We start from the raw sequence: 144,179 nt of genomic DNA, 5'->3' as shown, positions 1-144,179 counted from the left end.
TCTGAAGATACGTTTTATTTTGGGTAAACAAAGTTGTCATGTTTATGCGGTTGTCAGAAACTAAGCCCTTCTTGTTCATTCGAGAAAATTTCTAGTGAACTCTGAGCTAGCTGGCACTCACAATTAAGTCTAATATATTTGATAGAGTCCATAATTTTGTCATTAGTAAGACTGTTAGCACTCTAGTTGTTCTTTAGAACACTCTGGGAAGTTACAGTAGAACACAAAGGCATCAAATGACAGCCTGCTCCTGTTGAAATATAACAGTAAGATATTTGAGATCACACTTCAAATATGTCCTAATTTTTCTTTCTACAGCACTAACCATACTTTCTATGACAAAATGAACCCCATCATTTTGTTCCTTTTTAAATTAAATGTTTTAAGTGTTACCAGTTTATTCCAATCAAGATAGCTTCAGGTGTGCCATACTTTTCTCATAAGTAAGGTTTTACTTCAGACCAGCGTCTTTGTTCTTTATTTTGATCAGACCCATAGAATAAAATTGCCTTTAGTGCTACTTCCACACCTGTTTTAATTTTCTATCACATGACACACTACCATCACACCAGCTATACTCCTTAGGCCCCTCACCCCCACAACACCTAAACAGCTTTTGGAAAAAAGATCTCTGCTAAAGAGGCCCTCGTAGGAAGCCCGTTGGGTATTGCAGTGCTGACCAGACGAGGAGCAGTCCTAAAATGAAGCATTACACCCAGCTGGGTGTGTGAGGGCCCTAAATTCCAAAAGGATGACTACCCATCCATACACTTTCCTTGACCACACAAAACTGGTTTTCCTTGTGCCCTTGTTTTAATTAGGAACAGCATACCCTTTGTTCTTTCATTGACTCTGGGCATGTATGCTGGACCTGACAAAAAAGCTCATAGTTCCTCCTTCATGAACTCTCAAAGATGTACTTAGACACTCATACACCCACTCACCATTTCACTTAGACACTCACAAACCCACTCACAGAACTACTAGTCACTCATACACCCAGTCATACACCTACTCAGACACTCATGCATCTACTCAGACACCCACAGAGATACTTAGACCCACTCATAGACCCGTTCAGACACTGAAACACCCAGTCACATATCAATTTAGGCACTTACACCCACTCACATGTCCACTCAGATACTCACACATCCACTCATAGAGCCATTTAGACACTGTGACTTCCACTCATAGACCCACACAGACACTCACACACCCACTCCCAGACCCACACAAGCACTGAGAGACCCAAGCATCCACTGACATACCCACTCACAGACTCACACAGGCACTTACACAACCATTCAAAGACCCACACATTCACTCAAACATCCATTCACATACCCACTTAGACACTCACACACCCACTTAAAGACCCATACAGACACTTATACACTCACTCACAGACCCATACAGACACACCCACTCACAGACTGACTCAGACACTCAAACAACCACTCCCAGACCCACTGAGATACTCTCACACCCACTCACAGACCCACTCAGACACCCACTCACTGAACCACTCAGACACTCACACACAAACTTAAAGACTTACTCAGGCACTCAGGCACTCAGACACTCTCACATCCACTCAAACCCACTCAGACACTCATATTTACTCGCAGACCCACTCAAACATTCCCGAAGCCACTCACAGACCCATTCAGCCACTCTCACACACACTTTCAGATCTACTTCGACACTCACACTCCCACTCACAAACCTACTCCGACATTCACACACCCAGTCACAGTCCACTTAGACACTGACACACCCACTCACAGACCCACTCGGACACTCATTCACCACTCAGAACCACTTAGACATTCATACACCCACTCAGGCACTCACAAACCCACTCATAGCCCCCTTGAGACACTGATACACCCAGTCACAGATCCAGTTAGGCACTAACACACACATTCAAATGTCCACTCTGACACTCACACACCCACTCACAGAGCCATTTGGACACTGAGACATCTACTCACAGACACAGATACCTGCACACAGACCCACGCATGTGGAGAAGTGTAGCTCAATGGTTAGAGCGGTAGACCCTGATGCAGATGTCTGGCCCGGGACCAGGGTTCAATTCCTGCCTCAGCGGTTCTTGGGTTCAATTTCCTCAGGCCTGATAATTCTTGTCTCCGTGCCTATTCTAATCATAGGTCCCACTCTGCAACTCTGGGCAATAGCTTGCTTAATCTCCACAACAGCCCCAACAGCGCTAGGATGCCTGGCTGCACCTTGGGGGTGCCCAGGAGTGGGTGCCTCACAGGGAAAAAGCCAGGAAGGGTTCCACAGCGGTATGCTTACAAGCACGGGAGAGACCCCATGTGGGGTGATTCGGGCGCTATACAAGTACTACAACATTTACATTTACATTACTCATACACCCACTCACACAGGCACTTACATATCTCCTCAAAGACCCACACACCCACTCACATACCAACTCACAGGCTCACGCACACACAATCGGACACCCAGTCTCAGACCCACACAGCCACTCACATAACCAATTACAGACCCACACAGCTGCTCAAACACCCACTCACAGACCCACACACAAGTAATGTCTACATTAGGTAACCTCAAGTCACTCTCAATGCCACTCTTTCTAGCACTCTCTCTAGCCAAAAACACAAAACTATGGGCCAAAATACACACTATAACCAATTTGCAGGCAAACTGGAATAAAACAGGAGAAGACTGCAGCTGGAAAAGACAGTTTTCAAAATTAAAGGCAGTTAAAATGGAGGAGATCACCTAACAAAAAAATTGCATATTTGATAGGATAGTGTTAATATGCAGGTAAATCAAAATAGGCAGTGAATTTGAAAAAAACAGTAAATATTTCTGTATTTAGCTTTGGAAAAAAAGAAGGTATGCTGTTTGGGTTAAGCTTATAATTCCATATAGTCACCCCACCTGCTACAGTTCAATTTGAAGGTAGTACGCTTCTCAGAGAAATTGCTGTAGAATTTGTAACTAGTGCCAGCAGTGAGTGTTACAAACATGGTTACTATGGAAATTGAGCTAAAGTGCTGGGGAAGAGAACAAAAGAGAGTAGACAGTTTTTTTAATGCCTTTATTCTCATTTTCAACAAACTTGCAGCAATAATACGGTTACAATCAGCAGATTCAGTAGAGTTTAGTAGAGCATACAACAGTAGATCAAAAAGTTACACTTAGAGCAGTTCAGTTCACACTACTGTACCCGGTTTTCCTCCGATCACTTACTATTCGTCCTCCCCTGCAGATATGCTTGCGCTAGTATCAAAGTTGCACAGGTTACTCACGTCCAAGTTCAGATTCTTAAATGCATCACACAGCTCCATCCAATCCCTTGGGTCATCTTCCCGCATCTCATTCCTCCTGTGTAACCTCATGTGGGTTACTTCAGCTAGTGTCCACTCCCTCACATACCGATACCAAGCTTCAACTATAGGGAGCATTGACCCATCCACGTTGTAGCAATTCTGCGTTTTTCTAACACCAAAGCAGCTGCAATAGCTTATAAGCCATCATGCACCCCTAAGGCTTTTTAACATTGCCCAATAAACAATGTAGTGGTGTACTATTGACATTGAAGCCCATACCTCTCCGTGCATCAGCCAACACCAATGTTCAGAATGTGTACAACATTGTACACCTCCAAGCTATGTGTAAGAAGTCAGCACCTTTCTCACTGCATCTTGGGCAATCATCTGATCGTGAAGGGCTGCTACGATGTAGTCTTACAAGCATCATATCTGGGATGTTAAAAATGATAATGCACCAGCTAGAAATGGGCATTACAGGATACTGTATGCGTAAGCCTGCTAATAGCAGTCCATGTCTTATCATACAAGGGTGTGACTAAGTCTCCGTCCCATGCCGCTTTTGCTTTGGTTGGGGGACCAGTTATGACCATTCAGATTGCTATATATAATAAAGTTATCAATCATCACCCTGAACCACAGGTCAGCCTTTAAAAATGTGGGATCGGGAGCAGGAGGAGGAGGCGGCAACAACTGCATCCTTCTCCAGTGCCCCTGGGGCCACCAGCCAGCAGCCTCCAGTTGTATGGCGCCATGGTCCGACAGCCTCCCGCCGTGCAGCAGCAAGTAAAACACCAGCTCCCCCCCCAGAGCCTGGATGTCACGTCAGCGCTGTCTACGCATGAGAGTGGACTACCTGGAGCGCACGGTGGAGAAGCTGAAGGGCTAGCTCCAGGACCTCCGCGAAGAGATGCGGGACCACCTGTCCACAGGACACCGCCGGAAGTGACTGTCACTTTCCCCTTTTTTAAAGACTGTTGGGGGGTGGGAATTGGTCATTGGGACTTTTTGAGGGACATTCATATGGACATTTGTTGGGGTTAGGGAGGGGGTGGGTTGGGTCTTTTGAATAGTTTAAATTTATTAAGGAAAATATAATTATTTATTTTACATACTTCAACATAGTGTACGTGTTCATATTATTTTGGGGGTGGTGGGCGGGGGTTACTGCACGTTTGGTTTCCTCAAACTTACCAGCATGAATTATCTAAAACGTCCAAAAATTTACAAAAGTGTCACTAACAGAGTTAGTGAATTGAATTGGCCTACTAGTACTTTACTAGTACTACTGTCAGTTTCTCCTCTCCTCCGAGTCCTAGCCCATTATTCTACCTCCCCAAAATGCTTATCTTACCTGTGATTCTTGTTTGAGAATAGAGCTAGGCACAGCGCTGGCTGCATGGCAAATGGTGATTACGGTTGACCATGAAATCCATCCAGGACAGAAATTCCATTGTTGTGATGGCAGTAGAAGTGGTACCACACTAGCAGTAGCAGAATATGAAAGGAAAAAGGAAATGAGACATTGAGTGGCCTGAGAGGAGTATTAGAAGGAACAGTATATTTGTAGCCTAAGCAATGCTGAAGATAAGTATGGGAAAAAAATATTTGCATGGATGATTATGGCTACAACAAGAACGCTGACACAGCAGCGTAACATTTCTTGACATGTAGGAGGATGCTGTTGATGATGGATCCAATCGATGGTGGGCATGAAATTCAGAATTGATTTAAAATATTCATTGATTTTTTTTAAGCAGAATTACAATATCCTAGGATTGATGTGGCTGCCTTAAAATTCATTTGAGGAGTTTGCTTGCACCTTATCCCTTATCCTCCCCAGCAAGTGTGTGGAATTATTGTTGTCATTTAGTCACACCTCAATGAAAACCACACAGCCCGGGGGAAGAGGGTTAGGGTTTGAAAATTGGATGGGAATGGGTTTTTTTGGGAAAGTTTTGTAGAGAGAGGAAAAAAACACAGCATGGGCAAACAACAAATGAAGAACAACGCATTTTTGGATATGAAGATATCCATAAATCTTTTAAGGGAAATAAAGGACGTGCATGCACTACTGCATGCATGATGTTGTTTGCTAAATGGATGGTTAGGTTACTGAAAAGTAGTACTTACTACAACTTACTAACTATGAAGAAACAATGTGACAGTACAGGGCTGCAGTAATTACGCAATTTTACTTGCCTATCTGCCCTCAGAGAGAATAAACACTTATTAGTACATTACAATAGTTTTCAAAATAGCAAATAAACTTATCAAACAGCTGGAGGGATGAATTTCAAGCAGAGAGCAAACAAACGCACAGTCACACTCATAGAAGATCACAACAATAACATTATTTAAAAGATAAGGAGAAGTGAAGAGGATACTGTAACTGTATGTTGTAGTTTTCCTGACTTCAGTTCAATTTGGGAAGTTGCATGCATCCAGCCTTTCCTCTTATTCGCGGTACTCTTCCATTCCATCTGACGCTCCGTCGATCAATCTTGGTGACCAGACACACTGTCCACTGCCTGGCTGGCGGATGCGGAATTGCGGATCGCTAATGGTAAGCCTGGGTTAATCATTTTTCATCATCGCACAAGGTAAAAGCCGGCCTGCAATTGTTGATGGAAAAACCGGAATTGATATTAAAACACCACGGAGAAAAAATATAAGGTGGTGTTTAGTGCAAAAATAACACTTTCAGTTTCAGAGGCGACAGTATTACATACAGATTTGTAGGAAGGGTGAGCAACCCAATATACCCCTGCAGGCTTGGGCAAATAGTACGTTCAAAAATTGGGCCAGCAAGGGGTTTTGTTTGAAGTTCTCAGTGTCAGCAAGTAGGGGACTCTAGTTGATTAAGCACCCACACTTCTACCAGTTAGTGGCTGAATATAATTTCTCTAATACAAATCAATGATGTTACCACACTAACAGAATGAAGAAATACAATAACCAGGTTTTTTGAGTCAAAAGATTATTATTTTCTTTACGACAGAGAAATTCAATCAGTGATAAAAATAGGGTTCAGAAAAATGCATTTAAGATATAAAAGGAGTGTATTGTATACTCCTGTAATACATCAAAAGGTAAGTCTACACTGCTGACAAATAATAACACGATGATTTCAGATCAAAAAGTAAATGAAAATCAATGGTGATTGATGAGTAATGAGCAGAGTTAGACTCAGTAGTCGACGTTTCGGTCTTTAGGAGATTGTTTCATAAGACCATCATCAGGACATAGGCTTTGTGCATTATAATTGGTGACCCTAGGAAAAAATTAAAGTTCTAAAACATACACTTCCCATTGGGGTCAGTGATGCTGATTGAGATGAATTAATAGACAACAAAACTCAGCCACTTATTGGGTCAGAAGCTTCGGGGCAAAGGATGCTTAAGACTAAATTTCAAACACGCAGCAGAAGAAGTTGAGGTTTCAATACGAATATTACTTCAGTGGCAGCTGGTGGGAGGTCATGATTTGTGAGGTAGAAGATACGAAGCAACAACGTTGACGATGTCGACAGCGACAGCTCATTTATTCAGCTGTGTTTAATAAATGCGCTGTTGCTGCCGACGTCGTCAACGTTGTTGCTTCGTATCTTCTACCTCACAAATCGTGACCTCCCACCAGCTGCCACTGAAATATATTCATATTTAAAAAAAAAATCCTCATATAACCGTGATCTTAAATTCCATGACATAAATGAGAGTTAAGTTCAACAAAACTCACAGAAACAGTTTGATCATGCACCCATGACTAACCCTGGGCCTACTGGATACTGTGGCTATCCACAATATATATTTTTTAAAGTTGTGAAAAAGTTTTAAAATGGTAGTTGCTGCAACTGCAATGTGACGAACAAACAACACCAACTTACTTGTAAAATCTCAAATCCAAAAGTGATCCTAAGTCCAAAAAGTCCTCAAATACAAATATCCAGCAGCAGCCACAAAAAGTAATCCTTCCAGCTCCAGATCCAAATGAAAAGTGACCAAGACATTGACAAAGCATTGGGAGGAGCCTGCTGGAGAGGAACAGGAAGTTGGAGACTCTGGAGCACTTCCTTCCTCCCACCCCCCAAAAATGGACTCCTTGTACAAGAAAGTGCAGCCAAATGTCAATCTGAGGAGTTATTCTGATCAAAATCATCATTTTCAGAAGGTTTATGCTGCCTACTGTGGATTTCTTGTGCAGAATTGCAATTTTTGCAAGTTCGGGAAAGCGAGCTGTTCAAATCTTCCGCCGAAGTCAGCTGAGTGCCGCATCTACGTGTTCGCAATTGTTTACTCCCCCGATGCGTGATCGCGGGCCCTTATGACATACTCGCGTTGTCAAACTCTCGCTGTGCAAGATGGCGGGCCGCGATGACGTACTCGCGGTCGAAAAACTCTCGCACGATCACGCAGCAAGATCCAAATTGGCGCAGCACACGCAAACCGGGGGGGAAAACCAACTTGACGAACTCAGAATCACGGTAAGTAAACACCGCGTGCACGAGATTGTATTTTTGCAAACGCGACCAAGCAAAAAAATCTGCCAACTTGCGAATTGCGGATTTTTGGGCAAATTCGCACGATTCCTGGACTGCGAATTTTCCATAAATCCCCAAATTCCGAGAACGGAACGGATTTTCAGCCCATACTTAGTAGACATTTTCAGCTGAACTGTGGACTCTTCTTCGTAAAAATGAGGTTAAATTGTAAATGTAAATTTATACTTGTATAGCGCACTACTCACCCGCAAGGGTCTCAAGGCGCTTGTATGAATACCGCTGTGGTACCCATCCTGGCTTTCCCTGTGAGGCGTCCACTCCTGGGCACCCCCAAGGTGGAGGCCAGGCATCCTTAGCGTTGTGGGGGCCGTTGTGGAGATTAAGCAAGCTATTGCCCAGAGTTGCAGAGTGGGACTCCATGATTGGTTTAGGCACTGAGGCGAGAATTATCAGGTCCGTGGAATTTTGAGCCCAATCCCCACCGAGGTGGGGAATTGAACCCTGGTCCCAGACTAGATCTCTGCATCAGGGTCTGCCGCACTAATCATTGAGCCACACTTCTCCACAGGTTAAATATGGCCCTGCTGTTCATTTCACAGAAAGTGGGAATCACTTACAGGGAAGCACTCAAAAGGAAGCACTTACAAATATAAACATAGCAGGGGCCTCAGTTGAAGCTTTGCTTCTGCAAAAGCACAAATAAACTTAACTTCCTGAGCTTCCTAAAGGCAAAGCAAGTGTGTTTCCTCTTGCATTCCTCATTGAAAAATGATATGAAATGCTTAATGAAAGTGAATGTAAAGTTACATTTCTATTCTTTGGGCCTGTTTATAGGTTTGGCATTGTGGAAGTGGGCCGCCACACCACCGTCCTGCTGCCACACTGCCAAACCTCACAGCAACACGCCAGCAAGATTACAAGTAATTTCGTAGTCTGGCGGGCAGATGGTGTTGCAGTCCCGTGGCAGTGGAGTACAAAGGCTCTTATGCGAGCCTTAGAACAGTACTGCCAATGCATGTTCCTGGCACAACATGTGCCCTCCTGCATTCAACCCCATGCACAGGGGCAAGCAGTGAGTCCTCACCACCAGCGGTTTCATGGCAAGAGAACTGGCAAATGACTGCTGACTGTGAGAAAACTTGTAACATGCTTGGCTTTGTTTCAATATCAATATCACTGTGCCACTGACACATTACTCTTTTAACTAAAAAGGCATTAGAGGCCGGAAAGTAAGTACAACATATCTCAGAATATTATAAAGCATCATTAATGCCATCACAGATAGTTCCCTTAGGTGTAGCGAGCAACAGTGACCTATGCTTTACACTCACAGGTAACCTAGTTTACATTAACAATCAACCATAGATATCTGAGAAATATGGGAAATCCTCATTGCATATGGTGTTCAATATGTATACAACTGTTCAGAGAAAGAAGTTCCTCAACATACTCAACATTGTTTCAAAATTAATGCCCTACTATTGTGCACTTTCCCACCCCCAGGCTTTAAACTCACAGCCCCAAGATGACCAGCACACCCCACCGGAAGTGAAATAAAATCTAAAAGACCAGCTGGTGGAACTCCCTCAACACTTACAACCCTGCTACCCCTCCAACCTCAAACGGGGAGCGAAAAGCTTCAATTCCTGGACCACCATTTGTGCAGACAGCATAGTCCCCATCAAGAGCAACATTCAGAGAAAATCCTCTAAAAAAAGCCAGCTGGCACACCCAAGAACTTAAAACAGTGACAAGGCACAGCACATAGCTGGAAAGGAGATGCCACACCAGCAAAGGCACCTCTAATAGGGCAGCCATCAGGACCTCCCTCAACCTCCACCACAGCCTGCTTAGGGCAACAAAGAAGACAGACCCCACTGCACGCATAGAAACCACTTCCAACAACAGCAAGGAACTTTTCAACATTATTAAGGAATTCGACAAACAAGCAGTCATCAAAAATAACATCACACACTCAAAGGAGCTGTGCGACAAACTCGCTCATTTCTTCCATGACTAGATTGCAATCATATATAGAAACTTCAAATTCCAACCCGCACCTACGGATTTCCTCGACAGATACACCACCACGATAACCAACAAGAAACACCTGGAACATGCTCTCCTCCCAGGACACCACCTCAACCATAAAATCCATCCACTCAGGAGCTTCCACAGACCCATATCTTCAACCTCAGAAACTAAAGGGGCAGCCAGGAACTCACCACCCTACTCAATGTCTCTATCACCACGGCAACATTTCCTGACACCTAGAAACATGCAGAAATCAGACCACTAGTCAAAAAACACTCTGCCAACCCCGGCAAATTAAAAAACTACCTGCCAATTTCACTGCTCCAATTCACAGTGACGGTACTGGGAAAGATCATCATCAATCAACTCATGGCACATCTAGAGCAGAACCAGCTACTTGATGTATTCTAGTCCGAATTCCGCAGCAACCACAGCACCAAAAGTGCTCTTTTCACAGAAACCAATTATATCCAAACCCTCCCCAACCCAAGACAAAACAGCAGCTTTGACATTCCTCGACTTCTCGGCAGCCTTCGTCACAGTATCCCACCACACACTGATTTGAAAGACACCACATTGGCATCCAAGGGGACGCACTCAGATGGATCTCCTCCTTCCTCAGTGGAAGAACCCTGAGGATCCACATGCCACCTTTCACCTCTGAACCCAAGGAGATCACCTGTGGTGTCCCCAGGTTTCACCCCTCAGCTCAATGTTCTTCAACACATATATGACCCCACTTGCCAACATCATCAGATCCCATGGTCTCAACATAATTTCCCATGCATATGACACCCAAATCATCCCCTCACTCACCAACGACCCCACCACCAGAACCAACTTCCACATATGCATGACAAACATCACCAACGAGATGAAGAACAATTACCTGCAGCTGAACACAGACAAGACCTTTGGCAACAGCAACAACACATGGAACGACTCCTGTTGGCCATCAAACCTAGGACCCGCACCCACTCTCTCCAACCACACCAGAAACCTCAGAATTATCATTGACAACAAGCTCACTATGAATCACAGATCAACAATGTGTCCCCCGCCTGCTTCCTCACTCTGCACATGCTACGTAAGATCTTAAAGTGGTTACCCCAACACATGTGACACAATGTGACACAAGCCCTCATCACCAGCTGACTGGGCTACGGCAATGCCCTCTATGTAAGAATTACTGCACACCTCCTACTGAGACTTCAGAACATACAGATCACCATAGCCAGCCTCATCCTCAGCCGTCCCCATCTAATCCACATTACATGCTGCACCAGGAAACTCCACTGGCTCACGGTACAGAAGAGATACCAATTCAAGCTGCTGACCCACACACACAAGGCTCCATAGAACCAAGAACCTTCCGACATTAGCCACCACCTGAATTTCCACTAATCTTCGGGAAGACTATGCTCTACCTCCCTTTCACTTGCCAATACTCCCTGCATCCACTGAAGCAAAAGTGGAGGACGCTGCTTCTTCCACATCACAGCAATGAGCTGGAATAGCCTCTCCACGCACCTCCAGAACATTACCTCACTTTCAGAATTCCGAATGATCCTCAGGCCTAGTTGTTTGAATAAGCCTCCGGGTCCTGCTTGCACCTGGATACTCTATTGGGTGATTAGCCACACTTTGCAAATACTGATTGATTTATTGACTGACTGAGGGGAACCTCCTCAAGAAGGGGTATCTAGTGGGCACAGAGCAGGCACCTCAATAATCTTTCTTTGGAGGGGTGGGCTTGGGATGGGTGAGCTTGAGAGGAGTGGTTTGTGTTTGGGAGGAGTGGTTTTGGGTTTGTGAGAGGTGGATTTGGTAGGAGTGGAAGGGGTAGGTTTGGGAGGGGTGGTCTTGGATTTGGTAGGAGTGGTAAGGGTTGGTTTCCGTTTGTAAGAGGAGGGTTTGGAAGGGGTGGGAAGGGTGGGTCTAGGACAGGTGGGTTTGGGTTGGGAAGGGAAGGGGTCAATGCCAGACAAGTAATGAATCGGAAAGAGGAGAAAGGGAGTGGTTTGGGTTTGGGAGGTAGAGGGAGCTGAAGTGAGTGATTGCATGTGTCTGTTGGTTTGGCAGTTGCATGTGGGTCAGGTGTATGTTGTGTATGGTTGAGTGTGTGTTTCTTGGCAGATATATGTTGGTCATGTGAGAGCCTGCATTTGTGTTTGCTGGATGTTGTTTTGCATGTAGATGTGTGTTTGGATACTTGGATGCTGTTGATGTAGGTTGTGTGGCTGTGGTGTTTGTGGATGTGGTGGTTCTTGTGGGTATGTTGGTGGTACTTGTGGGTGTGGTGGTGGCTGTTGTAGGTGTAGATATGGGGTGATTGTAGGTGTGGTGGTGGGTACAGATTTTTTATGTGTGCTGATGGTGCTTGTGGGTATGGTGGTGGTTGTGGTGGATGTGGGTGTGGGTGTGGTGGTGTTTGTTGGTGTGGTGATGGCTGTGATGGGTGTGGTGGTTGTGCTTGTGGGTGCACTGGTGGTGGTTGTTCAGGTGTGTGCTTGTGTTTCTTGGTGAGTTTGTGTTTATGTGTAGGTCTGCTGCTTGTGGCTGTTGGAGTGGGTGCATACAAAGGAGTGAGTGCTTGTGTTTCTTGGTGTGTTTGTGTTTATGTGTGGGTGTGCTGCTGGTAGCTGTTGGAGTGGGTGCATGCAAAGGAGTGAGTGTACTTGGGACAGGGCTGGTAATTGGGATGGGGAAAGGGTATGAGTTGGGGCAAAAGGTTGGGCTGGTTGGGAGGCTGTGGTCAGTGAAGAGGCTAGTCCTGTAAATGATCTCTGTAGGCCAGACATAGCAATATAAATGCCTTCTCGGTATGCTACAATGTGTTGCATTTGGCAACTGAGGTTCTGGATAGCAACCAGGATGCAGTCTTGCCTACAGAGATGCTGTGCAGGACGTCAACAGCCTCCTCACTCAGTGCAGCCAGGTGGATAGGGATAAGGGGTGAGGTACCTGCAGCAAAAAAGACCCCTGCCCTTTTAGGGGGTGGGTATGACCAATATCAACAGGGGGCAGGAACGAGGGTAGAGATGGGTCTCTGGGTGGTAGATGAGGAAAAAGTTGGAGCAGTTGCTGTAGAGTCCACCACGACTAGGGACTGGTCACTTGTAGAGACTCCCGAAGATGATGTAGAGCTGGTGGCCTAATGCCATTTCCCTAACCCTCTGTGCAACTGTATCTAATGGTGTTGGTGGTTTCACAAGCCGACACAGTGGCCAACTTCTTCCCCACCTAAATGACTAATTTCGCCTTCGCCTGCTCCTGGTGATGCTGAAAAGTCATATACAATAGTAGTATTGTATCTGTGTAATTAGAAATGATCATGAACTTTCATTGCAAAACATTTCCAAGTTTCCACTGCTACAAGACTCTCAAACTTTGGTTCCTTATTATCATTTCCTCATGCATGTAGGGAACATCTTCAGAAACCATTTGGACATCGTTTTGTAATTCCCTGTGATAGCTAATATATAATTTATGATTTTGTCCATTATCCATTTTTAATTATCTCCAAGACCTGTTCAACACCACTGACTGGTTGGGCTTTATTGTTTAGAATGGAAAACCTATGTCACCAAAAAAAATATAAACCAAAAATACCTTTGTACAGTGTATGTACAAGGCAAAAAAGCAGCATTATTTTCATTCACAAAAAGTAAAATATGAATCAATGTGTGTCAACAAGTACTGCAATGTTGTATTAATATTTATATAAACTAAAAACTTGCTTCCTTTGTTTCGGCATTTTACAATGGTAACACTTACTTCAAGTAAATAAAGTACATTTCAAATGTAAAGAACATTATATTGATTCAGCTTATCAATGTATCATGAACTATCTATATACCTATGCTGTAGAAGAAATTAAAAATATTTCAAGTTTGTTTAACCATTGTGAAATGGTTTTACAAAATACGCTTTTAGGCCTGGGCGGAGTTCATGGAGTTCCGCTATTTGGAAATCTGCCAAGTTGTTAAATAGTGGACGGATTTGTTAGCATGTGCTGAAAGCCATTTTGTATTTCTGGCAGCCATTTTAGTTTGCCCTGTGCTGCCACGTGCTCACCATGTGCTCTGTCCTCCCTCAGTGTTGACTGCTCTTGTAATCTGCCTTGAAACAAACTATATTCAGCATCTTCCACCTTCACACAGGCTCAGTTGAACTTGTAGCTGTCCTTGCAACTGTTCCCAGTATGTAAATGTCAGGATGTGTTTGCAAAAAACAGCCACTGTTAGCTCCTCCTACTTTGTTGAGCAAGCAGATCTTGCATGTCCATATTAGTCATTTTGCATGCTTACATGAGCCAGGACTACCCCTTGGTCTTATACTGACTATGTAACCCTAAGCATATATAAGGGCTCAGTTTTCTGTACTCCTTAGACTGCCTCATTCAGTTGCTAAGGCTTCTGTGTGACGTAGTCTGACTCATTTGAGGTTAATAAAGATGTAACTTTTATATTTCAGCTTCTTGTGCCAATTTCCTTTTTGTTGGTTTAAAAGGACCAAGTATCAGTGGGACCCCTAGGAAGGTTTCTTGATTTCTTCAAATGGCGCTCCAACGTGGACCTCATCAGAGAAGTGGCTATCTGAGGGATTGATCTTGTCAGGAGACAGAAATCTACTGAGGAGGACAGGACAGGATTCTACTAAGGAGGTACTCTGTGCACGGAGATTCTGGGGATTATCTGTCTCTGCAGCCCAGTATATTTCTGATCTTCTGATTTTGCTCCTCCACATGATGTCATTCAGAACTTGGCAGTTAGAATTTGGACAACCATTTGTTTGGTAAGAGTCGTTCTGCGTCACTTGCAGTTGGTTTTGATGCCTTTGATTGGTAAGGTAGTTTAGTAACACTTAGGGGCCCATTAGGATGTCGAGCGGTGGCACCACCGCGGTGGTGACGGGGCGGGGCGGAAAAACAGCTCTTTCCGCCCGTGAGCAGCGGTACTCACGTCCACCACATTAGGATAGCAAAACATAGGTCATTTCCCATCCGCCGCGGAGCGCCGTGGACCGCCATCAAAGTGTGCCCGCAACCGCGGCCGTGTGAGCCAATTGAGACTCACCGCTGTGTGGAATGACGTCCGCCCGCTCAACAAATTAGGATGGCCGCGGACCGATCCGCTGAGTGAGAGGCTGGTTTCTCTCTCCCTCCCTTGAAAGACACTAGGGATATGCAGATGCAGAAGCAGAGCTTTTAAATGTCACATAGATGCTGTTTAAGATAAGAAATCACGGAGCCACTACTTTAACCTTATTACAGTTGGAGCAGAGGATATACAAGCGAGTGGTCTTGGTGGCGCGGCTGTTTAAGTTCATCACCTTATATCTGAGGTCCGAGGTAGTGGCAGAGGATACAAGAAAGCCGCTACTCGGAGTACGTGAACAGAGAAGGCGGAGAATGCCCTCGCAGATCGCGACGAGAAACCAGGCTGCCAGAACCCAGAACTTAGATTCGGACGCCAAGATGGATTCAGCCGCTAAGAAGAGGGAGCTGAAACAGAAAGAAAAGGAACGCGATCCGAAATCAGAGCCGAGCAGAGAGCAGAACGCCGGGCGATGACAGCGGCGGCCAATGCAGGACGCGCTGAGAAGAAAGCGCTCAAAGCGGAGACAGCGGCAAAAGAAACGGCAGCGAAGGAGTCTACACCCAGAGCGGGAAGAGGGGGTTTAAGGCAGCCTACATTGGCAGAATATTTCAGCAGGGATGCATCAACAGACAGAAACAGGACTCCAATTCGAGTTGATGCGGAGGGCACCAGGACGCCACCGCCATGAGATCCAGCTCTCGGGGAGGCGGTGAAGGAGACGGCAGAGACAGAACAAGTCAGGCCAGTGAGAGCTCCGAGGGAAGCCGGGACCTGCGTGGACGAACAAAGGCTGGAGGGTGTTACAGAGCCAGGCTCGGGAGCTCTGATAAATGTGCCCGGAATGGAGCCCGGTAAGGAAACCCCCGATATTGTTGTTATTGTGGAGGCAAGTGAGGAGTGTGGAGGAGCAGGTCTGGAGGGGGAACCGCGGCATTGGCATTGGCGAGCCAGCTGTCAACACAAGGCAAGAATTCAGGCGATATAACTGGGGCGAGGGAACCTGATGGCAACGTGAATGGGCCTAATAATCAGAGTAACAGTTTAAGCAACAGCGGTTCAGGAGCTGGCCCACTAGGAGAGAACATTCCCACTAATAGTGCACCCCAGAACAATAATTTCGCTACTATCCCAGGGGTCACCCTCAATCAAACCCTGGCGGTCGCAGTTAATTCACACAATGTTCATCCTTGTGTCGTGCCTCATGTTACGAAAGCAGATGGCCAGAGGGGGGGTGTAGGCAGCGCTGCGGACATCACAGCGGGGGAGAATGCCTACGTCAATGCAAGTGGTTTAAATTTGGATAAAGGAGGGCCGAGCAAGACGCTTCCAAATAACAAAAGACTTGAAGGTGGGGGTTTGGCATTGGCACTGGCAGCGGGCACACCAGATCCACTGCCAAGTCTATTACCAGGGACTCCAGGTGATGACATTTTCTTTTCACTGAATGAGGAGACTGATGAAACAGACAAGGTAACGGGCATGCATAAAAGTAAGGGGAATCTGCTTAATTCTGAAACAACTGATTTAGATGCAAGTCAAGAAGAGACGGGGGTGTCTACCTCAGAACAGGGATCCGAAACAGACACCGAGTCCGAGACAGGTCAGACCCAATCCTCTATGGACGATAGTGTGCAGAAACAAACAGTTGTAAGAAGGAAGCGACAGAATACCAGGAAAACGCAAAGCAGGCTTAGTCCCAGGCTCACTGAGAGGCCTAATAAACTGGTGTGGGATTACTTGGCTACCTCGAGGATGTATCAGGATGAAGGGGGAACTAGGTCTCGTCATAATGGTCCCTCAGGCTCGCAATCTCAAGGTCAGGGCCCCACCATGGAGATGCTTTATGCCACTCTTAGGCAAATGCAGGGAGAAGTGAGGGCTGAAGCCAAGAGAGCAAAACGGACAAGTAAGAAAATCGAGGGGTCATTGTGTAAAGTAAACAAGCTGTATGCAGAGATGGCTGGCAGAATGACAGAAGTGGAGGAAAGAACAGGCCAGTTGGAGGACAAGGTCTCACAGTGGAAGGAGTTCAAGACGGCGCAGGAAAAATTCAACGAGGACTTACAATGGAAGGCAGAGGATGCGTAAAATAGGCAGAGGAGGAACAACATAAGGTTACTAGGGATTCCGGAGGGGGCAGAGGAACAGAATCCCAGGGCTTATGTGGTTACGTTATTAAGAGAATCATTTCCAGAGATCACTACTTGGAATTGGGACGTCGAGGTACAACGGGCGCATAGATTTCCATTGACAATTAAGAAGTCTTATGGCGCTCCTCAGAGTGAGAGACCAAGAGCTATGTTGGTATACATCGGGAACTTTCTGGCAAGACAAGAGATCATGGACAATGCTAGGCCACAAGATCGTCGGGCTTTTAAAGGAAACTCCTTCTTTGCCCGGCCGGATTTTTGTCACACCACGGTGGAGAGGAGATGGAGATTGCGGCAAATGATAGATCCATTCCAAAAAGCTGGATGCGAGGCATATCTCCTGTTCCCCGCAAGGCTGAAAGTAATACTAGAGGGTCACACGAGAATGTTCTTCTCGGAAGTTAAAGCACAGAGCTTCTTGACTGAGTTAAAGGAGAAAAGAAGAAAATAGATAATACAAAAAAAAAGGGGGATTTATGGCTGTAATTGATATGGATTGAATAGAGCAGAAGAGAGTCTAAAGTGGTGAAGGACTATAATACTTTGTATATGTACAGCAGGATTTGGTTTTGTGGGGTACACTGCTTTGTTTTGTGTAAGGAGTTCCTAGTGGGGATTGGGAGGAGCCAGAGAGGGAGAGATAAGATTGATTGTACAGGTAGTACAGATGGTACAGGTAGTACGGCCAGTTCAGGCAGTAGAGGCAGAGGGAGAAGAAGGAGTAAATAGATATAAAATACAGTGGAAAGAGTTAAAACAAGTGAACATGCATAATAACTCCAATGTACGCAAAGAAAATATAACAGGAGTAAGAGGATGTAGGGAAAGATTGTATAGTCCTCCATGAGTGCGAGTGTTAAAATTATCACCATGAATGTGTGTGGGTTGAATGACAGATTAAAAAGACAGCGGTTGGCACTGCTGCTAAAAAATACTGGGGCGGATTTTGTTTGTCTACAAGAGACACATGTAGAAGGGAATAGGTTGTTTTTGCTGGAACAACTGGGCTTTAGGGTCTTAGCACGTTCAAAACAAGGGGCGAGAATTAGAGGAGTGGCTGCATTAACCAAACACGCAGACATTAAAAATGAGGAAGAAGTTTGAGGATGAGTGGGGGATATGTGCCCTGATTGAGTGTTTTATAGGGGAGGAGTGGGTTACTATAGGTTCTGTTTACGGGTCGACCGAGGATGACCCAGAGTTGTTCCTTTTTCTGGATACTGAGTTACCATCCTGGGCGCCACGGGTTATCCTGGCAGGTGATTTTAACATTAGCGTGGTATACAATTTACCCTCGTCTGATTTAATTTGGATATCCAAGAAGTTTATTGAAGTAGAATTGGATTCCAAAGTAAATTGGATATCCTCACTTATTCTGAGGATATCCAATTTACCACGCTGTATCGCAAGAGCAGTGAGCGTAACACTCTGTTAAGGTATACAAGTCACCACCCCCGCAATCTGAGAGATAACTTGCCATTTGGCCAATTTCTGAGGTTGCGGAGGAATTGCTCCAAAAAGGAGGATTACTTTGAGGAATCTTCCTTACTCATTGTGAGACTTCAAGAACGTGGATATCCTACACGACTGCTAAAAAAAGCTCGTAAGAGGGCGTGGCATAATCACCGGGAGAATCTATTGGCCCCAACCCCTAAAAAGCAAAGTGAGGATCGTCTTGTGTGTGTTACTACCTTCAACACCAAGAGTAGTGCCATTAAAAAATCCATCAATCTTCATTGGCATTTAGTAAGTGAGGAACTTGGGGGAGCACCCCCTCCACTGCACGCTTTCCGTAAGGCAATGAATGTGAGGGACCATTTGGTTCGTTCTCTCTTACCCATGAAGCAAGTGGTGGGACAGACTACCCTTTGGGACATGCCACCTGTCAAGGGCCACACGAAGTGTGGATCGTGTCGTGCATGTCCCTTAACTTGAGAATACACCACATTCAGTCACAATAACAAAACGCACATTCTAAAACAACACAGCAACTGCAATACTGCAGGTGTTATTTATGCGATCATATGCCCTTGTGGATTCTTATATGTAGGACAGACTACCCAAAGAGTGAAGTGCAGAATCCTCCAGCACTGTAGTCGCATTAGATGTAAAACACCAGGAGCACCACTGGTTGACCATTTCACCACTTTTGGCCATGATTGTAACAGCCTCAGGTGGTGGGTAATTGAGAAGGTTACAGCGCATGCACGCGGTGGTGATTTTGGAAACATACTCAGTTTAAGAGAATGTAAATGGATATACTCACTCAACACCGTGAACCAGGGACTTAACGAACAGGAGGAAATAAATAGGCAGGTGGCTCTCCTGAAGGTTTAGTATACCGTGGCGAGTATGGCTTAATCAGACGTCATAAGCAATACCAGTCTGGTGCAACAAATCTTAAATCTTTAACATGTGTTGATCGAATCTGCTGATTCAAGGGTTGGACGATGCATTACTATGTATTTCATGAAGGTTTAGTTCATCATGGTAATTGAGTAGTGCCTCACTACACACCATGAGAAATCCTAGCTTGATGCAATAATAATTAACTGTGTGCAAATTTGAATATCATGCACTGTTTTGTTATATATGAGTTGAATGGATATAATTTTATTGTTAAATTATACCATAATTCAAAATGTTTGTAAAATTGTACTGAATTGTATGAATTTGTATATTATTCTCACATTCGTTTTTAAATGTCAATATATTAAATTCAGAGCGGACCATGCTCTTATTCATTGTAATATGTTCACAATGATCGGCGGTCCCAACTCAAAATGGCCGACACATTAGGGGTAACACTATATCCCTTAATTAATAATGCATTTGTGCATCTAAATGGGCTGCCCATCGTGACGTAGTTCACGCTTGAGCCTAGTACACACCCCTGAATAACACGGAACTGAATAAACTTAAAGTCCTGTTGCCCCAACATGCCGGTGGATTTAGTCCGTCATTTAGATACAGTCCGTCTTCTCTTTCTATGACGGACGCTAGGCGCACTCGGAATTAGACGCCGAGTTGACCTGGGGGACTGATTATTCGTCTGGTAAGTGCGGATTTCAACCGCTTTGATCTTCATTAACCTGATCTCGCTAGGGGCTGCTACTGACCCGTTTCCCGTTGGCCATTTAGGTAATCTATTTACAGCGTGTAACGGCTGGCGGCTGCACACCATTCCCTTTGAAGTCACTTTCACCCTTACATTGGCCGATTGAAGGGGCCGTTTGGAAGCTAAATTGGGTAAGATCAAATTGAATACCCGTGTGTATATAAAAGGGATGACCTCTTGTCTTTAGATTCGTTCTTCATGAGCCTCTCCCTCCACTTGTAAATAGGATCTGACTAACTTCCCTGAAAATTATGGAAGCAGAGATACTGCCTGCATGAGTGGACCTATATTTACAACCTAGACCCATCTTGTGAATAAGGTAATTTTTTATACTTAGGAGGTGTTATGATTGCATTATAATCACTGTAGGATTGGTCCATTGACCATTTCTGTTATAATTTTAGGTATTAATTCCCTATCTCTGGGTGTGAGATTGAACATATCACCCCTCCCCTGTCACCTACACTGATTAGGTAAGCCAAAATTTAATTTATAGCTTATACCTTCATTTTGGCTATGCAACAGCCTTATACATATACTTATTTTGTTTCAGGGCCCTTGCTACTCTTCTGGCTGCCCATATTACTAGTCCTGATGAAGACTCGCTGGCCAAGGTTTAATTTTCCATAAGGCCTCCAAGACGAGTCGAAACGTCGACGCCATAAAATCTTTGTCCTGGATGTTGTTATACAATTTCACGTGCAATATAATTTTGGAAGCATTGTCTCCATAAGAAATTGTTTTGAAAACATTATACGCCAGGCCATCTGTAAATTGTTTGTGTAAATCTATTGTTCGTGTATATAAATTTGAAGTATTCTTCATTCTATGCTCTTTCTATATTTTTCTATTCTAACACGCTAAATTCTGTTTCTTGCACATACTCTTGTTTGGGCAACCAAATTTCTTCTCTTGTACACTGAGATAGCTACGATTGCAATGAATTAAAATTGCCCTGGACTTATAATTATTGCTGTTGCTTTTTTGATTTGATTGTATACATATTATCATTGAATGTATTTGGGCTGATCCATTGGACATGCCCCATGACTAAGATAAAGTGATCATTGGTTGAGTAGAAATAACAGTCTGAGACCATTGTCTTTGAATAACTAGATATAGATACAGCAGGGCAATATCAGGGGAGAAAGAAGAGAGTGTGCAGGGCAATACAGAGCTTAGCAAGAAATAATGGAATGTACGATGTGTGGGGGGCCAAGAAACCGTCAGATCACGGATACACATTTTTTTCAGCGTCTCACCGCAAATGTGTCAAGCTCGATTATTTTTTTATATCCCGGGTACTATTAAGCAATGCAGTAATTGAGAGGTTACCGCGTATACTGTCAGATCACAACCCTTTAAAATTAACAATAGAAGGAGAAGGGTTTAAGAAGGTGGCGGGGTCATGGACGTTCGAAATGGGCTTGCCCAAGGCCGATGTTTATATTGCATATATGCATGTATAGATTAAAAAATGTTGGGACATTAATAGAGGGAGTACTAACATCGGGAATGCTTGGGACGCATTTAAGTCATGTGTCAGAGGGGAGACACTTAGCTATTCCATTGCTAAACAGAGGAGGGAAAAAACAGAGAGAGATCGATTGAACAACGCCCTGATTCTGGCAGAAACGCGCCTCGAGCTAGCTACCTTAGACCAGAGGGGATTCACTGAACAACTATTAGAAGTAACAGTAGCTAGGGCAGCGGCTCTGGAAGAGGTGGCGATCAAAGCCGCCAGACTGTACGATGTGCAGAGAGAAAGGTGCTACGAATTTAGCGAAGGGATAGGACGTACGTTAGCTGCACGGTCAAGACAAAGAGTAGCTAAAGGTGAAATCAAGAAAATTAAAGACGGAACAGGCCAGATAGTCACTGATGATAAGGGGATAGCGGAGGTATTCAGGGTTTACTACAGCACGTTATAGACGGAGGAGCTAGATCGAGACAGGGAGGAAATAGAGCTTAACCTAGAGAACACCCCGGGTAAAGTACTAAGCGAAGACGACAGAGAGTATCTGGACAATGATATAAGTGATGAGGAGATAAACGATGCCATATTGGGGTTACCAAACGGGAAAGCAGCTGGACCCGACCAGATACCCGGAGAATTTTATAAAGTATTCTTATCCTCAATATTCAAAGAAATAGCAAGGACCTTCAAAGGAGTACAGCAAGGGCAGGCTATTCCAGGTAGCTGGGCGGGAGCAGACATAGTAATTTTACTAAAAAAAGGGAAGGACCCGACAGAACCTGGTTCATATCGACCCATTACATTAATTAATGCTGACACAAAAATATTCTCAAAAATACAGGCAGTCAGATTCACCAGGGTAATCACTCAATTGGTGAGTGTCAACCAACACAGGTTTATACCTCATAGAGACACCACAACTCATGTAAGGAAAATGATCACACTGTTTGATATCCAGGAAGGGGAAGGGAACCCAATGGCCACCCTGTTACTTGACGCTGAGAAAGCATTTGACAGGGTGGCATGGGAGTACTTATGGGCTGTTTTGAGAAGAGGGGGGGCGGGCGAAACCTAGAAGGGCACTGAAATATATGTCACTACCACACGATAATGGTGGGTGGACTCTACCGGATCTCAGGATGTATTATTGGGCTGCAGCTCTGCAGCAGATGACCTGCCTGCTGGGAGGGATGGAAGGAGAGGGGGAACTGCACACAGGGTCATTAGAAGTGTATGGTTTAATTTTGGGAGATGAAACCACCAATGCTTTCTTAAGATACTCGGAGCCAAGTTACTTCAAGCGAACTAGGTTTAAGACACTAGAAGCTGCCGATAAAATTTGGAAGGCATTTAAGAAAAGCTTTGGTTTGGGGAGATTTCATGGACATACAAGATTAGCGGGGGATTTAACGTTACCTTCGGACATTTTCACTGATGTAATATTTAAAGAATGGGTCAGACAAGGTATTAGAAATATGGGAGACTTAATGAGGGAATCAGGGGTACGTCAATTCATGGAGCTCCAGCAGGAATTCGGGGTCAGCAACCGGACCTTCTTTAAGTATCTACAAGTAAGAAGCTTTCTAGGTAATAAACGTGGTGGTCAGGCGGGATTTAAGGGGAACCCAATATTACAGATGATCGAAGCAGAGCGGCCATGTACAATTAAACGGCTGTACGCAGAATTGATAGAACATAGAGGGGATGATCTAGTTAAGTATGAGACCAAATGGATGGAGGCATTAGGAGTCTCAGAGGGGACATTCTCAAAATCACTAAGCTTAGGGCATGAAACCTTATGTTCGGCGTCACTACAAGCACAACATTATAAAACTCTGTATAGACTCTACTACACCCCAGCCAGGATTGCTCAGTGGGGAGGAACACAGGGGGTAAGGTGCCCGAGATGTGATAGCTTGGAGGCGGATATAATTCATATGTTCGCAGGGTGCCCAATCCTTTCACCACTCATAAACAGTATTGAAATGTTCTGTGATAAATCTCTGGCCTTCAAAGTGAAACTGACACCTGATGTAATAATATTAGGCCTAGAGGATTGTAATGCACAACAACATACTGCAGGGGGCTTCATATTTGTGGCAATGGCCGTGTTACGCCTTTGCATAGCGGCTGCATGGAAAGATAAACTGGCTCCCCCATTCCAGCAGTGGCTGGCTAGGCTACTGCACATGCATAACCTGGAGAAGGCTATCTACGCGAGAAAGGGGGAAAAAAGGAGAGCACTTGGGCTACAGCTGTGGAAGCCGATTGCTGACTTGAAAGAAAGGATGTTAAATGTATAAGGGGGTAATGTAAGGTAGCAGGTCCTGAAGAAGTGTATATCGGTCTCTTTTTCTTTGTCCTTGTTGGGTGGTCGGGTTTTTGGGTTTCTGGACTGTTATGTTTAATGTTTCTTTTCTTCTTTTCCAAATGCCTAATGCTTTAGTTGGTATGTCCAGTCAGGATCCTTTTTCTTTTCTCTTATTTTATATCATATTCTGTAAGAAATGAAATAATGCATTATGTACCATCTGTAAACGAGAATTGACAGTCATTGTCTGGCGTGGGGTGGGGGGTAAAATTGCTGTAAAATGGTAATAAAAATATTTTTTTAAAAATAAATAAATTAGGATGGCCCAAACAAACAGGTGCACCGCAGCGGAGACACCGCCCAACCTGAGCAGGCGGAAACTCGACAGCGGAGCAAGATAGCCGAGACCCGGTCATGAACGCCATGGACCCAGCCCTCCATATGCATCCGGTGTTATACCTCCTACAACACTACCTTCAGGTGGTCCACCGAGGACGACGACGCAGGTACGCAACTACATAAATACAACACACAACACACAGTCAGACACAGGGTCCAATCACCACACAGACACACTGCTGAAGGTCAAAACACATCCACAAGGGCACCCATACATTACCCACCTGACAACAAGGCACCCCTCAGCATCCGGGACACACATCGACTGCCAACCAACAGCAACGTCCCGCTCCCGGTCACGTCACCGCCGTGGTCCACACATGCGCACAAACCAGAAGGCAGGGCCACTCCAAGGCATGGGCAGGGCACAAACACCACAGGGACACACCACCCCAAACCACACAGCAACACACCCCATCAAGTCACAGGCCAGGTGCCCATCCTGTGCACCCCCATGTACACCAAAAAGCACTGCAGCAAGCAAGCACAATACACACCCTGCACCACACAAACCACAACCAGCGAGACAGCCACTGCAGGAGTTGCTGACAAGGAACAAACAACACCAGTGCCACACACACTTAAGGCCCACAATCCTTGCCAGCACATACACACACAAACAAACACACACCCTGGGTGTAGCCACAAACACAACAGACACACAGGGATGCCTCAACAGATGCCTGCACAAGAACAACACACAAACACTACAGGAACACATATTGAAACCCAACAGAAACAGACATACCCTGTCAGCCAAACTGGGGAAAGGCAATGAGAGCACAGACACAACAGAAGTTCACAACATCATCACTCAGGAACAAAACACACACACCATAACACATATCACACAATAAGTGCATCAGGACAAACCCACACTGCCACATCAAACCAGCCACAGAGGCACATGACACACTAATCAACAAACACCACAGGACATCAGGGGATGCACATCAGACAATGCCAAGGCCACATATACACAGCACTGCATGCACAACAAGCAGTGTGTGCATAACAAGCACAACAGCCACACACAGACATGATTGACACATTTTTTTCATTTCAAAAACTTTATTTCGATTTCATACAGAAACCATAAAAGTATACATAAACAATTTAAAAAGAAAAACACAGGTTTGAGTTAATCAGCCAAAAGATCACAGTACATAGTTACATGGTTATTAAAAACAAAATTCAACAATATCTTTTTCTGATCACCAAAGCAGATCTAATAAAATTGAGAACGGCATTACAGATATGTGCAGTTGACAGTGATAACAAACGACCATATGCCTCTTTATAAAAACGTGTTCCAAATGTTGCCAGCAATGGTTTAAGGAAAGTGTTTCTTGGTGCTTTGTACAAGGTGCAGAAAAGCATGAGGTGGAGAGTATTTTGTGAAACTCTATTGTTACAAGGACAATATGGTAACTTCTCCCACCACCCACCCTGCTTTGGGAAAGCAAACAAAAAGTGTAAGATGCCAAGGCGAAATCTGGTAAGGTAAAAACGCCATTGTGTGTTTGTAATATATGACAAATAGAGCTGGGGGACTAATTTTCCCCTTACATTTGTCACGTGGTCAGTTGTTTTTAAGGAACCTAAACATTTACTAAAGGCATTTTTAATAGTCTCCTTGGCATCACTACCAAGCAATTCAGGATTGGTGAACAACTTACTTAAACCTATGTTATTAAAAGTCTCTCCAACATATCGCAGCCACGGAATTTGAGTATAGTAATCAAGTTTGAGGCAATCTTGAATAATTTCTTTAGTTAATTTCAATTCTTCCGATTGCCAAACCTTAGCCCACAGTGTTAAAGGGGCAATGTGAATAACATCACTAATAAACTCGATTCCAATTTCTCCATGGCAAAATATATTGGATGTACCCATTGGAACAGATAATAAACGTTTGATGAACTTATTTTCAACAATTTGTATTTTTTCGCAATTATGCGAGCCCCAAACTCCTGAACCATAGGTCAAAGCAGAAACACACTTAGCTTTGTATAATAATGTCATTTCTGCTACACGTCGCTGGCCTAATTTGCTGGCAAAGCGGAAGAGCGCTTCAATTAGCTGTGCAACCTTCTGAACCCGGGCTGTTAGCAGGGGCTCCCAGCTCAATTTTCTGTTAAAGATGTTACCCAGATAACAAAAGTTATCCACCTTCTCAATGATGGCATTCTTCACCACATATTTACGTGTTTTTACATTTTTTGGACCACAGGTCATGGCAAAAGATTTAATAAAATTAACACCTAATTCTAGTTTGCCCATGAATGAGTCAAAAGCATCCAAAGTGATCTGCATACTATTAGGGGTAAGTGTCATTAAAACAGTGTCATCTGCGTAAGACAACATTGGAATTCGTCTTCCATTTATCTTTGGGAAGTCAGCAGATGTTTCTAACAAGAAACCCTCTAAGCCGTTTGTGTAAATCAGAAATAAGAAAGGCGCTAAAATGCATCCTTGTCGGACGCCTTCAGTGGATAATATGGGTTTCGATTTCTCACCACCACGGCCATATCTGACCCTAACCATTGTGGCGGTGTGTAACCTGCGAAGCAGGGTAACCAGTGGTTCTTCAAAACCCATAGAATCCATCATGGACCATAATTTGTCCCTACATACTGTATCAAAGGCGCTGGACAAGTCCATGAATGCCAAGTGTATAGAACCATTCCTGGCACCCATGTACTTGCCCATAATCAAAGCAAGGTTCAAACACTGCTCGTTTGTTCCTTTGCCTTTTCTAAAACCGTATTGTGAGTCCACAATTACACCTGAAGACTCGGCCCAAGTTTCCAGCCTTGCCAATATCACCCGACCCATCAATTTACATGTTGAATCTAATAACGATATTGGCCTATAGCATCTAGGATCATGTTTGTTACCCTTTTTAAAAATTTGGACCAAAACGGCCTCTTTCCAAGAGGTCGGAATAGGACCAAGTATTAATGCCTTAAAAACATTCATGAGCAAAGGAGACCAGAACTCTCGATTATGTTTAAAAAGATCTAGTGGTACTGAATCAGGACCTGGGGCCTTTGCAGATGCCCCCTTAGTAAGGGCAAGCTCTACTTCAGCAAGCGTTATTGACTCACTCAGCTTCTTTGCTGATTCCATGGTAACATAGAGGTCGTCGTCCTCCTCCAGGGTAGCAGTATATAGTATCTCTTTGGGATTAAAGATTTTATTATAATGAGTTACCCAGATGTCCTCTGGTAGGTGAACTCGAATGGTGTTTTCGTCCCCTGTTTTCAAAAAGGGCCTGTTTATTACTTCCCAAAAGAGTCTATTGTCCCTTAGGTCTACTGCCTTATCTAAATCTTCCCATGCTTTAGATTTGAGTTCTTTTTTCCTTTTACTAATTGCCAATCTATATTGTTTCCTAGCTAGTGTAACCATATTTCTATCTCTAGGCTTTTGCCGCAATGCTTTAGTTAAGGTTGTTTGTGCTGCAGAGCATTCAGCATTAAACCATTTAGGCCCCTGATCTCGGTTCTTCCCCCCTACCTTTACTAGTAGGTGTGTGGCTACATTTTCCATTAGCTTCTCAAAACTAGTGATTATATGGGCTGGGTCAGGATTAATTGAAAGGCAGATGTCAATATAAGCCATATTTTCCTTAAAAATATCCATCTCCAGTTGTCCAACCACTACTTTATTCCATTTCACCGTAATACCCTGATTCTTAGTATGTATTATCGGTTGTTCCTGGGACAATTTTGGATCAGAGGCAATGGAAAAGCTCAAGGTTAAGGGGTTATGATCACTAGCCGGGTTTATCTCAATTTTAAAATCTTTTAGATAATTAAAAAGTCCCATGGAAATAATTGCAAAATCAATTATGCTTGTTCTACCCCTTGTACCCTGAAAAGTTGGTATATCCACATTTCCCGAGAAACTATTCATGTCAAGGATACATAGATTATTATTCATTAAAATACTGTTTATGGCTTCTCCTTGTTTTGTATGTGAGAAATGAGCCATACAATGGTCATTTAGATCCATCATCCCACACGCTCTAAACCCACTGAGTTTACACAACTCACAATTAAAATCACCCAACCACATAATCAGAAGAGGGAAGACTCTGTTTCTTACATTGGCAATCTCTTCCTCCAATTTGACAATAATTTCCGTTTCATTAGGGTCAAATATGTTGTAATACCAATTTATAAGGAGAACAGTTTCCACGAAAAGGTTCTTGATAATAAATAGTTGGTACCAAGGTGTTTCCACCACTAAGTTAACGGTCATTAAATTGTGTTTAACTGAGATGGCTGTCATAAGTCCGCCCTTAGCTCGACCTGAGTTTGACGGTATTGCTAAGGTGTTAAAACCTTGAAAACCGTCTAAACTCAGATCGACTGTGCTCCAGGTCTCCTGTAAACAGGCTAGATCAAAGGAATCTACAAATTCTACCCAGGCCGGGTCCTCCAATCTACGGGCCAGACCCGCTATATTCCAAGAAAGTACACGAAAGTTGCTGACATTCTCATAAGTATTACAAATCTTATCACAGTTATCGTCTTTTTCCACTTGCAAACTATCTAGGAGAAGGGGTTGGGCACATTGACCTTCCTTCGCTCCTATAGCATTTATAACATTTGTTCCCAAATCCACAACCTCCTGTAATTCAGTTATTTGGGTATCCTTATCAACATCAACATTTCCCACATCCAGTTCATTGCCCATCCTTAGAGCTTTACACCTCGGTGCACTTTTCCGCCATATTGGGTCAAAGCCGCTTGTTTGATGTTCGGTTGGAGGAAGTCAATCATTTAAGTTCAAAGGAGTCAGAGGGTAAAACATATTTGACAAGGGAACATTCCAGAAATCTCTAGGATTAGTTGGGTAGTGATTATTTGGACCGGAGTACAGATTTGGAAAATTTACTCCAGGGTGGAAACTAGGATTTCTGGGATTTCTAAAGTTTCCATTTGGATAGTTAAAGAATGGATTATTTGTGGGTGGTTTCTGATGATGGTTGATGTTTAAGCCATATCTCTGCCTATGTTTATTTGAAGGAAACATCATATTTTCCGGGTAGAAATATGTCAAACTACGTGTGGAAACTTCACCCTCATTGCTACCAACATACCAATCATTTATGTAGGCTACCACCCTTTGGTCCTTAAAGTTCACTATGATTAAGTCACCGTCTATATCTTTTGGACGTACGCCTATCCATTGGCATCTCCTAGCTGATACAATGTCCCCATTCAAATATGCAGGTAAAGGTCTGTTCATACACAACCAATGAATCACTTTATTTTTTAAACTTATATCTGATTCAAAGTCCCCCTCCCCAAGTACTGGTACACCCGTTAACACAATAACAAAGCCAAAGCACTCTGGAGGTAATTGTACAGTATTTTTGTATGATATTTTGGGTCTGTTAGTATTGGTGTTTTTTGTTTTTAACGTGGTGGCTTTATCAGTTTGAGTGGGCTTTAGTGCCATAGCAGGGGCATTTTCTTTTTCCAAGTTTTTAGCAGCTAAAGTTGACGATATAGCTGGTGAGGGGGGGGGAGTTTATTGGCAATTGGGATCTTCGGGTTATTAAGGGAATTCTGTTGATTAGAATCTTTGCTAACAATTTGTTCCCTAGGCTTAGTAGCCGGAGTTACTGATATTATATTCTCTGGAGGTATGGAAGGGGGAAGAAGACAATCTAACTTTTTGTCCAACCTTTTTAGCCGTTCCACAAGAGGGAGAAAAAGAGCTTTCAGCATATTTTCGAGTGCTTCCAAAAGCTCAGCACTAGAGATGTTTTTGTCTTCCCTATCTGTGTTCGTCGGTAGAGTATCTATTGCCTCTATTACATTGTCACATATATCTACTAACAAGGTTTGTCCGGAGGGTACCATCTTCGCGGATTCCCATGGGTTGATGAACCTAGTTTTATTTTTATTTTTACCTCTCTTTCGTCTTCTTTTTCTAGCTGGGGAGGATATACCTTGTTTGCGCTTTTGACCTTGCTGTACCTTATTTGCTTTAGTGGGGGGGGGGGGGGGGGGTAGGAGGAGGTAACGAAATGACCTCTGTTTGTATCTTCAGGGAGGGGGAGGTAGCACAATGAAGATCAGGTTCTGGGGATAGCGGGGTATTCAGGTCTATAAGATTATCGGATATTACTGTGGGCAAGTCGCTCAAACTTTCCACAATCGTATCCCTAGACCCCAGGGGAGGCTGACTTTCCTGAAAAATTAAAGGTATACTATCTGTATTAAAAAGATCAGCATCCACTTCCGCCTGTTCTGCTACGGATGTAGAGAGTGTCCCTTTAGTAATATGATGAGGCTGTTTTTTAAGTGCCTCTACAGATAAACGCCGTTCGGCCCTTTTTTCAGCTAGTAATAGTTCACGGTCGATATCCTTAGAGGCTTTAGCGAAAAATTTATCTAAAGGACCGAGTATAGAAATGCTCACTCGGTCAGGAAGGGAGTTTGGTGTAGAAGCAGACATCCTTTAACAAAAAGTATCGAAGTAAATAGAATTAAAATAAGGGCATGAAGACCTTAGGATAACAATAATAATAACTAAACACAATGAGCCAATATAAATTGCAACACTTTACCCAGATATAAATCTAGTCCATTGGTCAGAGGGGTGGCCCAGCCCGGCCTCCTTCGGCCCCTGACGGCCACAGACGGTCCCGCCCTTGTCCCGGGCTTCTCCCGGGACGCTCCCGCACGCTCCCGCTGGCGGGTACTGGCCTTCCCTTAAATAGATGGACCGTGAAGGTGCAGGCGGGGCGTGGTGGACAGGGAGAGCGGCCAGGTGTTGATGGGCGGGCGCGGTATGCAGAGGCTTCTGGTCCTTGAAGTCCTGCTCCGCGCGCTCGCAGCCCTAGTCCAGTCCACGCTACTTAATCCTGCTCCCTGCTGTCACTGGAGCGCAGCGGGACCCGCGAAGCGGGTTCCGCAAGGTGTTTGGCAAAATTAAGGGTCCTGAAATGCCCTCGAACAACGGCAGCAGCAGTCTCCGGTTTCAGGCGTCCCACGGCAATTTCTCCACACTGCCCTTAAGAAAGGGGTTGCAGGCGGGGCGTGGTGGACAGGGAGAGCGGCCAGGTGTTGGTGGGCCGGCGCGGTATGCAGAGGCTTCTGGTCCTTGAAGTCCTGCTCCGCGCGCTCGCAGCCCTAGTCCAGTCCACGCTACTTAATCCTGCTCCCTGCTGTCACTGGAGCGCAGCGGGACCCGCGAAGCGGGTTCCGCAAGGTGTTTGGCAAAATTAAGGGTCCTGAAATGCCCTCGAACAACGGCAGCAGCAGTCTCCGGTTTCAGGCGTCCCACGGCGATTTCTCCACACTGCCCTTAAGAAAGGGGTTGCAGGCGGGGCGTGGTGGACAGGGAGAGCGGCCAGGTGTTGGTGGGCGGGCGCGGTATGCAGAGGCTTCTGGTCCTTGAAGTCCTGCTCCGCGCGCTCGCAGCCCTAGTCCAGTCCACGCTACTTAATCCTGCTCCCTGCTGTCACTGGAGCGCAGCGGGACCCGCGAAGCGGGTTCCGCAAGGTGTTTGGCAAAATTAAGGGTCCTGAAATGCCCTCGAACAACGGCAGCAGCAGTCTCCGGTTTCAGGCGTCCCACGGCGATTTCTCCACACTGCCCTTAAGAAAGGGGTTGCAGGCGGGGCGCGGTGGACAGGGAGAGCGGCCAGGTGTTGGTGGGCGGGCGCGGTATGCAGAGGCTTCTGGTCCTTGAAGTCCTGCTCCGCGCGCTCGCAGCCCTAGTCCAGTCCACGCTACTTAATCCTGCTCCCTGCTGTCACTGGAGCGCAGCGGGACCCGCGAAGCGGGTTCCGCAAGGTGTTTGGCAAAATTAAGGGTCCTGAAATGCCCTCGAACAACGGCAGCAGCAGTCTCCGGTTTCAGGCACAGATTGACACAACCTCTTCACACACATCACAAACCAGTACAGCACAAAAAAAACAAAATAGCGGGCCCAAACCTAATCCCCTTGCTGGACATACTTCATGCAAAACTGCTGCCGTCGATAACATCCGGCAGTGAATGCATGAGAGGGAGAGATGAGGTTACCTTAGATAACGTGGTAAGCAAAACACTGCGAATACTTTTCATGCTCCCTCCGTACACCTTTGCAGCACAGTTAAGGCTGGAGTTTGGCTTACAGAAGCAGCAAATTGCACGTAAGAGCGCATACGCAAAATGCTGGCATAAAGTAAGGAACGCTGAAATAGACTCTCTGAATGCCCATCTTTGGAAAGAGCTGGAAACAAACAAGGACTGCCGTGCAATGGTCTACCTCCAAGCAGCTATAAACTCCCTTGCGCTAAAAGACCTTTGGGACTTGAGTTGTTCACACAAATGCTTTAAGCGCCTTGTCAACAAATCTGTGAAAATAATCTCCTTGGAAGAAGACAAAGCAGCACTAACCAGGAGGTCCCATGGGTGGTTCGTGATCCAAGGCTACACCAGCGCCTTACCGCAGACATACCTCAGTACCGGCTTCTCAAGGAAGGCGAAGGAAGACTTTCTTGAGGATGGGGGTAATCCCATCAAAAGAACATCTTCCCCCATGGAAACGCCTGGAGTCCAACCTTAAGTGCAGGCTCTGTGATAACCCAAAGGAGGACGTTCTGCACTTGTTATGTAGCTGCAGGGCTTTAGATAGAGCCAGAAGGAGCCAACACAGCTATGGAACCAAAGTTGTGTGCGTACTCGTCGACGAGCTCTGCTGATTATCTTCAAAGGAGATGACATCCAACTAGCCTGTAGACTTGTGTGCTTCATGAAAATAGTTAACACAACCCTAAACTCAGTGGCTAGTGATTGAATTTGATTCATCGAGATCTCCTTTGGTACTTTAAGACAATTCTCTCTTGATAACTAAAGACACAGCAAATTGTGAAAGGCTTTTTATACAAAAGCACAGTACTGTACTAGTTTGCATGGTTATTTCTTTCTTTTTTTTAACTTGTTTACTGCTTTTATCTGCTTTGTAAAACTCTCTGATTATGCATTTCCTTCTCTTCTTTTTAAAGAGTAATTGCAAAGATTTTTATTAATCGTGCAATAAAGATTATTATTATTAGTACAGCACAAATACAAGAGCACACCCAGGAAGTGAAGCAATACCACAGCCAACACACACACATCCAACACAACAAGTACACATGCACCACTCTGGGATACAAGAGCCATGCCATCTCCACCAGAGCACTGGGCAGCACACAGAGCTGAAGTGCAAATGACCACCACAGAAAGACCAATAGCACAAGGACAGCACACATACACCATTGTGGCAATGTCCAGAGGGGAACAACACTCATGGCCCAAGAACTGCACCACAAAGCACAAGCTCACAAATGAAGTGATGGGGAGGCACACACACATGGAAACCAAGGAGACAGCTGACATCAAAGTGAAATACCCTGCATGTCAGTAGCAGACGTGTAAGGGGTGTACCACACACAAATAGAGGGAGGGAATCCCACATTTGGCCAGGCACGAGTGGCACACATAGTGGATGGCTTAACAACACACTTACCATGCCATACAAGAGTAGAAATGCCACCAAGTGCCAGCAATGCATGATAAACACAAACACAATGCCAGTGTGGAGCAGCAGGGCCACACAGTCTAAACAAACACACCCAAGACACATTGAGGATCAAACAAACACAACACTGATGTGCAACTCACACACTTTGCACACTTCTAACTTACCAACACAACAAGGAGGAGTCACACACAACAGCATGGAGACACCAACACACAGCACAGTGCACAACAAACAGCTCACACAAGTGCATACTATCTTATACACAGGGCAAGACAAAACACACAACAGGCACACAACTCCTGGGTGACACATGTGTGTCTCCCACAATCCAGGGGCACACACACATCCACTACAAACATACACCCTTCACACTGCACACCTCTGCTACACCCAAGACCATGCATCTCATGTAGGCCATGGTACCAGGACTAAGGGCCAACACAAGATGACCATACACATGATATACAAAAATAAACAATAACAACCCACAAAGAGGGGGGAAAACATGGCGGCTGGCTAGGAAGCGGGTCGCGGATGTCCGGAGCGGTGGTGATGTCGAAGTGAGACTTGCGGTCAGTTGTTAGTAATTCAGGAGGGCGCACATACCTTGGTGCAAGCGGGGACTGTTGAGCTCCCAAAACGAGTTATCGAGCGATTCTGGAGGCCGTTTGTCGGCCGGTGTTTGGAGACTTGCAGCGGATGGCGGAGAACTCGGCTCTGCAAGCCGCCGAGAGTGAGGGGGCGGAGTCGCGTCATTTGCCGGTTGGGAGAGAGCGGCGCAAGGAGTCAGCAGGGGACGCCGAGTGCTGGCGAAAATTGGAACGCCAACAAGCGGAGGTCGAGGACGAGGAGTGGAGGCCCTAACGAACACCCCCCCCCTGCTGTTTTGCTGGGGAGCAGCAGTACTTGCACTGAGCCTAAGCCTAAAGCTGGCGAGGAAGCCGAACAGCAAGTTAAGGACACCGGTACTGAGCAAGTAAGCAAAGGGCTGGAAGAGGGGGGCAAAACAAGATACCAATTGAGGAGTAACAGACTGGAGGGACAGGGCGGTTTGGTGGGTTTAAACAAAATTGATAAAACTCAAGGGGGCTTGATTTCTTATTCGTTAGAGTTTAAGAAGGGTGCTAAAAAGGGTGCGACAAAAGAAGAGGCTACTTCTAAGCCCACTTCTTACAAAACCAAGGACTCCCCTTCGAGGAAAGAAAGAAAAAAGAGGCAAAAAAAAGAAAAAGCTGGTCTCAAGCCCCCAATAACCCCTTCGCTTAATTCATATTTTAAGCCAGTCCCAAAAGTCCTGGTGTTGAAACCTGATTCTATCTCTCAATCTCAACCTAGGGTTGGCGAGGGGGCTGAGTTGGATGAGTCGGCTGATCGTTCCCTGAGCTCTATAGAAGAGGAACGGGAGCAAGAACAGGACTGGTCAACCCTCTTAACACCAAACCCCTTCCAGGTTCTTGAAACAGAGATGGAGGCAGATAAGGGGGAAGTTATCAGTGTGGACGCAGAAGCATCCATTGAGCAGAGATTTCAATCCACTTCACCAGACTCATTAGTTGAAAGTTTAACTGTTGTCTCTGCTGAGCTGGAGGATAATGCGAGAGAGGATATATCCACAAGGCAAGATGAAAATATGATTAGTGGAAAAACGTTGATTCCCTCAGAAGAATTTGGTTCACGACAGCAAGAGAGATTTGCAACAACAGATGTGTCTGTTATGGAGTTGTTAAGGAAATTGGAACAAGACATTCATCTAGGATTTGAAGCCTCCAAAAGGAATCAGGAGCGCATAAGCGCTACATGTACATTGTTAGAAGATAAGATTGACAAATTAACGATACGTACAGGAGAGATGGAATCAGAGATGAAAGTTGTACAGGGAAGAGTTCTGGATAATCGCAAAGAGATAGAGAAGCTATATTCTAAGGACAGAGAATTGGATGAAAGAGTAGAAAGGTCGGAAAACATGCAAAGGCGCAACAACCTAAAAATTCTTAAACTTCCAGAAGGAAAAGAGGGTGCGGACATAAAGAGCTTTGTAGTGCAGCTGTTGAAGAAAGAATTATCACTAGTTGAAACTGAGGAAATGTTGACCCGAGATATTCAGCGAGTACATCGCGATCCCTTTAGGTTGAATCCAGAGCGTGCTAAGCCAAGAAAAATTCTGATTAATTTTGCGACATATTCGCTAAAAGAAAAAATTCTGTCACTTGCTCTTAAGAAAAAGTCTATAATGATAGACGGAATGACAGTAGACATTAGGTCGGATTTGTCTCCAGCCACAGCAAATAGGCAATGGTAATTGGGAAAACGATTGATCCCCTTAAGAGAAATAGGAGCCACGGGCCCAGCTAAAATTTCCTGCTTTTTTAAAAGTAATGTGGCACAATAAGATGTATACATTTCGTACAGTTGAAGAGGTAGACGCCTTTCTGGATGTCACTCACGATGGATAGAAGTAGAATACTGACCGTGTATATATAAAATAGTAGCAAGAGACATCACCACTGTGACATCCACTGGCCTAGGCCATGGGAGTTATGGTTGGGTTTTCCGGGGAGGGAAATGTTTGTGAGGGGAGGGGAGGGAGAGGGTTAAGGGAGAAAAAAAAATATTCCTCATGAGCTGCCTTGCTGTCACATAATTAGAAGGAAAATTTGGGCAGTGCATGATGAGCAGGATTACTAATGGAATGTGAATGGTCTCCGGGTTAAATCAAGGAGATTACTAATTTTGAAATATTTAGAAGATGCACCAGCTCAGGTGATCATCTTGCAAGAGACACATTTAACACAAAAGGAAAGTAAAGAGATATTTAGTACTCAAAAGTGGATTGCAAATGCTATTTTTACATCTCAAGATTTGGTTACAAAAGGGGTGGCTATTTTGATTAGAAAAGGAGCTGACATAGTAGTTGAAAATAATTCAGTAGACAGTAGAGGAAGATGGGCGATTTGTAAGTTACGACTGGCGGGTGAAGTGCTTGTAGTAGTCGGTTATTATGGCCCGAATGTGGACGATCCCACAATTTTAGAAAAAATGGAATTGGAGTTGCTGGAATTTTCAGGTAAAATTATCATGGCAGGAGACTTCAATACAGTATTAGATGGCAAGTTGGATAGAACTGGCAATGTTAGGGCAATAGTAAATAGTGAAATGACTGCTAAGGTAAAGTCAGTTATGGTCCAGCAAGGGCTTTGTGATATTTGGAGATTTAAAGCAGCACAGCAGTTAGGATTTACTTTCTATAATAAAAAATATAAACATAATTCACGGATAGATTTTTTTCTGGTAGACAGTAGGTTGAAAGAGCAGTTACAAGCGTAGAACACATAGGGGCACATCTATCAGATCATTCTGCAGTGAGTTTAAACCTAAGTTTAGAATTAGAAGAAATGAGTCCTGTTTGGAGACTAGATCGTACAATTTTAGCTGACAAAGAAGTTTTAGAAACTCTTAAAGAGGAGATACAAGTTTTTCTAGACGTAAATGTGGGTTCAGCTAAGGAGGATATAGTTTGGGAAACCTGCAAAGCGTTCATGAGAGGGAGAATGGGAGCTCAGGGTGCAGAAAAGCGAAGACTGTATTACAGCCTAGTTTCAAATTTAGAAAAAGAGATTCGAGATTGTGAAACTAGTCGAATTCCCCAGGGCGGTATCATTTCAGAGGGTTCATGGAAGAAAAAGCTCTTAGATTTAAAGGTTCAACTCACTGCAATACTCACTCAAAGAGTTAAAGAAAGATGGGAAGCTAGTCAGTTGGCACACTTTTCATATGGAGAGGGATGTGGCAAGTTATTAGCGTGGAAAGCCAAGAAGGACGCTATACGGAATCAAATTAAAGAGATTAAGAAATTGGGCACAGGTCAAGTTATAACAGAAAGGAAACAAATTGTAGAAGCGTTTCATGAATATTTTGCGAATGTCTATGCAGAGGACCTTTGTCCAAATAAGGTTGAGATTGAGAGCTGGTTACCCTTAATACAACCACTTGCAGCGGAGGATATGTTGGAGTTAAATAAGGAAATTACTCAAGAAGAGGTGATGAAAGTGATTAAGGAAAGTAAAAGGGGGAAAGCCCCTGGGCCAGACGGCATCCCAGCAGAAGTATACAAAGCTTTAGGAAATACAATGGTCCCTACACTATGTCATCTGTATAATAACATTTTTAGAGGGGAAGTAACAATTCCAAGCTCATGGAACGAGGCAACTATTGTCTTAATACTTAAACCAGGGAAATCTCCAAAGAGTATGGATGCTTATAGGCCTATCTCAGTCTTGAATTGTGACTACAAATTTTTCTCTAAAATCCTAGCTGACAGACTCGGTAAAATCATTCATAAACTGATCCATGAAGATCAAAGGGGTTTTATTAAGATGAGATACCTAAAAGAACTTACTTACTCTTTGATAGGTATGATAGACTTAGCTTCCAATTATGAATACCCCTTGGCAGTGATCGCGTTAGACGCTGCCAAGGCCTTTGATCGAGTTAATTTCGTATATTTAAAAACACTCCTGCATTATCTCAACCTAGGAGACAAATTCACGCAATCTATTTTTTCTTTGTATTGTGCACCGACATCGCGAGTATTGGTAAACGGAACTCTCACACTTCCTATTAGAGTAATGCGGGCACCCGACAAGGATGCCCCTTATCACCCTTGCTTTTTAACCTATATATAGAGCCTCTTGCATGTAAAATCAGAGCCTCATAAGAGATACCCCCCTTTGTTGTGATGGACTGGTCAAAGAAACTTGGACTATATGCAGATGATATTATTGTTTATTCTTCTAATTTAGTTGGCTCTTTGGAAAATCTAGTTAAGACAACAAAGGATTTTGGTAAGATCTCCGGTTATCAGTTAAACCAAGATAAAACTGAAATAATGACTTGGAATCTTAATAAGGGAGGGGTAAAAACTACAGCAGTAATGAGATATCTTGGGATTAGGATTACGCAAAAAATTGAAGATTTGGCAAAAACTAACTTTGATAGAGTGAAAAAAGAAGTTGGTGACACACTAAAAGGCTGGATGAATTTACCCCTGTCAATATACGGACGATCTAATCTTGTAAAAATGGTGATTGTACCTAAAATTACTTTCTTGTTTGAGACTATTCCGTTGGGTTTTAAAAAGGAATGGCTGGTTAAGTTACAGAGTATGATAACATCATTCATTTGGGCGTCAAAGGCCTCTCGAATCTCATGGAAGAAAATAAGGAGGAGAGTAAATAAAGGAGGGTTGGCGGCTCCAGATATACAAATTTATGCATGGGCTTTTTGTTTAAAAAACTGCAGGATGCTGTTGGGTACCCTTCTTAGTTCTCAGATTGCCGGACTATTTGGAATAATGCTGAAAAGGTCAGGATATAATGAGTTTGGTTTTTTGTATAAGGTTGCAGACCCTAAATTTTTCAAAAAGGTGAGACTCAAGACTTTGAGAGATTTGGCCGAGATATGGCATAAAATCAGGAAAATATCTAAACTGCCCTATTTTAGCCATATGGTTCCAATATGGGAGTCTCCTGGAGCTCCTTCCTGGACAAAAGACGCGCTAGCACTACATCTAAAAGGAACCTGCTTTGCAAAGGTGGAAAGATTTGTTTCAAGATGGCAATTTAATTTCTTGGGGTTTTTGCCAGCAAATGTGGGGTCCAGTTTTTTCAAAATACAAATACTTACAGATCCAAAGCTGGGCAAATCATTTGGAATCAGAGATCGGAACGGAAAATGATTTCGAGTTAAAATTGGAGACAGGGGCTTTTAAGAAGGAAGTAGCTTTCTGGTATTGGCAAATACTAGAAATGGAGGATGGACCATTCGACCTGCCAGAGACCCTGTGGAAGGATAGCTTGCCAAGGATCGTGACAGAAGACCAATGGCAAGTAACTATGTGCATGCTATCTAGAATTGTTAAACCTGCAAACCTAAGGCGAAACCTTTTATTTACCATTCACAGGGCATATTGGTCTCCGTATAGACTTTCTAAATTTAAAGATGGAGGGATTGTCGGATGTCCAAAATGTAAAGCTCCAAATGTCGATGACTTACACATGTTTGTATCTTGCCCAAATATCAAGCAATTCTGGATTGACGTAAGTAATTCTCTCTCCAAATCTCTGAACCAATGCATTGAGGTAATCCCTGAATTAATTATTACTGGGAGATATGATTTACAAAACAGAATTTTGAATAACAATGTTAGACTTACTTTTTATGCCATGTTGCTAGCACGTCGAGAGATATGTAAACTATGGGTCTCACCACTTAGTCCTATTTTAATGGATTGGATTTTAGCCATGAGGTACATGGCTAAGCTTGATATGTTAGACCGCTCTAAAAGAAATAGAGGATTTTGGATACCCTTCCTGTTAAATTTTGGTTGAATTACATTTATGTTAAAGTCCGATGATTAAGCCCGTGCCTGTCTCGCTGGTATATGGACTTTCCCAGGACGATAAATAGAGATGGTGGAGGACACACATGTTGGGTCAGGTGGTCAAGAAGGATAGTTTAGAGGAAGGCCAGACTCAAGAATATGTGTTGTCTACGCCCCATTACTCTAATCCAGCCTAAGAGATAAAAACAGCCCAGTGGTGGATTAGAAAGAAGTTATGGGCGGCAAGACGGCAAATGAGGATATAAAAAAAAAAAAAGAAAAAAAAAAAGATAACCATACACATACACGGCTGGGCACACATAAAGGAATCTACACACATACATCATTACATATCCCAGCCTGCTTCCAAACCTTTGTACAGCATCACACCCTGTGCTGGCAGTGTCCCCCAAACTTCCATGTGAACAGTGTATACAACAATAGCAAATCACCAAGAAGAAAACTGCATGGCAGGTTAAATAGCCATCACAGATTACACTATTATCAGGTTCAAAATGGGCAGAAGACCCTATCACCCCTGTCTAAAGATCTGATGCGTGCAAAGAGCTTTGCAATGTTGAAGTGATACATAGAGCATGGGGCACAGCCAATCAAATGCAAACACCAAAAGAACTTTAATCATCAAGGACACTGACAAAACACACAACAGTATTCATTCACATATTGCACAGCTGTAGCAGTAGAACAATAGTAGACAACAGCAAGGCACAACGTGATGATCATATGCAACATCCCATGCACAGGTTAAATACAAACAGGAAGGACAGTGTCCATAGCACAAGGGGAGAGCCTAACACAGCAGATCAACAGGACCAGTGTCCATGGCACAGGTGAGACAGCAAGTACATGAGAGGCTGCACAGGGGAGAGTACAGCACAGCAGAGCGACAGGGCCAGTGTCCATGGCACAGGTGAGACAGCAAGTACATGAGAGGCTGCACAGGGGAGAGTACAGCACAGCAAAGCAACAGGGCCAACAACACACCCAGGATGTAAACAATGGTCAGGAGTAGCACGCCTGTATGAGGCACAGGCGTATGAGGGGGATGTCAACTCACTCCTGGCTGTCAGGGTGACTTGGACCTGGCTGTGTGTTGGGGACAGCAGGCCCACTTGACTGAGGTGACAGAGCCCAAGGTGATGTGGGGCTAACAGTGGCATGACAAGCTGGAGGTCTGTGTGGACCAGGTGGTTTAGTGGCACATGGAGGTGGAGTCATGCAGACCTCTGACACAGTGTGGATGGTAGAGGTTTGAGGGGTGCCCTTCCACTTCTTGGGAATATGAAATGGCTACCCTGTCTTGGGGTTGATGGGAAGTGGTGATGACACTACAGGCACACACACCAACTGTCCCACATCAGGTGCAGACACTGGCACTACCTCTGGTGATGTGCTGGATCCTGCGGAACACTTGGTCTGGCTACGCCTCTAGACCACCTTACCCTCTTTGCCAGGTGTACCCCTTACAGTGCCCTCCTTTCCCTTTTTGCCAGGGGTGGTCTCTACAGTGCCATCCTTTCCCTTTTTGCCAGGGGTGGTCTCTACAGTGCCCTCCATTCCCTTTTTGCCAGGGGTGGTCTCTAAATTGCCACAGTGCCCTCCTTTCCCTTTTTGCCAGGAGTGGTCTCTACAGTGCCCTCCTTTCCATTTTTGCCAGGGGTGGTCTCTACAGTGGCCTCCTCCACCTGCTTCAATGGTCTTGGAATTGGGGTTGATATGGGGGGTGGATGTGTCCCTGTGTTCTTCCTAGGTGTACCCCTGATATGTAACACCTCCTCAGTGGGCACAGACACTGCATGGGTAGGTCTGTGTGTTTTTTCAGTGACAGGAGAGTCTTTTGCTGGTGATGCCTCTGCGGCAGCTGAGGCTGATGTCTGCCTCATTGCTCTTTTGGCCTTGCTCTTCCCTGACTGGCTCTTGTCTGTGCATTCTAGGGTGGCCCTGCTCTTCAGTGGGGATGGTGTCTGTGGGTGGGTGTGCTTGGGTTGTGTCTGTTGTGTGCTCCTTGTGCTGTATAGTTTTGATGACGCTGGCGAACCGTGGTCACTGTCATCTTAGGTAGCCACTGACTGGGGGGTGGACAAAGGCACCTGAGTGGCAATGGGAGCTTGTGCCTGTTGAAGGGCAGACGTCTCTGTGGATGACAACGCCTGGACTGTACGGTGTAGACCACCCATGTCAGAGTGTATGACCTCCATGGATGCAACCACCGGGCCTAATTTCTTGTCCTTGCAAACAAAACAGGTGATGGACCGAATGTGGATCAATGTCACACATTCAACCCAGTCCGAAGATCTGGGCCCAAATCCATCGTTTTTTTGCACTCCACACCACCCTGGGTTAGACAATGACGATATGCAAATCAGCTCTGACCCTGTGCCCCATGGGAACAGTCCAGTCCGAACTACAAAAGCCATGTCCTTCCCAGAACGGAATCAAGCATCCGAGGACCGGACCGGTTTCGAGGCTGTTGTAGTTCGGACTGGACTGTTCCCATGGGGCACAGGGTCAGAGCTGATTTGCATAAAGCCATTATCTGACCCAGGGTGGTGTGGAGTGCAAAAAACGATGGATTTAGGCCCAGATCCTTGTACTGGGGTGTATGTAAGACATTGATCTACATTCTGTCCATCAAATTATTTTTTGTAATTTTCTCCCTGAGTGTACTGGGGTAGCTCAGACGTGGGTCCCAGAGCCTCCACACCACTGGAGTCAAGCTAGCCGGGCTGATGAGAGGTGTTCCCTCGAAACCGGTCCGGTCCTCGGATGCTTGATTCCGGTCTGGGAAAGATATGGCTGTTGTAGTTCGGACTGGACTGTTCCCATGGGGCACAGGGTCAGAGCTGATTTGCATAAAGCCATTATCTGACCCAGGGTGGTGTGGAGTGCAAAAAATGATGGATTTAGGCCCAGATCCTTGTACTGGGGTGAATGTAAGACATTGATCTACATTCTGTCCATCAAATTGTTTTTTGTAATTTTCTCCCTGAGTGTACTGGGGTAGCTCAGACGTGGGTCCCAGAGCCTCCACACCACTGGAGTCAAGCTAGCCGGGCTGATGAGAGGTGTTACCTCGAAACCGGTCCGGTCCTCGGATGCTTGATTCCAGTCTGGGAGAGATATGGCTGTTGTAGTTCGGACTGGACTGTTCCCATGGGGCACAGGGTCAGAGCTGATTTGCATAAAGCCATTATCTGACCCAGGGTGGTGTGGAGTGCAAAAAACGATGGATTTAGGCCCAGATCCTTGTACTGGGGTGAATGTAAGACATTGATCTACATTCTGTCCATCAAATTGTTTTTTGTAATTTTCTCCCTGAGTGTACTGGGGTAGCTCAGACGTGGGTCCCAGAGCCTCCACACCACTGGAGTCAAGCTAGCCGGGCTGATGAGAGGTGTTACCTCGAAACCGGTCCGGTCCTCGGATGCTTGATTCCGGTCTGGGAAAGATATGGCTGTTGTAGTTCGGACTGGACTGTTCCCATGGGGCACAGGGTCAGAGCTGATTTGCATAAAGCCATTATCTGACCCAGGGTGGTGTGGAGTGCAAAAAACGATGGATTTAGGCCCAGATCCTTGTACTGGGGTGAATGTAAGACATTGATCTACATTCTGTCCATCAAATTGTTTTTTGTAATTTTCTCCCTGAGTGTACTGGGGTAGCTCAGACGTGGGTCCCAGAGCCTCCACACCACTGGAGTCAAGCTAGCCGGGCTGATGAGAGGTGTTACCTCGAAACCGGTCCGGTCCTCGGATGCTTGATTCCGGTCTGGGAAAGATATGGCTGTTGTAGTTCGGACTGGACTGTTCCCATGGGGCACAGGGTCAGAGCTGATTTGCATAAAGCCATTATCTGACCCAGGGTGGTGTGGAGTGCAAAAAATGATGGATTTAGGCCCAGATCCTTGTACTGGGGTGAATGTAAGACATTGATCTACATTCTGTCCATCAAATTGTTTTTTGTAATTTTCTCCCTGAGTGTACTGGGGTAGCTCAGACGTGGGTCCCAGAGCCTCCACACCACTGGAGTCCAGCTAGCCGGGCTGATGAGAGGTGTTACCTCGAAACCGGTCCGGTCCTCGGATGCTTGATTCCGGTCTGGGAAAGATATGGCTGTTGTAGTTCGGACTGGACTGTTCCCATGGGGCACAGGGTCAGAGCTGATTTGCATAAAGCCATTATCTGACCCAGGGTGGTGTGGAGTGCAAAAAACGATGGATTTAGGCCCAGATCCTTGTACTGGGGTGAATGTAAGACATTGATCTACATTCTGTCCATCAAATTGTTTTTTGTAATTTTCTCCCTGAGTGTACTGGGGTAGCTCAGACGTGGGTCCCAGAGCCTCCACACCACTGGAGTCAAGCTAGCCGGGCTGATGAGAGGTGTTACCTCGAAACCGGTCCGGTCCTCGGATGCTTGATTCCGGTCTGGGAAAGATATGGCTGTTGTAGTTCGGACTGGACTGTTCCCATGGGGCACAGGGTCAGAGCTGATTTGCATAAAGCCATTATCTGACCCAGGGTGGTGTGGAGTGCAAAAAACGATGGATTTAGGCCCAGATCCTTGTACTGGGGTAAATGTAAGACATTGATCTACATTCTGTCCATCAAATTGTTTTTTGTAATTTTCTCCCTGAGTGTACTGGGGTAGCTCAGACGTGGGTCCCAGAGCCTCCACACCACTGGAGTCAAGCTAGCCGGGCTGATGAGAGGTGTTACCTCGAAACCGGTCCGGTCCTCGGATGCTTGATTCCGGTCTGGGAAAGATATGGCTGTTGTAGTTCGGACTGGACTGTTCCCATGGGGCACAGGGTCAGAGCTGATTTGCATAAAGCCATTATCTGACCCAGGGTGGTGTGGAGTGCAAAAAACGATGGATTTAGGCCCAGATCCTTGTACTGGGGTGAATGTAAGACATTGATCTACATTCTGTCCATCAAATTGTTTTTTGTAATTTTCTCCCTGAGTGTACTGGGGTAGCTCAGATGTGGGTCCCAGAGCCTCCACACCACTGGAGTCAAGCTAGCCGGGCTGATGAGAGGTGTTACCTCGAAACCGGTCCGGTCCTCGGATGCTTGATTCCGGTCTGGGAAAGATATGGCTGTTGTAGTTCGGACTGGACTGTTCCCATGGGGCACAGGGTCAGAGCTGATTTGCATAAAGCCATTATCTGACCCAGGGTGGTGTGGAGTGCAAAAAACGATGGATTTAGGCCCAGATCCTTGTACTGGGGTGAATGTAAGACATTGATCTACATTCTGTCCATCAAATTGTTTTTTGTAATTTTCTCCCTGAGTGTACTGGGGTAGCTCAGACGTGGGTCCCAGAGCCTCCACACCACTGGAGTCAAGCTAGCCGGGCTGATGAGAGGTGTTACCTCGAAACCGGTCCGGTCCTCGGATGCTTGATTCCGTTCTGGGAAAGATACGGCTGTTGTAGTTTAGACTGGACTGTTCCCATGGGGCACAGGGTCAGAGCTGATTTGCATAAAGCCATTATCTGACCCAGGGTGGTGTGGAGTGCAAAAAACGATGGATTTAGGCCCAGATCCTTGTACTGGGGTGAATGTAAGACATTGATCTACATTCTGTCCATCAAATTGTTTTTTGTAATTTTCTCCCTGAGTGTACTGGGGTAGCTCAGACGTGGGTCCCAGAGCCTCCACACCACTGGAGTCCAGCTAGCCGGGCTGATGAGAGGTGTTACCTCGAAACCGGTCCGGTCCTCGGATGCTTGATTCCGGTCTGGGAAAGATATGGCTGTTGTAGTTCGGACTAGACTGTTCCCATGGGGCACAGGGTCAGAGCTGATTTGCATAAAGCCATTATCTGACCCAGGGTGGTGTGGAGTGCAAAAAACGATGGATTTAGGCCCAGATCCTTGTACTGGGGTGAATGTAAGACATTGATCTACATTCTGTCCATCAAATTGTTTTTTTGTAATTTTCTCCCTGAGTGTACTGGGGTAGCTCAGACGTGGGTCCCAGAGCCTCCACACCACTGGAGTCAAGCTAGCCGGGCTGATGAGAGGTGTTACCTCGAAACCGGTCCGGTCCTCGGATGCTTGATTCCGGTCTGGGAAAGATATGGCTGTTGTAGTTCGGACTGGACTGTTCCCATGGGGCACAGGGTCAGAGCTGATTTGCATAAAGCCATTATCTGACCCAGGGTGGTGTGGAGTGCAAAAAACGATGGATTTAGGCCCAGATCCTTGTACTGGGGTGAATGTAAGACATTGATCTACATTCTGTCCATCAAATTGTTTTTTGTAATTTTCTCCCTGAGTGTACTGGGGTAGCTCAGACGTGGGTCCCAGAGCCTCCACACCACTGGAGTCCAGCTAGCCGGGCTGATGAGAGGTTTTACCTCGAAACCGGTCCGGTCCTCGGATGCTTGATTCCGGTCTGGGAAAGATATGGCTGTTGTAGTTCGGACTAGACTGTTCCCATGGGGCACAGGGTCAGAGCTGATTTGCATAAAGCCATTATCTGACCCAGGGTGGTGTGGAGTGCAAAAAACGATGGATTTAGGCCCAGATCCTTGTACTGGGGTGAATGTAAGATATTGATCTACATTCTGTCCATCAAATTGTTTTTTGTAATTTTCTCCCTGAGTGTACTGGGGTAGCTCAGACGTGGGTCCCAGAGCCTCCACACCACTGGAGTCAAGCTAGCCGGGCTGATGAGAGGTGTTACTTCGAAACCGGTCCGGTCCTCGGATGCTTGATTCCGGTCTGGGAAAGATATGGCTGTTGTAGTTCGGACTGGACTGTTCCCATGGGGCACAGGGTCAGAGCTGATTTGCATAAAGCCATTATCTGACCCAGGGTGGTGTGGAGTGCAAAAAACGATGGATTTAGGCCCAGATCCTTGTACTGGGGTGAATGTAAGACATTGATCTACATTCTGTCCATCAAATTGTTTTTTGTAATTTTCTCCCTGAGTGTACTGGGGTAGCTCAGACGTGGGTCCCAGAGCCTCCACACCACTGGAGTCAAGCTAGCCGGGCTGATGAGAGGTGTTACCTCGAAACCGGTCCGGTCCTCGGATGCTTGATTCCGGTCTGGGAAAGATATGGCTGTTGTAGTTCGGACTGGACTGTTCCCATGGGGCACAGGGTCAGAGCTGATTTGCATAAAGCCATTATCTGACCCAGGGTGGTGTGGAGTGCAAAAACGATTGATTTAGGCCCAGATCCTTGTACTGGGGTGAATGTAAGACATTGATCTACATTCTGTCCATCAAATTGTTTTTTGTAATTTTCTCCCTGAGTGTACTGGAGTAGCTCAGACGTGGGTCCCAGAGCCTCCACACCACTGGAGTCAAGCTAGCCGGGCTGATGAGAGGTGTTACCTCGAAACCGGTCCGGTCCTCGGATGCTTGATTCCGGTCTGGGAGAGATATGGCTGTTGTAGTTCGGACTGGACTGTTCCCATGGGGCACAGGGTCAGAGCTGATTTGCATAAAGCCATTATCTGACCCAGGGTGGTGTGGAGTGCAAAAAACGATGGATTTAGGCCCAGATCCTTGTACTGGGGTGAATGTAAGACATTGATCTACATTCTGTCCATCAAATTGTTTTTTGTAATTTTCTCCCTGAGTGTACTGGGGTAGCTCAGACGTGGGTCCCAGAGCCTCCACACCACTGGAGTCAAGCTAGCCGGGCTGATGAGAGGTGTTACCTCGAAACCGGTCCGGTCCTCGGATGCTTGATTCCGGTCTGGGAAAGATATGGCTGTTGTAGTTCGGACTGGACTGTTCCCATGGGGCACAGGGTCAGAGCTGATTTGCATAAAGCCATTATCTGACCCAGGGTGGTGTGGAGTGCAAAAAACGATGGATTTAGGCCCAGATCCTTGTACTGGGGTGAATGTAAGACATTGATCTACATTCTGTCCATCAAATTGTTTTTTGTAATTTTCTCCCTGAGTGTACTGGGGTAGCTCAGACGTGGGTCCCAGAGCCTCCACACCACTGGAGTCAAGCTAGCCGGGCTGATGAGAGGTGTTACCTCGAAACCGGTCCGGTCCTCGGATGCTTGATTCCGGTCTGGGAAAGATATGGCTGTTGTAGTTCGGACTGGACTGTTCCCATGGGGCACAGGGTCAGAGCTGATTTGCATAAAGCCATTATCTGACCCAGGGTGGTGTGGAGTGCAAAAAACGATGGATTTAGGCCCAGATCCTTGTACTGGGGTAAATGTAAGACATTGATCTACATTCTGTCCATCAAATTGTTTTTTGTAATTTTCTCCCTGAGTGTACTGGGGTAGCTCAGACGTGGGTCCCAGAGCCTCCACACCACTGGAGTCAAGCTAGCCGGGCTGATGAGAGGTGTTACCTCGAAACCGGTCCGGTCCTCGGATGCTTGATTCCGGTCTGGGAAAGATATGGCTGTTGTAGTTCGGACTGGACTGTTCCCATGGGGCACAGGGTCAGAGCTGATTTGCATAAAGCCATTATCTGACCCAGGGTGGTGTGGAGTGCAAAAAACGATGGATTTAGGCCCAGATCCTTGTACTGGGGTGAATGTAAGACATTGATCTACATTCTGTCCATCAAATTGTTTTTTGTAATTTTCTCCCTGAGTGTACTGGGGTAGCTCAGATGTGGGTCCCAGAGCCTCCACACCACTGGAGTCAAGCTAGCCGGGCTGATGAGAGGTGTTACCTCGAAACCGGTCCGGTCCTCGGATGCTTGATTCCGGTCTGGGAAAGATATGGCTGTTGTAGTTCGGACTGGACTGTTCCCATGGGGCACAGGGTCAGAGCTGATTTGCATAAAGCCATTATCTGACCCAGGGTGGTGTGGAGTGCAAAAAACGATGGATTTAGGCCCAGATCCTTGTACTGGGGTGAATGTAAGACATTGATCTACATTCTGTCCATCAAATTGTTTTTTGTAATTTTCTCCCTGAGTGTACTGGGGTAGCTCAGACGTGGGTCCCAGAGCCTCCACACCACTGGAGTCAAGCTAGCCGGGCTGATGAGAGGTGTTACCTCGAAACCGGTCCGGTCCTCGGATGCTTGATTCCGGTCTGGGAAAGATACGGCTGTTGTAGTTTGGACTGGACTGTTCCCATGGGGCACAGGGTCAGAGCTGATTTGCATAAAGCCATTATCTGACCCAGGGTGGTGTGGAGTGCAAAAAACGATGGATTTAGGCCCAGATCCTTGTACTGGGGTGAATGTAAGACATTGATCTACATTCTGTCCATCAAATTGTTTTTTGTAATTTTCTCCCTGAGTGTACTGGGGTAGCTCAGACGTGGGTCCCAGAGCCTCCACACCACTGGAGTCCAGCTAGCCGGGCTGATGAGAGGTGTTACCTCGAAACCGGTCCGGTCCTCGGATGCTTGATTCCGGTCTGGGAAAGATATGGCTGTTGTAGTTCGGACTAGACTGTTCCCATGGGGCACAGGGTCAGAGCTGATTTGCATAAAGCCATTATCTGACCCAGGGTGGTGTGGAGTGCAAAAAACGATGGATTTAGGCCCAGATCCTTGTACTGGGGTGAATGTAAGACATTGATCTACATTCTGTCCATCAAATTGTTTTTTTGTAATTTTCTCCCTGAGTGTACTGGGGTAGCTCAGACGTGGGTCCCAGAGCCTCCACACCACTGGAGTCAAGCTAGCCGGGCTGATGAGAGGTGTTACCTCGAAACCGGTCCGGTCCTCGGATGCTTGATTCCGGTCTGGGAAAGATATGGCTGTTGTAGTTCGGACTGGACTGTTCCCATGGGGCACAGGGTCAGAGCTGATTTGCATAAAGCCATTATCTGACCCAGGGTGGTGTGGAGTGCAAAAAACGATGGATTTAGGCCCAGATCCTTGTACTGGGGTGAATGTAAGACATTGATCTACATTCTGTCCATCAAATTGTTTTTTGTAATTTTCTCCCTGAGTGTACTGGGGTAGCTCAGACGTGGGTCCCAGAGCCTCCACACCACTGGAGTCCAGCTAGCCGGGCTGATGAGAGGTTTTACCTCGAAACCGGTCCGGTCCTCGGATGCTTGATTCCGGTCTGGGAAAGATATGGCTGTTCTAGTTCGGACTAGACTGTTCCCATGGGGCACAGGGTCAGAGCTGATTTGCATAAAGCCATTATCTGACCCAGGGTGGTGTGGAGTGCAAAAAACGATGGATTTAGGCCCAGATCCTTGTACTGGGGTGAATGTAAGATATTGATCTACATTCTGTCCATCAAATTGTTTTTTGTAATTTTCTCCCTGAGTGTACTGGGGTAGCTCAGACGTGGGTCCCAGAGCCTCCACACCACTGGAGTCAAGCTAGCCGGGCTGATGAGAGGTGTTACTTCGAAACCGGTCCGGTCCTCGGATGCTTGATTCCGGTCTGGGAAAGATATGGCTGTTGTAGTTCGGACTGGACTGTTCCCATGGGGCACAGGGTCAGAGCTGATTTGCATAAAGCCATTATCTGACCCAGGGTGGTGTGGAGTGCAAAAAACGATGGATTTAGGCCCAGATCCTTGTACTGGGGTGAATGTAAGACATTGATCTACATTCTGTCCATCAAATTGTTTTTTGTAATTTTCTCCCTGAGTGTACTGGGGTAGCTCAGACGTGGGTCCCAGAGCCTCCACACCACTGGAGTCAAGCTAGCCGGGCTGATGAGAGGTGTTACCTCGAAACCGGTCCGGTCCTCGGATGCTTGATTCCGGTCTGGGAAAGATATGGCTGTTGTAGTTCGGACTGGACTGTTCCCATGGGGCACAGGGTCAGAGCTGATTTGCATAAAGCCATTATCTGACCCAGGGTGGTGTGGAGTGCAAAAACGATTGATTTAGGCCCAGATCCTTGTACTGGGGTGAATGTAAGACATTGATCTACATTCTGTCCATCAAATTGTTTTTTGTAATTTTCTCCCTGAGTGTACTGGAGTAGCTCAGACGTGGGTCCCAGAGCCTCCACACCACTGGAGTCAAGCTAGCCGGGCTGATGAGAGGTGTTACCTCGAAACCGGTCCGGTCCTCGGATGCTTGATTCCGGTCTGGGAGAGATATGGCTGTTGTAGTTCGGACTGGACTGTTCCCATGGGGCACAGGGTCAGAGCTGATTTGCATAAAGCCATTATCTGACCCAGGGTGGTGTGGAGTGCAAAAAACGATGGATTTAGGCCCAGATCCTTGTACTGGGGTGAATGTAAGACATTGATCTACATTCTGTCCATCAAATTGTTTTTTGTAATTTTCTCCCTGAGTGTACTGGGGTAGCTCAGACGTGGGTCCCAGAGCCTCCACACCACTGGAGTCAAGCTAGCCGGGCTGATGAGAGGTGTTACCTCGAAACCGGTCCGGTCCTCGGATGCTTGATTCCGGTCTGGGAAAGATATGGCTGTTGTAGTTCGGACTGGACTGTTCCCATGGGGCACAGGGTCAGAGCTGATTTGCATAAAGCCATTATCTGACCCAGGGTGGTGTGGAGTGCAAAAAACGATGGATTTAGGCCCAGATCCTTGTACTGGGGTGAATGTAAGACATTGATCTACATTCTGTCCATCAAATTGTTTTTTGTAATTTTCTCCCTGAGTGTACTGGGGTAGCTCAGACGTGGGTCCCAGAGCCTCCACACCACTGGAGTCAAGCTAGCCGGGCTGATGAGAGGTGTTACCTCGAAACCGGTCCGGTCCTCGGATGCTTGATTCCGGTCTGGGAAAGATATGGCTGTTGTAGTTCGGACTGGACTGTTCCCATGGGGCACAGGGTCGGAGCTGATTTGCATAAAGCCATTATCTGACCCAGGGTGGTGTGGAGTGCAAAAAACGATGGATTTAGGCCCAGATCCTTGTACTGGGGTGAATGTAAGACATTGATGTACATTCTGTCCATCAAATTGTTTTTTGTAATTTTCTCCCTGAGTGTACTGGGGTAGCTCAGACGTGTGTCCCAGAGCCTCCACACCACTGGAGTCAAGGTAGCCGGGCTGATGAGAGGTGTTACCTCGACACCGGTCCGGTCCTCGGATGCTTGATTCCGGTCTGGGAAAGATATGGCTGTTGTAGTTCGGACTGGACTGTTCCCATGGGGCACAGGGTCAGAGCTGATTTGCATAAAGCCATTATCTGACCCAGGGTGGTGTGGAGTGCAAAAAACTATGGATTTAGGCCCAGATCCTTGTACTGGGGTGAATGTAAGACATTGATCTACATTCTGTCCATCAAATTGTTTTTTGTAATTTTCTCCCTGAGTGTACTGGGGTAGCTCAGACGTGGGTCCCAGAGCCTCCACACCACTGGAGTCAAGCTAGCCGGGCTGATGAGAGGTGTTACCTCGAAACCGGTCCGGTCCTCGGATGCTTGATTCCGGTCTGGGAAAGATATGGCTGTTGTAGTTCGGACTGGACTGTTCCCATGGGGCACAGGGTCAGAGCTGATTTGCATAAAGCCATTATCTGACCCAGGGTGGTGTGGAGTGCAAAAAGCGATGGATTTAGGCCCAGATCCTTGTACTGGGGTGAATGTAAGACATTGATCTACATTCTGTCCATCAAATTTTTTTTTGTAATTTTCTCCCTGAGTGTACTGGGGTAGCTCAGACGTGGGTCCCAGAGCCTCCACACCACTGGAGTCAAGCTAGCCGGGCTGATGAGGGGTGTTACCTCGAAACCTCGAAACCGGGAAAGATATGGCTGTTGTAGTTCGGACTGGACTGTTCCCATGGGGCACAGGGTCAGAGCTGATTTGCATAAAGCCATTATCTGACCCAGGGTGGTGTGGAGTGCAAAAAACGATGGATTTAGGCCCAGATCCTTGTACTGGGGTGAATGTAAGACATTGATCTACATTCTGTCCATCAAATTGTTTTTTGTAATTTTCTCCCTGAGTGTACTGGGGTAGCTCAGATGTGGGTCCCAGAGCCTCCACACCACTGGAGTCAAGCTAGCCGGGCTGATGAGAGGTGTTACCTCGAAACCGGTCCGGTCCTCGGATGCTTGATTCCGGTCTGGGAAAGATACGGCTGTTGTAGTTTGGACTGGACTGTTCCCATGGGGCACAGGGTCAGAGCTGATTTGCATTAAGCCATTATCTGACCCAGGGTGGTGTGGAGTGCAAAAAACGATGGATTTAGGCCCAGATCCTTGTACTGGGGTGAATGTAAGACATTGATCTACATTCTGTCCATCAAATTGTTTTTTGTGATTTTCTCCCTGAGTGTACTGGGGTAGCTCAGACGTGGGTCCCAGAGCCTCCACACCACTGGAGTCCAGCTAGCCGGGCTGATGAGAGGTGTTACCTCGAAACCGGTCCGGTCCTCGGATGCTTGATTCCGGTCTGGGAAAGATATGGCTGTTGTAGTTCGGACTAGACTGTTCCCATGGGGCACAGGGTCAGAGCTGATTTGCATAAAGCCATCATCTGACCCAGGGTGGTGTGGAGTGCAAAAAACGATGGATTTAGGCCCAGATCCTTGTACTGGGGTGAATGTAAGACATTGATCTACATTCTGTCCATCAAATTGTTTTTTTGTAATTTTCTCCCTGAGTGTACTGGGGTAGCTCAGACGTGGGTCCCAGAGCCTCCACACCACTGGAGTCAAGCTAGCTGGGCTGATGAGAGGTGTTACCTCGAAACCGGTCCGGTCCTCGGATGCTTGATTCCGGTCTGGGAAAGATATGGCTGTTGTAGTTCGGACTGGACTGTTCCCATGGGGCACAGGGTCAGAGCTGATTTGCATAAAGCCATTATCTGACCCAGGGTGGTGTGGAGTGCAAAAAACGATGGATTTAGGCCCAGATCCTTGTACTGGGGTGAATGTAAGACATTGATCTACATTCTGTCCATCAAATTGTTTTTTGTAATTTTCTCCCTGAGTGTACTGGGGTAGCTCAGACGTGGGTCACAGAGCCTCCACACCACTGGAGTCCAGCTAGCCGGGCTGATGAGAGGTTTTACCTCGAAACCGGTCCGGTCCTCGGATGCTTGATTCCGGTCTGGGAAAGATATGGCTGTTGTAGTTCGGACTAGACTGTTCCCATGGGGCACAGGGTCAGAGCTGATTTGCATGAAGCCATTATCTGACCCAGGGTGGTGTGGAGTGCAAAAAACGATGGATTTAGGCCCAGATCCTTGTACTGGGGTGAATGTAAGACATTGATCTACATTCTGTCCATCAAATTGTTTTTTGTAATTTTCTCCCTGAGTGTACTGGGGTAGCTCAGACGTGGGTCCCAGAGCCTCCACACCACTGGAGTCAAGCTAGCCGGGCTGATGAGAGGTGTTACCTCGAAACCGGTCCGGTCCTCGGATGCTTGATTCCGGTCTGGGAAAGATATGGCTGTTGTAGTTCGGACTGGACTGTTCCCATGGGGCACAGGGTCAGAGCTGATTTGCATAAAGCCATTATCTGACCCAGGGTGGTGTGGAGTGCAAAAAACGATGGATTTAGGCCCAGATCCTTGTACTGGGGTGAATGTAAGACATTGATCTACATTCTGTCCATCAAATTGTTTTTTGTAATTTTCTCCCTGAGTGTACTGGGGTAGCTCAGACGTGGGTCCCAGAGCCTCCACACCACTGGAGTCAAGCTAGCCGGGCTGATGAGAGGTGTTACCTCGAAACCGGTCTGGTCCTCGGATGCTTGATTCCGGTCTGGGAAAGATATGGCTGTTGTAGTTCGGACTGGACTGTTCCCATGGGGCACAGGGTCAGAGCTGATTTGCATAAAGCCATTATCTGACCAAGGGTGGTGTGGAGTGCAAAAACGATGGATTTAGGCCCAGATCCTTGTACTGGGGTGAATGTAAGACATTGATTTACATTCTGTCCATCAAATTGTTTTTTGTAATTTTCTCCCTGAGTGTACTGGGGTAGCTCAGACGTGGGTCCCAGAGCCTCCACACCACTGGAGTCAAGCTAGCCGGGCTGATGAGAGGTGTTACCTCGAAACCGGTCCGGTCCTCGGATGCTTGATTCCGGTCTGGGAAAGATATGGCTGTTGTAGTTCGGACTGGACTGTTCCCATGGGGCACAGGGTCGGAGCTGATTTGCATAAAGCCATTATCTGACCCAGGGTGGTGTGGAGTGCAAAAAACGATGGATTTAGGCCCAGATCCTTGTACTGGGGTGAATGTAAGACATTGATGTACATTCTGTCCATCAAATTGTTTTTTGTAATTTTCTCCCTGAGTGTACTGGGGTAGCTCAGACGTGGGTCCCAGAGCCTCCACACCACTGGAGTCAAGGTAGCCGGGCTGATGAGAGGTGTTACCTCGACACCGGTCCGGTCCTCGGATGCTTGATTCCGGTCTGGGAAAGATATGGCTGTTGTAGTTCGGACTGGACTGTTCCCATGGGGCACAGGGTCAGAGCTGATTTGCATAAAGCCATTATCTGACCCAGGGTGGTGTGGAGTGCAAAAAACGATGGATTTAGGCCCAGATCCTTGTACTGGGGTGAATGTAAGACATTGATCTACATTCTGTCCATCAAATTGTTTTTTGTAATTTTCTCCCTGAGTGTACTGGGGTAGCTCAGACGTGGGTCCCAGAGCCTCCACACCACTGGAGTCAAGCTAGCCGGGCTGATGAGAGGTGTTACCTCGAAACCGGTCCGGTCCTCGGATGCTTGATTCCGGTCTGGGAAAGATATGGCTGTTGTAGTTCGGACTGGACTGTTCCCATGGGGCACAGGGTCAGAGCTGATTTGCATAAAGCCATTATCTGACCCAGGGTGGTGTGGAGTGCAAAAAACGATGGATTTAGGCCCAGATCCTTGTACTGGGGTGAATGTAAGACATTGATCTACATTCTGTCCATCAAATTTTTTTTTGTAATTTTCTCCCTGAGTGTACTGGGGTAGCTCAGACGTGGGTCCCAGAGCCTCCACACCACTGGAGTCAAGCTAGCCGGGCTGATGAGGGGTGTTACCTCGAAACCGGTCCGGTCCTCGGATGCTTGATTCCGGTCTGGGAAAGATATGGCTGTTGTAGTTCGGACTGGACTGTTCCCATGGGGCACAGGGTCAGAGCTGATTTGCATAAAGCCATTATCTGACCCAGGGTGGTGTGGAGTGCAAAAAACGATGGATTTAGGCCCAGATCCTTGTACTGGGGTGAATGTAAGACATTGATCTACATTCTGTCCATCAAATTGTTTTTTGTAATTTTCTCCCTGAGTGTACTGGGGTAGCTCAGACGTGGGTCCCAGAGCCTCCACACCACTGGAGTCAAGCTAGCCGGGCTGATGAGAGGTGTTTCCTCGAAACCGGTCCGGTCCTCAGATGCTTGATTCCGGTCTGGGAAAGATATGGCTGTTGTAGTTCGGACTGGACTGTTCCCATGGGGCACAGGGTCAGAGCTGATTTGCATAAAGCCATTATCTGACCGAGGGTGGTGTGGAGTGCAAAAAACGATGGATTTAGGCCCAGATCCTTGTACTGGGGTGAATGTAAGACATTGATCTACATTCTGTCCATCAAATTGTTTTTTTGAAATTTTCTCCCTGAGTGTACTGGGGTAGCTCAGACGTGGGTCCCAGAGCCTCCACACCACTGGAGTCAAGCTAGCCGGGCTGATGAGAGGTGTTACCTCGAAACCGGTCCGGTCCTCGGATACTTGATTCCGGTCTGGGAAAGATATGGCTGTTGTAGTTCGGACTGGACTGTTCCCATGGGGCACAGGGTCAGAGCTGATTTGCATAAAGCCATTATCTGACCCAGGGTGGTGTGGAGTGCAAAAAACGATGGATTTAGGCCCAGATCCTTGTACTGGGGTGAATGTAAGACATTGATCTACATTCTGTCCATCAAATTGTTTTTTGTAATTTTCTCCCTGAGTGTACTGGGGTAGCTCAGACGTGGGTCCCAGAGCCTCCACACCACTGGAGTCAAGCTAGCCAGGCTGATGAGAGGTGTTACCTCGAAACCGGTCCGGTCCTCGGATGCTTGATTCCGGTCTGGGAAAGATATGGCTGTTGTAGTTCGGACTGGACTGTTCCCATGGGGCACAGGGTCAGAGCTGATTTGCATAAAGCCATTATCTGACCCAGGGTGGTGTGGAGTGCAAAAAACGATGGATTTAGGCCCAGATCCTTGTACTGGGGTGAATGTAAGACATTGATCTACATTCTGTCCATCAAATTGTTTTTTGTAATTTTCTCCCTGAGTGTACTGGGGTAGCTCAGACGTGGGTCCCAGAGCCTCCACACCACTGGAGTCAAGCTAGCCGGGCTGATGAGAGGTGTTACCTCGAAACCGGTCCGGTCCTCGGATGCTTGATTCCGGTCTGGGAAAGATATGGCTGTTGTAGTTCGGACTGGACTGTTCCCATGGGGCACAGGGTCAGAGCTGATTTGCATAAAGCCATTATCTGACCCAGGGTGGTGTGGAGTGCAAAAAACGATGGATTTAGGCCCAGATCCTTGTACTGGGGTGAATGTAAGACATTGATCTACATTCTGTCCATCAAATGGCTTTTTGTAATTCTCTCCCTGAGTGTACTGGGGTAGCTCAGACGTGGGTCCCAGAGCCTCCACACCACTGGAGTCAAGCTAGCCGGGCTGATGAGAGGTGTTACCTCGAAACCGGTCCGGTCCTCGGATGCTTGATTCCGGTCTGGGAAAGATATGGCTGTTGTAGTTCGGACTGGACTGTTCCCATGGGGCACAGGGTCAGAGCTGATTTGCATAAAGCCATTATCTGACCCAGGGTGGTGTGGAGTGCAAAAAACGATGGATTTAGGCCCAGATCCTTGTACTGGGGTGAATGTAAGACATTGATCTACATTCTGTCCATCAAATTGTTTTTTGTAATTTTCTCCCTAATTTCTTGTCATGGTCACTGAAGGCATTGAGCAGGGCGGTCTGGCCCACACAAAGCTGGCGGAGGAGCTCTACACACTCTGCACTGAGGGGAGCAGGGGGGATAGGGGCAGCGGTGCCAGGTGTGAATGTGACTCATCCCCTCTTAGTGACACGGATACGGGCAGCACCAGAGGAAGTGGATGGGAGGCTGGGCACTGGCCGCTGGGTGGTAGATGATGATGCAGACTCCCCATCCCCTGTGCCTCCCAACATGGATGCATGCCCGCTGGCATCGGATGATGTGCTACTCTGTGTCTCAGCCACGGATTCCTCCTTCATACTTCGGTCCCCCTCAGATGCGCTGGTGGGCTCTGGGTCACTGGCTTCCGCTGCAGCTGTTGTGCTACTCTCGCCACCACTGGTTTATGGCTCATGTCCCTTCGTGGTCTCTTGTGAATCTGCATGAGAGAGAGATACAGAGTTGTGTAAGTGTCATCATCTGGTCACACAAATTCAAATCAATGCACTACAGGAGAGGCCCAAATCTCCATGGTAACCACCACACCCTGAAATCACTGTGCAGCAACACACAGCATAGACCACAACAGTGCATGTAACGCAGAATATATGCCATGAGTGAGCCATGTTGATGCCACACAGCACTACGCCATGCCCGTAGATGGAGTGCACCACACACACAACTTGCACTGCCCTCACCTTGGGACTTGATGTGGGTAAAACACGTATTGCCACTGACAGACCTTCAGGGAACAGGAGGGGACAACACACACACCTATAATGACATTACAGTTCACAATGCCAAGTAGGCCATAGCAAGCACCATGTGGTAATCTGGGGCACATTGTCCTCAGATGTGTGGGTCTCAACAATGATGGTGCATGCAAAGTAGGCATTAATGAAGGCACACTCAGAAAGTGTACACTGCTGTTCACCCGAATAATAGATTCCCCACACTATCCCAATGATGAATGACCATGTGGAGCCTAACACATCTTCCTTATCGAAGGAACCTGGTGGGCTAGTTGGCCCCCAGGGACCCCCAGTATTAAAGGGGAATTAATTCCCCAACTTAAAATGGGCCACAGGGCGCGTTTGCACAGTGGTGCAGGCAGGGGGCGTGGCCTGATTTGACACGTCTGCAAGCAGGCCCTGTGGTGCATTTTAAGTTGGAGGATTAAGTCCCTTTCAATCTTAAGGGTCCTTGGGGGCCAACTAGCCCACCAGGTATCTCCAGTAAGCGCTGGGGAGCTGCATTGCAGAGTGGTGGTCTAAGGCCACACCCCTTTTTTAGACCACTCTGCATCATCAGCAGTGCATTGCGGGCGCGCGAGTTATAGTTACCTGAAGTAACTATAACGGGGGAATTTCATTAGTTTTATATGAGTAAAATGTCTCGTTAACTATAACATGTGTCAAACCTATGGTTTTTTCAGTGAATTTCATAGGTTTTGTAAATGCTACATCCTAACTATAACGTGTGTAAAACGTATGGTTTTTTCAATGAATTTCATAGGTTTTTTGAATGCTACTTCCTAACTATAACAGGTTTAAAACCTATGGTTTTTTCAGTGAATTTCATATGTTTTTTAAATGCTAATTTTGAACTATATAGTGAATGCAAGCTATAGTTTTGTCAATAAATTTCTGCAAATATTTTTTTCGGAAAGAAACAGTTTTCTTGACTGTCAGAGTTGTATAGAGACTCCTTGTAAAGCGGTACTGGATTAGAAAGTCTATACCTTGCCTTATTTTGAACGTATTGAAATTTGTCAGTAAATGGAGATCGCCTTTGTAAACTTTCGTGCGCTACCCGGTGCGCGCACCCTCTGCACCTTGCCTTATTTTGAACGTATTGAAATTTGTCAGTAAATGGAGATCGCCTTTCTAAACTTTCGTGCGCGACCGGGTGCGCGCACCCTCCTATATATTTCGAGAAAACATTGCAATTCCAACTCATTGAGTTTCTTCATAGACCCCTCAAAGAACTTATAGTACGTCAAAGAGACTGTACCTAGCCTTCTTTTTTATTGTTATGAAACTTTTCAGTAAATGGAGCCGAATGTCTTTTTAAACTTTCGTGCGTGACCAGATGCACACACCCGGGTATTTTTTCAAAAACATAAAAGGTTTTATACTTTAACAATTGTATGCTTGAATCCCCCTCAGAAGATGTACAAAATCAGGATGTGTTTAGGTTTACTCCTTTTCACGTTTTGAAACTTCACTGAATTAGACCGCTACTTCCAAATGAGGTACGTGACCAGATACTCTCACCGCGTACACGTCCTGAGACGCGCATGGGAAGTCATGTTACTTGAAAACAACATTTTCAATTGCTTCTTAGTAGTTTCGTTTCTGGATTTTTCACAGATTCCATCCACCTTCCTCCCTCAGCACGTACACGTCCTAATGCGCGTATGTGAAGTCATGTGACTCGAAACAATTGGTTCTTAGTAGTTTCTATTCTGGAATTTTCACGGACCACTCCACCCACTTCCCTCACTATCTTTTGTACTCTCAAGGGAGAACAACGTCTTACATCTTTCTGAAGACTTTGCTGAAATGGCTGCCGCTCCGAATTCGTCTTCCGAATCTGAACAAAATGATCGACTACCTTTAAGAAAAAAGAAAGAATCTTTCATCTGGCAATTTTTCACTTATCCTAAGGATCAAAAAAAAGTGAATGCGCCAAAAGTAACTTGCACAATATGTGACGCAGTTCTCTCAAGAGGAAATCCGTCCAAAAAGTATTCCTTTTCCATACATACCATGATGAGGCATGTAAAACAAGTGCACCGGATATATGACGTTACCACGCATACTTTTACAACCCATACCTTTACAACGCATTTTTTACAACGCAAAAACAATTACAACGCATGTTTTTACAACGAGCACTATAACAACGCAATATAGTAAAATAAATAGAAAAATTCCATTACAACGAAACCATTAACTTCGCATACCATTACAACGCAAATAAAATAAATATATATTTTTTTGTATAATAAAACCTGGGACGGGATGCAGGGAAAATAGGTGTTTTGGGTGGGGAAGTGTTTTAAAAAATGTAAGGAAGAACTACAACGTTATAAACAAATCAGCGAAAAATAAAAATAATTAATACGCGGGCATGAAAATTAATACTCGGGTACTAAAATTAATACTCTTACTTTCAAAAAATTTGTCATTTTTCACAACACAACATTCCGAAAATCCGAATAAAAAGAAACATATACATATATAGTAAAAAAAGTTAAAATCATATTTAAAACACATCAAATTCATACATATATGTAGTAAGAACAAGTCGCCATTTTGAAGCAGTAACTCATACAATAGTCCTACTACTATTTCTATCAATTAATACCACAACACAACATTCAAAATGGATGCCAAAACGGCAGTATAAACGCAAAGAACATATCTTTTAACTAAGTTTTAAAATAAACGTTTACACAGAAATAAGACATACATAAAACCACGATACTAACGCTCTTTTTGTAAAAAAAACTGAGTCAGTAACCCAAACTTATAAATACGAGACAGACACCATTTTAGAACCAGTTGATCCTCAACTACCAGAGTGACCAGACGCCAAACCTGACTCTCTAACCTTTTCACCTTATCGAAATCGTTATCAAAACTCGGAAGAATTATTAATCGATTTACAAGTGAGTAACGTTAATAGTTGACGACATATTAAAGTAATTAATTAATACTGCATTTACAAAATGTTAGACATTATTAATAACATTACTTTTTAATGAAATTTCTTAAAAACACATATATTAGAATAAAATAAACATATAAACGTACTGATAAGCCGACATTTTTCAATCCGACAAATACATTTATTCAAAATGCGATTATTTTTCTAGACATGAAAGTAATAAATAAAATACATATTTTGCTATAACATGTGCAAATATTTTTTTTAATTTATTAGTCGAACCACTCACGACTTGGACAAAAAAGACGTGTAACCACGAAAATTATACTTTAAGAATCTGCCAACACTACTGTGCTAAAATAATTTGAAGGTACATTTTCACATTTATTTCGACAACTCTAAAAAACCAAGCCGAAATAAATCACTTAATACACATGTTTTTTACCACTTTTACAGAAAACATCACTTGAGAAAAAATACAATTATTGTTTTGACTGAAAAGAGTGAAACGACATCTAAACCAAAAGGTAATGAAATATATATTTAATAAGTTCTTGTACGAAAATTAGATCGAACTTTCCTAGTGTGATTTCTAACCCATATTATCAAATGTGGCACCCATATAATAAGTGTAGTAAATAATAACAGTAAAATAATGACATATCTTTTTTATAGTCATTATCGTTTTTTGAAAAATAAAATAAAATAAAATCCTGAACATCAACATCATAAAAAACATATAAGCAAAATAAATGAAAATTAATATTATTTATTTCCTTGATTTAGATACACAAAGAAAGCTTTGGAAACGATAAAGCAAAAACCAGCCATTTAAACGAAAATCTGAAAGCCAAGCTTCATTATAAAAGGTAAATAAATTGAAATGCAGATCAATCAAATTTTAAAACAATGTATGCCAATTTGTTTAGAGTATACAAATTACTGGATATTATAAGGATATTAAAAGCAAATATAAGCCAAATAAATGGAACTGAAGGAAAATTAATTACTTATGTTAATCCAGGTAAATGCTTCAGTAGAAAAAATGCATGATAATGTAGGGGTATCAATTAATAGTATATCAAACTCCAAGTAAGTGCTGCAGAAGAGAAAATGCTGGAGTGTGTAGTGGTATTAATTAGTATTCTAACTCGAGGTAAATGCTGCAGTACAGAAAGTGCTGGATAATATACAAGTATTATTTACTATTTTAACTCCAACAAAATGCTGCAGTAGGGAAAGTGCTGGATAGTATAGAGGTATTAATTACTATTCTAACTCCAGGTAAGTGCTGCAGTAAAAAAAAGTGCTGGATAATGTAGGGGTATGAATTACTATTCTAAATCCAGGTAAGTAATGCAGTAGGGAAAGTGCTGGATAGTATAGAGGTATACCTTACTATTGTAACTCCAGGAAAGTGCTGCAGTAGAGAAAGTGCTGGATAGTATAGAGGTATAACTTACTATTCTAACTCCAGGAAAGTGCTGCAGTAGAGAAAGTGCAGGATAAAGTAGGGGTATTCATTACTATTCGAACTCCAGGTAAGTGCTGCAGTAGGGAAAGTGCTGGATAGTATAGAGGAATACATTAGTATTCTAACTCCAGGAAAGTGCTGCAGTAGAGAAAGTGCTGGATAGTATAGAGGTATAAATTACTATTCTAACTCCAGGAAAGTGCTGCAGTACGGAAAGTGCTGGATAGTATAGAGGTATAAATTACTATTCCAACTCCAGGTAAGTGCTGTAGTAGAGAAAGTGCTGGATAGTATAGAGGTATAAATTACTATTCCAACTCCAGGCAAGTGCTGCAGTAGGGAAAGTGCTGGATAGTATAGAGGTATAAATTACTATTCTAACTCCTGGTAAGTGCTGGAATAGGGAAAGTGCTGGATAGTGTAGGGGTATTACTTGCTATTCTAACTCCAGGAAAGTGCTGCAGTAGAGAAAGTGCAGGATAGTGTAGGGGTATTACTTAATATTCTAACTCCAGGTAAGTGCTGCAGTAGGGAAAGTGCTGGATAGTATAGAGTTCTAACATACTATTCTAACTCCAGGAAAGTGCTGCAGTAGAGAAAGTGCAGGATAGTATAGAGGTATCAATTAGTATTCTAACTCCATAAAAGTGCTGCAGTAGAGAAATTATTGTTAAATGTTAAAATGTCAAACATTATTTCACACTCTATTAAAGTTAAGCAATTAGAGCAATAATAAATATGTTTTCCTTCTAACATGTTCAATAAAAATGTTTTCACAAAGAACAAAAATCATAAAAATCATTTAAATTTCCAAATTTCTGTTTCAGAAACGTACCAAAAACTTTCAACAAATTGACAATCAACAGCCAAAGAAACCATCAATCAAAAAACAAGCTTTCCACTAATAGAATCAGCAATCTTTGAGGTAAATGAATTCCATAAAACTTGGCACACATTCTAAAACTGGATCATGTACAGGAATTATTACCTGTTCTAACTGTAAATAAGTGCTGCTGTACGGAAAGTGCTCGATAATGTAGAGATATTTCCAAATATTGTAAGTCCAGTTAAGTGCTACAGTAGGAAAAGTGCTGGATAGTGTAGGTTTAATCAATAAATATTTTTACTCCAAATAACTGCAAAAGATGGAAAAATGCCGGATAGTGTAAAAGTATTACTTACTATTCTAACTACAAGTAAGTGTTGCAGTTGAGAAAGTGCTGGATAATGTAGGGGTATCAATTACTATTCTAACTCAAAGTAAGTGCTGCAAAAGGGAAAGTGCTGGATAGTGTAGGGGTATTACTTGCTATTCTAAGTCCAAGTAAGTGGTGCAGTAGGGAAAGTGCAGGTTAATGTAGGGGTATGAATTACTATTCTAACTCCAGGAAAGTGCTGCAGTAGAGAAAGTGCAGGATAGTGTAGGGGTATTACTTACTTTTCTAACTCCAGGTAAGTGCTGCAGTAGGGAAAGTGGTAGATAGTATAGAGTTATAACTTACTATTCTAACTCCAGGAAAGTACTGCAGTAGAGAAAGTGCAGGATAGTATAGAGGTATCAATTAGTATTCTAACTCCATGAAAGTCCTGCAGTAGAGAAATTATTGTTAAATGTTAAAGTGTAAACATTATTTCACACTCTATTAAAGTTAAGCAATTAGAGCAATAATAAATATGTTTTCATTCTAACATGTTCAATAAAAATGTTGTCACAAAGAACAAAAATCATAAAAATCATTTAAATTTCCAAATTTTTGTTTCAGAAACGTACCAAAAACTTTCAACAAATTGACAATCAACAGCCAAAGAAACCATCAATCAAAAAACAAGCTTTCTACTAATAGAATCAGCAATCTTTGAGGTAAATTAATTCCATAAAACTTGACACACATTATAAAACTGGATCATGTACAGGAATTATTAACTGTTCTAACTGTAAATAAGTGCTGCTGTACGGAAAGTGCTCGATAATGTAGAGATTATTCCAAATATTGTAAGTCCAGTTAAGTGCTACAGTAGGAAAAGTGCTGGATAGTGTAGGTTAAATCAATAAATATTTTTACTCCAAATAAGTGCCACAGATGGAAAAATGCCGGATAGTGTAAAAGTATTACTTACTATTCTAACTACAAGTAAGTGTTGCAGTTGAGAAAGTGCTGGATAATGTAGGGGTATCAATTACTATTCTAACTCAAAGTAAGTGCTGCAAAAGGGAAAGTGCTGGATAGTGTAGGGGTATTACTTGCTATTCTAAGTCCAAGTAAGTGGTGCAGTAGGGAAAGTGCAGGTTAATGTAGGGGTATGAATTACTATTCTAACTCCAGGAAAGTGCTGCAGTAGAGAAAGTGCAGGATAGTGTAGGGGTATTACTTACTTTTCTAACTCCAGGTAAGTGCTGCAGTAGGGAAAGTGGTAGATAGTATAGAGTTATAACTTACTATTCTAACTCCAGGAAAGTGCTGCAGTAGAGAAAGTGCAGGATAGTATAGAGGTATCAATTAGTATTCTAACTCCATGAAAGTCCTGCAGTAGAGAAATTATTGTTAAATGTTAAAGTGTAAACATTATTTCACACTCTATTAAAGTTAAGCAATTAGAGCAATAATAAATATGTTTTCATTCTAACATGTTCAATAAAAATGTTGTCACAAAGAACAAAAATCATAAAAATCATTTAAATTTCCAAATTTTTGTTTCAGAAACGTACCAAAAACTTTCAACAAATTGACAATCAACAGCCAAAGAAACCATCAATCAAAAACAAGCTTTCTACTAATAGAATCAGCAATCTTTGAGGTAAATTAATTCCATAAAACTTGACACACATTATAAAACTGGATCATGTACAGGAATTATTAACTGTTCTAACTGTAAATAAGTGCTGCTGTACGGAAAGTGCTCGATAATGTAGAGATTATTCCAAATATTGTAAGTCCAGTTAAGTGCTACAGTAGGAAAAGTGCTGGATAGTGTAGGTTAAATCAATAAATATTTTTACTCCAAATAAGTGCCACAGATGGAAAAGTGCTGGATAGTTTAAGAGTATTGCTTACTATTCTAACTAGAGGAAAGTGCTGCAGTAGAGAAAGTGCTGGATAGTATAGAGGTATCAATTACTATTCTAACTCCAGGAAAGTGCTGCAGTAGAGAAAGTGCAGGATAATGTAGGGGTATTAATTACTATTCCAACTCCAGGTAAATGCTGCAGTAGGGAAAGTGCTGGATAGTATAAAGGTATAAATTACTATTCTAACTCCAGGAAAGTGCTGCAGTAGGGAAAGTGCTAGATAGTATGGAGGTATAAATTACTATTCTAACTCCAGGAAAGTGCTGCAGTGAAGAAAGTGCTGGATAGTATAGAGATATAAATTACTATTCCAACTCCGGTTAAGTGCTGTAGTAGAGAAAGTGCTGGATAGTATAGAGGTATAAATTACTATTCCAACTCCAGGTAAGTGCTGCAGTAGGGAAAGTGCTGGATAGTATAGAGGTATGAGTTACTATTCTAACTCCAGGTAAGTGCTGGAATAGGGAAAGTGGTGGATAGTGTAGGGGTATTACTTGCTATCCTAACTCCAGGAAAGTGCTGCAGTAGAGAAAGTGCAGGATAGTGTAGGGGTATTACTTACTATTCTAACTCCAGGTAAGTTCTGCAGTAGGGAAAGTGCTGGATAGTATAGAGGTATAACTTACTATTCTAACTCCAGGAAAGTGCTGCAGTAGAAAAAGAGCAGGATAGTATAGAGGTATCAATTAGTATTCTAACTCCATGAAAGTGCTGCAGTAGACAAATTGTTGTTAAATGTTAAAGTGTCAAACATTTTTTCACACTCTATTACAGTTAAGCAATAAGAGTAATAATAAATATGTTTTCATTCTAACATATTCAATAAAAATGTTCTTACAAAGAACGAACATCATAAAAATCATTTAAATTTCCAATTCTTTTTTTCAGAAACGTACCAAAAACTTTCAACAAATTGACAATCAACAGCCAAAGAAACCATCAATCAAAAAACAAGCTTTCCACTAATATTATCAGCAATCTTTGAGGTAAATTAATTCTATAAAAATTGACACACATTATATAAGTGGATAATGTACAAGAATTATTAACTGTTCTAATTGTAAATAAGTGCTGCTGTACGGAAAGTGCTCAATAATGTAGATATATTTCCAAATATTGTAAGTCAAGTTAAATGCTACAGTAGGAAAAGTGCTGGATAGTTTAGGTTAAATCAATAAATATTTTTACTCCAAATAAGTGCCACAGATGGAAAAGTGCTGGATAGTGTAAGAGTATTACTTGCTATTCTAACTCCAGGAAAGTGCTGCATTAGTGAAACTGCAGGATAATGTAGGGGTATTAATTAATATTCTAACTCCAGGTAAATTCTGCAGTAGGGAAAGTGCTGGATAGTATAGAGGTATAAATTACTATTCTAACTCCAGGAAAGTGCTGCAGTACAGAAAGTGCTGGATAGTATAGAGGTATAAATTACTATTCTAACTCCAGGAAAGTGCTGCAGTAGGGAAAGTGCTGGATAGTATGGAGGTATAAATTACCATTCCAACTCCAGGTAAGTGCTGCAGTAGAGAAAGTGCTGGATAGTATAGAGGTATAAATTACTATTCCAACTCAAGTTAAGTGCTGCAGTAGGGAAAGTGCTGGATAGTATAGAGGTATAAATTACTATTCTAACTCCAGGAAAGTGCTGCAATAGGGAAAGTGCTGGATAGTGTAGGCGTATTACTTGCTATTCTAACTCCAGGTAAGTGGTGCAGTAGGGAAAGTGCTGGATAATGTAGGGGTATCAATGACTATTCTAACTCCAGGAAAGTGCTGCAATCGGGAAAGTGCTAGATAGTGTAGGGGTATTACTTGCTATTCTAACTCCAGGTAAGTGGTGCAGTAGGGAAAGTACTGGATAATGTTGGGGTTATCAATGACTATTGTAACTCCAGGAAAGTGCTGCAATCGGGAAAGTGCTAGATAGTGTAGGGGTATTACTTGCTATTCTAACTCCAGGTAAGTGGTGCAGTAGGGAAAGTGCTGGATAATGTAGGGGTATCAATTACTATTCAAACTCCAGGAAAGTGCTGCAGTAGAGAAAGTGCAGGATAGTGTAGGGGTATGTTTTAAAATTATAACACCAATAAACTGCTGCAGTAGACAAAATGTTTATTTTCTTGCTAAAAATTAATCAAAAAAATAACAAACAACTAAATTACCAACTTTTTTTCTTTGCAGGAAATGTCTTCTCATCCTACTGCCAAATATATCAAGTCCAGAAAAGGAAATCGACTACTGAATCATGCAGCTTACATTTATTGTAAGGAAAGGATAAGTTTTCCAAGGAATCATTGGAGGTGCGTGCAATACTTTACAACCCGTTGCAGCGGCAGAGCGGTTACAGTCGATGACATTATTGTAAGAACAACTGACCATAACCACTCTGCCTCTGCAATGGAAGTTGATGTTAGAGAAACAGTGAATGAAATGAAAGTAATTGCAAGCACCTCCAATGATTCCACAGGATCCATTTTAAGAGAGGTTGCTCAGCATGTCCCTACTCATATAGCTAGTAATATGCCTACCATCCATAATTTGCGAAGAATTATTCAACGTCAAAAGCAGGCAAGTAATACACAAACTAATACACCTCATACCTTTTCTGACATAATTATACCACACAAACTTACTATTTCTTTTGCTGATGAACCTTTCCTTCTGCATGATAATGAAAACCCTCAAAAACGTATATTAATTTTTAGTACACCCCGCAACCTTTTAAAACTTGAAAGTAGTGAAATTTGGATGATGGATGGGACGTTTAAAAGCACGCCCCATCCATTTACCCAAATTTATACTATACATGCTAAAATTAACAATAGTGTAATTCCCCTAATATATAGTTTGCTGCCTGATAAGACTTCTGCAACATACACAGAATTTTTATCTGTGATTAAATCAAAAACTAACCAAAGCCCTAGGAAAATAATTATGGATTTTGAATTGAGCATGATCAATGTGATCACCTAAATGTACACGGATACCCAAATTCAGGGGTGTTTTTTCCATTTTTCCCAGGCATTCTGGCGTAAATTACAAAAAACACCCCTAGTTACAGAATACTCAACAGACAGCAAACTACAAGTAGAATTAAAAAAATTAACTGCTCTTTGTTTTGTCCCTCCCAAAAGTGTAGACGAGTACTACACTGCCATTACAGAATCAGATTATTACATTACAAATGAGGATAAATTGGCACCTATTCTAAATTATATGGAAGACACATGGATTGGACACCTAGGCAGATCGGGTCGCAGGAGGAAGCCACGTTTCCATATGGAGTGGTGGAACTGTTATTCGAGTTGCCTACAGGGAGAGGCAAAAACAAATAATGCCATTGAGGGATGGCATAACTCCTTCAACAATGTAATTGGAAAACCCCACCCTAATTTCTACTCTTTTTTGGAAACTTTGAAGAAGGAGCAAAGTTTCCAGGAAATTAGAATTTCTCAAACTCTAACAGGTAGTCTAAACTCACGGATTACTCAAAAAACAAAAGAAATGTCAGAGAGACTATTGGCACTATTACAACAGTTTACGTTGTGTGTGGCTCTAGATTACCTGGAAAATCTAGCTAACATTCTATCTTTTTAAAATTCTATTTCACATTACTTTCCTGCTTTGCTCTAAATTTACATCCTCTCTAAATTTAATTGGCTACATAATTTTTTTTTAATTTAAAAATATCCAAAAATTATGTCGGGTCACCTTACCTATTTTTTTTTGTATAAAACTCCATTTTGCAACTTTTTAAAAAACCCTTAGTTGCAAAAAATTCCTGAAATCCTAAATAGTAAAGATATTTTTTTACAATGAAGTTTGAAAAACTATTAATTTTTTCACCAAAATATTTGCACAAAACATTTAATATTTTGAAAATGCATTTTTGAAAAATAATACAACTCTTCTGTTTTTCACTGTTCCAAAAATAATTGTTTTAAAAAGCTTTTTCAAATAAGTAAGCTTATTTTTTAGAAATATTTCCAAAACTGTCATCTAATTTCCTATTTTTTAAAAAAACATACTAAATAAAATCCTTCCATCAGCATTGGCATATACTCGAAATTTTCTAAAAATTGTCAATTCATACATTTTATTAATATTTCAATATTTTTTCAGAATCAACATTTTTTTTAAAACCCATCTTCTTTTTCTTAATGGACAAGAAAATACATCATATTTTTTATGATATATAAATTACTACACATTTTTGAATTCACAAATACATTGCAATTTCATTCACCACATAAACAAGTTCATTTTTCCGATAACAGTACTGGGCTATATAAATAAAATGTTCTTGTTTTATATAGTCTAATATTTTTCAAATACAACGTATTCTGAACATAATAAAGTACACAATGTATTCTCCAAAACAAACAATATAAAACTCTCAACATATCTCTCCAAATTTATGATCACAATAATCCACAAACAATTTTAACTTCTCCCTATTATCCAGAAATCCAAGAAATCCATTTCAACCTTCGTAATCTATTTTTACCGTATTCTACAGTACATCCAAACTGAAAAAGCAATACCAATGACAACAACAATGGAAATATCAAAGTTTACAATCGTTAAAGCTTTTATCAACAATTATGTAACAACCTTTTTCTCTTTCATTTCTTTTTTATAATCTATCGATACGTTCAAAAATGCTTTTTTAAACATTGCTTTCAAAGCGATAACATATATAAGGAACACAAACAATAATTCACATGTTTTGCAAGAAATACAACTAGTTCCCAAAACAATAAAGTTTTCGATCTTCACCCACCCACAGACCCGACATAGGCATATTCTAGTTATACGAGTAGCGACATGCCTACGTATTTAACATTATTTACTATTAGAGCAACCTCTACTTATCCTTTCCTTACAATAAATGTTAATATTTTAACAATATTTCTTTTAAATAAAGTTTAAAATGTTTCCTACCTGGACGCAGATCAGCTTCCAGCTGCTTCCTCCTACGATGCTCTTCAAAATGGTCGCTTACGCTCACGTTTACGTCATGACGTCAAAGAATGCTGCAACGATAAAAAAAGGACTATTGTATTTATGTATAATTATTTAATATTACTTAATACTTATTTTTTTAAATGATATTACTATATTTTTAAAAATGTGAACAAATATGCAATAAATCATTAAAAATACCACCATTATTTCTATGTTTTTTTCCAAAATAAAAAAAGTACTTAATAAAAAATATCATCTGTATATTGTTTTCATTTTCTTAAACATTACATCTAAAAATTAAATTTTTTCTCCTAAATTAACTACTTTCTCCCCTTACCTGTTTTCTACTTTCATCTCCCTTATTTTGCTTTTATTTCATCTTCTTTTCTTCATTCTTTTTCTGTACCGCGGGACACATATCCATGATCGTGAAAATAAAAAAAGGACAAATTAACCCATAGAACACAATGTAAAACCATGGGAACCAAAAGTTAAATATAAGTTATAAGTTCCCTTATATTATTTCATAAATATATAAAATAGCAACCTATTTTTAAAACCTAAATTAAATTTTTTTAAACTTACTTTTTATATATTTAAGGAATTGTACATTTTTTAAATAATCTATATTTAATACTTACTTATAATAAAGTAAATATTCCTTAAAAAATAACTTGAATAATAATATAAAAAAATAATTATACATTTAAATAATAAAACGAGTCAATATATTATTTTACTAAATAACTATCTTTATTACAATAAATATAATCAATGTTTAAATTTAAATCATATTAATAATATAATAAAATATTAAAATAATACTATTTATCTTTTAACAATAACTTATACATGTAAATTATTTTTTATACTAATGTTCAAAATTCTATACTATTATCTAATAATAAATAATTGCTACATTTAAAAATAATATAAATGTTCAATTAAAATACATGTTTTTAATAAATTGTAAACTATAAAATACCCAAGTACTCAAAAGTACTCATCCATAAAAAATGCTATAGAATCCTAAAATAAAACCATAATATCACCAAAAAATAACAATAATAATAAAATAAATAATATAAAATATTATTAATTTACACATTTAAGAATCTCTATTAAATATGAAAATATTTTTTAAAAAATCTAAAAATAATAACTTACATTTATTTTTTAATTTAAAAAAATTACATTTAAATCAGCAACTAAAAAATTATAATTTCTAAAACATAAAAAAAATACTCTAAAATAATCTAGCATACATTAATACTCTAGTAGTCTTAAATAAAATAAAAAATAAAATAAATTACTTTTAATTAATACTCAAGTATTACTAAACATCTAAAACATTAAAAAAATACTCTAAAATAATCTACCACACATTAATACTCTAGTAGTCTTAAATAAAATAAAAAATAAATTAAATTACGTTTAATTAATACTCAAGTATTTACAATACATTTTCACAACTATACATTTTTAACAAATATAAAAAACACAAATACTGTAAAATACTATACAAAAAAATACACTAGTACTCTTATAAAAAATTAACAAAATTACTTTGAAAAAAACCTAATTCAAATAAACTCATATCAATAAAAATGCGTTGTAAAAGTACCTGCATTGTAAAAGTACTTGCGTTGTAACAGTATGCGTTGTAAATGTATGCGTGGTAAAAGTATTTGCGTTGTAAAAGATGCGTGGTTATGGTATTGCGTTGTAAAAAATGCATTGTAACAGTTGTATACCAGTGCACCCTGTGCAATTTGCACAGGCATCGACAAGAGCTCTGGCCACGCAACTACCATCGGAGGTGGCCAGCACATCTTCTGGTCGACGACCTGTATCTCCATCCAGTGCAGAGATGGACTTGAGACCATATTTGGCCAAGGTGCATATGAAATGCAACGAGTGTGGAGAAATTCTTCTGTACGGAGAGCAGAGCCTCAATCTTATTAAAATAAAAATTGAGACTCATCAATGCTCCGACAAAAGATAATTTTTTTCATTTCATTTTGATCCTGTGTCACAGTTTTCCAGTTGAAAATGTTGGTGCAAGTTTTAAAAATCTAAAACAATATAACACTTGTTTAAAAAAAAAAAAGTTATTTTCAGAACTAACTCATTGTACCAAAAGAGCTCTATTCACAAGCTGAAGTATCGACGCTTTTTTTCAGGACAATTATGCAAAAAAGCGACAATACTTCGGAAATATTATGAAGGAGACATAATACATTATCGTCGTTTTCATCGACAGGACACTGCCGATAAAACGACGATAATAGCCTTCATAATATGATCTATGAATTGCAACCGAAACCTACGTTACTTGTCTTTACATCTAACATTAGATTCGATTGCAATTCATAGAACATATTATCAACGCCGTTATCGACCGATAAAAGCGGCGTTAATGTTTTACCTATCCTTGAAAATATTCTGCTACACCTTCCTGAAAACGGCATTACATCGCCTGCCGTAAGACCACTTTGCATATGTTGCGTACAGTAAGTTACTGTCATGCAAAGTGGGCGTACTTCAAAGCACATGCAAAATGTGGTTGGAGGGCAAAACACCCTATCACAAAAAGAGGCGTTGCGAGAAAAAGAGGTGGAATAAACTAGTTTATCGCAGAACTGTTAAAGCCTACTCTAATCAAACATCCAACATCGTTAACATAAGAGTGTAGAAAATAAAACTAAATCCACCCCGTCCCCTAATTACAAGGCACACATTACTGTGTGAAAACAACGTTTGTTTTCACGCGATAATGTTAAGTACCGCGGCTGTTACAGCATTTACTATCACATATGTGTTCTCATTGATATTAAAGCACTAACACCGTGGAAAATTCCGCCCATACCGTCGATATTTACAACGCCGAGCAGCGGCGATTTTTATCGCTTAGAAGCCTTGCTATTATGAAGGTTTATCTCCTACGTCTCTGATTCTCAAACTGTGCAACGCGGCTCCCCTGTGCGCCGTAATGAGGTGCCAGGGGCGCCATGCACATTCTAGAGTGACTAACCGTCCGTAAATTCCACGGACATCCCTACCCTGTTATCTGTAATTGTGGCCATCAAAAGGAGCTGCGCTGCTCCCCTCTGAGAGGCCTCACTCCCACTGCTGCAGCGGCCTCGCAGTCCTCCAGGAGCACAGGAGCAGCCCCTCCCGCCCATTGAAGTTCTGTATCGGTCTCATTACCACTTAGTAAATGAAAATAAGCACTGAAGAATATTCAAGTATGTAGTACTCCTCCTGCTACAGCATACAGAATGGATTGTGTTAGGTATAAAAAAGTGAAACACCCACGCTACAATCATATAGAACACTTCCTTTAAAGAAGCCTGTGAATAAGTTTAAAAGATTAGGTTAACCTTCTTTTACTCTCTCATCATTCTTGAACATAAATATTTACAATACTATATTGAACAATGCCATGGTTGCTGCTTTTTTATTTTAAGAATCTTGCAATCATTCGCAAAGCCAATAGTCATGGCTTCTTTTTCCTGACAAAAAACTTGCAATATTACATACCTACATAGAATGACAGAAAAAACATAACACTACAAAGGCCCAACACTCTACTAAGCGCAGATTTGTAACCTATGGGGCAGATTTATGTTAACTGGTTCATCCCCAGGGATGCACCAGTTAATATGCGCCACAGTATGCCACTGCTCCGCCACCTATGGTGCGCCACATTTATAATGTGGCGCACAATGGTACAAAAACAGCACAGATGCGTAACGCATCTATGCCGGAAAGGTGATACATTGCTAGAGTTGCGTCGCAAGTGTAACGCAGCTCCAGCAAGGCTCAGGAGTGCCCCATATTCACAATGCTGCGTCAAGACCTACGCCTGCTTGAAGCATATGCAGAGTTTTGAAGCAGCATGGGCCTGAAAGTGACTGAGTGAAATCTCATAGATTTCACTCAGCCACTTTCAGGAGGCGTTCCTGCACAGGAACGCCCCCCCTTCACAGGAACACTTCCTTATGGTGCAGGGCTTTACAATGTGACGTATCTCCTAGATGCATCACGTTGTAAATATGGCGCATTATTTCCACCGTCATTGCATCAAATAAAATGACAAAATTGTGGCGCAAAGAGACGCAAGATCATCATTAATCTGCCCCTATGTGTTTTAAAGTGCCCTCTAAATTACAACCAACACTCTCTTTGAAGAGACCCCCCCAGTTTTTTTAACACCTCTTAACTCCTCCCATGCTCATGACAGAGCGGCGCGTTCTATTGACTGAGCAGGGCCATGACAGAACCGCTCTGTCATGAGCACAGCTCAACCGTAGCTCGTGAAGGAGTAGCTCCATCATGAGCATGCGAGCGCCACTCAGCCCCCCGCCCCCCTAACGCTGAGGCGGAATTGCCACTGCAGCAAAGGACTTAAAGTCCTGGAAAGAACACCATTTAACATTTAATATCATTTACCACCAATGTTTTCATATATCAGTGTTGCTGAACTCACTCAGTGAAATGTCGCTGATTTCATTAAATCCCTTTTAAGGCACTCCTTATGACAATGCACCCAAACCTGTGTGGAAGTGCTTATATTAAACATGACACTGCTATAACCAGGATAGACAAAGAAATGACATGGTGAGGGAAAAGTTTTTTTATTTTTTATACTTACCTAAGAAATAGTAACAAAGTAAAAGTAAATTTCTTTTAAAAACATAGTATCTGTGGAAGAAAAGTAAAAATAAGATTATAATGTACATTTCATAAAACAAAAAAAAAGTAGGAGTGAATGAAACAGAAAGTAAAAAGAAAAAAAGACCAAGGGATAGAGAAAGAGACAGAGACAGAATGTCTAGTATATAAATCAATAAGTAACATAATTAACTGAAAGAGATAATAGCACTGAAGGAATGAGTGTCTAAACGAAAGTAAAGTAAGAGAGAAAATAAAAGTATGATCAGTGATAGTACACGAAGTAAACAGTCTCTTAAAGAAACACAGTAAGAGTACAGGAATATCTTAAGGAGATAAATAAAATAAAGGAAAAACAGTAAGAGAAACAGAGTGAAAAAGGGTGAGTAACAGAAAGTAAACGGAGTACAAATAGACAAGCACTGCAAGACACATATAAATAGAAATAAAGTAGGGTAAGAAAAGTAAAGTATGGGCCTTATTTCTGAAGGCCTTGCGCCGCCCATGCGTCACTTTTAACATGGCAAAACTTGGTGCATCGGTGGCGCAAGGCTTTCATAAGTGAGGCCCTTTACATTTAAGTGTAAGAATTGAGCATAATTAATGAAAGCAAAGTAAGGGAACAAATAATAGATACAGTAAGACAAACAAATTAAGATTCTAGAAACAAAGGTGATGCAAGGTCAATAAAGGTGAGTCACCATGAGACAACATTAGAAACAAACTGAAGACATAGATAGACTGAATAAGATAGTGACAGAAAAGATGTTACAGAAACAGGGAAAAAATTAAACAACACAAAATGTGAATGAGTTAAACAGAATAAATGTGACTAAACAGTACTGAGAAAGGAAGGAGATCAAAACAATAAGAATAAGAGAGAGGCAGACAAAACTCTCGGATGTTATTAGTTGTACTTACCTTATAAATGTAATATCTGTGGAAGACAGTAAAAAAAATCTGTTATAATACATATCTCTAAATTCAATGTAACAAAATACATTAAACAACATATTACATGGTTTATTTTTGCTGTCCTCAGAATACATTGATTTTCACTATAAACAGTGATTTCAATATTAATCATCATATAACAGCGGAGAAAAAAACACAATCAAAATGATTGTGTTTAAAAAACCCATACAAAATCTCCATAGATAATATAAAAACATGTCTTAAATGTTTTTCTCAAATTCGCCATTTCTTGAGTAAGCACACTACATCTTCCACAGTTACAAACTAATTACACTATACGACCTATTTTTAAATATATCTCAACAAAGCCTCGTGCAAGTATCTTCTATAAAAATCTATCTTAAGTACACATTTTCTTCTCTCATACCTTTCCCCGTGGCCAAATTGTATAAGTTAACTCATTATCTTTTAAATACCTCTCCAAAAACTTGTGTCCATATATGTTCTAAAATAATTATCTGAAGTACTCATTTTGTTGTCTCATATTTTTCCGTGTGGCCAAATACTATGAGTTAAGTAGTTATTTTCTGAAATTTCTTAAGCTTAGTCTTATCTATTCTTTTCTGAATCTTTCCAGTTAAAATTTGTAACGTGTTCTGTACCATCAAACATTCAGTAAACTTGTACCTGATGCTATCACTATGCCAAATACAAATTTAATTTCTAGATTTGCACACCCTCAGTCACATGATATTTCTAAACAACAGAGTTTCATATCTTTACAGTATTAATCTTCCTACACCAAGTAATTTTACTGAAATTTGGGTTGCAAAAATAGCAGATAGGAGTTAGTTAAGCCAAAAGGCAAACGTTTCTTAAAAGTCAATTGACTATCATTGCAAAGCGTCCAGCCTGTTGGACACTTCAAATAAGCTGTGTAATGTCCTGATGATGTTGAAGGCCCTTCATGAAAAATAATGGCTACAGTTACAAATGTTCTTCTAGAAATAGATACTTGAGAAGCCACAACATTTTTATTTAAAGTTGACAATTTACTCCCATCAGCTCTGCATCGTTGAAACATTAAAATTACATATTGTCCATATCTGTGGATAAATAAAGTTGATAACATTTCAGACTTACATTGAGAATAGACCATGTTCTGATGCGCATCTTTAACTAGTTTATTAAAAGACACTTCTTTACAGTCTGGTAATGTTGAATATATAAATCTTTCACTGTGTATATCAGTAATACTTGAACATGAGCAATTATCACACTTATGTTCCCATTTATAAGAAAGGCCAAAAAGACTATCAATATCTACACCTTCATCTTCCAAAACTGTAAACATATACATAATAAATTCCTGACAATCTTGCTGAATGAATATTCTGAGAAAATTGATTTAGTCCTGCACATGTGTCTAAAACATTCCTTAGTTCTGAAACACTTGCTACTTCACTATCACCACTGCTACATTTTTCAAATACAGAATTTATTGAACAACAAAATGTTTGCTCCCGATTTTGTACAATCTGTTGCTTAACATTTTTTAGAAAAAAAACAACATTAACTACTACATTTGCATAGCAGTTGACACCAGACCTGTTTTCAAACTTAAATCCAACAATCTCTTCAATACTAAGGTTTGTCTGACGCCTACCAACGACAGCTACATCTTTTTTTCTTCGTTTCTCGACTACTTCGGCACATTTTTCCTCATTTCTCCTTTTCTGACCAACCATACGCCTTTCAATTAAAGGATATTGAGGTAAACTTGGAGCATATTCTCTTCTTAACCTATTACACTCCTTCACACAATTTAAATCTGCACTAATCTTTGTCTCATCATAATCAATTACATAAAGTCCACATAAAGTTCTAACTCACGATAAAGCAATATACGCCATACCCTCTTTGAATACAGTGCTTCCAATATTTACCAAAGCACAATCTACACTTAAACCTTGAGATTTGTGAATAGTCACTGCATATGCCAAACAAATTGGAAATTGCTTCCGACGGACATATAAGTCTTTCACAAGCAAAAAACGAGTTGAACAGCGACTAATTTGTTGAACTTCCTCAATTCCATCAAATTTAATTCTTAAAAATTCAATCTCATCTCTATTTGTGTAATTGACAAAACCAACAACATTACCCATAGCTCCATTTACCAATCCTCTTTCTACATGTAAATTTCTCCGTAAAATTATCCGACAATTTAAACATACATACAGATTTTTCTCTAAGCCAGCAGTTTTAGATATAGATTTCTGAAGAGAATCCAACTTTAACTTCAACTTTTCAGACAAAACAATAGTACTACCTTCATGCTCTATTCTATCTTTAGCTTCCAGTTTCTTAATTTCTTGATTTTCTAAATTCAACATTTTCTCATTAAAAACTGAACATTCTTTGAGAGTTGGCATCAAGCATATAACTGACTTATCTGCTACCTCTTTACTATATATTTTCTCATGTACATTATCTTCATTAGGAAACAGCTTGGAAAGTAATCGTGTTCGTAGAGTGTCTTTCGCATCTTCAGTTAGTTTTCCAATTCTTATATCTTGAAGAATATTTCCATATTTAGTATCCTTTGCCTGTCGCATATTTTGAATCAGTTCAGTATATTTGAAATGTGACCATATATTAACATTTCCAATACTGCCCAGGCACTTTCTGGTCTCCTCATGCGTAACAGTTTCAAATACATGTTGTCCTTTCACAGGAGTTAGCTGCAGTAGATCTCCAAAACCTATGACATGTTTACCTCCAAATAACACATCATACTCTGTCTTAAGTATCTGTTGCATTCTTAAATGCACAAAAGCAAGCATTAAATTGGATACCATGTTTACCTCATCAATAATAAGAAGTTTCATTTTTTTAAGGACTCTAGAAACTTCAAAGCAAGCTTCTCCAGATAGCTTGTAATTTATTTTCATGTTCAACTGGCAGCATCAGTAAATGATGTAAAGTAATACCTTTAATATTATGTGCTGCCAATCCAGTTGGACCAGTAACAACACACGACAGTGTTGACTGAGTTCTTTGCTGTAGATATGTAGTAATTCCTTTAATTAGGAAACTTTTACCAGTTCCAGCTTCTCCACTTACATATAGTCGAATAGGTTCAAATGACATACATGAGCAATCTTTTTTCTCATGACGAAAGCCATGCTCAATGTGCTCTGTCACTTCATCATATATCTGTCTTTGCTCAAGATTAAATTGCTTCTTTAATTCTTCTAAGTTTATTACTTCCTCTTGACCTTGCTGCATTGCTCTTTCCACCTCATCCATGGCAGTGGCTACTTCATTTTGGATAATTGTTTGTCCCAGTGGATCTTGACTTAATGAAGCCGAACATGACTACCTTGTGAACTATCTCTAGCAATCTCCGCTGCAATTGTTGCTTCTTGCTCTATTTCATCATTCAACATTTGGAGATAAATACTAAAAACAGGACATTCGATACTACTTTTAGATGCGTTGAATGAATCCTGAGCCCCACCATATTTAACATTTATGTGGCCCCTTTGGCGAAGGTCGCGGAGGCATTTGGAGCCCGGGTCATTTCATACGCTGACGACACCCAGCTCCTGTTTACCTGCAGGAAGGGAGAGGTTTTTAATGGCGACAGAATCAGAGACTGCCTGAGTGCTGTTTTTGCATGGTTTCAGCACCAGAACCTGAAATGTAACTCGGATAAGTCCGAGTTGCTCTTTTTTGGCTGCGCTGAGGACCCTGGCTGGAAATCGTGGTGGCCTTCCGACATGTTCCCCCCTGAGAAACCATCTGCCCAAGTAAAAAATTTGGGTGTGGTATTTGACGACAGTCTATCTTTTCGTCCCCACATCACGGGCCTGGCGGGGAAATGTTTCGGTATCTTGAAGATGGTGAGGAAATTTCTCCCACTGCTTTCCCTTCAATATCGTAAGAACATTGTGCAAGCACTCGTGGGTTCGCGTTTAGATTACGCGAACGCACTTTTCTCTGGTCTGCCTAAATATCTGGTATCCAGATTACAAGTTGTTCAAAACTCGGCGGCCAGAGCCATTTTTGGCCTTCCACGGAGAGCCAGTGCTTCTCTACTGCGCGGCAGGCTGCATTGGCTGTCTATCCCCAGCAGAATTAGTTTCAAGGTCCTCACGTTGGCGTTTAAAGCCCTCCACTGCATTGGCCCAGCTTACCTCAGGAAGCGGATTGTTTTCTACGTTCCCCGGAGGAGTTTGAGATCTGCTGACCTGGCTAAAGTGGAGGTACCAGTGATCAAACGCGTGCGGATGGGAGGCCGGTCCTTCCAGTTTATGGCGGCCAGGTTGTGGAATGAGCTTCCTCTATCACTCCGCAAGGCTAATAATCTTCTGGCCTTTAGAAAGGAGCTCAAGACGCTCCTTTTCTCCGCCTAACCAGTGGGCCTACAGTGTTTCTGCCGCTGGGTTTTTTCTTGGTTGTGTTCAGGACTCTCTGCCAAAGCGCCGGGACACCCGATCTGGGTAGCCGTGCGCTCAAGAAATATAGTTCTAACATAACAAATATAGTTCTTCATAACTATCAAAGTCACCAAGTAGTTCCTCTTCTGTACACCATGGTTTAAAGAGTTGCAAAAGAGCAAAATAGTACATTTCTCTTTTGTCAGGTGTATCGCAACTCAGTTTCCGATGAATAATCAAGTGTCCTTTTCTTTGTTTCACCAGACATCCTTCATGTCCAATTACAGCGTGTACACCTTTATCAATATTCTCTGTAATATTCCTTTTAAAAGTGTAGTTTTTAAGTATTTCATACAGACAAATGTTTTCAAGCAGAGTACTTCTATTTGGATAGTATGTATCCAACATATTTGTTTTCAGAATGTCTGTACTGTTTGATTCTTTCTGGGCTAAATACTCAATTTCTTGCACAGGTTTCAGAACACGGTTTCGTGTTTCTGCAAGACCCAAACTCACCCAGAGAATAGTCCTTGATTTTGCATAAAGACTTGCTGATGATAACCGATCACAACATTCATATGCTCCAATTTCTCGATGAGACAACATCTTCAAACTGTACATATACAATTTCTTGCTTAGGCTCTTTTCATGAGAAATGTCTTCCCACATCTCCTTCAGTTCCGTCTTTTTAGATTTCGTGATGTAAGACATTACATATTGAGCCACAGCAATATAGTTGTCTGCAACATATTGTATGTCCATGTTAGCATTCCACATGGACAAAATGACTGGGTTATAGTCATTTATATATTTGGATTCTTCACCTCTTCTTAAATTGTACGTATTTTTAGGTGACCTTCTTCTGATGTTATGTCGCAAAGATGACATCAAATTGTTGACTCTTCCTTTTGAAAGTACCGGTTGTGCAAATCCAAAACGACATTTGGTGTAGAATTTACTCTTTGATTTGAATTTTCACCGAAAATATTTTCCACAACGATGACTTTGAAAGCGTAACACTTTTCCTCTTAAGTTCTTATCAGTTGTACTATTAGGTATGTCACAAGTGCCATACTGTTCAATAAAAGATAGTACAGCCTCATCCGAGTCTGTTTCAAATTTAGGAGCATCCTTGATCCATAACAGCATATGAATATGAGGAGCACCTCTTGCTTGATATTCTTTTCTCCAAAAGAAATCCATTACTTCACCAAGGCGGATTTTTCTTGTTTGTAATAAAAGACATCATAGCTTCAAATCTATGATTAAAATATCTGCAAACATTAACCGGATCTAACGAACACAGTTCTCCAGGTGTCTTGTAGTTTATATTTTCTCTGTTTGCATATGCCTCCCGAAGAAATTCAAGTAAATCTTCCCAAGCATACTCTGCACAGCTTAGAGTTAAAAACCATGTAGGTGCTCCTAAGTTTCAAAGCATGCACTTCAAATCTCCATGACGACGGTACCAATACTCATTAGTACCACGCTGACAAGCCATTAAATTAATTAGGTGTGAATCCAAAACACTATCTTTCTGTTGCACTTTATCCATAAATTCCTTTGCTGAAATATTTTGCAGATGAACTCCACTTTTTAAGATATGGTTTACTGCATAAGACAGACCAGATAACTAATAGGATTTCCTTTTGCTTTTTTTCATCTGAAATAATTCAATAGCATTCCCTATTGCTTCTTTGGAATGCAGTGGATGAACACTGTAATGCTCATAAATGTCTTCACTTCTGGATAAGTCAACTTTTTCAATTTGTCCAATAGACAAATCATTGTCCTCTTCTTCACTTACTTCTTCTTCTTCTACGTATACATCTTTATAGTACTTATTGTTTTGGACTAAATACAACGTTGCCTTTTTGACTTTTCTAACATCCACTAAATCTTGCCAGATTTTCTTACTCTTTGTAGGTGCACCATTAACTAGAATACCTGGAGGTTCCTCTTCTACATTTTCAACACCAATTGTTTCCATATTTTTTTTTAAATCAAGTGGCAAATATACAACTCTACCCTTTAATCCTCTTTGTAAATCTGAAGGATTTAATTTGCCAGTCTTAGGCTCCATACGAACAATAGCCTGAAAAGGATGTACACATTGAATCAGAATAGTCTCATAAGTATTTAAATCCATCAGTTCCGATGGAATATTTATCAACTCAAGATTATTATGGACAGCTCTAGCAGGCATTCTATTTTCATTTAATTTATTATAACAATATTTACAAATACGTTGCTCAAAACCCAAATCAAAATAGTTTTCCACCAACAAATAAGTTGCAAAATCTTTCCATTGACTATTACTTTCATCTTCACTTTTTAAATATAAATCAACTAACCTAGTTTGACTTTTGTAATGAATGCGTCGACAACAGACACAAGGAAAATTTGGTTTCTCACCTGCAATAACCTTAAACTTTGTTATTTCCTGTTCAACATTTTCAATATTAACATTTACAACATTTTCTAACACATTTCCTTCTATAATTATATCAGTTTCTGCATTATCTTCCTCTGGACCAAAATAACTTACCTCAATTTCTGCACAAATCTTCTTAGCATCTAATTCACATCCATGCAAAAGAGCACTATTTAACTGTTTAAGTTGAAGTGCTGGACGTTTTGCATAATACAACTTTCTCACTAATTTTCTCATTTTGGTATGATGTACTGCTAACATCCTGAAGTGATGAAACACACTCTGGCATATTTTTTAGAAAGACAAGCCAGAGAATGACCTTGCAGAACTATTTTTTCTCGCACTCTGCAATGATCTAATTCTTGCAACATTACAATTTTTTTTAAGACTTTCCTTAGTGTACTTACGTAAGAAATTGCGAAAGAAATCAATTGAATCCTGTCGTACACAACAAATGCTACTACAATTCCAACTGTAAACAGGAATATTAGGACGTCCCTCTAAAACTTCTCCAGCCATCACCTCTTCTGCATTTCTAACCACAATTTTCTCTTTCTCAATTACACAACCATCCTTCACCTCATATGCTCGACCACTGGTGTCAACTGCATGCAACAAATCGTTACTTTGAAAGTAACTCTCTTCATTAAAAAATGGCTCAGAAGTTGAAGTATGCATCCACTTCCCAGAAAACACTTTACAAAAATTACTTCTATTTATGTGTCTCTTCCATTTACTTTTAGCTTTTAAAACTCGGATTGCCCTATTTAGTGTATTTATTCTATTAAGTACTAAAATGAATAATTTTCTTTTTGTCTCAAACGCGCGCTGAACAATACCCTCTATATGTTCTTTCTTCTTATAAAAAGCAGATCTTCTCTTACAAACTTTCTCCTTTTTTAATAAATTCAAAACTACTCTGTTATAAAACATACGCTACCTGATTTGCGTAAACTGATTTGTCCGAGTTTTACTATGAAGATTTTCCTCTCTGCTGATTCCAGAAATTTCTTTATGTTTTGTTCCATTTCTCCTTCTCGATACTGATAACTCTTTTTCCTTTTGAACGTTATTGATAACAGTTTTCCTTTGACATAATCTTCTTAAAAAAGTTTTGGTTTTCTTACCAGGAGCACTCTTCTTTTTATCCGTCCTTTGTTGTTTTGATAATTTTTGAATTTCTTTCTTCTTCAAATTGTATGTCTGTTTATAGAGCTTTCTTTTTTCACTTCTGGTCGGCATACTTATTTACGTTTCTGATGAAAATGACAATCTGTAAAACACAAACATAACAAATATTATAGTTGGCTACTAGCATATAACGTACAAATTAAAACCACAGATTCATTTTCTAAGTAGAATAAAGACAAAGAAAAAGTCTCTGAACAGAGTAGGAAATCCTGTAGTGAATGTTGCTTCTAAATTTATGACAGTCCATAGCTGTGTTAACATTATAGACGTATTTTCTAATTCTAATTTTTTAAAGCATACAAACAGTACACTTTTTTCAAGAACTATCGGTCATCCTAGTGCTTTAATCTTTTTTACTACAATCTCTTTTATACTTCATGAGAACATGTCTTATCACTCTCATAAAGCAGATGAACGACGAATAGGACAAGAAAACTGTTTTCAAGAATGCTTTACTATGAAAAATAATTTTATTCATTTAAAAGTTCATAATTTAATAGATCTTCCAGCATAACGTCATCAGGGACTTCTTGTAATTCATAGTCCTCATCCCCTTCCACCATCTCTAAGTAGGCAGAGTCCAAGGAAATGTCCATAAAATCATCATTTTCATTTTGTATTTCCTCCTGAAACACTGCTTCTAATAACTCGTCCATCAGTTCATTTATAATTTCAAAATGAATTTCTTTTTCTTGAGAACAATTCTCCATCTCTATATTCTGTTTGATCTTCTGTATCCTTTTAAAAAAATATAAAGACTAAATTATATCTTTTTCATAAATATATAACTTAAAACTACCTTTACTCATTTTTAAACTACATATATTTTTATTATTTCTAACTTATTAACTACATATATTAAGATATATTAAGATAGCAGCTTCCTCTTGTTTTGAAAACAAATTGGCAGTATAACCCTAAACATTAACACTGATCCTTTTTTTTGCATTAAATAATTACTGCTGTAAAAAGACATTTTACTGTAAATTTTGTTTTTAGATTTTCTAGATATCAGAAATATTGATAAACTTTATAATTAATTTTTAGAGATCCATTTTCTGAGTTCACCACTACAAAGTGCTATTCAAACTATATACACTCTGAAGAGAAGGCTCACATTGTACAAACCATAACATTCACTTAACAGATTACTACTTCCCACAGAGACAGTTGCTTTTATGTTTGAACAGCATACTCAGCATGTGAATTTCATAGCATATACAAAATTTCATGCTAACCATGAAGAACCACATCATAATAAAGCTCTGCAAGTATTGACATAACTAAATATAAAATAAAATATCAAATATAGAGTACAAAATAGATACAGGACAGGAGAGATACAGACTACAGGAAAGAGAGAGACAGTGGCAGGAAGAGGAACATAAAGAGACAAACTAGCATTCAAATCACAAACAGATAGGCAGAAAAATAACACCACCACTGAAAAGTCAAGAAACAAAGGGAAGGTACAATAAAGAAAAAGATGACCATACAGACGGAGTCACAAAGTAGAAATAACAGACAAAGAACAAAGAAGACAAAAGACAGGAGGTACAGACACAGAGAGGACAGCAGGCAAACACTACAATAGGGTGAGAGAGAGCAGAAGGAACACAGAGATTGAAAAACAAAGCAAAAGAGAGAGAAAGATGAAGAGAAGAAGATTGAATAAGAGGAAAAGAGATATACACCACCATACAGACAATCTAGGAGGAAGACTGAGAACAGGACACAGAGAAGCATACAAAAAGAGCACGAGAAGGACAGAGATATCACCAGGGACAGTGAAGGTAAGAGTGCTTTCAGGCCAAAAATAAAACAATCTCAGAAATGAATAAATATAGTGAAAACCACAACCAACACAAAGAGACCAAGAGAAACAAAAAGAATAAGATACAAAACGTCTCATTTATGAAAACCTTGCACCACAGATACGTCACTTTTTCCCATGTTAAAAGTGATGCACCGGCGGCGCAAGGCCTTCATAATTAAAGGCCCATGTGAGGGAGAACAACAACTGCATAGAGAGAAAATGTATAAGAGACAGCAACGGTAAAAATCAAAGAATAGGCAACATGCAGAAAAACTGCACAGTAGACAAAGATACAGAGGGCGAGCCAGACACACTAAAATATATAAAGTAAACAGCACAAAAACAGTATGTTGAGAAAACGAAAACAGCAGCACAGATATATGTATACTGACTCCACTAACTTAGTGCAAGAACGTATCTGTTACAAGAACTTCTGCAAAATCTTAAATCACAACTCTTTTGTTCCCTTTACCCCCACCTCTTTCCCCTCTAAACTCTCACCCACCATTGCAGCTCTCGGCCACAAACAACACTGTAAATTTTGCCCTCTAATTTTTTACATATAGGTATGGTACAACACGTAACATCATACCTACAGCAACTAAGTACTAATACCTTTGACACATATTAATAGCTGCACAACTTAACTAAAAAGTCTGCCTACGCCATGCCTCAAAAGTGCAACCCAATACACAACAAGCATACCTTTAAGAAACTGCCTGTGCTGAAACTCGAACAGACCCGGCCAGCTTAAAGCCCTGAAACTATCTTAATTTTCTCCTCTCTCTTTAAACCAAAAGTCTCCAAACCGGTTCTGAAGGGCCGGATCCATGCCATCACTGCTTATTTCCACCTCACACACCTCTGCTCCTTTAGTTTTCCATGAACTGAAATATTTTTAATGCATACGAGATAAATATGTTCTTTCACTAATATTTCCATTACTTTTCGTGCGGTATTTGAAATGGAATACTGAAACCTTCAAAAGATATGTCAATACAGTAGTTCTTCTCAACACTAATTTGCGAACGTTCCAACAGATTACATACATGCACCTCCAGCCAACTTTTCGCTTTTGGCGCTTTTTTTTTCCTTACACAATAGCATAACACAAACTTGATAGTGCTTCACATGCAGAGAGCGGATTGTTAATGAGCTGATGTCTAACCACTAGCATTTTCATATATCGTTCCTAAACTGAAAGGAAAGACACCTTCTTAGATTTAATAAAATATAATGTACTTCCTCATAACAGTGTACAATTAATTTTGCTAAACCATATTCATTTTACATCAACTATACCGTTTGTATTCTATGTACTAGTGACTATACCGATTACTTTGTTTCTTGCAATGTCTGTACTCGTATTAGATAAGAGACTTGCCTTGAAAACAGTGCATTTCTGAATAAACATTTCAAATATACATGTTCTCTCTTTTAATCCATATTCTCAACTGAAATAATTGTATACTAAAAGAATACTCATGTGTTTTCCACGTAACCTCAGCTGTACTAACTTCATGTTTTCTTTTGTCGACCTGACTTACTCATACTAGAACCCGCAGGCCTATGACGGCCCGTCAACCCTTTCTAGGTGGGTCGCGCACCATGCAAACAGTTGTACCTCTTTAAAAAAATAATTTATTACTGTTACCAAGCACCGCCGCAGTTCCGCTTGACTCACTGTTAATCACTGCTCCCCCGCTTCTACAGACCAGACGCTATGTCGTATTTCACTACTTATCACGCTTTTATCTCCACAATAACAAACACTTCTCCGCCAGCCACCAGAGAACAGAGTGCAGATGCAGAGGCACTAAGTAGTGAAATACGACATACCCTCTGCTCTGTGGAGCCAACCGAGCAGTAATTGTGAAAGTAGACATTCACTAGCGCTTCAAAAAAGCATCTCAATTATACAAATATTTTTTTGAAAACGTTCCAAGTACTTTGATGCGACTATCTGTGTGTGCATGCACAGCAAACTTCCTCAGCCCGGTCTGAAGGCATACACAGACAGACACACACACAGTAAGATAACACAGGGCAACGGAGACGGAAAGCAGAAGGGAGATTAAGATGGAGTCAAACGGCAGGAGGGAGAGAGATATTTGTATACTCGGTTTGCTACCTCAATGTATGAAGGCATGTACTGCACAAACCTGTGTAAAACCTCATGGTCAGAACAAACCACACTGTAATTTTGTCGTCTGACAGAAAGTTTATGAATACCTTAATCATTACCACTTTTTGACGACGGTTTCACATTTGTACTACACGAACCTGTGTACAACTTCATGGTCAGAACTTTTCATTTTATTTTACTCGACCACCTCCCCCTCTCACCGCACCCCCACCAGTGCAGGCCACGGCCACAAACCACACTGTAATTTTATCGTCAGACAGAAAGTTTATGAATACCTTATTCATTACCACTTTTTGTGGACATTTTCACATTTCTACTACACAAACCTGTATACAACCTCATGGTCACAACTTTTCATTTTATTTTACTCAACCACCTCCCCCTCTCACCCCACCCCCACCAGTGTAGGCCGCGGCCACAAACCACACTGTAATTTTGTCGTCTGACAGAAACTTTATGAATACCTTAATCATTACCACTTATTGTCGACGGTTTCACATTTGTACTACACGAACCTGTGTACAACCTCATGGTCAGAACTTTTCATTTTATTTTACTCGACCACCTCCCCCTCTCACCCCACCCCCACCAGTGCAGGCCACGGCCACAAACCACACTGTAATTTTGTCGGCTGACAGAAAGTTTAGGAATTCATTAAGCATTAGCACTTTTTGACGACGGTATCACATGTAATGTACCATTTCTCTCTCTATCTGCATAGGACCCGTACCCTCCGGATATGCCCCGGCCACCCAACTACCCTAGACATGCAAGATCTCCACATTTGAAATCACCAGAGATTCAGTTGGGGTTAAAAAGGCCATGTTTATTCACACACTGTATAAACATGACAAGCAATAACATGCATATCTAGAATCACAAGTTATAACATAACTACATTTATGAGCATATCAGCTCCATCACCTTCCCAACCCTAAGGGAGGAACACCATCTGGTTCGCATCTCGCAACTGGGTATCCTACGCCAAGTGCCGTGCACCTGCCCCATAGAGTGGTGGGTCCCGCCCTTCTATCCTTGTCCGCCATTACCGGGGCCCACCTCTCGACCACCAGGCTGCCCAGGGTCGCCCGGGAGGCTCGAAATCTGTCGCCTTAGCCTCCCCAGCCGGTGGTCACTTCCTCCCAGTGGAGAGTTTGCCATATCCCCCCTCAGAGCTGGCCTATGGAGCCCGGCAAGCGGGCTCCCATCCATCTTGTTTAGCCACTATTTACTGATCGCAGGTCTCTTCTCCGCCACAAGGGTGGCCAAGGCCCACAGGTCTGACACCCTCCCCACCTGCGTTCAGAATAAATGACCAAAGTTCTTGGATAAACGTATCAGTTGCATAGTCCGACAAATGCACCCCATCCTGGTGGTACATTGCTTCTCCGGAAATCATCCGGTACTGGAGGTAGCGCAAGCGGCCCTTCACTGAGCACAACCTTGCTAGTTCGCCGTTCAATCGCCTCACCGAGACGTTCAAAGATCTAGGACGCACTCCTGAGCCCAGTGCCCTGCGTGATATCATGCCAGACCAGACAATTTTCGTCGATGGGAACACATGCCCCAGCCAGGCAAACTCTGCTAGTAGGGCTTTCTTGACAGCCAAGCGCCCCCTTCGACCATGTCGTTGCCTCCCAAATGCAAAATAATCCAATTCAGCGATTTGTGCTCTCGTGCCCTGAGCTCCTCGACGATCCGCCTCAAGTGTCGGGTACGCATCCCTCCAACGCCATGCCATACGAATTCGGTCTCGCCCAATGCGGCCGGTTTCACCACCTCTCTTCGCTGCAAGCGCCCCGCCGCGCGACGCACGAAAGAGTGCCCGAGTACCTATACCACGGAAGCGGGCATACTAATTAGAAAGGAGAGAGATGGAACCGTTAGACACTGCACACATATGCGTTACAATAATTCAGGCCTTACATATCGTTTGTAGCAATCAGAGGTCCAGCGACCTACACCTTTCACCATGTTGGGGGGCAGACTCGCACCTGCTGCTAAAGTTGCGGCGCCAATCCTAAAGGAATGAGAAGAATAGCCCGCTGCTCCCAGTCCCAGGTTCCCCAGAGACAACCCAAAGACTGCCTTAAACTGGTATTGAGACAGGCAATCCCCATTTTCGTGGACGAAAAGAGCCAACCCCCCCCTGTTGGGCGTCGGGCCAAGTACGCCTGCATACGGGATATGGGGCAGGCAGCTATCCCTGGGGCAGGCCGCAACTGGATGTAGACCCCCTTTTCTGTTTGGTCTGTTTTGGACCGTCTCAAGCGCAATACCAGGCCCCCCGGGGAAATGGAGATATCCTTGAGCTGCAGGCCCCCCCCCGTGGTCTACTCTGGAGGCCCCCACAATCTCACCCAGGCAGAACGCTCCGTAGAAGGCCAGGCAGAAGGCCGCCCCTAGCATGATTCCCTCGAATGGTGACTGGCAAATAATAGGCAGTACACCCAAAATATCAATCAAGGTCGGGAGGTCCAAAGGCCTACGACAGTCCCGCCGTGTCCCGTCTAATCGGGCCCATCCCGCTAAGGCCTTCCTGATCAAGAATGAAGCCTTAGGGTCCCGCTCCCCCGCCAGTTTAGCAAAGAAGCCTATCGCAGCCAGGGAAGCCCTAGCATAGGACACTGATTTGCCCTGATCCCGCAGAACCTGTAAAAAGGCGTTCATTGTTTCAGTTGAGAAGACCCTCGCCCCACCCAACTGTTCCACAAATGATTTGTAAACATTAAACTGCGACTGATAGGCACGTTTGGTGCGATCACTCAGAGCGGCACCTACCAGCCCCGCTAAAGCAGGGCTCCAATTTTCCACAGTGACGTAGGGAACATCGTCATGCGCTCTTCCGCCTGCGGGTGGAACCTCCGGAAGTCCTGCAACTTGGAACGAGACAAAGCGTCAGCAGCATGGTTATCAACACCAGGTATATGCGCAGCCTTAAAAGTCAAATTCAATTTCAAGCATGCCAACACCAACAACTTCAGCAACCTCAGCACAATGTGGGCAAGTCGCCCCTTGCCAATTGATAACCTGAACCACTGCCATGTTATCCGACCAGAAGGTCACGACCCTGTCCCTGAAGCGCTCTGCCCAAACCGTAACTATAACCCAGATGGGAAAAAGCTCTAGAAAGGCTAAATTCTTAGTCAAGCCTGCTAAGTGCCACTTAGCTGGCCAGACCGCCCCACACCAGGCAGGGCCCAAGATTGCCCCAAAACCAACACTACCAGCTGAATCGGTGTATAATCCTAGCTCCTCACTGGACACCGGCGGCGCGGGCCATACTACCCGCCTGTTGAAATCTGCCAGGAAGTCACGCCACACCTTGAGGTCCTCCTTCACCCCTGCTTTTAACCTCACCCGGTGATGTTTCTGGGTAAGACCCACCATCGCTCTGGCTATAGACCTCGAGAAAGGGCGTCCCATGGGAATGATACGCTGTCAGGTCCAGTGTCCTCAGGATTGAGCGATGCTATGAATGGTTCCACCTCTCGACAGCCCCTGGGTCTGAATGAGAACAGACTCACAGAAGTGGTCAAGCGAGGGATATCAGGAAGGATAGGAAGGGAGCAGCAGGGAGAGGAAGCTGAAATGAGAACAAGGCACCATGAGTCAAGCACACTACTAACTAATGATAATACAAGCTGAATAGATAAGGAACAGTCAACATTTATCTGGTCTCATTGTACCTGGACGAAGAAAAGGAGTGGCTTTGCCTGGCCATCAAGGTGTAGAATTGGTATCTCTGATCTATAATACAAGAACATGGAATTTATCTTCTTGAATCACAATCACATTGCTTAAGAACATACTTAGAATATAAACGTACCAAGATAGTTATTGATTAGGCTTCAACAGAGGGCATATGGTAAATAGCCAGCCAGGCGAAGCTCAATAGCCCCTGTTGTATGTTGCAAAAGAAAATAGAAAACAATAGTTATTCACACATAACTACAAGTAGCCTTAGAGTTGGACTTCACCCCAAGACGACTTCTGCATCAGTACTTTAATGCAACAAAGTGGATTGCTGAATGCTTCTTCAGCATAACTGGAATGAAACCCAAAATCCAGCCTGTGAGGAACCCTTAATCCAAGGTTCCTCCACAACCGATATCCATATGATAGATATCCTCAATAGGTTATTGTGTCCTGAGCCCCCTCTCAATGGGAGGAATATGAACAGTATTTTCAAAGAAACGCTTGCTGCCCAACATGCGCAAACCACAAGTCCCACAAGTACTTCAGGCAGGAATCAACCTGGATCGATGTGCTCCCAAAACGAGATGCACCGCAGCTGCCAGAATGCAAACAGTCATAGAAAAAAACTCCTCCGTGGAGGCAAGGAACCCGAGCCTCAGCCGAGGACTCTCCGAGTTCAAAACTGGACCGTGGTCAGGATCGGTACAGCTCATACCGCGCACACACAAGGAATACAGAAATAACGACGATCACCATAAAGGATACACAGGAAGCCCGATGAAACAAGCCTACCGTGTCTTCTCTTCTGGAACCAGAATAAACGGCGGTGATTCTCCTTCTCGGCTCCGTCTTGAGGTTTTCCGCGTGTGACGTCATCGGGATGAGACGTCGCACGCGTCCTTGGCATCATGGGAATTGTAGTCTTTCCGGATAGAAGCGTCTCAAGGCAGTGTTCGAGGCTGCTCTCCCCCATGGGACGCGACAGTACATCCCTCTCCCGAAGAACACTGACAGAGACATGGTTTGTCTGGAAAACGTCTATGAAACAGTTTAATGAATCTAGGAGCATGCACACCTGTTGCTGGTTCCCAAGAATTCTCCTCGTTACCGTAACCTTTCCATGCCACCAAATACCACAACCTGGTGCGATATATTTTTGAATCCACAATGCATCTCACCTCATATTCCTCCTCCTCATCCACCGCGACCGCTGCAGGCAGAGTTCTTTTGGCAGAGTGCGTGGGTTTCACTAAGGACACATGAAATGCAGGATGAATCCGCAAAGAGGAAGGCAAAGCCAGCTTAACAACCACAGGATTGACCAGTTTGACCACCTTGTAAGGACCAATGTATTTAGGATTAAAAATGCTATATCGCTTAAAACGTATGTTCTTGGTGGATAACCATACGTAATCCCCTTTTTTATACACTGGACCTATCTGTCTGTGCTTGTCCTCATAGGCCTTGTACCTCATTTTAGCCTGCGTTAACTGACCCTTAACTCTCTGCCAAGTCTCCTGGATATTGCGTACTCTTTCCTGTGCTTCTGGAACTTGGGCCGCTGAAACAGGATGTTGAAAAGGTGTGAAATTAGGATGAAAACCATACGTGCTGAAGAAAGGGGAAGATTTAGTGGAACCATGCACTGCACTGTTATATGCTATTTCAGCTAGCCATAATCTATCCACCCAATCCTCCTTGGTGACTTCCACGTAACAGCGTAGGTATTGCTTCAGTGTTTGGTTAACCATTTCGGTTTGCCCATCAGTTTGGGGATGGAAGCTAGTGGAGGTGCTAGACTTTATTCCCAGGGCCTTACACCATGTCTTCCAGAATCTAGCGGTAAACTGACTACCCCTGTCTGAGACTATCACTCTAGGTAATCCGTGCACACGTACTATGTTGCTGAGTATCAGTTTCGCTAACAAACTAGCCGAAGGAACCTTTTTACAGGCAATAAAATGAGCCATCTTCGTTAAGTAATCTACTACTACCAGTATGGCAGTGCATCCTTGGTCTACTGGCATGCCCACTATGAAGTCCATAGAAATTTTCTCCCAGGGTAAGTCAGGAGTGGGAAGAGGCTGTAGAAGTCCGGATTGTTTTGAGTGCAACGTTTTCATTTGACTACACACCGTGCACTCCGCTACCCAGGCAGCAACGTCTGTCTTGATCTTAGGCCACCAGAACTGTCTTTGTATTCTTTCCAATGTTTTTCCCGTGCCATTGTGACCAGCACATGGCGCAGTATGACACCACTGGAACACTTGTTTCCTCAATGCCTGGATGGGTAACAGTAGCTGCTTTTGTTGCATCGGTAGACCCTAAACCATTTTCCACTCTTTATGTTCATTTATCCATTTCTTCCACTCTTTGGTTTGCACGTTACGTAGTACACTCTGTAGAAAGATCTGGGTACACGTGACTCCTATAACCTTCTGTGGGTTAATGATTGATTCCGACCGCACCTCGGTTGGTTCTGTTTTGCTGAACTGCCGGGATAAGGCATCCGCCTTTCTGTTATCCTTTCCTGGGCGGTAAGTCACGATGAAATCGAAATCTGCAAAATGCATCATCCATCGCATTTGTCTAGGTGTTAAATGCCGTGCTGCTGCCATATATTGTAAATTGCGGTGGTCAGTATATACGGTTACAACATGATGTGCCCCCATGAGACGATGTCTCCATTCTTTAAATGCAGTTCTTATCGCCAGCAACTCCTTTTCGGCGATCACATAGTTCTGTTCAGCCTGATTCAGAGTACGTGAGAGATACGCCACTGGATGCAACTGGCCTGTCTCGGAGTGTCTTTGAGACAGTACAGCTCCTACCGCAGAATCAGAAGCGTCCGCCTCCACTATGAAAGGTTTATTGGGATCTGCATGCACCAATACAGGGGCTGAAACAAAAGCCTTCTTTAGGTTATCAAACCCTCTTTGTGCCTCATCAGTCCAATTAAATTGTACCTTCTTTTTCAATAGTCTGGTCATAGGAGATGCCATGGCAGAAAAATTCTCAATAAACCGGCGATAAAAGTTCGCAAACCCAATAAAACACTGGATGTCCCTCACTGTTTTGGGTCTGGGCCAGTTCTTCACGGCCAATATCTTTCTTTCAGACATTTCTTGTCCTTTAGGCATGAGCATCACTCCTAAGAATTCCACTGACGTAGTGTTGAACTCGCATTTGCTCAGCTTGCAATACAGGTGGTGTTCCAATAATGTACTCAGGACTGACTTCACATGTTCCACATGTTGTTCCGTGGTAGATGAATAGATCAAAATATCATCTATGTAAACAACGACGAATCGCTCCAAATACTTCTTGAGTACATCGTCCAGAAAAAACTGGAAAGCTGCAGGCGCGTTACAGAGCCCGAAGGGCATGACTAAATATTCGTAGAGACCAAAACGGGTTTTGATGGCAGTCTTCCACTCGTCCCCTGATCTCATTTGGACAAGATGATAAGCCCCCTTTAAATCCAACCTCGTGAAAATCACAGCGTCTTTAACTTGCTCCAACAGCACGTTGATGAGAGGGAGAGGATATTTGTTTTTGACAGTAATGGCGTTTAGAGCTCTATAATCCGCACAGGCCCGAAGTTCCCCATTAGCCTTGGGAATGAAGAACAGAGGGGATGCAGCCGGTGATTTCGATTCTCTAATAAACCCGATCTTCAATAGCTTATCCAAATATGCTCGGAGATGTACGGTTTCTGGTTCTGTAAGCGCGTACACACGTCCCGCAGGAATCTTTGCCCCCGGAACTAAATCGATTTGACAATCATAGGATCGGTGCGGCGGCAATACTTCTGCCTTACTTTCACTGAATACCTCAGCCAATTCCCGATACTCGAATGGAAGTTCCACATCGTGTTCCACTGCTGTGGCGATATGATGAATACAAGCTAACCCAGAAGCAGGACTAGGCACCACCGGGTAGCAATTCTGTTGACAAAACCCCGATGTGAAGTGGATTGTCTGTCCTTCCCAATCCACTACTGGGTTATGTTTACGCAGTCAAGGTAATCCCAGGATCACTCCATACTGGGGTGCTTGTATGATGTTAAAACTCAATGTTTCCTGATGTTCCAAACCCATGATCATACTGAGATCTCTGGTCTGTAACTTGATAGGACCCGAATCCAATTGTCTGCCATCCACGGCATACACGGCTTCAGGAGTTTCTTTTTCTTGCAATGTAAGCCCTAAGCTGATGGCCTTTGTATGGTCCATAAAGCAACCGGTGGCTCCTGAATCCAGCATGGCTCTAATCCACAACCATGTATCAGTTATTTTCAACCCAATATCCACAAAAAATGTAGACCTTCCTTTCTCCCATCTCCGTCCAATGAAGGGATGAAGAACTTACTTGAAGGGATCCCTTCGTTCCCCCTCAAGCCTTCTCGTTTCCCGACCCCTGTTCGGAGGCCACCACCGACACCTTCTTGTATTCGTTCCTGGGTTTCGTTCTCGTAGGACATTCTCGGATAAAATGCCCCTTCCACCCACAATACAAACATAGGCCTCTCTTTCTTCGGTATTCCCTTTCTTCCGAGGTTGAAGGAGATCGTACCGCCCCGATTTCCATAGGTTCCGGCTTAGAGGCTGCTGCACTTTCAGGAACTTTAGGATGTTCATAACGTGGAGTGATCCTGTCCTTTCGCCTGTTTTCTCCCCTTCTGTCACTAAGGCGATGATCCAGTCTGAGCACCAAGCTAATCATATCTTCACAAGTACTGGGTTGGGGATCGATCTGAGCCAGTACATCCTTCATTTCTTCTGTCAGTCCGGTGTAAAATATGGCATGTCTCTTTTCTTCTGGCCAATCAGTTTCAGCTATGAGCCTTCTGAAGTCATTAAGATACGCTATTAAATCTCTATTTCCTTGTTTTAAACCTAGCAACTCCCTGTCTGCAGACATAGTTGCTGATCTGCGGTTGAAAGTTTTCTCGAAATCTGTTCTAAAGGCCTCCCAATCTCTTAATATAGGGTCATCTCTTTTCACTAATAGAACCGCCCATTGAGCTGCATCCCCAGCTAAGTATGAGATGAGGAATGCTACCCTGGAATGATTGGTGTTAAAAACTTTGGGTTTACAGGAGAAATGTAGTAATACCTGGGTGAGAAATACTTGCACCTTACTACTATCTCCATGGAATCTTTCGGGGGAAGCCAGGGGTATCGGGGAGGGTACTTCCACTACCAGGGAAGAGGCCTGCGGATTACCTGCATCAAAGGGATTACGACTCATCCTATCAACCTGAGCCTGCAAAGCAGCGGTCTCAGCCCTAGAAGCCTGTAACTCGGTTTGCACCAAAGCTAGGGCTGCCACGATATCATCCATGGTGGACATTGTATCGCACAATCGGGAGGACTAAATGTCTTGGGCCGTTTATTCTGTCAGGTCCAGTGTCCTCAGGATTGAGCGATGCTATGAATGGTTCCACCTCTCGACAGCCCCTGGGTCTGAATGAGAACAGACTCACAGAAGTGGTCAAGCGAGGGATATCAGGAAGGATAGGAAGGGAGCAGCAGGGAGAGGAAGCTGAAATGAGAACAAGGCACCATGAGTCAAGCACACTACTAACTAATGATAATACAAGCTGAATAGATAAGGAACAGTCAACATTTATCTGGACTCATTGTACCTGGACGGAGAAAAGGAGTGGCTTTGCCTGGCCATCAAGGTGTAGAATTGGTATCTCTGATCTATAATACAAGAACCTGGAATTTATCTTCTTGAATCACAATCACATTGCTTAAGAACATACTTAGAATATAAACGTACCAAGATAGTTATTGATTAGGCTTCAACAGAGGGCATATGGTAAATAGCCAGCCAGGCGAAGCTCAATAGCCCCTGTTGTATGTTGCAAAAGAAAATAGAAAACAATAGTTATTCACACATAACTACAAGTAGCCTTAGAGTTGGACTTCACCCCAAGACGACTTCTGCATCAGTACTTTAACGCAACAAAGTGGATTGCTGAATGCTTCTTCAGCATAACTGGAATGAAACCCAAAATCCAGCCTGTGAGGAACCCTTAATCCAAGGTTCCTCCACAACCGATATCCATATGATAGATATCCTCAATAGGTTATTGTGTCCTGAGCCCCCTCTCAATGGGAGGAATATGAACAGTATTTTCAAAGAAACGCTTGCTGCCCAACATGCGCAAACCAAAAGTCCCACAAGTACTTCAGGCAGGAATCAACCTGGATCGATGTGCTCCCAAAACGAGATGCACCGCAGCTGCCAGAATGCAAACAGTCATAGAAAAAAACTCCTCCGTGGAGGCAAGGAACCCGAGCCTCAGCCGAGGACTCTCCGAGTTCAAAACTGGACCGTGGTCAGGATCGGTACAGCTCGTACCGCGCACACACAAGGAATACAGAAATAACGACGATCACCATAAAGGATACACAGGAAGCCCGATGAAACAAGCCTACCGTGTCTTCTCTTCTGGAACCAGAATAAACGGCGGTGATTCTCCTTCTCGGCTCCGTCTTGAGGTTTTCCGCGTGTGACGTCATCGGGATGAGACGTCGCACGCGTCCTTGGCATCATGGGAATTGTAGTGTTTCCGGATAGAAGCGTCTCAAGGCAGTGTTCGAGGCTGCTCTCCCCCATGGGACGCGACATACGCAAAGCAAAGTTTAGCTGCCCAACAAGCACTTGTAACTGATGCAACGTCACCTTTAGACACGCCAATGCTACCACAATGGCTAGGGAAAAGGCCTTTACTTTATCCATTAGCAATCTACATTCCCCTGCTACTGTGTCAATTTCAATGCCCAGGAAGGACATGCATGTGTCAGGGCCGACTGTCTTGTTCGGTGCCAGCGGCACCCCAAATTCCTTTAGCATCGCCACCAGCTGGCTTAGGGCCAATGCGCAGGCATCCCACGATGCGGGACCCATCACCATGAAATCATCTAAGTAATGCACCACATCCGTACATCCTGACTTTTGCGAAAACACCCATTGCAGCATGGAGCTAAAGGTCTCAAAATACTTGCAGGAGACAGCACAACCCATAGGCATACATCTGTCATAATAAAAATGCTGTTGGAGCTGAAAGCCTAACAAATGGTAATCCTCAGGGTGTACCGGTAACAAGCGGAATGCTGACTCAATGTCGGTTTTTGCTAGCAACGCCCCTCGGCCTAGCTCCCTCACTTTCTGAACCGCGGCATCAAAAGACGAGTACGTCACTGAGCACACTGCCGGGTCGATGGCATCGTTTACCGATGCACCCTTCGGTGCGGATAAGTTATGGATCATTCTGAACTGTCCCGGCTCCTTCGTGGGCACCACTCCCAAAGGGGAGCAAACAAAGTTCTCCCAGGGAGGAGCCGGGAACGGGCCTGCTACTCGGCCTAAGGCCCGCTCTTTCTCCACCTTTGTGGCCACTACTGAGAGATGGGTTCTTGCTGAAACTTGGTTCCTACACTGAGTAATAGGGGGGACATGCGATGCTGGGATACGGAAACCGCTGGAAAAAACCTTCAAACAACATCCTAGCAGCTGCCCTATCTGGATACATGTCCAACCAAAAGATCAGTTTCTCAATGGCAACAGAAGTAGGCAGATTAGACTTGGGGAGGCTTGATATCCTTAGGGGCATTACCCCCCTGTTCTTTGGATTTCTTATTGCACTTTGATTCAGGATGGGACTGGTGACCGCAGTAGGCGCATGCGTGCTTGAACTTGCACTGCCCGGGGGGCCATGTGCACCCTTTCCCATTGAATGCCCAGCATGTACCTTTCTTCTCGCTCGGCCCTCCCTGGGAAGTTAGAAAGGGCTGCCTAGCCGGGTGTTCCCTATTGCTTACGTTCTCTAACCAAGCGTTGACCTCAACCTGGTACCAACAAATGGAGGGGTTTTCTTCCTTCGCCCAGCGAAACTCCCTATCGTATGTCAGCCAGGCAGAACCGCCATGAGTGGCGTGCGCCTTTACAATCTTATTAGTATAAAACACCAGCGGAATCGCCAACTCTGGCCTTTTTTCCAACAACACTGTGACATAAACGTGAAAGCCGAACAACCAATTGGTTATAGTCTCCTCTATCCTAGGTCTCCGATCTCGGAAGGTGTGATCTTTCCCATCCCCGTCCTTGTAATCCTCTTCTCGTCTCTTTGGCCTGATAAGGGAGAATATATCTACGTAGGCACCTTTCCAAATCTTCTCTCGCATTTCCATACTCACATGCGTAGCTAACATCCCTGACTGGGACAACAAGTTCCCCTGACTAGTTCCCACCTCGCTGCTTCTCAGCGTAGCGTCACCAGGCTTACCTCCTGTAGGTGGCACAGCTATCGCTGTCGCGGGGGGCTGTGCTCCAATCGCTACACTGGGCAACGCTTTGCGCGACTCGACTAAGAGCGCCAACTGCCTCTGAATATCCTGCAACACGCCCTGTTCTGTAACCTGCGGGGGCACCCATGGTTCTGCCGCCCCAGCGCTCACTCTCTCTAATACTTTTTCCGGGGCTGATAATTGGCCCACTAGCGTGGAAACTGACGCCAGCAAGCTATCCAACGGATCGCCAGCGGCTGCCACTGCGGCCACTGGCTGCGGTGGGATTGGGGCCGGAGGGACCGTGACTAATGGTACCGCGTCTCCCGGAGCCAACGCCTTCAGCGCCTCCCTAATCTCAGACAAAACTGAACCCACTGGGTCTACTGGTGTGGCCACATCCGGTATGGGATCAGAAGGAAAAACCCGCTCTGCATCTAACGGAGGAGTGGGGACGGGACCTACTGATCCCTCATCCCGTTTCCCCCTGGCAGGGCTAGGCCTAATCTTCATCCCTTTCCTTTTTTGCTGCGCCTTGGCCTTCTTCTTCAATGGCGGACAAGCAGCCTTCGGTGGCACCCTCCTGCGTGGCCGCTCTACTACCTCGGGCTGCTCCCCCCGGGAAGAATCGCTCTCGTCCCGCTATCGGGGGTCTCCTTGCTCAACTTCTTCAGCAGCAGTTTCATAATCTGCGCTAATTCAGGTTCAGAATCCTTTCGCTTTTGTCCACCCTTTTTTGGCGCCATGCTAACTATCGCGCGCTTCGCACTACCTCACTATAGCACCTAACGCGCCCTGAGTTCCCTGCTCCTACACCCCTAAGCACCGTTCACGCCGCCCGGCAGGAGCCCGCACCACGAAGACCCTCGCACACAGCCGTAAGCCCCGTAAGGCAGCGACACTCCAATCCCTTCCCAGCACCCACCGTGACTCACGGCTGCCCACGAGGCCCCCCCGAGGCACTCAACCCCTTACCTGGCTACACGAACGATGCTCGATCCTTCTGCTTCAAGAGTTTCGGAAAGCCGGCCTGGATCACCAGAATGGCCAGGTGCCGGCGTGAGCAGTCAGGTATCCAGGAGTGATAGCGGGAACAGAGACCCCAGTCACAGGGAGTTGACCCTAAATAGGCCCAGAGTCTCCACCCCCTGACCCTCGGGTCACGCGATATCGCCAGAGCGGAAATGGGTCGGCCGGACGCCGATTGGGCGGTCCGCCCGACCAACCACCAAAGACCACAAGCGGGCGGGGTCCGGAGAGGCCGGGTCCTAAGTGGGCGCGTCGTGATACTCCGCGCTTGTCATTATCTGTGTCTCTGCTAATACCATTTTTTCACTTCAAAATCAACTTCTCTCATTATATGTAAACGCTTCAAAATCACACAAATAATTACTCTCTATATTAAACATATTTTACATTCCATTTTTTGCTGTTCACCAGAATTATATACAAAACTATAATTTACATTGGAAAGAATACGAAGGAAAGGCTCGCAACTCCCATTAAATTCACAGGACTTCAGGCCCACACGCCTCTCCCGTCTGGTGTAGCAGCCTAAGGTAACATACATTCTAGGTACACACACCGCCGCACCTGAATGTTTCACATCTCTATAAACATCCATTTGAATGTTAAGTAGGCCTTGCAGTTATTTTACCCCTCCTAAACAGTCCCTGCACCTTTACTCTGCCAACTAATTAAACATTCAAGTTCGCCTAACAATTTTTTTTTAATTTGCCCCCCCCCAAAATTTTGTTCCAGTTTCGTCTCTGACTCACAGTGATTTTAAAAAACTAACAGTAAAAGATTACATAAGAACATGACTGAACACCATTTACCTCTTTGAAATTTATTATGCAAAATGTAAAACTAATAATTGCAAACAAATAATGTCGATAAATAGTGATGAAACGAAATGGAAAAATAGTTTTAAAAATACAAGACATTATGACAGCCAAAAATGAGGTTACTTTAAGACTGTGAGGAAAATGAACCAATTTTAGTGACTAAACCACATTTTACGGTACATGACAAAACAAACAGTTACAGACTTTGCTTTACCAATGCTTTGTAAGATGTAGAACAATGACAGTCACAAAACAGATATTCGTTTGACTGAACTCTCTATAATGCTTCTATCACTGCAACCAAAATTCAATGACACATATATCCTGTCAATACAGACTCATATATGTCTCTTCAACCAATCATATTTCTTCCCGCAAAATTTTGAAATCAAATTTACATTTCAGTTGGTTGTCCCTTACAATATTTTCATTGTCACATAAAGGTCACCCATCACCCGCTGCCTTCTCTGGCTGTTTCCATGGTAACACCTCATTCTGCACCTGGCTGAAGGCACAGGTCAAAAGTTCATATCTTAACGTTCTACATCAAACTAAGAAGACTGTTTTCCCTCCAGAAACACCTGCCTATCCACAGCTCTGTTACTTGCCATTTTTTTGACACCCAATAGTACTTTTAGTTTTACATAAATATTAACATGCAACGTAGTCTCCAATCTTGAGGTATTACAATCAACTAATCATTTTTATTTTTTCAACCACACCAAGCCTCATGCATTTTTTTATCCTGACTTTCAGCTTCTAACTACCATTCCACTTCCAGAACCCATCGGAGTACGAGTGCATGTGTCTTGAAAATGAAGGTTTGGCTTTTAGGACACAGCTATATTCACTGGAGTGGAAAATATGCAGCAAACAGACGAATTTCAAACCTTGATTTACCAAATGTGCAGATAACGTGGATTGGCCAGAGAGGATTGAGCTGTCACCAATTGATGCCTTTGGTGAAAACTGTTATGCATCTCCCAGAACCAGACCTTATAGTTGTGCACTGTGGTGGGAACGATCTGGGCACATTGACTGGGGTAGGTCTGGAAATGCTTCAAAAAGACACCTTTTGACAATTGATGACACTTTTTCCTCGAACTGCCTTGGTATATTCCAATACATGCTAAATACAGAAATGGAATTGGTCCAATCAACATTGTGCACAAATTTAGAAAGCAAGGAAACATGTAAATAAATCTGTTTCTGCTTTCCTCAGAGATTATAGCATGGGTTCTATTTACCACAACAACTTGCGTTACAACATGCAAGGCATCTATAGGAGAGATGGTGTTCATTTCACGGATGAGGGAAACAGAATCTTCCTCTGTAACATGAGAGTCTGCATCGGTACTTACTTATAAATGCAGAAAAAACTCAATTAACACAAGGGCTCTTTTCAGAGCCACCTTATATCTAAGCACTCAAACTTCTGATTTATCTCCATTTTCACACTCTTGTAAATAGGTGTGTGCGACCGGGTGCGCGCACCCCGCAACTTTTTTTAAAAAAAATAAAAAATTATTTTCGCGTTCAAGGGCCTTACTGCACCCCCTGAGAAAACCTACGCGGCCAGACAATCTCTACCTTCTCCCCTTTCCATGTTCCAACGCTTTGAAATGTACAATATATTCACTCGCACTAACAAAATGGCGGTCAACACTTCCTGATTTCCTTCGAATCGATTCACAGACGTCACACAGCAAAAAGACATTCCGCTCGCGCACAGCCGCACGATTGCGCGCACCCGTGCACGCAAATAGATATATAATTGACTTCAACTTTAATTTTCTCAGCAACTACTGAACGGATTTACACCATTAAAAAAAAAGCGTAATCTGCGAGCCGGACTCTACCGTTTTGCCAAATTTCCTATAAATCCATTCAGCCGTTCGAGCTGTAGCCGTGTCTAAACGTCCTATGAAAAATAACATGGAGAAAACATGTTTTGGGACCCCCCTTTTATCTCAGCCCCCACTTGACGAATCCCCCCCAAACTTTCAGGGAAGGACCGCAGCGGACCGAGCCATATTCTTTGAGAAATTCGCGAAGATTCATCCACCGGGGCCAAAGTTAATCCAAATAGAATGTTGAGGATTTCCTATGGAAACTAGGTCCTAACTATAACTACCTACTGGCGACCACCAGTAGGTAATATATATATATATGTTATGTCTTGCATTTGACAGCCCCCATTCATTGTCCAACTAGGCGCAACTGGAAGCTGCAGCAGTCAAGGGGACACAGAAAGGACCTAGCCTGTTTCATTTTCTCCATGAACCACCCGACTCACCTGAAGCCCGCACCGCTATCATCTGTCACCCACTCCCCCACACCACCATCTCGGGATGCTGCTGACACCAGCCATGCTGGGACTTGGAGTTCTCTTTACTACACATGAACTCTGATTGGTGCGCAGATAGCGCAAGGAGGAGGGGATTAGATGCCGGCGATTATTTCAAAACAGGAGGAGAACATTAGGGACGTGTACTTTGCAGCTGAAAGGCGCTGAAGAAGGCTAGATTGCCGAAATGCATCTGCCAGAGCTGGGAATCTATGAAATAAAGCTGTGTCCAACCTGCTCTCCCCTTGCGGCCTCTGTTCTTTTTCGTGTAAAAAGAAGTTCTTCATTTATACTGAGCCAGCCAGCGGCTCAGACCAGAAGGCCATGCAGCACAAAGGGACTCGGAGAAAATCTGGCACCACGCTGCTCGCAGCCTTTTCGCAACCATGGAACTGGTATCTTCGAAGTCCGCCATGTTCGTCTGGAAGGAGTAAGTGGATCGAGGTATTCTACTTCAATTGGGCGTTATGTCTTGCATTTGACAGCCCCCATTCATTGTCCAACTAGGCGCAACTGGAAGCTTCAGCAGTCAAGGGGACACAGAAAGGACCTAGCCTGTTTCATTTTCTCCATGAACCACCCGACTCACCTGAAGCCCGCACCGCTATCATATGTCACCCACTCCCCCACACCACCATCTCTGGATGCTGACACCAGGCATGCTGGGACTTGGAGTTCTCTTTACTACACATGAACTCTGATTGGTGCGCAGATAGCGCAAGGAGGAGGGGATTAGATGCCGGCGATTATTTCAAAACAGGAGGAGAACATAAGGGACGTGTACTTTGCAGCTGAAAGGCGCTGAAGAAGGCTAGATTGCTGAAATGCATCCGCCAGAGCTGGGAATCTATGAAATAAAGCTGTGTCGAACCTGCTCTCCCCTTGCGGCCTCTGTTCTTTTTCGTGTAAAAAGAAGTTCTTCATTTATACTGAGCCAGCCACCGGCTCAGACCAGAAGGCCATGCAGCACAAAGGGACTCGGAGAAAATCTGGCACCACGCTGCTCGCAGCCTTTTCGCAACCAGGGAACTGGTCTCTTCGAAGTCCGCCATGGTCGTCTGGAAGGAGTAAGTGGATCGAGGTATTCTACTTCAATGGGGCGTAATGTCTTGCATTTGACAGCCCCCATTAATAGTCCAACTAGGCGCAACTGGAAGCTGCAGCAGTCAAGGGGACACAGAAAGGACCTAGCCTGTTTCATTTTCTCCATGAACCACCCGACTCACCTGAAGCCCGCACCGCTATCATCTGTCACCCACTCCCCCACACCACCATCTCGGGATGCTGACACCAGGCATGCTGGGACTTGGAGTTCTCTTTACTACACATGAACTCTGATTGGTGCGCAGACAGCGCAAGGAGGAGGGGATTAGATGCAGGCGATTATTTCAAAACAGGAGGAGAACATTAGGGACGTGTACTTTGCAGCTGAAAGGCGCTGAAGAAGGCTAGATTGCCGAAATGCATCCGCCAGAGCTGGGAATCTATGAAATAAAGCTGTGTCCAACCTGCTCTCCCCTTGCGGCCTCTGTTCTTTTTCGTGTAAAAAGAAGTTCTTCATTTATACTGAGCCAGCCAGCGGCTCAGACCAGGCCATGCAGCACAAAGGGACTCGGAGAAAATCTGGCACCACGCTGCTCGCAGCCTTTTTGCAAACAGGGAACTGGTATCTTCGAAGTCCGCCATGTTCGTCTGGAAGGAGTAAGTGGATCGAGGTATTCTACTTCAATGGGGCGTAATGTCTTGCATTTGACATCCCCCATTCATTGTCCAACTAGGCGCAACTGGAAGCTGCAGCAGTCAAGGGGACACAGAAAGGACCTAGCCTGTTTCATTTTCTCCATGAACCACCCGACTCACCTGAAGCCCGCACCGCTATCATCTGTCACCCACTCCCCCACACCACCATCTCGGGATGCTGACACCAGGCATGCTGGGACTTGGAGTTCTCTTTACTACACATGAACTCTGATTGGTGCGCAGACAGCGCAAGGAGGAGGGGATTAGATGCCGGCGATTATTTCAAAACAGGAGGAGAACATTAGGGACATGTACTTTGCAGCTGAAAGGTGCTGAAGAAGGCTAGATTGCCGAAATGCATCCACCAGAGCTGGGAATCTATGAAATAAAGCTGTATCCAACCTGCTCTCCCCTTGCGGCCTCTGTTCTTTTTCGTGTAAAAAGAAGTTCTTTATATATATATATATATATATATATATATATATATATATATATATATATATATATATATATATATATATATATATATATATATATATATATATATATATATATATACATATATATATTCACTGAAAAAACCATAGGTTATAGACCATATATAGTTAGGGATTAGCATTTACAAAACCTTATTTTATTTGCACAAAACCATTGAAATTCCATATATAGTTAGTTGCACTAACTATATATCGCGGACCCGCAATCCACTGCTAATGATGTCACATATTACATCATTCATGACATGGTCAGTGACATCACTGATGACATCACTGATGACATCTCAAATGACATCACTGATGACATCACTGATGACAACACCCAGTGACTGTATGTTTCTGTAAAGTTAAAATATGTCTTACATATTGAAGAATGAGTGGATGTATAAGTGTCTGGATGAAGGATTTAGTAGGTGCATGACTGACTGTATGAGCGAATGATTAAATGTGTCTCACTGAGTGCATGGGTTAGTGATTAAAGTGTCTTAATTTGGCAATCATTATATATGTTGTTCTGTAAACTGCTGCATGTTTAAATCAGTAGCTATATCAGTAACTATATGGGTTATTGAATGGTTGCCCAAGTATTTGTATGGGAGACTGAGTATGTGTGTGGGTGGCTGGGAGGTGTATAACTCTGTGCATAGATGTGTGAGCAGTTGATTCCCTAGGTGTATGGGTTCAAAAGTGCATGTAGAAACAGCTGTATGGACAGTTGACTGTGTGCATGAGTGTATTGGTGAGTGAATGGATATCTCAGTGCTACATGCCAAAGTAAGTACATATGTAAAACACAGTCCATGTGAGAGTTGACATATATAAATAACTGAACATAAGAGCCAGTGAATGTGAGAGTGGCTGTATGAATCATTGTGAACTTGTATCAGGGATTGTATAAGAGAGTAAATATGTGTTAGTATATGTTTGAATAAGTAAGGTGTGTATAACTGTATAGTTGATGAAATGGAGATGTGATTGATTCTTTGCATGACTGACTAGGTGTGTGAGTAACTCTATGGATGTGTGACAGTCTGTGAGTGCCTGTTTACACTGAGTGTATCTAAGGTTATATTAGAGTCTGAAGATGTATTATCACATAAATGATATCATCAGTGATGTAATCAGTAATGTCAAATGAGATGTCAGTGATGTCATCAGTGATGTCATTTCAGATGTCATCAGTGATGTCATCAGTGATGTCATTTGAGATGTCATCAGTGATGTCACTGACCATGTCATGAATGATGTAATATGTGACATCATTAGCAGTGGATTGCGGGTCCGCGATATATAGTTAGTGCAACTAACTATATATGGAATTTCAATGGTTTTGTGCAAATAAAATAAGGTTTTGTAAATGCTAATCCCTAACTATATATGGTCTACAACCTATGGTTTTTTCAGTGAATTTTCAAGGTTTTGTAAATGCAAATTCCTAACTATATATGGTCTATAACCTATGGCTTTTTCTGTGAATTTCATTGGTTTTTTAAAAGCTAATATCTATAGCTGTAAAATATATTCTTTACTACGTGAAGTATCACGTAGCCCGTGAGACGCCTCATGATGCATCGCCAGACATGCCAACCCTCCCGATTCAGGTGTGAGACTACCGATTTCAAGGCTAGTCTCCCGCCTCCCGATTCCTGCAAGCAAAAACCCGATTCCTCTGGGTTTCAGCTGACAGGGCTTGGTATTGTGTAAAGTACCAATTTTTCCAGCAATAGTCAGAGTGGCCATGCAGGGGCTCTAGAAGGGGTGAACAACCAACAAAGCGTAATTAAACACCTGTGAAGTATTGGTTGGGGGGGGTGTCTGTGTGTGTGCACAAGAAGCTGCCCGGGCTGTCACACGGGGGTGTGGCGGGGGGGGGAGCATGCACTGCCAGGCCAGTGCACAACACTTGCATCACCCTCTCTCTGCCTGCCATTGCGCTCCATGCTTCTGAAAGGTATGAAAAAAACGTGCATTTGTGTTTCAAATGTCAAATCCTGCAGCAGCACACTTCCAAAGCCCATACATGCCAGTAACCCGATTCAAGGCCCCATTCTCCCGATTTTTTTTTTTAAATCTCCCTCTTTGCTCTTCTAAAATGTTGGCATGTATGCATCGCATAACCGTGACGTATCGTCTCTGCAGCGCAAACCAAACCCATAACGTAAGAACGCCAGAGCACGCTTAAAGATATATATATATTTTTTTTAACCTTAATTAGACAAAATCCACACGTGCACATATCACAAACGTTCAAAAAACACAATATGTCGGACTCCCGTTACGCTGCCGGTTAGCTGCCCGGTTAACATACCGGGAAGCACCTTTACCGCGAAAAATCGCAATTTTTTTTTTCTTTTGCCCCGCAGGGAACTTTAATAGCCCCCTCATCAATCCTAGGGGTTCAGGAGGGGTCTGCCTTACCCCTTTCATTCATTTACACCTTTTTTTTCCACCTCTTGTCTCTCGATCCCACAGAGAGACAAGATGGTGGCCGCTCCAGACTGTTTACAATGTTAACAGCCAATCAGCTTCTCCTCAGACTCCCGTTACACTTCCGGTTAGCTTCCCGGTTAGCTGCCCGGTTAGCTGCCCGGTTCGCGTACCAAGACGCGTCTCTATGGCGAAAAAATCGGATTTTTTTTTTTTGGGCCCCGCGTGGCTTTATAATATCCCCCTCATCAATCCTAGGGGGTCAGAAGGGGTCTACCTTGCCCTCTTTCCTTCATTTCCCCCTTTGTTTTGGCCTCCTCTTGTCTCTCGATCCTACCGAGAGACAAGATGGCGGCTGCTCCAGACTGTTTACAATGTTGACAGCCAATCAGCTACTCCTCAGACTCCCGTTACACTGCCGGTTAGCTTCCCGGTTAGCTTCCCGGTTAGCTGCCCGGTTCGCGTACCAAGATGCGTCTCTACGGCGAAAAAATCGGAATTTTTTTTTTTTCTTTTTTGGCCCCGCGGGACCCTTTAATATCCCCCCTCATCAATCCTAGGGGGTCAGAAGGGGTCTACCTTGCCCCCTTTCCTTCATTTCCCCCTTTGTTTTGGCCTCCTCTTGTCTCTCGATCCTACCGAGAGACAAGATGGCGGCCGCTCCGGACTGTTTAGAATGTTGACAGACACCGGAGAGCCAATCAGCTTCGCATCGCAAAGTTCCGTTACGCGAAAAGTACGCGAACTGGAGCGCAGCCCGGAGCGCTGTTACAGATATATATCTTTTTTTGAACGTTAATTTCTCAAAATCCACTAAAGCACATATATTGGGACCTAGCAAAGGCACATCGGGCTAACAGTCCCTACAATTTTGCCAAGTTTCGTGTAAATCCATTCAGCCGTTCGAGCTAAAAGTGAGGCCAAACGCCCTATGGAAATTAACATGGGAAAAACGCGTTTTGGGACCCCCCTTTTTTCTCGGCCCCCCCTTGACGCCCCCCCCCCGAATTTTCAGGGGCTGCTCAGAAACAAAATGTGCCATTTTCCTGAAAATTTCAGCCAATTCCGTCCACAAACGCCAAAGTTATTAGACATAGAATTTTCAAAAGTTCCATAGAGAAAAAATCCTAACTATATATACCTACTGGCTATCGCCAGTAGGTTATATATATATATATATATATATATATATATATATATATATATATATATATATATATATATATATATATATATATATATATATATATATATATATATATATTCCAAAAGAATCAAGTTGCCTTGCAAGGAAACGCCAGCTCAGATGTGAATTTCACCTACATTTATTGTGGGCAGCAAACACGTCGCGCTCTCCCTGCCAACATATAAGCCAAACGTGTTTCGGGCCAACGGCCCTTGATCACTGGCAGCATTCAAAAGTTCAGGCAGCTGGGTTGACTTTTATTAGCATAACCCCGCCCTGATGGGACTTCTTGTTTGCCAATGCATTCTGGGGTAAGTAGTCATACGAAAACCAAATGGTTGCTGTACAGTACTTATAATGCCAAAAATAATCCCCATGTGGGTCCTGTGGCAGGGGAACACAGCGTTGTCCACTATTGTCATGTCTCACAACAACTGGTATTCACAGCTCCACGCAGCGCCACTCTTCCCGGCACTGCAGGTCCACTGGATACGTGGCGGGGCGTCTCTACGGCGAGGCTCGCCGCTATTCATATTCCAAAAGAATCAAGTTGCCTTGCAAGGAAACGCCAGCTCAGATGTGAATTTCACCTACGTTTATTGTGGGCAGCAAACACTCTCCCTGCCAACAAATAAGCCAAACATGTTTCGGGCCAACGGCCCTTGATCACTGGCAGCATTCAAAAGTTCAGGCAGCTGTGTCTCTCTCAGTGCGTCTGCTGGAGGGTTGGCTTCCTTCAGCACTTGCTGTAGCAGGATGCGTCGGGCAAGTAGCTAGTCGAACTGCTCCAAACCACTGTGTATTTACTAAAGCAAGTGTGGGCATATTTATACCTTGAAGTTGCCGAGTTTGACGTAAAGGTGGACATAATAACGTCATCAAAGAGTCTCAGTTCTTTGAAAACTCCATGAGTTCTTGGACAAGTCAGTTCTCGATCAAGGGGAAATCCCTAGCTGCTGAAGCTGAGTTTTATATGAAATCGTTATAGATTTTCAGAACTAGTGGAAGTAGCCCTGCCGTATTTGGACTGCATGAGCTATGCCTAAATATGGTTATGAAATGATACATAAAGGTGGAGGTTCAGGAACAAATTCTTGCTCTGATGAGTTCTCAGAAGCAGAGGATGATGGTCCATTAGTAGCCATGGTATCTTTATGTGAATCTCTTCTCCAAAAAAGAAAGAGCAGCAGATCTTCTCAGGAGGTCTTTCCCAAAGAAAAGTTCTAAGAAGAGTGATTGAAATGGGTGGTGTCCTTCAATAGTTTCAATAGGAAGTGTAATGAACCAATCAAATATCTTTTTTTTAGGTCACATGGGGTGCGCGTAGGATGCGCATAGGATGCGCGCACTCAGCACGCACCCTGCTCGCACCCTGCGGAACTTCGCGCATTAAAAAGTGATGTACTTTTCCAGAAAGTTAAATAATATTATTTTTATAATAACCTCAGATAATCTCTTGTCTTAATATTTATATTAAATATATATAAATAAGGTTTTTAACATAAAAAAAATCGCAGTAGTCCCGCATTCACCGTGAGCGATATGAATATGACGTCACCTGCTACCGCGCGTCTGCCACGTCGCGTAGTACGTACATCTCGCGTATGCGACAAAAGTCGCATCGCAACCAAGTTGGAACAGTTGTACCGATCGCACACCCTACCCAGATCCTAACAACCCTAAAATGGCAGACCCGTTACGCGCAGGAAACCAGCAGGATGCTCGTAGGGTGTGCAACTCCCCAACAAAAGGAAAAAAATAATTAAAATAATTTAAGTATATTATAAATATAAAATAATAAAAATTATATATTTTTTGTAAAAGAAAATTAATTTGAAAAAATGTGAAATGTAATTACAAATATAACATATCTAAAAATAAAAAGATTAAAAAATTTAGTTATTAAATATTAAAAAAACAACAATAAATATATTTAAAATTGTCATTTAAAAAACCTTTCAAATTCACTTAAAAAACCATAGGTTTGAGATATGTTATAGTTCGGAATTAGCATTTGAAAAAACCTTTGAAATTTACTGAAAAAACCATAGGTTTCAGGGGTGTTATAGTTAGCTACACATTTCACTCGTATAAACGGCGAGGGACGAGGCCACGCCTACCCTTAGGCCACGCCCACCCGCCCACCGCAATATAAAAACGCTGCCGACAGAGCAACTTATCACAACCTAGCACACTCCTGAGGCGGAAGCCGGGAGATCACCTGATTTTAAAATTGTATTTCCTGTGTCACTTATTGAAAAATCTTTGTATTTTAACCGCACTTACCCGTCTGGCACCACCGGAGCGTGCTCCAGACCCGCCTAAAACAGCGAACTCTTCTCTGCACCAAACGCCAAAAAAAGCAAAAATTCTGCCGCCATTGACGGCGAGGGACGAGGCCATGCCTACCCCTAGGCCACGCCCACCCGCCCCTTTTCCACCTATAAAAAGATGTGCAACTACCGGACGCGCAGCGGACGGGCGCAGCGGACGGGCGCAGCGGGCGCGCCGTCAGCCGAAGGCGCGCCAAAGGCAAGCCCGTCTGGGCCCGTCCGGGCCCAGCCGGCCTTAGGCCCTGCCACTCTGCCCTTTTTAGCCAGGAACGACCGGACCTACACCCGTGAGGACTTATTAGCCTTAAACACCCAAAAACATCCTTCCTGCTCACGCATCCTGAAGGGTGATACTCAATTCACCGGATGTAGCATCTGCAACCCCGCCGAACAGAACCCGGTATCCAAGGGCTTGCACCTAGGCCTACTTAATTGCAGGTCACTCGTGAAGCACTCGCACAAAGTGAACCTGTTAATAGCAAACCATGGCCTAGACATTTTGTTTCTTACTGAAACCTGGCTCTCCCCCAGCAGTGGCCCGACACCGTCCTAGCACTTCCCCCCGGGTACTTTATGTGCTCACTGAATAGACCAGAGGGCAGGGGAGGTGGACTAGCCATAATTCTTAAAGACAGTCTCTCCTGTAGAAAATCTGATGGCAACATCAAGGGATACGAAAGCTGCCACTATACTATACAAATTTCCCCAGTCACCTCGCTGTCAGGAACGCTGGTTTACCGCCCGCCAGGCAATTTAGCAGACTTTCCGAACAAAATTATTGATCAGACCTCCACCGAATGTACGTCTACCACCAACTACATACTACTGGGAGACCTCAATGTACACTTCTTGGACCCGGTCGACAAGCAGGCCAGGGAACTGCTTCAGGACTTCAGCTCCATGGGCCTGGATCTAAAAAATCCACAGGCCACTCATGAAAAAGGGCAACTACTGGATCCCATCTTTTCTAACATCCCCGACCTGAAAATCCTCGACCATATCCCTGTTCCCTGGACGGACCACTTCTTGGTTCCCCTTGTATGGGAAATCATAACTCCACCCCCCCAACCTCCCAAAACTAGAACCTATACCAGACGATGGCAGAAACTGGAACCAGACGTCTGGGCAGCCAAACTTAGGGAAAACGCTCCCTACCCCTCTCAAGACACCATAACAGGGGACAAGGAATTTAACACCTGGGTCACCCAATCGCTCGACGCCATACTGCCTAAAACCCACTCTCTGAAACACACCAAGAGAGTTAATCCCTCACCCTGGTACACCCCTGAACTCAACCTTTTGCGGAAGGCTTGTAAAAGGAATGAACGCCTCTGGAGGAAGGAAAAAACAGAGGGAAATAAAGAGACATTCCGTTCCGCTGTAAAATCCTATAAAAAAGAGCTACGCAATACCAAAATCGGTTTCTACGAGAACAGAATTAAAAATGCTGCCTCCTCGGCTCATGAAACCTATTCCGTTCTTAAAGAACTCCTCCACGCCCCCGACCCCCACTCAAACCTCTCACTCCCAAAGAAGCCGAAAGCAAATGCAACAACTTAGCCACCTTCTTTGACAAGAAGATTAAAAAAATACTCCTTGCCATACCCCCCCCGAATCAGCCCACACAGATCCGGACCTCACCATCATCCCCACTATTCCTTCCCTTCGGTCCGCTAGCCCCCAACCCTCCCTGGATGTCTTTGGCCCAGTAACAACGGTAGAGGTAGAGGCAACTCTGGCCTCAATTAAAAGTGGCTCCCCTCTCGACCCTGCACCCCTCCGCTTCATGAAAAAAGTATCGAGTATCATTATCCCCCCCCTCACGGCCCTAATTAACTCCTCCCTTTCGGAGGGAACAGTCCCCCCCAGCTGGAAAGCGGCAGCAGTCAAAGGCCTCCTAAAAAAACCTTCCTTAGACCCGCAGGACCTTTCCAACTACAGGCCCATCTCCCTTCTCCCAGGAAATAGCAAGATCGTGGAGAAGTTGGTAAATAAGCAACTGTCTCTCTTCCTAGAGAGTAATAACCTTCTAGGGGCCTCCCAGACAGGTTTCCGTCCAGGACAGGGCACCGACATCGCCCTCCTGGCTGCAGTGGAGAAGGCCAGAAGCATTCTGGATACGAGAGGATCAGTGGCAGTGATCCTCCTGGACCTCAGTGCGGCCTTCGACACTGTAGACCATCCCACCCTAATCCAACAGCTGGGAGAAATTGGATTAAAAGGCACGGCCCTGAAGTGGCTAAAATCCTTCCTTTCAGGACGTTCCTTCCAGGTTTGGGAAAATGACAGCCACTCATCCATCATCCCCCTCCGATGCGGAGTACCGCAGGGCTCATCCTTGAGCCCTACGTTATTCAACGTGTACATGGCCCCATTGGAGAAGAGGGTCAGTTCGTTCGGCTTATCAATTATCAACTAAGCCGACGACACTCAGTTGGTTGTAACCCTATCACACCCCCATCACGCCCCCTCTGATCTTCATAGCTGTCTTTCCGAAGTCCACCGATGGATGAATCTTTCATCGTTAAAGCTTAACGGATCCAAGACTGAGATACTTCTGATGGGTCACAAGGGGCCCTCCCTGCCACCGCACCTCTGGCCCAGCTGCCTGGGCGACCCTCCCACACCCAAGGACGAGGTCAAAAGCCTAGGTGTGTGGATCGAGAAGGACATGAGCTTTAAAACACAGCCTAAAAAGACGGCAGGGACATGCTTTGGTCTTCTTAGAGCCTGTAGGAAGATCTTCCCCTTGCTCCCCGTAATCGCAAGGAGGCTCCTCATTCAGGGTCTAATTCTGGCGAGATTGGACTACTGTAATGCCATCTACCTAGGAGCTCCCGAAGCTACCCTCAACACGCTGCAGAAAGTCCAAAACGCCGCCGCCCGTCTTCTTACGGGCACACCAGCAAGATCCTCGGCCAAGCCAGCTCTTAAATCCCTTCACTGGCTCCCAGTCAGAGAAAGGGTCGTTTTCAAGGCCCTATGTCTGGCCCACAAAACCCTCAATAATAATGGCCCCCCTCTCCTCAAAGAACTCTTTATCCCTTACAAGGCGGAAAGAGATCTCCGGTCCAGCGGAGAAAATTTTATCTCAGTCCCCAGAGTCAAAAAAGCCAAGACCGGTGGCCGTCGCTTCTCGGTACACATGGCCAAACATTGGAACCACCTACCACGCAGACTCAGGACAGAACCGAACTACCTCCAGTTCAGGAATGCTTTAAAGACTCTCCTTTTCCCTTAAACACTATTTCATTAGACGGCTGAATACCCCGGGAGTAGCAGGTTAGCGCTGGGATGCTCACTGAGTTACTATGCGCTTTATAAAACCATTAATAATAATAATAATAATAATAATATTAATAAAACCATTGAAATTCCCCTGTTGTAGTTAGTTGTACTAACTATAACTCGTGCACCCGCAATCCACTGCTGATGATGTCACATATTACATCATTCATGACATGGTCAGTGACATCACTGATGAAATCACTGATGACATCTCAAATGACATCACTGATGACATCACTGATGACATCATCCAGTGAATGTGGTTTACTTTGATATTTAAATAAGTATTATATATACATAGCAATCTGCCTTGAAGACTGAGTGGATGTATAAGTGTATGAATGGAGTCTTTAGTAGTAAATTACAATATTTAGAAATAAACCAAAGGAGGTAAAAAGGTCACATAAATTCATAATTTGTATTAGACGGCGCATCAATGTCTTCATCACTGATAGAAGATGTCTCTTTTCAACAAAAGATAATGAGGATCAGAGAAGTCTGAAGATGCTGCATCCATATTTTATTTCTCACAGTGACTACTCCACAGCTCCCATAAAATTATAGGCCTTCTTTTCCTCCAGTTGATGTTCCCACTCTAAAATAAACCATGAGGTAAGTCTGGCATGACTGGCTTTGGCTCTGGTAGCACCCTGTGCGACAATCTTTTTTTCCCCTCAAATGACCTCTTTCTCCATTGATTCCCATACTGTCACCCTCCCTCGGTGCCCCTCATCTCTCTTTAGGCCTTTTCCCACATCCATTTCATTTATTTTTTAGCCCTATTAATACTAGTGTAGGGTGTCAGAGCACTTTGCATCACATACACCTTATGTAGAGATAGTGAATCCTACATATATGTGTAAATAAGTCTATCGTAAATTTTACATAAGTCAATGAAAATCAAGGCTGGCTTTAGTGCCGGTAGCGCCCTCAAAACGCTCACTTTTTGAGCCTCCCCATGACCTCCTTCTCTATGTATTCTCTCACTACCACCCTCAACAGAATCCCTTCTCTCTCCAAAGCCCCTTTTACACATGCATTTCCTTTGTTTTCTAGCGCTACTCACACCAATGTAGGGTGTCAGTGCAATTTACATCAGACACACTTCATACAAACAAATAATCATGCATTTGTAAATCATTCTATCGTAAATGTTACATAAGACAATGAGAATTGCAAGGAGTAGGAATCATGTCATCCCTACTAGTAGGCAGTATATTTTAAGAGGGTTTGGTCTCGGGAAGCACATACTCGAGATTTAAAACATCCAACAGTGGTTGGCATTACTAACAAGAATGTCTCTCTATCGAATCAAACCCTTTTTAGCGACATTAGAATTATGGAATTAGCTTAGGGCCTTGGGCATCCCCAATCATTACACCACTTAATAGTCGCCCTTCATTCCCCCACCTGCTGTCAGGCCCTTTAGGGAGGAAATCAAGGCCTCTCAACAAACATTTTAACAAAAACATCCAGTTCTCTTTATATGTATCTGATTTACCAGGGTTGATTTACCCTTGCAGTGTTGGTCCTCCTAAGGTTGGTGGTAAGGAGATAACCTGCCTTTTATATGCAGATGATATTGTAATTTTAGATCTGACCCCCAAAGCTCTACGAAAAAGATTTGACCTCCTTAAGACTTTTGTAGAAGATAATTTCTTAAAAATGAATACCTCAATACAATTCCTTGTTAGGGTGAGATACCAGCCAACCCTAAATTGACTTGTACTCAGCCCACTGGTAGCTTGGCACAGAGCAGTCAGGATTAACGTAGAGGCAATGTGTAAAGTATTTGTGCGACACTTCAAACAGTAATACAGTGAAAACACTACACAAAAAGGATCCTACACCAAGTTAAAAAAATAGAGCCAAATGTAATAAATAGAACCAGACCAAAATATGAAAAAATCCAATCAGTAGAACCAGAGTTATGAATTTTCAAAGATTTTAGTGAAAATAGCACCAAAACGCACAAAGCATCAACTTGAGATTTATGGTCACGCTTGACCCAGTCAAAGTCACACTTTCAGGCCAACTGCGATGGAGCACAGGTCGGCTACAGTCACCCGGTTAGGCTCGCTGAAATGTATCTTCTCAAGTGTGTGCCAAGAGTCCTGTTTGCATTGGAAAGGGCCATAAGGAGCAAGGAGAGCATCGCAGGAGACTATCAGCATAGCGTGACGAACCAGCCAGCATCGTGGTCAGGCATTCCTGGAGCTTGGCACTGGAGGTACCAATGAGCAGTCAATGGTGGGGTGCGAAAAGTATGGGCTGATGGAGCTTGGCACTTGTTCACTGTGTGAGCGGCAAGATCTTGGTGCAAACCAGTCCGTTCGTGGTCACAAAGAGTCCAAAAGTTTGATTTCAGCTCACTAAGCCACATCTAGGGTATAGGACCTGAGGGGGGTCAGGAACTTACTGCAGCTGAGTCCTGGGGATTGTACAGGATGTTGGGAAGCTTTCTATATCCCTGAGGCTCAGATCAGAAGGCCATCTGACCAGCCATTGTTCTCACTCCGGGAGCCCTGGGTTCAAAATGAAATTGCAGGTCCAGTTCTTCCTCCCCAGGCAAGAGGGCAGCAGGTCAGCACAGCAGGGCAGAAGTTCCTTTAGAGGAGCATTCCAGTAGACTGGAAGTCCTTTCAGCAGCACAGCAGTCCTTATTCCTGGCAGTGTATCCACAGGTTCAGAAGTGTACTGAAGAGTTGGTGCCTGAGGTCCATCCAATATGTACATACAGATGTGCCTTAAATGTGGAGAGAAGATTCTGAAGGGCTGCCTTTGAGGTTCACTGGTGCCCTGCTTTCCTGGCCCAGGCCCAAGACAAAATACAGAGTTATGCAGCCCTTTGTGTGGAAGCAGGACACACAGCCTAAATAAAGTGTAAGTGGGTCTGGTTCCAGCTTCCCCCTCCCATCCTGCCAGTGATGGCCCATCCAGTCCCACCTAAGCTCCTCATTGTGTGTGGCTGTCTAGGAGGAATACACAAAGCTCAACTGTCAGCTCCAACCAATCATGTGACCCAGAGACTGGCTCCAGGCACCAAATGGCTAAGGCAAGACAATGCCAACTTTCAAAAGTGCACAGTCCTCAGGCCGGAAAATAAGAATTCAGCAAAAAATAGGAGGAAGAAGGCAAAAAGTCTGGGGATGAAACTGCAAAAAGGACCTAGACCAACAGAGTCCTGGCTTACGATTGGCAGATGTGATATGATTTACTCTTCATGTAGTATTAAGCGTATACAGCCTAATATGAAATGGAACAAAGAACATAAAGTTTGACAAATGATTCTTCTTATCAGATTTCAAATGTTGCCACTAAGGAGTGTTACAGGAGCTTGCGAAGGAAATCAGTAGAAATTAAATAATTTGTACTGAGAAAAGCCAAGATTTTGACCATATTGTCTTTGTGTGTCCAGTCTTACGTATGTTTCGCATAAACTTTTTAAAGCAGTTATTTATTCGAAGTGGTATTTTCACAGTGGATAAAGCATGTGCACTTTTAAATAATCCAGAAAAAGAATGTAAAAAATATTGTAGTCTTTTAAAGCTACATTGCTACTTAAATGATTGCTGATTTTGTGATATTTCTTGATGACTGTGTCTTAATGTGATGAGTAAGGGAAAGATGTTTGTTTTAATAATTTATTGTTGTCTCTGATTTGCGAGTAAAACAAAGGTTTTTGTTGATCTGTCTGTCAACATTAGAATAAAGAAAGAATGGTGAGGCGGGACATAACGTTCTAACCTATACCATGCAGTTTGCATGCAACTCTTTGGTGACAGTTCATAGGTTACTGTGCTCTATTAGGATTTCAATTTATGAACTGCAAGTAACAACAGGATATCTGTGACAAAAGCAGTAACTCACTGAGCAGGTGCTTTAAACCCATAAGTTACTTCTAAACACAGCTGGCCTACCCCCTCCACCCCCTTCCTGTTGCGGCTACACTGGTGGCACCACCCTAAAGCCGATGAGAATTGCAAGGTGTAGGAATCACATGTTATCCATGCTAGTAGGCAGTATATTTTAAGTGTATGTATTTCTACCCAAACAAACCCTTTTTAGCAACATTTAGAATAATGAAAGACTGGGTAAAAACATAACGTTCTAATGCAGCTCTTTGATGACGGGTCTTAGGTCACTGTGCTCTATTAGTATTGTAACTAAGAAACTGCTAGAAACAAAACGATCTCTGTGGCAAAGCAGTAACCCACTGAGCTATTTGCATGTTTCTGAGATCCGCATGTTTTTACATCAATCACCAGAGTTATATTGACATTTCTACTGTTGCCAGAAAAACTTGTTGACATAAAAGACACTGCAGTAAGTGTTTTTAAAACCCTTAAGTATAGCAACCCCTTTCCGCCCATGAGCTCAGTGCCAGGTGCGGCTGCACTGGTCGCACCACCCTAAAGCCGGCCATGTTACTAAAAGTAAATACCCATAATTCTTTTCGTCATGGACTGCACCACAGTAGTATGCGAAATACACTCCTCAAGTGATGAATCTGAACACATGTTGTGCATTTCCAGCTTGCTTCCACGGGGTGGCCATTGGCATTGGGCAGCTGGCATTCCGATATAAATAACTTATGTAACGAGACCAGGGGGTTATTTACTAATTCTGTTTAGCTTGCGCTCGTGTGCCGCAAAGCAACACAGAGTATTTGCATTGATTTTCTGACTACTAAAAAGGCCAGTGATCGCAGTTAAAAAAAAATGCACGCGGCCACACAACCCTTAACAAATCTATGCTCATGTCTCTCTTTTAGGGTTACTTTGAAATCAATCACTGTTCACGATTCAAAAATGGCTCTAACTATCTATGCGCTCATCGCATAAATATATATTCAGAGAATAAAGAATGTTGTTGAGAGGAACTATGATGTGTAAAGAATAACTTATCAAATAATAGATCTTTCCTTCTAATGTGATACAAAGAAAGAAGGAATTATCTGTCGGACTTTAACCACAATAAACCACTATCAAACACAAAGAATATTTTTCGTTTTCAAAATTGCTTTTTCAGGCTCCGGCTAATGGAACACTCATTGACTTGGAAAATTGCATCACTTTCCTTCACATACTTCAATTCTCAGTGCCAAAAAGTGCCCGGACACCCACCTTGAACTGCGTGGTTCAAGGTGACATCTCGGTGGATGGATGCCAGGGGTTGTATGAGGTTTTCTTTAATGAAGTGTGTGACTTGATGTGTTATGTAAATGCCGAGATATTTGAATCCCTTGTAAGCTAACTGTATTTCGCAGCTACGCGGAAGTCGCGGTGGGGGCCTTGAAGTAAATAGATGAGTGATTTTGCCCAGTTTATTTTGTAGCCCGAGACTCGCCCATATACAGCACATATAGCTAATAGGCAATTAAGAGAGCACAAAGGGGATGCCAAGTATAGCAACACATCGTCTGCATGTAGCGATATGCGATCCTCCCATCCCATAGCCCATTTTAACCCGCGAATGACTGGATCCTGCTGTATCCATGCCGCCAGTGGCTCAAGCACTATTGCAAATAGGAGGAGTGACGGGGGCAGCCTTGTGTCGTCCCTTTTCCCAGGGGAAAGTCAGTTGAGATGTGTCCATTTACCACAACTTGTGTTAATGGTTTGCTATATAGCAGTTCCACCCATTCACAGAACTTGGGGCCGAAAGCCATGTGGCGGAGGACCGCGAAGAGAAAGGGCCATTCAACCATGTTGAATGCCATACGAGCATCCAGGGACAGAATTATAGCGTCTTCTTCAATAGTACATCCACATGCCATGACATTATGGGTTCAGCGCTGTGTTACGGTTTGGCATAAATCCGGATTAGTCCGAGTGGATCACTGTTGCAAGATATGGCTGCAGTCTCATGTCCAATGCTTTAGCAAGTATTTTAGCTTCAGCATTTATTACGGATATCGGTCTGTAGGACATGCATTCCTGCGGCTGTTTGTCCGGTTTATGTATTGCGACTATCGTTGCCAGACACTGATCCCAAGGCAGCTCCTCTTTTTCCGGACTGTCTTCGTACATGTTGAGTAGGTTTGGCCCGAGCTTAGTGGCTGTTTTTTTTGTTGAGTTCTACAGGAATACTATTAGGTCTTAGGGCTTTTCCCGTATGCAGTGCACCTATCGCCCGTAAGAGCTCGTCTTGAGTCAGATCTGCTTCCAGTGCCTGAGTTGCGTCATTAGATAATGTATGCATTCGTATGTCCTTAAGAAAGGCTAAATTATCTTCTACGGTATTTGGGGCTATGGACGTGTATATTTTCTCATAATGGGCCGCTAATGTGTCAATGATTTGCTGGGGGGTCTGAAGTCACAATCCCAAACTCTAATCAGAGTTGAGCTAGCCATCGGTTGGCCCTTTCGTTTCTGTCTAGCCAAGGTAGGAGCTTGTCTGCTTTATCAACTAGTATGGTGTGTGCTGGAGAGTTTGGATTTCACGTCCTCCTATGCAAAGGTCTTGTATTCTTGTTGTGCTAGATGTAACCTATGCTTCGTGTTTTCAGTGGTGTCTGTGGAGTGGCCAGCCTCTGCTTGGGTTACCCCTTGCTCTAGAGTCTCAATCTGTTGTTTCTGTATCTTTTTATGACTTGCAATTAGTGAAATTACCTGGCCACGTTATACTGTTTTGTATGCCTCTCACACCGTCCTTGAAGAGGACACTGATTGTTAGTTTTCTGCGAAGAATTGTTCCGTGGTTGCGAGCAGACCCTTCCCAATTGTGTGATTTTTCATATAGCCAGGGTAGAGAGGAAACAGTCGGCGTCTTCCCGGGTTGTAGGATGCATATGTAATTAGCACTGGTGAGCGGTCCGAGATGCCCCTGGGTAAATGTATTATCTCTAATACCCTTTGCAACCCTGCTGCCAATGTTAATATGTAATATAATGTTGAAAGATTATTGTAAACACCCAAGTGGAAGGTATACTGTCGCTCCTGTGGGTAACTGGCCCTCCAGATATCAGTGAGAACGATTGCATTGACAAAGTCCGCTAACTTGAGATTAGCACAACTGGAATCTCTAGGGGGTAGGACTCGAGACACCGGCAAGGGAGCTCCAGGAGAGTGAGAGCCCCCCAATCTGCCCCAAACCTGGACTGAGGAGCCAGGGCCTCACGGAGGCCAAAGACAAAGGTAACACCCCCGGGGGAGGGCGAGAGTCTGCGGGGGACAGTGGGGCTGCAGAGGAGCCTCGGGACATTAGAGAGGCAGCCCCGTGACCGCCCCTCCCCTCAGGAGACTGCAGATGGGCCCTGTAGGCCATAATTGACCCTGAAAAGGCATTGTTGGCCCTGGAGGCCTGATGTAGGAGTGAGATGGTGTAGAGAGCCTTCTAAACTAGGCTTAAGAACTGCACTGAGTATTGTTATACTGTGCCTGAGTTAACCCCTTGCCAGGGGACTGTTCCTTTCAGCGTGCCCCTGCTCAGAATATGCTGTAGATGTTTCTGCTGTACCATTTATGCATATGTTGAGTTATTTCAATGATCCCCATGAACAAGCAATGTTTTATGTTGAAACCAGACCTATGAAATATTACATTTAATGAACCTGCTTATGAGGAATGTGATTGCCTAGACTGCCCCTAAATGATAGCAGGTTCCTTGCATTCAATTAGCATTGGAAAGATGTTGACCCCATTTGCCTGATATACGAAGAGTTACTTACCTGCACTAAAAAGCCTAGATAAAGAGTCTAGTTTTAAACAACAATTTGGTGTGGTGTCCCTTTTATTGTGTGTGCCTTCTTGAGTCAGTGCGAGTGTGTGCTGCACTTCTGCTTTACACATTGCCTTTGGGTGCCTTCCTGCCTCGCGCCAAGCTACTGTGGTGGAATTGGTGACCCCAAATCTAACATAAATCATTACAAATACTGGAAAATAGGTTTGTAAGGAGACTTCTATCAGCGCCCCAGACCTCCCCTGTTGCTTTTTGCCATGATGAAGTAGGGATGAATTACTTGAAAGATAACAATGCACTACAACCGCTGTTGCTTTGGTTACAAATTTGGAAAAATCCTGAGGCTACCCTCTGTAGGACAATATTAGCTGACTCCTTGAGACAATGATACAGATTATAACAAATATTATTGCTTTCAAGAGCTATCCAAGGATTCCACCTCCTAAATTTGCAAACCATTTTCCAATTGCACTAAATCCTTTCCCAATCTTATCCCAAACTCCTTTAGCTGCCAAGTACTGTATTTCATGATCTATATCAGTGATGTTACTAATATATATCCTCTTAGAATTACAACACTGTTGGACTGTCAAAATCCACCTTCTTTTGCAAGTAAGAGGCGATTCTGCAACTCGATCACTCTTATCATAACCATCTACCCATTTTTCAGTAGCGGAGACTGACGCGTGTTAACAGATAATTATCCACAATGGTAGAAAGCCTTCTAGTCTTGATGTCTGTCAACACTCTTCCAAAACTAGGTATTATCGCTCCATATATCTCCCACAACCTCTCCAGCTCTCAGTCAACGATTTGCTCGATTTTCCTTGCAAATACTCCAAGTCATCCACATGGTATATTTTTGGAAATACGTCTGCCAAATAACAAGTACCATGCCATTTGCTTGGTAATCTAACTTAAACATTCTTTCCACACACAAAATATACACCTGGTACTGTCCAAAATGACTCTTTCAAAAACGTCTTCCAAGGACCATTGACTAGGATAATATGATCACGCACACTCTGTCCCACAAATAGCGTATCATAACGACTCCCAGCGATGCTTACCTCATTGTTTCCAATCCAAAGCTAAAGGACCAGAACTTCCCTTATGAGCTAACTCCTCCTTGGAAAAAGCAGAATTCTACTCCCTATTGTCAATATTATTAACTAATCCCCTATGTCTATCTTCATCTATAATTTTCTTCTTTATCTCTGTTAGTACACATGTTAAGTTATGCCTATGTGTGCAAGCAGAGTCTAGTGTCATAATTGGTAAGAAATATTTTTTTATTCTTTCTACTCTCTAATAGTAATCATATTTATTCAGATGTTTATATACAGATATTTCTCAAAGTACCACATCATAATTTGAAAAGTAGTACTCATAATGGCTTTTTTCCATAAAACATACTACGGAGTAAACTACAACTAATACCATAAGTCAAGGGTAAGTGATAGCATTGTATTTCCTCCTCAAACAAGGCCAGCAATGCATGAGAACATAGTATTCGCTAACTTCCATAGTGTCTACATATAAGTACAGTAACCTCACATAAGCGTTCAATTTATAATTATGCTTGGATAGGTCTACACGAAAAAAAGCTACTAGTTTGCTCTAGTAAGCCTTTTTCAGATCATAGTGTACTCTTGTTTGAGACAACCGTGGTAGGTGTGGATGTCCTTTGTACCCCCACCCCATGCTCTTTGTTTTCAGGTGAACTTAAAATTGACTCTATAATACTACAGCTATTACTACGACTACCCCTACAATGAGTGCTCCTACAATGAATATGGGCATACGATTCCAATTTCCAGACTCTATTTTTAGAGTAGCTCAGATCAAAGTTCAAAAGAGGATCAACACACAGAGCCTCTTTGATCCATCTCTATCCATGTGTGACAAAGTTTGCGAGCAATGTCTTTTGAAATCTTTGGAAAGATATTTTCAGCAGTCTCTCTTTTACAGTATTTACATAACTTGGAAGACCTTGTCTTCTAGATAGATATTCTTAAATTAATTCTTCTTCCACACGGGCCTAGGTTATCGTTTCCTTCTCCAAACAAATTATTTATAGTTCGGAATTCAGTTCACACCACTCATCATGTCAGAGGCAATCTCCTCAATTACTTGTTGTAACAGTTCGGATCTCAGTGCTGCAATCTCTTGAGGAGACTATGGTGCTAGGAAGCTTGGGAATTTGATGTCTTCCAAAATCAGAGTCCGTTAGCCACTTACCCTTGGTAAAAAAGGAACTATCAACGACAGAAGTGCATTGATTTCAAATCCAGGAACTCTCAGCAACAGCTCAACAATTGGCACTGAAATCTCAGACCTTGCTCTTCCCGGCATTTACAACCAAATGAGTCCAATTGGTAGAGGAATATCTCTGACAAGGCACTCAAGCTCTCCTGGGTCTTCTCGCACTCTCTAGGTTTTGCTCAGTGTTACTTAGGTCAGACTCTGAAGATCCACTGATTGGTGCAAGTTCTCTTTCAGATGCAAGTCTCAGGTTCTTTTGTCTCTGTCTCACAGGCCCGGTCTCACCTAAAGCATCTTTCTTCCACAACTGCACATGACCACTTGTCACACCAGCATCTCCCACTGAATCAGACTGTCTGTCACTCGTAACATTAGCATTTCCCTCAGACTATACAGCATGGTCTTGTGCAGCATGACCCCCCCCCCCCCTCAGATCAGTCTGGTATCCAACCTCTTCAGGTACCTCTACAGTGTGGCTTATCGCCTCCTGTGACCCTTTGGTCATGGCTGAAAGTTCTTCTGGGGGAGGTGCTGTTTCATCAGAGGGACTTGAGACTTGTCGGGTGTGAGAGGACTGGACCCAATTCAGCCCTCCGCCATACTTCACAGCAGTTATAGTCACCAGTGTCACCTGATGTGGGCCATGCCAATTAGAATCAAGGCAGTTTTTCCTCACATGCTTTCTGATGAGAACCCAATCTCCTGGGTTCAGGTCATGGCAGATATCCTTTAATGTCTGCACAATTGATACTTCAACCTAATAAAACACAGAATGAACCAAGTCAGTCAATCCTTTACAGTAGTCGAGGACCAAATTATTATTATTATTATTATTATTATTTGGATTTGTGTGAAGCAAACAAATTATCCCCAGGGGGATCTCTCGGCGCCGGAGTGACATGCAGAAGATTGAGGATTACTGGTTAATGACAGTAAAACCAAGTTTTAGGCAACCAAGTTTTAGGCAAATTATCTGTGATGTTCACTAACGCAAAAGCAGGCATGGCAGGTAAATGGATTGCCCTTTATATAAGTACTTCATGGGGTGACAACCCATTTCTCCTGTCTGGAATGCTGCACAGACTCATTAGCACTAGAGGCAAAACATTAGACTACTTCAGAGATGTGCAATCACACACTTTAGCCAACCTCGATTTCATGGCACTGTTGATTTGCTCCAGCATTCCTGATGCCTCTGGCCCACAGCTACAATGTAGTCTCTGATCCACATTCAAAGCAGCGCACAGCAACTACAAACCTTCATTTTGGAAATGCATTCTCTATCCGACTGAATGTAGTTGGAAAACCAAATCTAGGAAAGAGTTCCCTCAACAACAACTTAGTTACCGTGTGGCAATCACATCTCCTAGTCGGCTAGTCCTTGATCCATCAAGAAAAGATGCACACAACAACCAAAATGTATCGATGTCTATAAGCACCTCCATGTGTCTGGGTGAGTACAGATAGAGCACAACTGTCCCACTAACAGCAGAACATTGAATATGCTTTGTAGTAGTCAGGCATTCCTGCAGCTGTAGCATAACACAGGCACACTCTCAACTCCAAGAAGGCAATTAGGAAATCATTATCCCAAGGCACTGGATCACACAAATCCTTGTGAGTCAGCATTTCCAAAAGGTTTTGCCATCAGGAAAAAATTGGGAATCCACTATTTGCAGTAGCCAACCATTTACAAGAACATTCTCACCTCTTGCTGGGTATTAGGCGGATTTGTTTTCAATCACCTCCGCACTTTCTTTAACACTGTTCTTTTTCCTTGTTCAATTCAATGGCCCAAGTACTGTACCTGGAGACACCTTATGCGGATTGTCAGTGAGATAATTCAGTAATGGAATGTATTGTCTCTGCAAGCATCTTGCATCTCGAATGTGATGAGCAGTCGTCAATGTATTGGACCAACAGTGAGTTATTGGGCAGAATGATACTCGCAAGGTTCTTTTTCAAGATCTGGTTGAATATGGATGGAATGTCAGTGTACCCTTGAGAGATATGACACCACGTTAAGACACAATTCTTCAGATGGAAAGCAAGTAGAAATTGGCTTTCCTTGTGCAATGGAATGCAGAAAAAGGTTTAGCTGAGGTGAATCATTGTGAATCATTCAGCTTCACATGGAATCTGAAATAGGATTGCTGATGGATTTGGTACCATGGGACAACATGGAATCACTATGCTATTGATTTTCCTAAAGTCCTGGACAATGTGATAATTCCCTCTCGGTTTCAGCAACCCCATGATTGGAGAATTGCATGGACTTCCCATGATCTCCTTTAAGATGCCTTGTTACAGGTGTAATCCCTTCCACTGTTTCCGGGATCAGATTGTACAGGGGTGTTCTCTTGGTTTGACCCGTATGTGCACTGGATTAACTCCTTGAATCAGTCAAATCTCTTCTCCTGAGAAGTCCCACACCACAGTAGAGACATTGTCTCTGAGATCCAGCGGCATGTAATAAACTGTCAGAAAAGGAAAGATGGCAGTACAAATATTCTGTTTAGCCAAATCTAAAGCAATGTCCTCATCATTAGTTTACATTTTGATTCTTTTTGGTGTGCAGTAGAAGGTACAGTTCAATTTGCAAAATAGGTCACACCCTAACAAACACACCGGACTTGAATCACACACCATAAACTGATGGTGATCCTGAACGGTTCCGATTTTCACCTGCACCGCTTCAGTCAAAGTGCTCATCATTCTTCTGTTAGAGACTCCTACAACTTGGATTGATTTTCCCAAGAGGGGCAGGTTTGGGGCCACTGCAGATCTCACAGTTGAACGGGTAGCGCCAGTATCAATGAAGAATGCAATGGGATGACCAACTATGCCTGCTTCTACGTTTGGTCAAATTTGGTCTACCTTTAAGAGTGCTCCAAGAGTACATTCTTCCTCCCCCCTCAGGCACCGCCACAAGGGCAGTTCCAGATGAAATCCATCCAGGCTTTCCTTTAAATGCATCTCATGATATGTTCGATTACTCTGTGAAATATTTGGGAGCTGAGGCATTTGCACTAACTGGTTCTGATTCCCTCCTGCATTAAATGATCTTGGCCTGATCACTGTCGGTAGTTGATTGACTCCACCTGCCACATGCATGAGTTCCCCTCCTTGCGCTTGCTTCGCCTGATTAAGGCAACACTCGGGCTTCCAATGCCCGATCCTATGACAAAAATGATAGGCAATTGTCTTTTTCAAGGTCGCTCGCAACATATATACCTGTCTTTCGATCTATAGGGATACCTCTCCCTTTCCCCTATCCCTTCGACCCTGTTATGTTAAAAAATGTTATAAAGCGCATGTACACCAGATAGGTTTCATGCCGCTACATAGAGAGGAACCAAGACCCAGGCTATTTACTTGTGGACTTGTCTGAACAGCCAGGTTTTAAGGAGCTTCCTAAAGCTCAGGAGATCAGTGCAGAAGCGGATTTTGACAGGGAGAGAATTCCAGTATCTAGAAGCTAGGACGGCGAACCTGGCGCTGCCTAGACGCTTCATTTTAAAAGAATGAGTGGACAGAAGGTGTTTGTGAGCCGAGCGCAGGTTGCGCATGTGTGTGTGCTTTTGGATAAAGCTGTCCATAAATTTGGGGATCCTTCCATTGAGGGACTTGAAGATAAGGAAGCAAACCTTGAAGGAGCGGCGCTGTGAGATAGGGAGCCAGTACAGCTTCCTCATGAGGGGGGTAACATGTTGATGCCCAGGTTAATGAAAAATCAGTCTCGCTACCTGATTCTGTACAAGTTGTAGTCATTTGGCTATGTACAGTGGGATGCCAAAGTAGAGGGAATTGGCATAGTCAATATGGGACATCACTATGGCAAGGACCACCTGAATCAGAGCTTCCTGCTTGAGGAATCTTCTGATCATTCCTATTGTCCTCAGTTGGAAGAAGCAGGTTGATATCACTGACCCTATTTGGGACTTCATGGTGAGATCATAACTGATTGTTACTCCTAGACTTTTGGCTGAAGGAGAAGGAGAAGGGGGTTGGCCCCATTCTATTGGTCAAAAGTCGGGGCTCCAAGGGTTCTGAGTGCCACCAGTTTGAACTAGCTCATTTTTATCTGGACTAAGTTTTAAGTGGTTACTGTTCATCCCCTCGCTGATGAACAGCAAGGTGGTCTGACAGTTGTGGACCGAGTTGACGGAGTTGCTGATGGGAAAGCTTAGTTGGAAGTCATCAGCGTAGTTAAAGGTGCAGACTTTCCTTTCTTTCAAAGCTCTGATTAGAGGGAGAAGATAGAGATTGAACAAGAGGGAGGAACGTGATGAACCCTACGGGGCTCTGCAGGACGTCCTCATCTTGGGAGCAGTGAACTGAGCAATACGAACCGACTGAGAGTGGTTTTCCAGAAAAAGGGCTGATCCAGCCGAGGGCTGACCCCTGAATCCCTGCATCTCTGACACGGTAGACCAGAATGGCATGGTCGAACACGTTGAAAGCCGCAGAAAGATCAAGTAGCACCAGGGCTTGCAGGAAACCCCTATCCGTCACAATTCGGAGGCTATCCAGTACCAACAGTATAATGGCCTCAGTGGAATGTGCTGGGTTAAAGTCTGTTTGATGGAGATCAAAGAACTCATACTGTTCGAGGGAAACGGACCAGCATCTAGTTGTATAGGCTTCCAAAACCTTAGCCAGGTATGGGAGTAAGGATATGGGGCGATAATCTGTCAGGATTTGGGGGTCGGCTCCCAATTTCTTCAGGAGGGTGATGACGATTGCCTCCTTGAAGGTTGCGGGAACACAGCTGTGGGACAGTGAATCGTTCACTGGTCCAGGAAGGGTAGTGAATACTTCTTTCAAGATGCTAGGAGGACTGTAATCACTAGGTGAGCCTGATTTCATTTTGGGTAGAAGATCCAAGAATGTCTTGTTGCTTATTATCAGAAATTAAGCCAAGGTGCAACGGTTTCTGGGTGCAGTGTGGCTGGCCTCAGCATTGGAACATTTCGGGAGGCTAGCCTTAATTTCCGTGATCTTTTCAATAAAGAATGTATTCAGGGAAATACAGAAGGTTTGGGAGGGGGTGGGTTTTGGACAGCTCATTAACAATTAAAAAGATGCATTTGCACTTGTTGGTGGTGGTTAAGATTTCAGAGGAGAAAGAGGCGGCTTTAGTGGCCAAAATAGATTTTATTAACATTTTTCATTGGCTCCAGAAAGGTCTGTTTGTCCTCTTATCAGTAATTGCGTCTCCACCTCCTTTCAAGTTGTCATAAAGCTAGTTTCTGAGCTTTAAGATCGACACAGAACCATCTTTGAGCTTCATGACATCGGGCAATATTTAATTTCTTTAGGGGTGCATGTTTGTTGCTGACGGTTGATAGCCAGGTTGTTAGGCTCTCATTACGGGCGGGACAGTATTAGCCGAAGTATTAAGGAATAGAGCTTTGTCGATTTTATTCCAGTTCCTTGCTGCACCCCCATCCGTAAGAGGAGTTTTGATCAGAGTGATGTTATCAATGGTGAATTTAATTAGGTGATGGTCATACCATGTGCAAGATGCGTTCGACTGAGTGGACTGTCCAGACTTGTTCCAGTGTGGGCCCTTTGACCCTACAACCGGTTGGGTTTGTACTCCTTCTGGAACTTTCCCCTGACCAGGAATTACAGCTCCCATCATTGCCTGCATCTGCTCTCCTTTCTGGGCATTGGGCATTTGAGTCAACATCAACTTCTCATTCACAAATTTGGACACGAATTTCACCATGTATTTAGGGTTGAGTGTATCTAACGCACTGTACTGTTTGAAGGCTTGTAACAGTCTCTTGTAATAGGCATGTGCTGACTCTTTAGGCTCCTGAGTCGTTCGATCCATCTTAACCCAATCAATGTCCTGCGGGGCTATTTTGGATTGCAACCATGTGATCACTTGATGGTACTTCTTCATGACCATCAGCGAAGGACCATGAGTTACTTAGTCCCCCGCTGGGTCAGCACTAGGCCACTTGCCAGCCATTTTACAAACAGACCATAGATCACTAGGAACCATAATTTCAAGCAAGGTGTTTAAATTGATCCCTAAACTCACTGATTGGCTAGAGGACACTAATACCCTCTCGCCCCTACAGTATGGTTTTAGAAAGGGGTGCAGTACCATAGACCAAAGCCTGAATTTGCAACTGCTCATTGGGAAATATACAATAGCGAAGCCAGGAACCCTGTATATTGCCTTCATGGATCTGTCCTCGGCATTTGACCGAGTAAACAGATCCAAGTTATGCGGCCAGCTTCTTAGAATTGGAATAGATCCCAATATTGTGTATTTTTGAGCGGACCTCCATAGGGATCTCACAGCTACGGTGCGATATGATAAAAAAGGTAACTGCACGGGTAAAATTAGTAACACTAATGGTGTAAGGCAGGGATGCATTTTAGCTCCCTTGCTTTTTACACTATACATTAATGACTTGGGTGGTGTTTTAGGAGCAGCATGCAAGGACATACCGAGGGCAGGGAAGTTCTTATTGCCTGCATTATTATATGCGGACGATGCTGCCCTCCTAGCCTGCACTGCAGTGGGTCTCCAATGTTTGTTAAATTCATTTTATGATTTTATGACAAATCTTGATTTAAGTGTTAATTATGGTAAATCTCATGTTATGGTGGTGGACCAGAAAGGTAGGGCCAAGAAAAATATAATGGCACTGCAATGTAATGGGCATAAGTTGACAAGAGTCCCAAGATTTCCTTATTTGGGGGTTGTATTTGATGATTGTTCCACATGGCACCCCCAACTGCTGGAGAAAAAAAATGCCCTGGCACGCTCTATTTTTGCAGTACTGGGTTTTTCGCGTAAATTAGGGGTGAAACCCCTGGAGGCAGTATTAAAGGTATATGCTGCTAAGTGTATTGCTATCACCATGTATGGCGCAGATTTGTGGGGTTTTAGGCCAGTTAAAATGCTTCAGGTAACGGAAGATAACTTCCTTAAAACGATTCTCTCCCTGCCAAGATCCACAGCTGGCTTCATAGTACATCAGGAATGCGGCGAGGACTATCTGGAAGATCGAATCGCTATGGCCCCCCTACTAAAGTGGATCTCAGTCTGGCTTAACCGGGAATTGGAAGTGAACCACGAAATTTTTAAGGACTGCCTTACTCTAGATCATTGGGACCAGATTCCTTGGTTGAAATATGTACAACAACTATGTATAAAGCTAGGTCGGCCTGAACTGTTTGACAAGCCATCTAACTTAGTGAAAGGCGATCTGAAGTGGGTCAGAAATACTTTTCTGTTGAACGGAGGGATGGATAGAGAAGGTTTGGAGTTGTCAAAGCCATCTGTTACAACCCATCAATTGATTGTATCCTCTGGGCATGATCTGGAACTTTACCTAAAGGTTGTTAACAACTCAAATCACAGATACCTTTTAACTAAGTTCCGATTAGACAAAATTCACCTTCTGATTTCTTGATCTGGATTTGTGTAAATGCGATGGCTGTTTGATCATGGACACTGTTCACTTTCTGGTTTTCTGCGATTATTTTAAAGACATTAGGAAAACGTTTATTATACCCTGTTAAAGGGGAAAGGGTTTAGGCAATTTAAGCCAGCTTTATTGTACCTTCAATTACTGTCAGACATATGGGAAATTTGCAATATAGCTAGATTTTTAACCATAGCGGTGAGACTCAGCAAAAAGATTAATTGGTCTTAGATGAATTATTGTAAATATTAATTCCCGCTACTTGAATCAAGTCTTAAATCTTTGTACCCTTCTTTTTAACCATGGAATGTTGTAGATATTGCCGTTTTTAAATTTGACATCATGTTTCAGCATTTTTAAATATTATTAATTGGGCATTCCCTCCCTTGTTATATTGTAATTTTATGTCACTATGCTGCCTGGTGTCTTGTGGACCTTCTTGTTTGTTTTTGTACTTTTGTGGTTTTTGAAATTGAACCGAATAAAGTATTTCTTGACTTGACTTGATCCCCAACTTTTTTAGAGATCTTAACAAAGCAATTGACTTCTTTGTAACACTCAGAAGGTTTCTCTCTTAATGTGGCAAAAACATTTGTGAACGCAACAAGGTCACCCCAACCCCAGGGAACATGCACATACCCTCCACTAGGCTCTTCCCAGAATGAGCATGCCTCGATTCCCTTCGTTCCCCTGGAGGTGGTGTCTCTCCTTTCACCTTTCTTATGCTCTTCTTCTTTGAGCACCTTTGTTCCGACTTATCCAGCTTGCTCCAAGCTCCCATTCCTATTACCAGCTCCTGAATGTGCATCCTCAATCCAGTCACTCTCTTTTCCTCTAACTCGGGGTCACTGTAAGTAAGCCTGCAATTTCCTTGCAATGCCTTAATTCAGGATAAATTTACCCCATACTTCTGAATCAACTTCTCATGTACTTGTTTGCCCTTGGGTTGACATCCTTAGCCATAAATAAGTCATACATTTCAGAGGTCTCTAGTCTCTCTAAAGGTAGACTCACACTTATAATTTACTCTAACTCAGCCTTCGGCCTCACCACATCCACTGGTTTCACCTTTATTGCAGCCTTGATGATACCCTGACTCGACTCACCATTCTGGCTCTCCTTGCATTTATTATGATCCCTCAACCATGACGCTGAGTCCGCAATATCTAAAACATGCTGATTTTCATAGGTTCTTTGACTTGTCCTCGCTTCTTGAGTCATGCCACTTGGTTTCTCTCACAGGAGTTTCCCACTGTTAGACCTGGCTTTTACAGCGGGTTTATCCCCAGATTTTTTGCTTTGTGGCCTTCTGTTTCTGACCTGTTTTTGTTGGTTTTTTGACCACTGCTGATCAGTGCTAAAGTGCATATGTTCTCCCTGTAAATGTCATGTGTGGATTGCTGTTTTCATATTTGGCTGATTTGATTTACTTGTCAGCCCCTCGTACAGTGCACTGTGTGTGTCCAGGGTCTGTATATCAAATGCTGCTAGTGGTCCTGCAGCACTGATTGTGCCACCCACATAAGCATCTTGTAAATGTAACTCAGGCCTGCCATTGCAGAGCCTGTATGCAATCTAGTACTGCAATGCCGATTTGGAAATTGCACACAATTGTCAGTACCTAATCTTCCCTTTTTGTATATGTTAGTCACCCCTAAGGTAGGCCCAACCTACCCCGGGAAGCAGGGTGCAGGGTATGTGAAAGGTATGGTATGCCTTGGTGTGTGTGTGGCATGTCGTCATAGTGAAATAGAGGCAATTTTGTTTTTCACTATTGCAAGGCTACCTATTCCCATATGATAGAATGGGAGTTTGCTTATAACATCTTATAAACATAACTACCCCTGGGAACACGGTAAGGGAAATAAGGTTCAGTATGCCTGAACTCAGAATTTTAAAATGCATCTCTTAGTGAGGGTGATTTTTACATTCTGTGTTTGGTAATACCACTTTTAGAAAGTATTTTCTTGCTTTGCCTTCCAGTGTACCTCTGCTAGGATGTGTTTTGACTGGCTTTGGAGTGACAGGAGCTGGGGAAGTACAGTGGCTCTGGAGAGTCTGGATGAGTCAGCGCTAGGCGGAACGGGCATGATCTTCATTTGGAGTGGTGGGAGGAGTAGCACCTGCACCTGAATAGGGCTGTGCCTGTCTTCCACAATGATGGCTCCGCCCCCTCCTGTGGAGTCTGGAGCCAGGGCTCACACAGTAAATGGAGGTTGGTCTGGACTGGTCTCGGAGCCCTGGGCCAGGAGAGAACAAAGAGATTTACTTTATAAAAAGAGAGGCCCAGACCCCAGACTTTTAGATCCCTTCTGGGAATCAAGAGGAACCTTTGCCAAATAGAAGAGCCAGATAAGTTGAGGAGGGATACTGCCCCTGTGCTGTTTGCTGTCCGAGGTTGGCCTGCAGTGGCTTCTTGCTGCCAAGGAAAGGAGAAAGGACTTTGCTGTTTGCTGTGTCCTCTGCTTGAGGAAGATCTCCAAGGGCTTGATTTGAGCTTGCCTCCTGTTCTGAAGTCTCAGGGACATACAAACTTTACCCCCATTACCCCCATAAATCCTCTGCTGGGAGTGCTGACCTGCTGAGAGGTGCCTGTCAGTGTTCTGGGCCTCAGGAGGTTGTTTTGGGACTGGAGATGGCAAGAACTGTGAAAATCAAAGCATCGTCTGTTTCCGACCCATCGTAGCAGTGCAAGAGAAGATTTCTGCTGCATTGCCACTGCTGAAGAATCAACGGAGCTCCTTCTCGCAGCTGAAGTGTCTGCCATGCGACGAATCCTGTGCACTGATCTCCGGCGTCCGAGATCACTGCACTGGCTCTGATGCAGTCCCGGTTGGAGTAGAACCAACGCATTGCACCGGATCATCACGCAGCGCATTGCCAAGTCTGTTGCATCTTTGTGGGATGCAGTAAGAAACCGACGCATCACCTTTCCACACAGTAGGAAACGGACGCATCACCTCCTCCCCGGTAAGGAACCCACGCATCACCTCCCCTGCGCAACAGTAAGGAACCGACGCATCACCTCCCCTGGAGCAAGGAACCGAGGCATCATGTGCCCTGAGTGTAAGGAACTGAGGCATGACCTTCCCTGCCACCCTTTTTGCTTGCATTTTTTAGCACAACTAAAGTACTTTGTGTAAAAGTGTCGCATCTCAACTTTTTTGGAAACCGAACAGTTTCTACCTTTTGGAAGTCATATTTTTTGTTCTGTATTGTTGATTTGTGGCGATTGTTCTTGTTTTGGTTTAGATAGAGATTACTTATTTTTCTAAACTGGTATGGCGTCCATTTGTAGTGTTTTCACTGTATAACTGTATGTGTTCAAAAATGCTTTAAACAGTGCCTCTGAGATAAGCCTGCCTGCTAGTGCCAAGCTAGCAAGGGGGTGAGCAGGGGTTATTTTAGAAGTATATCCCCCTTACCCTGACTAGAAGCCAGGGTCCCTATTTGGACAAACGTACCTACCCCCGCCAACTAGAGACCCCCATTTCTAACACCAATCAATCAATCACTGGTCAATCACTGGATTTGTAAAGCGTGCTACTTACCCGAGAGGGTCTCAATTCGCTTTGGGGAGAGGGTGCTGCTACTGCTCGAAAAGCCTGGTCTTGAGGGGTTTCCTGAAGGTGAGCAGGTCCTGGGTCTGTCAAAAATGGGTGGGGAGGGTGTTCCAGGTCTTGGCAGCGAGGAAGGAGAAGGATCTGCTGCCGGATGTTGTTTGTTGGATGTGCTGGATGGTGGCAAGGGAGAGGCTGGCGGAGCGGAGCTGGCTGGCGGGGTGTAGAAGTGGAGTCTGTTGTTCAGGTAGGCTCGTCCGGTGTTGTGGAGTGCTTTGTGTGCGTGGGTGAGGAGTTTGAAGGTGATCCTCTTGTTGACAGGGAGCCAGAGCAGGTCTCTTAGGTGGGAGGTGATGTGGCTGCATCGAGGGACATTGAGGATCAGGAGTGCGGAGGCATTCTGGATGCATTGCAGCTGTTGTAGGTTTTTGGTCGGGATTCCTACATAGAGTGTGTTGCCGTAGTCCAGCCTGCTGATAACGAGGGGTTGGGTCACCATTCTTCTGGTCATGGTCGGGATACACTTGTAGATCCTGCGGAGCATGCGGAGGGTGTTGTAGCAGGAGGAGGAGATGGCGTTGACCTGCTTCGACATGGCGAGGGAGGAGTCGAGGATAAATCCTAGGTTTCGTGCATGGTCCGTGGGTGTTGGTGCTGTTCCCAGTGAGGTTGGCCACCAGGAGTCATCCCAGGCAGAGGGGGTGGGGCCGAGGATGCGGACTTCCGTGTTGTCTATGTTCAGTTTCAGGAGGCTTCTCCTCATCCACTCGGCTACGGATCTGAACTTATGCTTACCATGGGTATAGGCTGTATGGTACTGGAACCAATCCGTACTCCGGAAGGGTCAACTATGGTTACTGTAGGGGTACTGGATTTCATAGGCACTAAAGAAATACTATTCTCATTTGTATACCATTCCCAAAGCGGTCCTTTGGGCATGGATGGGTTGTATCTGATCAAGGTTTCCTACTGGGCTTGAGTCATAAACAGGAACAACAGGACCAATGGTAACTGGTACTGTAAGAACTTCCGGCAACCATGAAGCAGCATTAGCAGATGAGCTCCAGTGTATTACCATTAAAAGCTTTGGGCTATATATTTGATCATGTGTTCAGCTGCGCCAAAGAACCAAAGCAGCACACATGGTAATGACTGAGAAAATGGTAGATTCATACTCACTGAGGGGAGGATCTGAATGATAGGTGACTCATAGGTCTATCAAGGATGCTATGTTGGCCGAAGTCATGCTCCTTGTAGATATATCACTAGGTAGTTAGAGTGTTAACTCTGCTAATAATTGCAGTGCTGGTTTATCTTGACTACAGTTATCAGTCTGATCGAGAACCCAAGATCCATATCTCCTGAAATGTACACTCCCAACCCCCTACTCCTGCCGATATCTTTGCAATGACCCCTGGATCAGGAGCTACTGGGTCTCATACACACCCTACGTTCTCGATGCCTTCAGCGATGTATCCACCTTTACCCATTTGTGGACTATAAGGTAGTGGATGCTCAGATAACAACCCATCCAACAAGCCGTCTTCATTATCCCTACTGTCACTTCCAATTGTCCTTCTGTTCCTATCCTGTGATCCTCCATCCCCTCCCAGCACTGGGCACAACCTGTCTCACTCATGGTATTTGCTCTCCAACTCTTAAGCCTAGCATCCCAATGTGCATGCTGATACACCTTCACAGTTTTCTTCCTCCTCCCTTGATATTTCTCTCTTTGCTTAACATGAGCTGCAAGCATCCATGCATCTAGCACCTCAAACTGTGTGGGTCTAGGCAAAGGTCGAATCGCAAACATCATTTCCCTGAGTTGAGTTGATTCGATTAATCTAGCCGAAATGTGGGAAAATCAGTGATTTCATGCCACTTTTAGAGCTAAATTATAGTGTGGAGGCAAACTTTTCTCACCATGTTATGTTCTGAAGTATCCTCAAGAGGTAGCTCTTTGCCCACATGAGTAACAACCCCTTCATCTCTCCAGAAAAGATTCCATAACGCCCTAAAGAATTGCATGATTTCAGAAATGCAACATTTGTACAATTGATTATGGCAGAAGAATCCCTTTCAACTACAAGCTTCCCGATGACTACTAACCAATCCCAGCATGGCGTTACACCAACCGACCTATCCCACTGCAGCACAACCTGGCGTTACTCTCACTCCTCGCAACAGCTCACCCTGCGTTCATAATTTATCAAAATGCATTCACTCACACAATCATCTTAAATCTGTAACTGCCTGCAACTCTAAAACATCAATAGAATTTAACCACTCAAGAGCATTCACACACAGTAACCTTCGACCAGCGTGGATCACCTGAATAAGTATAGTCCACCCCTGATCTCATGGTCCATTAGACGATTCCTATATGTTTCATTCACACAAAGTTCCCTGTCTTAAGTGGAAGTGCCAATGATGGCTCACAGCAACTCCTCAATTCTTCGGTCAGACAATCACAATATCGTGGTCTTCTACACCATTTAATATCCCGTGATCTTCGGCCACTTTGGGACCTGTAACTCAAATGTCAATCCTTAGGTCTCGTACGAACCGAAACCACATTCATTCGACTCTCACTTCAACTCCGCAAGACATTACACAATCAAATCATTCACACACTCTAATATACCACATACACCCAATAATACTCACTTCTCCTTCCATCGCTGATTTTGACACACCGCCGCTGCCAGATTTTGTTGTCTTCCGTTCTGAATCATTGGGCTCTAGTTTGGGGGTTTTTGGTTCTAAGTTGCACCTATGCCAGATCACTTCTAGATAATCCCCTTACTCCATGTGCGAACCATCCTACTCTGCACCAACCGAAAGGGCCGGGCTAATTGATGCTAGATCTTCTCTAGAGGCACAGTCCAATGGTTCTTTTTCGTTGCATAAACTTGTAAAAGGGAGAAAATTATTAATGACACAATCAAATTGCCAATTACTCTCCTTGATAAACAATAACTTACAGATGCAATACAAGGTTAGTTAGTTTATTACAAAAGCCACAAATAACTGAACATAGAGACATCTCAACACAAGGGCATAGAAATACAAAGAAATTAGCTTGAAGCCAAATCCATGCATCCAATTTAAACAATGCAGCATGAACAAGACTATAAATTCAAGAAGTAGGATACAGACAATCGGGAAGCATAAGTTCAAATTTCCCTGCATCGAGGGTTGATGAGTGGAAGGCAATAAAGCTATCCCTATTCTAGTACTAAGATAAGCATCCTGAGTGGAAAAGGAAAAAGGTGTCAGTATGTAGAGTCTTCCTTAGCAGACTCTCCACCATCAATGGGTCAAATACCATAAAACCACTATCACAAAGGTAAGGGCTCGTTCTGAGATGCTCTCCCTCCAAAGGCAAAAAAGAAGTGGGCACTTTCCCTAATTCCAACAATCAATTATCCACATATACCTTTCCCATAAGGCACCTTGGGCATGCCATCCTCTCTGGTTACAGTCCTGAGCGTATTTTTCCACACTGTTCTCCATGGAACTCCTCCGCAACAATTTGCCCTTGGTTCCCATGCCTTTGCCCTTGTGAATTGGTCTCCATATTTATCACCTCCAAGCATGTAAATGTAACTTCTTTTCTCCTTGCCTAGGTACTGAAACAAAGACATTAATTTTCCCTAATGAATGCTTTTCCATTTGGATGAAAACGTGAGAAAGAACCGATTCTACAATCAAGAGTTGTCAGGGGCTTGCATTTTAGGTCTGCAATTTCCAGCCAACATAAGAACATGCCACTTTAGGCATTACAAATTGGCATAAATCTATTGGGTTTGAACTAAAACATTTACTAAATTATTGAAATATAGTTGTTAAACACATTCAGTATATGAGTAGCGTTTATTCCACAACACGAGTTCTTCATATTAACGGTTTCTGCTAGTTACATTCATTTCCTATGTCACGTAGTTATGTTAATACATTTCACAATTTTAACACCTCACGTGAATATAGTTGTAAGATTATATGTGGATGCGCTCTACACTTGATTATGATGCACACCCACCAATTAAATTAGATTTCCACTCCATCACGTCCAGTCATATCCATGGTACACTTTATGTAGCCAACTAGGTGCGGGTTTGGCAAGAGAGATGGCTAGAAGTAGATAGAAAGATAGATAGATAGATAGATAGATAGATAGATAGACAGACAGATAGATAGATAGATAGATAGATAGATAGATAGATAGATAGATAGATAGACAGATAGATAGATAGATAGATAGATAGATAGATAGATAGATAGATAGATAGATAGATAGATAGATAGATAGATAGATAGATAGATAGATAGATAGATAGATAGATAGATAGATAGATAGATAGATAGATAGATAGATAGATAGATAGATAGATAGATAGATAGATAGATAGATAGATAGATAGATAGACATGACAGGTAGCTTAAGTGGATAAATACAGAAGTAGATAGATGGACAGATAGAAGAATATAGAGAAGGAAAGATTGGGGTAGCTGGAAAAAGTGAGAGATATATGGACAAACAGATGCAGATATTCGAAATAAAGAGAGATAGAAAGAAAGTTAGCTAGATTGAATTCAAGGTGTTTCTGTCTTTTCCATTCTCTCTCTCTACACCAGTCATTTCTGTGTGTTTTTATCACCCTGTCTCTCAATGTCTCTCCTTGTCTAAATCTCTTTCCCAGGGGACTCTGTGTCTCCTTGTCTATTTCTGTGTCTGTCTCACTTCCTGGCTCTCTTTCTCCACTTCTCTCCATGTCTACCTACTAATTTCTCTCTTTCTTTCATGTTCTGTGTCTTTATGTCTTTCCCAGTCTCACTCTCATTCTCTACCCGTTTCTGTCGTGTGTTCTCTTTTTCTCAGGCACTAAACATCTGTCACAGTGTATCTCTCCTGTTTTACCTTGTATTAATCTCTTTCTTAAGTTTCTCTCTCTTTGATTGTGGTTTTGGGCCAATAGACTCTTCCAGAGTTTGAAGACACCGCACGAAAAATATCAATTTTCTTTATTTTTGTGGGGCGGGATTTCCTTTGTGATCCCCCACACTAGTGTTGACATCACAAGAGGCTTCCCTTATCTCAATATACACTCCTTCATGTTTTTGCAGGATGCATAGACTGAGACTGACGTGAAGTAACAGCAGCCTAAACTGATATTTTCCTACTGTGACTAGCCAATTGGAGCCCTCAGGGGCATGGAAACCAGGTTGAGGTCCATCGGACACCCGCTCGGGGATTTGAGAAATTGGATTCATTTTATTTTTATGTCGGCCCTTCGAATTATATGTCAACTTGGGTTCTCGAACAGACTGATAGCTGATGGTCAAATTATTCAAGCACTGCAAATATTAGCAGAGTTAACACTGACTACCTAGAGAAATATCTACAAGGAGCATGACTTCTGCCAACATAGCATCCTGGATAGACCTATGAGTCAGGAGTCATTCCCATCATTCCCTCAGTGAGTATGACTCTGCAGTTTTCTCGGTCATTACCAAGTGTACCGCTTTGGTTCTTTGGCGCAGCCCAACACACTGATCAAATATATAGCCCATAGCTTTAAATGGTAAGAGACTGGAGCTCATTTGCTCTTAGGAAAGGGTGTTTTTTACTACAGTCAAAGGTGCATAGAAGGTGCTTGAGAGAAGTTGATGAAAGTCACAGTTGGAGAAAATGTAATTCTGAGGAGGTGCTGAATGCGAATAAATCATCTTGTGCCCTTCCCAGGCTGTTAATTTCACTGCTTTTGTAAGCCCTAGCACTTGAAAGTACTGAGTATTGCTGCTCGGCCATGACTCAAATTTGCATGATTGATTTTCCCAGCAAAGTATGCAACCCTTAAATAGGCCCATGCATTGTTATTAGTAGAGAAAGACATACGGTTTAGTTTGCAAATGCGCATGAAAGAGTGATTTGTCTACCCGAAATAGTATAGATAATTTGGAGGCCAATTCCAAGTGCATTGAAGAGCTCTCCCATCATGCCTTAATGTTCAGAGGCATGGTAGCACCCTATTAACTGAAGGAGATTAATAGAAAAAACAGTGACACCCCCAGATATTCCTGCAGATGCATGGAATAAGCTAAGGAGATTCTGGTAACCCCAGAAGAGGGACATGCCTAAATATTCTGACACTTTATCACCTGCTCATTTACTCCATCAACAGCCACAAAAACTAATAGCAAAAAAAAAAAAAGTGGACAAGAAAAAGTTGATTTACCGTGGTTACACTCCTGATAGTATCAAAGATATGTACTGAGAATGAAGCTGGCAAAATATGAGTTCCTGAGCCAAGAGCAGCAATGAAAGGGGTCTTGGGACGTCTGCATGGCAGAATCAGTGTCACTTACCATTGCAGATTAATTCTATTCAGCTCATTTTGTATTGGCACATTTCAAATGACTGTTTAACTGGTCGCTGACGGTTTTGGTATAGAAAGGTGCCTCCGAGGAGCCCAGGAAGATGGTTGATTTTAGCAATCATGAGAGAGCACTCAAAGGTACACAGGGGTATATTAACAAGGGCTTTATCTCTACTTTTTTGACTTTAAAGCCAAAGAAGCTGGGATAAAAATATCGCCCTATCA

The sequence above is a fragment of the Lissotriton vulgaris genome, chromosome 4_1 (genome assembly GCF_964263255.1).
Source record: "Lissotriton vulgaris chromosome 4_1, aLisVul1.2, whole genome shotgun sequence".
Classification (NCBI taxonomy): Eukaryota; Metazoa; Chordata; class Amphibia; order Caudata; family Salamandridae; genus Lissotriton; species Lissotriton vulgaris.
This window is presented reverse-complemented; position numbering follows the sequence as displayed.